This window comes from Mustela putorius, unplaced genomic scaffold (genome assembly GCF_011764305.1).
Source record: "Mustela putorius furo isolate JIRA1106 unplaced genomic scaffold, ASM1176430v1.1 tig00000731_pilon_pilon_pilon, whole genome shotgun sequence".
In the NCBI taxonomy this organism is placed as follows: domain Eukaryota; kingdom Metazoa; phylum Chordata; class Mammalia; order Carnivora; family Mustelidae; genus Mustela; species Mustela putorius.
In genome coordinates, this window is record NW_025421461.1 from 2,553,963 (window position 1) to 2,692,850 (window position 138,888).

Consider the following 138,888-nt stretch of genomic DNA (forward strand, 5'->3'; position numbering starts at 1 on the left):
CTCAGCTCAAGAAACGGAAAGTGACCAGCGCCCCAGAGCCCCTGGCCCCTTCCAGGCTCCACCTCCTGAGAGAAGCCCCTGTGGGAATAATGTTTTCAAGTGCACACTGCAAGGTTCAGAACGGAGTTTCCGAGCTGGTGGAGGACTCCGTGTGCGTGCCTGAGGGTGGGGAGATGCTTGTGGGAGTATGGGGTGGGGGTTTTGTGGGGAGGTGTCTGAGTGCGTGGGTTCGGGTATGAATTCGCGAGGGTTTGTGGGCGATTGGGGGGTCCTTGAGATGCATGCGTGGAGTTTGGGGGTACGCTTGAGGGATTTGGGCGTAGGTCGAGCGGCACCGCGGGAGCTTTCGGCACTCTGCGCGGGGTCTTGGGTTTGTGGGGGGAGGTCGCGGGGGCGGGCCCTCGGCGGGGGCGGGGCCTCGGCAGGGTGGAGGGGCGGGGCCGGCGGGCGCGCGCACGCCGCCGGCGCGCCCCCTCCCGGCCGCCATGTTGGCTGGTGTGTGGGTGTCAAACGGAGCCAGACGCGGCGGCGGCGGCGGCGGCGGCGGCGGCGGCGGCGGCGGCGGCAGCGGCGGCGGCGGCGGCTGCGGCGGCTCCGCAGGCTCCGGTCGCTCCCCCCTCACCAGCGCTACCCGCGGCCGCAGCCGCGCACCCAGGCAGGCTCGGAGGAGCGGAGGTGAGCCGGGGCCGACGAGCCTCGGGGGACGGGAGCCGGGCCCCGGGACGCGGACCCTCCCCTCCCCAGGGCACGGACTCCCTCATGGCGCCGCTCCCCTCTAGCCAGCCCCCCAGAGCATGCACCCAGGTGCCCCAGCTGGGTCCCACTCAGGTGGGACCCCTTTCTTTCCCACCAGGCCCCGCCCCACGGGCTGGAGCATGGCCCCCTCCCCATCTGGATCCCTCTTTCCGCTGCAAGGACCCCCCCCCCCCCAATTTTCCCATCTGGAAGCTCTTCCTTTTACATCCTCCGGAGTCTGGGGCTCTCCTCTTACTCCCACCCCAGATCTAGGATCCTCCTCAGGCCCTCATCCTCTACCTTTCAGCTTGGAACAACCCCGCCCCACCTCCCCAGAGCACTTTCCTCCCCTCCTCGGGCCAGGCGCCTCTTTCCTCCCGAGCCGAGCGCGATCTCCCTCCCGCCCCCGTGCACCGCCCAGCCCCTGTTTCCTCCAGGAATCGGGGGAGGGGTCCTCTCTGTCTTAGGATCCGGTCCCGTCCCCCCTCACCTTCGGGCTGGAGCGGGGCCCTTTTCCCTCCCCAGGGACCAGGTTCTCCCTCTCCACCCCCGACCCCCACAGCACAGCGGGGACGGGGGCGGCAGAGCCTGGTTCCAGCTGCCTTTTGTTCCGCGTGGGATGGCAGAGACCCCGCCCGACGGTCCTGTTCGGCTAATTCGGGTGGGTGAATGGGTGCGTGGGGCCGGCCTCTTCAAGGAGACCCTTCCTCTCTCTGCCCGTGGGGCGGTTCCCCCTGAGCTGAGCGCGTTGGGAGAGGCTGGCCCTTCCTAGAGGAGTCCGTGCCAACAGGTTTTTGTTTGCGACCTGAAGTTGGCCCAGTGGCTTTGCGGGGAGGATTGGGGAGGATGGGGGCAGCTTGCTCTCCCCAGAAACCCCAGCAGGGGCCTGTGAAAGTCCATTCCGCCACTCAGGGGCACGGCCTGGGGTCCCTTCACTGATTTGTCCAGGGGATGCATCTGAAATCCGCGCTTTAAGAGAGGATGGCTTGACCATGTTGGGCTTCAGGTGGGGGAAACTGAGGCCCAGAGATGTAGTGATTTGCCCAAGGTCATGCAGTGATACCGTGTCATTGCCAGAACTAGAAGCTTGGTCTCCGGGGTGCTCTCTCCACACATTTGAGAAATTTTTTTAAAGAGAGATCTTCAGGATAACACCCCCCCCCCTTTTTATTTTTAACATTCACACAAGATAATGGGCTGGGAAAGATGTGAAGTATGAGTTCTACCTTTCTACCTCCAAAAAATGCCCTGTGAAAGAAGAGGTTGGAATAGGAGGTTAACATAATTGAAAAAGGTGAATTTTAATTACCTCCCCTCCCAATTACGTAAGATAATGAGGATTTGGCAGAAAACATGTACGTCTTGTAGCTCTAGATACCAGATGATAGGTACTGGCAAAATCATATACTGAATGCCGCACAGCAGTGATTGAGTTCGTACTGATAATTAAGTTTTCATCTGTATTTAAATGAACATCAGAAGGGACTACAGGTTTTTTTTTTTTTTTCCCCTGACTTGTTCTTATTCCAGTGATTGTATTTGGGATCAGTGATGGTGTCAGAGAAGCCACCAAGATCTGCTCTTTTCTCTATCTGTATTTTTGCTTTTATATTTTTAAAGCTTACTAGTTTCTTTAGTTTTAATATGGGCTTAGTCATGTTACCACTGGGCTTTCTTCTGTAAGCGTTGCATGAGATAATACTGGCCAGTAAAGAGTTAGATAAAGGGCAAATTATTGTTAAGACACGATTCAGGATTGCATCCCACAGGGCCCTGGACCTAGAGCAAGTTTGGATGGTCCTGTGGGATGTACTGATCTCTCCCCCTTTACGCAAGCTTTTTGCCTCCTTGAACCTTGGGTGGTTTGATGGAGAACTCTGTCCCAGCAAGGTGTGTTGTGTAAAACACGGTGGCCGATGTGCAGAGATGTAACTTGCAAGTGATGATACCTAGCTTGGTGTATGCAGCCTTGGAAATGGCCCATCCCTTGTAAAAAAAAAAAAAAAAAAAAGCCTTTGTAGAAGTATAATTGATGCCTCCTAACATAACTGTCTTCCCTGGTAAGGTGTGAATTTCCTAAGAGTTGGGATTCTGATAAGAGTCCTCCAAAAGTAGATGGAGGGTTTTTAGGACTTTGATTTGTTTTAATGGCTTGATTTATTTTAATGGCATCAGAACTTAAAAGTGCCCCCCCCCCAAAGATTGCATTAAGATGAGGGTAACTTCCAGTTCTTTGTGGACTAAAGTGCCAAGAAATTTTCGTGCACGGAACTGTCCTTTCATACTCCTGGAAGCGCATTAAAGTTTTTAAGGCTTTTTGGCAGTTGTTCCTCCTGTCTCCCAGGACCTTCCTATCATATTGACAGATCATGGATGACTGTGGTGTTTGTCGTTTCATGGCATGAGTACCTGGTGACCCTGAGCCTTGCAGAAATGAAAGGGTTTGGGGCGCCTGGGTGGCTCAATGGGTTAAGCCTCTGCCTTTGGCTCAGGTCATGATGTTAGGGTCCTGGGATCGAGCCCCACATGGGGCTCTCTGCACAGCGAGGAGCCTGCTTCCTCCTCTCTCTCTGCCTGCCTCTCTGCTTACTTGTGATCTTTGTCAAATAAATAAATAAAATCTTAAAAAAGAAAAAAAAAAGAAATGGCTTGCATTTGGGGAACTTGAGGTTGGGGGATATGAGGAATTTTCTAGTTCAGACCCTGCCACCCATCTGTCTGCTGAACTCTCTTCATCTGTTCAGTTTAAAAGAACATCTTCTGTGTAGCCCTTGCCAGCCAGTGCCACCAGTGCTTCTCTCCAAGCCTCAGCGCCCCCCAGCAGTCTTTGGAGCAAGCACATAATCACTTGATCTCTGTATCTGAGGCTCTTGTGGCACTGTGACGTCTTGAAGGCCAGTCTTGCTCTACTTCTCCAGCACCTACCCCAGTCTCTGACACATGGTAGATGCTTAGTGAAAGTCTGAGATGTGGATGAGTTGCCCTGGGCAGGGGCGGAGGAGCAATCTTTTATTGATCCCCTACTACAGGGTTCACGGTTCTCTCTTGCTCTTGCAAAAACCACTACTGTTGGTCTAGCGTCATGTGTCATATGGGTCTGTCATGTTACGTAACACACGGGTGTCATCGGCCACAGGCATATTATCCCGCTTCTGCAGTTGAGGAAGCTGAGTGAGGCTCAGAGGCTTAAGCCATGTGCTCAAGGTCACACAGCTAGTAAATGATGGGGCCTGGATTCGAATGGGTTTGTTGGATTCGGAGATATTCTTATACTTGCTTTCTCATTTGAGAAGCCAAGTCTCACAGAGACGAGGAAACCTACATCAAGGCCTACTGCAAGTTGATGGCGGACTGAGTCCTGTGGGACAATGCAACTAAGATTGAGGAGGGCGGGAGAGAGCACATTTTGTTTTTGTCAGCTACACTGTGAAATGACTGTTTATGTCCATCTGTTGAGTTTTTGAAAATTGACACACTTTCTGATCACTTTGTCAATGGAATTTTCTTTGGTCTGATTGAGCTTGTTCGCGGTCTCTAAGAATAGAAACTTACAAAAACAAATAGAGTGAAGTAAGTGTCAGCCCTTCAGTGAGTGTATTGAGTGTAATCCATCTATGGACTTTTTGACTAGATCTATTTTCCTGTCATGTGGTTAAGTTTTTTATGTCTTGAAATGCAAAGTTGTGTCAGCAGACTTTTTTAACGTCATTTCATTTTGTCTTCACATCAACATAGAAATAGGAAAACAAAAAAGGGCATCTGCACGGATCAGCCTGTTAAGTGTCCTTTTCTTATCTCAGCTCAGATCTTTAAGTGACCTATTCTTGATCTCAGCGAAATCTTGATATCAGGATTGTGAGTTCCTGCCCCCTATTGGGCTCCGAGTTGGCCAGGAAGCCTTCTTTAAAAAAACAAACAAACAAAAAAAAACCCCACAAACAACCATATAAGATGGGATTACCCCACCCATCTTCGAGGGAGATAGAGACCCAGAGAGGTTAAGTAACTTGTGGGGAACTGGCACAGCTGGGAGTCAAACCAAGGCCTGGGTGATTCCCAAACCTGGCTTCCTACCCCATCAGCCCCTCTGTGTTAGGTATGCTTATCTAAATTATGGCCTACACTTGTGGTCTTGAAAATCACCACCAAGTCGATGTAGAAGGCTGGGAATGGCGAATGAGAGTTCTTTTTCCTAACCTAGGATCTGTGAAAGCCCTGTGGGTTGAATGTCAAGAGTTTAATGAACCACTTGAACTGATAGATGCCAGATTTAGGATTAGATTAAAAAAAAAAAAAAAAAAGGTTTGCCTCCTTTGAACCAGATCGGCAACATTGTTAAAATGCCCAGTGTACATGCATTGGATTCTTTCTGGTGACTCATTCCCAGCATCCCCAGGTGCTGGAACCTTTGTGCCTGGGCACCGACAAGCCTTCGTCAAGGCTGCACTTCAAGCGCTCTGGAGACAGAACAGGTAACTTCTTCTCTTTCTGTTCAAAGCAGTGCTAGGCAGCGGGTGCACAGAGGCCTGTAAATGAAGGGACCACCCCCCCTTCTTTTCATGGCAACCCCGCTGATAAATGGAACAGGGAAAATCAGGCTCGTCCTGAGGGATGGCTGACCGTCTAAGGCTGATGCATGATGTGGATTTAAAAGCATCTATAATTAATCACTTCTGAGTGCAGGCTTCAGCCTTCCTCTCACTCCCACCCCTCTTAAGCTAATGTCATCGTCGCATCACGGTGGCTCAGTAGCCGAGGGCACCAAATGGTACAGACAATTTGACTACAAAGGCCATGTGAGAAATAGCTTTGGATTCAGACGTGGGTACAAATTGGTCTCCTGGCTGGGTGGCTTTGAGCACTCTAATCACTGAGCTGCGTTTTCCTCCTCTCCCAAGTGGGGCTAATAATAACCATCTTGCAGAAGAGACTGGTGTTTCTCAGACTCCAAGCGTGCATTGGAATCACCCAGAAGTCCTCTTAGACACATTGCCGGGCTCCACCCCCAGAGTGTCTGAGTCAGTAGGTCTGGGATGAAGTCTGAGAAAGTACATTTTCAGCCAGTTTCCAGGTGCTGCTCACATTCCTGGCCCTGGACCCAGATCTGGGGACCCTGGCCCAGAGGACTGAATACGAAGGGGGTGCCTGACTGCTGGGATACTCAAACACAGCGGTGCTTTTCTGCCTCTGAAAAGTACCTGAATCGCCTACAAGATGATGGCATGACCCTTGAGAAGAGAGTTTCGTTTGTCAAAGAGATGTTTTCACATTTGTTCTTCTGTGATCAGAACCGGGACTGTGGTCCCAGGCATCATCACTGTGTGAGTTAGTTGGGGTGTGTTCGTTCATGAAGGGGCTGTAAGATGTCAGTGCCCTTCGGAGGGGCAGTAAATCTAGGATTCTGTTAGAAAAGCCAGTTCATCGTTCCCACACATCAACAAGACGTTCACTGTCAAGGCTTTTTAGAAATGCAGCTGAGAAAGGGCAGGGCACCAGGAGACTCCCACGGGGCCATTAGGGATGGCCACTGGTGTTAATGGAAGTCACTCCTCCTCCCTCCAATGGTTCAGATTGATTAAATATTCTTCGGTGTTTAGAGTTTGGTGGGGGGTATTGTTTTCCTCCAATAGTAATTATCAGCTTGTCCATCAAAACCAAAACTGTGTATGTGTGTGTGAGAGAGAGAGCCCTGACAGTTTTTGAATGTCTTCTATGTGCCAGGCCCTATGCTACTCCTCTTATGCACAATACTGAATTTCTGCCATCCTGCAGGGTCACTGTTTCTCTTTTTGCATATGCAAAAACTAAGGCTCAGAGGGGTTCAGCTGCCTGCCTCAGGCCACACAGCCAGTTAAGTTACCCCAGCTGGTATTCGCTGCCACCTGTGTCAGATTCAAAACCACATTATTTCCTCTCCCTCACTCTACAGCCCTGCCAGGTGCTCCCACTGCTTCGCTGTACCTGGGAGGTACGCGTTTTACAACAGATGAACAGACTGTGGTTCGGAGGGGTCAGGCTTGTTCCTGTGCCCCCAGCCAGTCTCATACCTATCCATCCGGTGTTGGAGCCTCATGAAGCTGTTTCTATGACAACCCCTCACCTCCCTGTCCGGGGCCACGGAAGTAAATTCAAAGACCTGTGTCTGCCTTGTTGCGTACAGTAGGAACCTGGGAGGACCCCAGCTGGGTTGGCTGGGAGGAAGTCTGTGTGGGCTGGTAAGGGTTTTTGTGTTTGCAAAACTGTGTTAAAATAATTGCCCAAATTGCTCTGAGGAAAGGGCTCATTTCTTTTTTACTCTGTAATCCTAAAGCTCTGCACATTGGCTCTGTAAACATGACACATGGGGATTAAGGACTAAAAAAAAGTCTCCTGGTTAATGCCGGTTGTTAAAACGTGATCGGGTTCCTGCAGAATAACTCGATAGTCTTAAAAAGTTCTACAAATAAAAATATAAAGTGTCTCCTTCCTCAGCGGGCAATTAACATATGACTTACAGCAACTGGGTGATTTTTCTGGTCTTAACAGTGTATGTGGAGGTTGGGGTATGATCGCTTTCCCAAGGTTTGAAAATGGCCTGCAGCTCCCAAGCTAAGGAATGGTAAACAGCTATGTGTCAGTACCTGCCCTGTGCTCTCGGGAGGCCCGGGAGGTTTGGACTCAAATTTGTTGTTTTGTAAACTCTTTGAGGCTGAGGTGAATAAATCGTGAGAGCTAGAAGCTGGGCTGTTCAGAGTTTGCACCCTTCCCCTCCCTCCCCCCAAAAGTGGTAGTGGAGGAATAGTGACAGCCTGAAAAGTCACATTTTTACTTGAAAGCAACCTCTCCATGAGTGCCTGTTTGATATCCGTTGCTATCCTGGGGTACAGTGACTGTACTTGGGTCCAAAAATTTGGGAAACAGGACAAGGGGAAGAATTTTGATAGCGCTTTATGAGAAGCAGTCCAGTTGATGTAGACTTATGGGCGTCAAGTCAAGGACAATTTCATGACATTAGAGCAGAATATTTGAGGTCGGTGTTGGCCTGGAAAATATGCAGCATGTGGTCTCTAGTCAAAATGATGGGTGTAAATGAAAGGCCATGTTTCCTGCCACCGATTGAGAAGACAAAGTTAACGTTTGTGAGACAATTAGAAGCTGGTGGTTTGCTGAGTCGTGATTTTGATTCTTTGTCAGGGCATCGAGAATGGAGAAGAATCTGGAAGGGTCAGGGAAGACATCAGGGAGAAGGTGGGATTTGAGGTGGACCTCAGAGGACAGGGGACAGGGTCCAGGTACAGAAGACAGATGGGAAGGCATATCAGAAGGAGGGAACAGCAGGGGGCAGAGCTTGGGGTGGGTTGGGGCATCCCACATTCACAGAGGCAGTTCTGCTCTGTGGATGCCCGCTGGGAACAATGAGGACTAAGGTGGCCCCATGGCTGTAGACTCTGATGAGGCAGCGGCCCCGGGATTCGGTGCTGTTAGCAGTAGGGAGTTCAAGTGTTTGGGGAGGGACCCTGGGGCAGGGCCTGACCGGGCAGGTTGGTGAGACTGGATGGGTCGCAGTTCCAGAGAGAACACAGGTGTGTTTCAGCGCGAAGGGAGGTCCTGGAGCCCTGGTCTTTTCGGGGAGAGGCAGGGGCCCTGGAGGCCTTGGTGCTGGCTGGGAAGTGTGGATGGGACAGCCTTCAGGCCCACAGTTTTCCTCCTTGGCTGCACCTGCAGATCACGTGGCCTGAGAAGCTTTTTTAAAATGCTTGTGCTGGGGCCCCACCCCAGACCCGGGAGGGAGAGCCAGGAGTTTTTTTAGAAGTGCCCCAGATGATTTTCATGGTTTGCGTGGGCTGACAAGATGAACTGTGTGCTCAGGGGAGCCTCTGGGAACATCAGGGATTAGAAGGTGGGAGAACAGTGGAGCCAGAAGCCTGTGCAGCGAGGAGATGTGGGGTGCTGGGTCCTGAGTTACTGTGGAGGAACTGAGGACAGGCTGCGGGAAAGAAGGAGGGGGCGTCAGAGAAGGTGGAATCGTGCCAGGGACAGATGACTCCCCAGGCTGCTGGAGTTTGCCTTTGAGCTGCTTTGCTAGCGGGAGCTGGTGTATAGCCACGACTGTAAACCCCGGTGAGGGCAGGAGAAAAGATTGGGCCCCACCTGTTTGCTGATCCTAAAGATAGTTGTGGTTCAGAGTACCCAACTGAGGCAGATTCACTTTATCCGTGGACAATCAGAAGGGAGGTTTTACCCCGTGCATCTGATGCATGTCACCATATCACAACTTGGATGTTTCCAGAAAAAAATTAGTTTGTGGTCCAGTCCATCTTTAGTGTTTATTGAGCACCTATGTACTGTGCGCCGTAGGATGGGAATGCATCGGTGAAGAGCTGTGTGTTCCTGACCCGAATAGCTCGTGTTCTGCAGAGAGCTGCTCCTGATGGAGAGAAAGTAATGGCAGCCCAGGGAGGGAGGAATGGAAAAAGTGGTATCAGACCCCGAGAGTGAATCTGGGTGTCACAGAAGGCTTCAGAGGAGACGTTAGGTAGGAAGGAAAAGTGGGAGCTCTGGGGCACACCAGTGAGAGGCCTCCGGGCCAGAGAACTGCGCTTCTGAGGGCCTGAAGGGTGGCTCTAGCCTGGCTGAGCAGGGTGGGCGGGGTGGAGGGAAGGGCTGGATATGCGGCAGAACCTGCCTAGTGCTGAGTGCGCCCAGTCGGCCGTGGCTTGCGCACAACCTTTCGGTGGTTGAGTGGGCAGTGCTCTGGGTCCTCCACTTTGCCTCTGATCAGAGCAGCTCTGTGCCGCTCTGAATGTGGGAAACTAAAAAGAGCTCCTTTGAAAAGTGTTCCTCTGCTGTTTAAAAAAACCCAAAGTGATCTCATTGCTTTAGGTGCTGGGGAGTCACTGAGCCAGAGGGTGCTCTGTGGGTGGCTGGCTGGGGGGGGGGGCTCTGGAGGCTTCCCCAGGGAGCTGCACAGCTCTCTCTTCTCCATGCTTGCAGGAGAAGGCAGAGTTGAGAAGGGTTCTCAGCCAGTCCACGATACTGTAGGCCAGTGTCTCAGGTCCTAGGTGAGGTCTGGGCATGTGCCTGCATTGCTTATGGCTAGCAGGTCCTCTGGGAATGGAGCTCCCGATGCTTATACTCAAGCAGCTTTTATTTTTCGTTTTTCTTGGTGAGGAAGCTTTATGCCCAAATGAGGCTTGAACTCGTGGTCCCGAGAGCAAGAGTTGCATGCTCTACCCACTGAGCCTGCTAGGTGCTCCAGGCAGCTCTGTTTCTCCAGAAATCCCTGGAGAATTTTGTGAGTGGGTTTGAAGGTAAGGTACCTAGTGGTTAACCCTGGGATGCGTGTCAGAGAGCTCCTGGGCCAGGCACTGTGCAAAGTACCCAGGAGATGCCCAGCCTTCAACTCTTCCTTGGAGTAGACTAGATGAAGTCGTCCGTGGGCCCCATTCAGCCCACAGATGTGTTTTGTTGGGGCTGTACTGTCCTTTTTTTAAAAATGAAATTTGGTTGTTGTATTAGTTTCCCATGGGTGCTATAACAAATGATCACAAATGCAGTGGCTTAAAATAGTTGTCCTGTGAGTTAGACTTCCAACACAGGCCTCACGGGGGTAAAATCATGGTGTAGCCTGGACTGTGTTCCTTCTCGGAGGCTTTAGGAGAAGATCTGTTTCCTTGCCTTTTCCAGCTTTTACAGGGTGTCCACGTTCCTTGATTCATGGCCGCTTTTGTCTTCAAAGCCAGCAGTAGCTGGTCCTGTCCTCATACCGCATCACTTTGACACTGACATCTGCCTCCTGCTTCCGCTTTTAAGGATCCTTGCCATTACATTGGGCCCACTGGATAATCCGGGCTCCTGTCCCTGTTTTGAGGTCGGCTGATTAGAAACCTTAATCCCGTCAGCTATCTTAATTCCTCTTTGCCGTGTAACTGGGATTTGGATGTGGACATCTTTGGGAGGCCATTATTCTGTCTACCAGAGTCGCCAACATGAAAATCAGGAGATCTTACATAGCAATCCAAACTTGGAGATTCATTGACAAATCAGAACACTTGGCAGCCAGGGGCCTGCACGGTTGCCTGGCAACAGTGGGTCAGCGCCAATGTCGGCGCCATCTCTGGATGGGGTTTCGTGTGCCCGTTCTCCATAGCCCCTACCCCTCCCATGATGCCTCCTCATTTCCCTTCATTCCCTGGGCCCTGCTTTGGAGACCAGGGCCTTACACAGCGTTGGTCATGGACACGTCTTGGGTTCAGGGTGGTAGAGCTTGCCAGCCTCTCTGTTTGATGCCTTCCTCCTTGCCCTCCCTGCTTTAGACGTTCGCCTCGCACCCTCCTCTGCCTGGCACACAGCCACCCCTTCTCTCCACGCCCCCCTCTCTGTGACCCAGGGCTCTACATTCCAGAGCATCTCTGATGCTATTTTCGGTGGTATCGTTTGTACCATAACCCCTTGTCTCCTGTCTTCTCCTTTTCTGGCACCCAACACTGGTACATTCTGGTGCCTTCCATTTGATGTCTTGCACTGGCATTTTTGAATAGCTAGTCTTTATGATGCATCTTTAGAACAGTATCCATCAGAAGTCAGGATCGGACAACATTTAGTCGAGCACCTACTACAGGCCACGCACTTTCCTAGATACTGGGAAGACAACAGGGTGGGAGGGAGGGATACCTGCCTGGCCTCCCACCCCTCATCTAGTTCTGGAAGATGAAGGAGAAGGAGGAGAAGCAAGTGGATAGGCAATTGAAATTTTAGCCTCCTGTTGTAGCATCCTGAGATGAGATGAGAGACTGGCAGCATCCTGCTTCCTTGGTGCAGGGAGGTGAGCTCTTTCTGCAGCGGTGGGGGTTCCATAGCTCTGTTAAAGGCACTCCAGTGAAAGATTTCCCTGTTTCCTGACCCTAGCTGATAGCTGAATTCGGGGCAGGTATCTTGGAGGTCTAGATAATGTATCGATTTGCAGGGTGAAGGACTAGGTCAGATGAGTCCATGTGTTGCTGCCTGGCAGTGGGAACTGGGGCTCTGGTTCTTTACCAGGGAGCCCTGTATGTGGCCTCTTGTGGATGGGCCTGCCCTGGTGACCATAAACTGTAGGGCACAGGGGGAGGGCCCAGGTAGAGCCACCAGAACTTGACAGCCTTGGAGCATTTAGTTCTTTTTACCTCTGCAGAGCATTATCCAGAATATGAAAGATTCGGGAATTGCTTGAAAACAAAGCACAACTTACCATTATGGAGAATTTCAATCATATAAGTATAGAATATCTGAGTGTGCTCATCTAGGATCCTGCCCCCTCCCCCCTCTTTGATTATTTCCAAAGCAAATCCCAGACTTACATCACGGATAAGTGCTTTGATACACATCGCAAGCAGATATGGGCTCTTTGGAAACTTGTTTTTAAGTGAAGACTGATCACCTGCCATCCTAATTTTGATTTTTGAATGCTCTGGGATTGAAGCTGACTTTCTGCACATGTGGAATAATGATGCACTTTTTTAAAAAGATTTTATTTATTTATTTGGCAGAGAGAGAGACAGCAAGAGAGGGAACACAAGCAGGGGGAATGTCAGAGGGAGAAGCAGGCTTCCTGCTGAGTATGGTGCCCGATGTGGGGCTTGATCCTAGGACCCTGGGATCATGACATGAGCCAAAGGCAGCCACTTAACAACTGAGCCACCCAGGCGCCCCAATGATGCATCTTTATACAAAATCTTAATGTGGGTTGAGTTTTTTTTAGCACTTCTATTGGGGCAAAACAATGATTTAAAAAAAAAATTTTTATTTATCTATTTGAGAGAGCAAGGGAATGGGCACGCGCAGCACAGGGTTGGGGCAGAGGATGAGGGAGAGAGAGAATCCTAAGCAGATTCTGTGCTGAGCATGGAGCCCAATGTGGGGCTCGATCCCACAATCCTGAGAACATGACCTGAGCCGAAATCAAGGGTTGGATGCTTAACTGACTGAGCCACCAGAACAATGAAGCATTTTCCCATTTTAATTTTTTTATTGTAAAATACATGTGACACAAAATTTACCCTGGTAGCCATTTCAAAGCGTTAAGAAGGGGCATTAAGTATATTTACGCTGTTGGGCAGTGGTTACCACAGTGTCGTTGACAGACTTTTTTCATCACCCCGGAAGGAAACCTGTACCCATTAAGCAGTTGCTCCTGATCCTCCCATCTCCCAGCCTCTGAAAAGGACTGATCTGCTTTCTGTCCCTAGGATTTGTCTGCGCTGGGCGTTTCACATGCATGGCGTCCTCCATATGTGACCGTCTGTGTCTGACTTCTGTCACTTAGCAATGTTTTCCGGGTTCAGCCCTGGGGTCACGTGTGTCATTCCTTTTTATAGCTGAATAGTATTCCATTGTGTAGCTCGACCTCAGTGCATCTGCCTGTCTGCTGATGGACACTGGGGTTGTTTCTGCCTTTGGCGATTGTGAGTAGTCACCGCTGTAACTTGTCAGTGCCCACTTTGAAACGTGGTGATGCAGTGCACGGACCAAAAAGAAAATGTCATGAATAAGGGGTAGGAGGGTGGTCACTTCCTGAATCCTTTGATTTTAACACATATATAGAGAACTTCTTCCTGAGGTATATCATACATAACAGCAAAGTATACTATGTGTAAGGGACTCGGAGGCCTCTGTTATTTTTTGGTTTTAGTGGCCGTGAGGCCTGCTTACCGGCTGCCAGTCTTGGGAGCTCTGAGAGCTGAGAGATACCAGCAGTGGGTCTGAGGGTGAGCAGTGGCCTTTCTCTGCATTGGCATTGAGGGAAATGCTTGACTCTTTCCGCTCCTGCATTATGGGGACAGTCTCAGTGTTCTTGGTGTTTTCATGAGTCACTTCCTTTATTTCTCTACTTCAGTAAACAGCGTCTGTGCCCTTCTGTTGTCATGACAAGGCGCTGGTGTTCAGGGGAGCAGGCTAGGTATGTTGTGGTCAGGAAGACAGCGTGAACTTGGTGACATATTGTATGTGTGGACCTTGATTTCAGGTAGGCTTTTATTTCTAGCATGGATTTCAAGGGCAGCCCAGGATACACCCATTTGCGGACCGGTGGGCACCCTTCCGAAGGCTGCCCTGTGGGGTGAGAAGTGGCATATGCTCTCGTTGCAACACGGTGTGTGTCCTTCAGAGGGTATCAGGGAGGTGTTCATCTCAGGCCCCAGGGCAAGGAAGAACTTCTGCGAATCTGCTTTATTTCTTGCTTGTGGACAGAGAACCCTCTTTGCTTTGGCCGTCAGGAAGCTCAGCTCAAAGTCAGTCCGTGCTAGCTCCGGTGTGGCCTGTACTTTGGGTTCTAACCCAGCACCCCCTCCTTTCCTCGTTGCCTGGATTTCTTTGTTGAGGTGGTTTTCATTGTCCTCTGGGCTTCTCTAAGCCAGTGGTTTTCTGCTTGGCTCCTATGTTTTGTCGGAATCGCCTGGGGAGCTGCCTTTTTTAAAATTTTTTATTTTTTTTAAATGCCATTGTTCGTGCCCCACCACCTTCTGTTTTAATTGTTCTGGGAGGGGGCCTGAGCCCAAGTATGTTTCCAAAGCTCCCCAGAGATTCACATGTGTGGGTTGGGAACCCGCTACTTAAGGCCATTTCATATTTGTTTAGCAAACAAGGGAGGGGGGGTAAATAGACAAGGAAGGAATGTGGGAGGACAGCCTTCCCCAGAGTAAGGTGGTTTAAGCTCAGAGATGCTGGGTAAAGAGGATTATGTGGTGTCCAGTGGTTTTCCTGCCAGTGGAACCAGTGGGACAGCTCCGAGGGACTTCTCTCCAGAACCACAGAGGCCCTCACTCCTGGACCAGGGTTGGGGAGGAGCCATGGGGATTTGACTCTGAAGATCTCAGGCCTGCCTAGGGGGTACGGCTTTTTAACCAGGTCTTTTGGGCCATTCAGGACCCACATCCCATGCTTGGGACCTAGTTTGTGCTTAATTTTGATTTGTATTTCAGTCTGCTCTACCAAAATAGACTGTCTGTAATACGATATTTCCAGGTTGATTTTCTTTTTTATCCTGAGTCTTGGAGAATATTTATGGTGCCTCTTTTAATGGTCATCGAAGAAAATTTGGAAGTAGGAAGGATCAGACTCAAACTTGACCTGTGGCCTTGTCACTGCAGTTGCTGTTAGTAGCTAGGTTTGTTTTCTCTAAATCATTGGTTTGTTTAGTACCCAGGAGTCTTGACAGTCTGTGCAACCATCACCGGAATGGTACAGAGCTTTCCCTTGAACGACCATGGTAGGAAGAGGTCAGCACTTCCTGTGGTTTGTCCCCTCCTCTGTTGCTGGGGGCAGTGGGGTCTGCAGCTCCCAGAGGTGTCAGGAGGCCGAGAGGGAACTCTGCTTTGCTGGCTGGAGAGGTTGATTAACCAGGTGGCTGTGGGTGAGGGCGGGCGGGGCTGTTGGTGATGGTGCTCAGATGGGGAAGCATGGAGGGGAAGCGGTCAGCCCGGAGGATGACTTCAGAGCTAGACAGGGGAACCAAGGACCTCTAGCACTGCGTGCATTTCAGAGACTTCTCTGGGCCTCAGTTTCCCCATCTCTGATGTACAATAGAGAGTAGACTAAGCCATACCTAATCTGATGCCCAAATGTTGTCTTCTGTTCTTAGGTAAGAGCAGCGGTCAAGCTGGCAGCACTTTTGTTCGCTGAATGTGACTTTTCCCTTTGGTGATGCTGAGCCCATAATATGTTGCTGAGGTGGGCATCAGCCTGTTCCTCCCACACAGTTGATTGCCACTGTCTTCAGAGGTCCCCAGAAGAGATAGGGTGCCTGGGTGGCTCAGATGGTTAAGCATCTGCCTTCGGCTCAGGTCATGATCCCAGGGTCCTGGGATCAATCCCCACGTCAGGCTCCCATCTCAGTGCAGAGCCTGCTTCTCGCTCTCCCCCAGGTTGTGTTCCTTCTCTCGCTGTTTCTCTCTCTGTCAAATAAATAAATCTTAAAAAAAAAAAAAAAAAAGGAAGCCCCCAGAAGAGGCCACAGGCTAGTTCCTTAGGAAATGTGTTTGCCTGAGGTTCACCAGCTCACTCTGATCCAGTCCAGAGAGCTGGTCTAGGTCGTGGTCAGCTCGCTCACTTCAGGGAGACCTGTGACCTGTCAGTGATGGTCATTTCCTTCTGGGGCCCTCAGCACTGGCATCACATGGGGACACCGGAAGGGTTTCATGAGCAGGTCTGCCGCACTGGGGGAAGGCCTCTGATTTCTCTGCCCACCGCTATGACGCACGCCTGCCCTGTTCCTGAGCCATCCCCTGTGAAAGAGGTCAGCTCTCCCACAAGGCTGCCTGTCCCGGGAGGAGGGCAGGCCCTTGCTCTGTGCTGCATCCGGCTGGGGGCCTGGTGGCCAGGGGCGTGGCATGGGATAGACTCGCCACTTTGAGTTTGCATTTGGGTGCTGTGTCACACTACCGACTGGTGAATATTTAAGAAATCTTTTTGATAGAAACTTAAAAGTTATTATCAAGGTCTTTGTTTTTGTTCTTTTCAAATTGGAAGAAGGAAATCCATTTAAAATTTGAAAAGGGGAAATGTCTTCTTTAAGAGAAAAAACTCATTTTGTAACCCACTGGCTTCCAAATTGAGGCCTCAGAAATGAGATTTCTAAAAAACTGCCCTGTGAGGCTCATGGAAATATCATTTAAATCAGTCAGCCTAAGGTCATGCTCCTTCCGGGAGGTCTTGTGGAAACATGGTTTTGCTGCTGCTTTTGTTGAAGATGAGAGAGCGCACTACCTCCTTCACTTGGCATCTTTTGAGCACTGAGTCACTTCAGAGAGAAATTTCCAGACCAATGAGTATCACCTCTTTGAGGGCCAAAGCCTGTCCTCACTTGCAGCTTTTGTTTTCAGCTTTCCCCCCTTAGTTCTCCAGGGACCGAGAGAGGGAGAGAGAGAGAGAGAGAGAGAGAGAGAGATCGGCAGGGAGGAGGGCTGCCTCCTGGGGTGCTTGCACTCTCTGGTGGGTCTGGAGGGCGGGATGCCCCTTGCCCTGGAGGGCCTGGAGGAAGAGTCTCTCCTGGCCTCACCTCTCACCACTGTCCTCTCTCTGCTTGCTGCGCTGGGGACCGAGCCACTTATTTTGCTTGGAGTGTGCTCTGTGGGCCACTCGCCCACCTTGATCTCCCCCTTGCCCAGTCCACACCTGGTCTGTACCCTTTGGGCTTCCACCATAAGGTATCAGCTGTGTTTCCTGCTCCCCATGGGCTGTGTCATGTGCCGTCTTGGCAGACGGAACTTGTGTCGGATCGACCCGCATGCCCCAATACTCTGCTGCTGCCTGGCTGGTCGCCGGTGCTGGGGACTCTCTTGCTGCTCAAGTTGTGGGGGCTCGTGGTTTCTTGTTCTTCCCTCCCTTCCCTTTGCCCCTGCTGATCAGAGAGAGACCTGTTCGGGGCCGGGCATGGGATGGAGTGGGGGTGAGGGTTAGGAGGGTTGAGTAGGGATGGGAGGGTGGGGATGGGGGTGCACAGATCTCTGGGCAGTGCAGGGGAGAGTACAGGTTGGAAAGGGGTGTGGACGGTTGGGAAAGACCACCATAGGCCATTTGCAGCCTTCCAGGTGTGAAACCTGCAGAGCCTGGCAGAGACTGTGGCAGGGCTGGCTGCTGGTGCCTGCCCTTGAGCTTTCCCGGGGTCGTGGGGGCTCTCACAGGTGAGCCAGCAGAGGAATGGAGGGCCCGGGTGATGCTTACTCCTGTCCTGCTGAGGCCACCAGCATCTGGGACCTGCTGGCCAAGGGCTTTGATATTGTTTTAATGAGGATAGGGCTTACTTTTTTTTTTTTTTTAAAGATTTTATTTATTTATTTGACACACAGAGAGATCACAAGTAGGCAGAGAGGCAGGCAGAAAGAGAGGGGGAAGCAGGCTCCCTGCCGAGTAGAGAGCCCCATGCGGAGCCCAATCCCAGGACCCTGAGATCACGACCTGAGTTGAAGGCAGAGGCTTAACCCACTGAGCCACCCAGGCGCCCCTTACATTTTGTCCAAATGTTTCATTTTCTTTTTATGTTTTTTGGAATAGGCCACACATTGACATTGGTCTAAAATAAAAAGATACAAAAGTATACTTTGAGAGATCTTGTCCTTCTCCTCTGATGTCATCTACCTTGTTCCCCACCTCCTTTCTCCTTAATAGAAAACCCCTTTCAGTAGTTTCGATATCCTTCTAGTGTTCCTTTACACAAATAAGACAAACACAAATTTACAGACTTATATCCTTCCTTCTCCCTTTTTGTTCCCGCACCTAGCCTCTACACCTTGCTCTTTGACCGACCACTGTAGCCTGGAGACTTTTCTACGTCAGTACTTGGAGAGTCATCGTCATTCTCTTTGAGCTATGTAGTATTCCCTTTTCTTGGAGGAACAAGAGTCATTTCCCTTGTTTACTTTGTTTTCTGTCCCATCCCTTCTGCAGTGGCATCCATGCACCTACACCCAGTCATATTACCTGCATCCTTTCGGGCACCTGTAGGTGGACCTAAGGGTCAGGTCCCTGGGACATTGCTGGGGCGGGGGCGGGTAAACACGTTTGTGGTTTGATTGATTTTGCCCACTTGCCCTCTGCAGGGCTGGCTGCCGTTATACTGCATCAGCAACTGTGAGTGCCTGTTTCCCCACAGCCTCGCCAAGAGAACGTATAGTCAGATGTTTGGATTTTTGCCAACCTGACGGGTGTCCAAAGTAACTCCATGTAGTTTATTTTTGTTTGTTTGTTTTTTTGTTTGTTTGTTTTGTTTGCTGCTTGGAGTTCATTTTCCACTTGGTGGAAGGTGGGAAGGTGCACGGTTACAGGGCGTCAGGAAGGCTTGACAGTGGCTTTGATAGTAGGAGTGGGGTCCTTTCAACTTCCTTTTTGGTGTTTTGCTATTTTGATATACAAGAACCCAACTGCTTCTGCTCAATGTAGTTTTAATTTACATTTTTCTGAAGTGTTTAAAGACCATTTCTATTTTTGCGTGGACGGTTCTTTTCCCATCTTGAGATGGGGTATTGGTTGTTTATTTCTTCGTTTCTGTGAGCTCTTTTGGTTTTCGGAAGATGAGTTTGTTGTGTTGTGAGTTGTAAAAATTTCTCAGGCTAGGAATTAATTTCAGTCTAGCCAGACTTTTTCAAGCACTTCCTTCCCACCCCATCTCCTGTGTTTAAGGATTCAGACTGTGGCCTTGGGACAGAGTCTGGTCTCTGTTGGGACAGAACCACGACCCTGGCTTCCTTCCATGATTTTTAAATTAATTGACCACAGACACATTTTCAACATGAACATAAAATAGTGTAGAAGCATTTGGAGTCTGCATGGGGATGGGCCACTCGATGCTGTGAAAATAAGCAGCCCCTCACGTGTCTGTGGCCTTACTTGTCCTCCTGCTCCGTGTCCGGCACGTTTGGTCATCATAGTCGTTCACGGGCCCAGGCTGATGGAAGCACCCGTCTGATTCTTTGTTATTGGTTAACGGCTTTGATACACAACTTATATACCATGCAGTAAAGTTCACTTGTTTGAAATGAACAGTTCAGTAGTTTTTTGTGTATTCAGAGTTATACAACCATCCCGCACAGTTGTATTTTACATTTCATCACTCTCCAAAACACCTCATATCCGTTAAGCAGTCATCCCCTCTCCCCCTTCCATCAGCCTCTGGTCTCCTTCCTGTCTGTGTGGGTGGGCCTGTTCTGGACATTTCGTATAAATGGGATTATACACTATGTGACCTTTCGTGGCTGTCTCCTCTTCAGTGTATTTTCAAAGTTTCTCGTGTTGTAGCATGTATCTGTACTCCATTCCTTTTTAAGGCTGCACAGTTTTCCATTTTATGGCTATACCACATTGTCTTTATGCGTTCATCTGCTGATGGACAAAGCTCTTTCCACCTTGCTGTCATAAGCAGTGCTGCTGTGAACATTGGTGCACAGGTCTGCGTGTGGACATGGTTTCCCTTCCCGCGAGTAGATAAGGAGTTCCATCTTCAAGGCCTCTACCATCACCACCATTTGAGAAGGAAGTTCAGAGAATCACACGCTGGCTTTTAAAGTGTTTGACAGGAAAAACGCCACATGTCACTTCTGGCACAATTTGTTGGCTGGTGCCATGACTGACCTCAGAGAGGGGTGGAGAAATGCAGAGGGACCTGACCTGGAAATACTTGGTGAGTAGAACTCATTACTATGGCGAAGAACAAGGGGCTTTTGTGGGACCCAGGAGAGTGATTCCCCAGGTCAGGGGACAGGTCAGGCCAGGAAGGGTTCATCAGTCAGGCGGGAGCTCCAGGGTAGAAATTACCTGGAACGAAATGGGTCAGCCTTGAAAGCTGGTCCATAAGAAGACCTCAGATCCTCCAAGGAGCAGCTTGGGAAGGAGTGTGTGATGATGGTATGGGAGAGGAGAAAGGCAGCCTCACCGGAGTAACCTTAAATCGGCCCAGGTTAAGGACTGGGCTCGTCCCGGGTTTCCACAGGGTGTGTTGTGGCTCTAGTAGGGGCACAGACGTCACCCCAGCTCATGCTCTGTGTTACTCAACGTCTCGTTTCTCACCTGTAAAATGCCTCCCCTGCAGAATTTGGGCACATAGTCAGCACAGAGTATGTGGTTCTAACATAACCCCTTGGCTGCCTGGGTGGCTCAGTGGGTTAAAGCTTCTGCCTTCCGCTCAGGTCATGATCTCAGGGTCCTGGGATCAAGCCCCGCATCGGGCTCTCTGCTCAGTGGCCGTCTCCAAGCCATCCCCAGGCCGTCCCCAAGCCATCCCAGGCGTCTGTTTCACGTTTTCCTTGTGAGGCATAAGTGTGCTGAAGAGCTGCCCTGTTCTCACGGCTGCTTATCCCCTGGGTGGTTGGAGGAGGGGGAGGCTTGGGTACTGACGTGGCCAGTGAGGATTCCAAGGCAAGTAAACAGTTCTTCCTCAGCCTCTGGTGCAACAGATTTATCAACTGGAGTATTTTCTGGGCCCAGGAGAAACTGGGCAGATTTGTGTACGAGCTCAGGCCTCCGTGCTGGAAGTGCCCCCTTTTATTATTTTTCTAAACAAATCCGGACAATGGCAGTGTAAACATTGTTTGAACAAAAGCATTTGGCTAATGAAGATAAAACCAAAAGGAAAATAACAACTTCAATTTCTTTTTGGCTTTTGTGTTTTGACATTTGGCAGCATACTTTAATCTTTTAAGAATTAGGAAAAAAACAAAAAAGATGGTTTGCAGACTGCTTGTTCAGTTTAGTGTGAAATTGACTCAGAAATCCCCCCTGCCCCATCAGCTTGGTCCTGCTTTACTCTTTTTCTGAGTTGGCGATGGGTGGCAAGGGGCCACGGGCCTGCTAATGATGTGGACAAGCATGGCAACCAGTAGAAGCCAAAGCTTTCACCAGTTCTCACAACCTGTTCCTGTCCACTGTCTCATGGTGTTTTGTGGGGTACCATTCACATTTTCCAGAGAAAACTAAGATTCAGTGATGGGGCCAGACAGTGGTGGGAGAGCGGCCATCATTCCACTCTGCCAAAGTGTTATTTCTGAACTACAGCATTGACAGGTTGTGTTTTATATTCCGTCAGAGCATCTGGAGGTTTGGTGGGTGGGGGGAGGTACGGAGAGGAGCACAGGATGCCAGGAGGGGTGTTTGGAGGGAGTGTGTGAGCAGGTGGGCTGGACTTGGTGCCCTGTGGAGTCATTCATTCCTGTAGCAGATGTGTGCCAGGCACCGTGCCAGGCCCTGTGAGCAGGCAGCAGTGTGGAGACAGTCGGGGCCTCTGTCCCCCAAGAGCTGCAGTCCAGAGGTCATGGGAGGAAGAAGGAAGAAGTGGAGGGAGAGCCGGAAGCCCCAGCGGGCAGCAGGTGGTGGATCCTCCAGCAGAGGATCCCTGGTGGGAAGGGGAATTTGGGTGATGGGTCCAGTTTTGCCCTGAGACTGGGGAGGAGGTAGCATGTGCCGTGGAGCTATGGGGCGGGAAGTTCTGTGGGGCCTCCCTCACGAGGGTGTCTGAGCCACTGGTTGGTGTCACTAGGAGGAGGCCAGGCTCCTCCAGTCACCCGCTGCTGCTCACGGCACCGAGAAGCATGCTCCTCGCCACATCCTCTGAATGCTCCTCTGTCCCTGCTGATCAGCAGCACTCCCAGAAGCTTTCCCCTCTCCTGCTCTGGGGGTTCTCCTATGTCTTCTGTCCCCCTACCCCCCGGCCCTTGTCGGACTTTGCCCAGAGACTGCCAGCCTCCTGAGTTCTGTCCCAGTCCCTGATCTGCCTGTTCTCCTCAGATGCTCTCACATGCCCCTCCGAGAGGGACATGTGGATCCCAGTACCCCTCCCCAGCTCTAGGTGCCGGCTGCCAGTCGGCCTTTTTCATGCCTGTTTTGCTAGAACCTCCAGCTACGTTTGGTTGTTTGAAATGAAACCACCGGTTCTGGCTCTTTCCTTCTCCTGAAACTTGTAAACCCTTCCCACCTTTATCTTCCATGCAGGGAGCCTCTGTTCTCCTGGCTACTTCCACCCCCACCTGTTGGACCCCACACTGACATTTGGCCATCAGAGCTTGAGTCTCCTGCTCTGTGTTTATGTTTGAGGTCTCCTGCCCTTTTGTTGCCCTGCTACACCCACATTCAGGCCCCAGTTCCCTTCATCGCCTCCCTTGGGGTCGGTGTAAATCGTCTTCCGTCCAGATCACCCTCCCTTTTCCCCACCCTGGCCTTCTCACCCTGTGCTGCTTGGTCAGGATTCCAGAAATACTCTTCCAACAGCGTCATTCCTCTGCTCCCAAACAAAACAAAAGCCAGCTTCCGTAGCTTCGTTCCAACAATATTTCCTAAAATAATTTTAAGTGGTGCGCACTTGAACGTTACTCATTTTCACAGTTATCTTAGAAATGCTGTAAGACTATGGCAGTTGAGAAAGTTCAACATGGACTGACTGTGTGAACCAACAGGTCCACTCCCCAGTGTATGCCCAGGAGAGCTGAACATGTACGTCAATGCAAACACTTGGATGCAGATGTTCATAACAACACTATTTGTGATAGCCGGTAAGGGAGGGGAACAACCCAGACGTCCTCCAACACAGCAGGTAAAACGTGTCCGTACGGGGGAAAATTATTCAGCCATGAAAAGGAATGAAGTACTGATACGTAATCAACACAGATGAACCTTGAAAAAACGTTCAGTGGAAGAGCAAGACACTGAAGGCCAGAGATGGGATGATTTCCATTCATCTGTAATGTCTGGAATGGGCAAATCCCTAGAGACAGAACGTCTTAGAGGCCAGGGGAAGGGGTCTGCTCACGGGTAAGGTTTCCTTCTGGGGGGTGATGGTCATGTTCTGGAATTAGCGTTGATGGTAGTTCAGCGCTGTGACTGTGCCCAGTTGTAGGTGTGAACTGACACTCGAAGACGGTGAGTATTATGTGCTCTTTGCGATACCTCAAAAATGAAACACGAAGGCCCCCCTCTTCCAAAATGCCATCGCAGTGATCCCTGATCTCGTCATATGTTGTTAAAGTGGGTATTTGAATTTAAAAGTAAGTGGATTTTTAAAAAAATTTATTGATTTTTTTTAATGATTTGTATGTATTTGTTAGAGGGAAATAGCACAAGCAAGGGGAGTGGCAGGCAGAGGGAGAAGTGGGCTCCCCACTGAGCAAGGAGCCCGATGTGGGACTCAATCCCAGGACTCTGGGATCACGACCCGGGCCAGAGCTTAACCAACTGAGCCACCCAGTTGTGTCAAAAGGAAATGGACTTAAAGAAAAATAGTAAACCGACAATAGTGCCGCGTATAGTAGGAATTCAGTGAGACAGTTCCTAAGACAGTGCCTGGCACACAGTGCATGCTGTGTGTTAGCCCCTGTTATTGTTGTTACCGGGATATGTTAAAATCTTTTATTTTTTTTTTTTAAGATTTTTTTTTTAAATTTATTTGTCAGAGAGAGAGAGAGCGAGAGAGCGCGCACAGGCAGACAGAGTGGTAGGCAGAGGCAGAGGGAGAAACAGGCTCCCTGCCGAGCAAGGAGCCCAATGTGGGACTTGATCCTAGGATGCTGGGATCATGACCTCAGCTGAAGGCAGCCGTTTAACCAACTGAGCCACCCAGGCATCCCGATATGTTAAAATCTTGAAAGTGAATAAGCACAGTAGGCAAGTCCAGATTCTGTCGTGTGCCAAATGAAGCCCTGCAGCCTCCACCAGCCCGCCTGCCCCCGGACCCCGCACTGTCTCTGTGCTCTACCTGCATGGCCTTCTCCCCCCATACACAGGCTCGTACCTCTCATTCTTCAACCCCACTGCCTCAGATGCACCTGCCGAATCCTGCAGCCCGTCCTGATCTTCTTGCTGGAGCATGCCTTTGATCTACCCCCAGCCCAGACCAGAAAGCACGCCTTGTGCTTCCCTAACAGCAGCTCCCCCACCCCCAACCCCCGGGCCTGTGGGCATTGTTCTTTACACACTGAGTGTGTAAAGAGTGCTTGTTCAACCATTAATAGATCTGCTCCGTAACGATAAAATGATATAAATTAGGGCAGCAAAAATATTTTTAAGATATGCAGAGAGATTTGCACACTCTGTAAATGGGCTGAGCTGTTTCTTCAGCTCTCAGGAACATATTCGGGAACAGCTCTGCACATGTGTCCCAGGAGACAGAGGCACAGACCACACTTCAGACGTATCCGTGATGGCAGAAATTTGGAAAGAGTTTAGATGCCCGTGGATGGGACGGTGCGTGGGTCAGTTGTTAAATATGAACACGAAATGGGTAGACTGCAGCCCACCATATGGAGGAGCAATGTGGATGAGTCTTAGAAACTCAGCATTGAATGACAGAAACAAGCTGTGGAAGACTTACGTTATTTGGTTTTATAACACTTGTGGTAAAATTATATTTTTTAAAAAATACCAGGGACTGTAGAACTCAGAACCTGAACTGTGTGCCCGGGGCAGAGGAAGTAGGGAGGGGAGGGACCCCTCTGGGTGGGAATTGCGGTCATGCAATGCCCTGAGGAGAATGTGGGTGTCATGGGCCCCTTTGGTTTGTGTCTCACATGTGGTTTGCACTTAATCTTTTATGTGTATCCAATAGTACATAATAAAAATCGAAGCAAACAAGAGGAATAGCAAGAAGACATTAGGGCTGGCTCATGCCTTTTCTGGGGCAGACTCTGACATTTAAGAGTTAGAAGGAACATTTCCTCCTAATATATCCAGTCAGTATTGCAGAGTAAATAAAACACTGGGAATGTGTCCAGCAGAGGAGGAAGGAGGGAAATAATATTTTTATTTTGTACCAAAAAAGGAAGTTTACCTTTCAGCATTGCGACCTAGTCTTTTCTGAGTGGTATTTCAGAGAACGGCACCAATTTCAAAGGAATAATGTAGGTTTTTTAGGTTGTTCAAGTTGATGTGACTTACTTAGTAGGAGACGGGGTTACAGCCAAAGAGACATCATTTCTTAAAAATGTATTCTGAAGAATACATTTTTAAAAAAGATTTTATTTGTTTGACAGACAGAGATCATAAGTAGGCAGGGAGGCAGGCTCCCTGCTGAGCAGAGCGCCCGATGCAGGGCTCTATCCCAGGACCTTGAGATCGTGACCTGAGCTGAAGGCAGAGGCATTAACCCACTGAGCCACCCAGGTGCCCCAAGAATACATTTTAAAATTTGAATTCTATTTTATTTATTCTTATTATTATTTTTTAAAGATTTTATTTATTTATTTGACAGAGATCACAAGTAGGCAGAGAGAGAGGAGGAACAGGCTCCCTGCTGAGCAGAGAGCCCAATGCAGGACTTGATCCCAGGACCCTGAGATCATGACCTGAGCCGAAGGCAGAGTCTTAAGCCACTGAGCCACCCAGGTGCCCCTTATTTTTTAAGTAGTCTCCATTCCTAGTGTGGAGCCCAGCCGGGGGTTGAACTCACAACCTCAAGATCATGACCAGAGCTGAGATCAAGAGTCAAACTCAACTAAAGGCGCCCCTAAAGCACATTTTTAGAAATAGCTTTGGATTTCTGTGGTATTTCCTGACTGGTTTCATTGTATTGCTGGCCTATAGTACCTTACACCTTTCAAGGGGAAGCTTTCTTTGAAGAGCATTAAAACCCGCTTCCTTGGTTGGCCATGCTGGTAGGAGCTGGGAGTGCCCAAGTCTGATCTGGGTGCAGCGTTAAACTGCTCTGGACCTCGGTATCTGCATGTAGATGAGACCTGAGACCCTTCTAACTCTAGCGACTTTGCCCCTGCTCACTGGGTCTGGTGAGCTGACTGGGGACAGGACCTCTAGCTCAACGGTAGCTTCTCCGCCGTCTTCTGGCCTCTTAAACATGTACGCAGGAGGCGCCTTCCTAGACTTGCAGCTTCAGCAGGGACAGGTTCATCGCTGTCACGACTTTGGGCGCTGGACTGGCATGAAGCCAGAAGAAATCCCGGTGTGGGACCAGATGCCAGAGGTCTGAGGTCAAATCCTGGTCCTAACCCGTGCTGGCAGCATAGCTTGGTCCGGTTCCCAAGCCTCTCTGGGCGTCAGCTTCCCCGTCTGTAAAACGAGGGTGGTAAGAGTCGCTCCCGCTCAGACCATTAGGAAGACTTCATGAGGTCACACGTCTGGTCTTGAACTTGCACAGCCGATGGTCAGACCTCAGGTACTGGTTTGCTGGCTTCTCTTGAAGAGGCCTCTTCTCTTTTCCATTGCTCTTCCAATGGTATTCTGTGACAATTACTGGTCTCAAAGAATGAGCCCATCTGAGACCTTTCTGGGAAATGCCAGCCGCAAAGGGCAAGAGCTGGAATGGAGACCGCGTTTAACAGGTGGTCTGTGTGCTCAGGAGGGAGGTGGTTGTGCACCTCCCACCCCAGCAGACCCTAGGCATCCAGCACATTTCTCACCGAGAGGCTTCTGCGGCCTTTCCGCTCCCGCTTGGGGCGTTCTCTGTGTGTTGTCCTCAGGGACAGGCCGAGGAACATTGCTACAGATGCTGTCCCCTCGGTGCTGCCGGGGACAGGAGGCAGGCATTTGGACACCGATGGTTTGCCGTTGTCTGCCTGGGCAGCTGCTGGCTACAGCCGACAGGTGTGGACGCAGAGGCTAAGGATTGCTCATCGGCCTGCCTCAGCTCTTCCCACTGGAAAAGGAAGGATGTCGGTGCTTAGGGTCAGCCTGAGAAGCCCCTGTGTTAGCCCTCGCACACTGGCCAGCCTTGCTTCTGAGCCCAGGCCGTCGGGAGTGGTCTCTGCTCTCCGGCTCTCCTGCAGCCCTGAAGGGTGCCGGCTTGGGCGACTGTCCACTCTCCTGACGTGAGCACCCAGGAGGCTTCATGTAGGGCAGTCCCTGTGGTGAGCAGCTGTTTTGAACTCCCGTGATAGTGAGCAAAAAGGGAAACGGGTCATTTTTCAGATTTTCTTCCTGGCTGCCCCTGGCTTTACCCAGTGCTCACTGTATGCTAGGCTCAGAGGAGAGCGAGGGGAAGATAGGCAGGACTCTGCTCTCACAGAGGTGGGGGGTCGGGGGCATAGGAGATAAGCAGGCACACAAGCCAGAAAATGCCCAGTAGAGAGCGGGGCTCTGCTGAGAATCAAGGCTGGTGACAAAATGGCGACTGGTGGCCCAGGGCGTTGTTGCTTAAACGTGGGCTCTGGTGAGGAAGCCGGTCCAGTGACAGTGGTGGGAAGAATGCAGGTGGGAGAGGCAGCAGGTGGGTGGGGTGTGTGGTGGGGGCCGGTGTGTGGGCCAGGGATTTCTGTGAAGTGACAGGGAGCAGGCTGTCCCAGTAAGAACGAGAGTGATTGCAGAAGAGGGTGTGGCACATGGTGGCATAGAAAGAGTTAACCTTGGAGTCTCATCCTTCCCCACCTTAGCCTGGGCCCAAATTTAGGATAATTTTGGCCTCTCGGTTTTTTTTTTTCTTTTGCTCAGGTGAGCCTGTCCTCTGGTCTCTGAGGCTCTGGCCTGACCGTCCACCACCTCCCTGCTTCTTGGGGTGGGGGGTGGGGGGCCCTGGGGACCCCTTGAGGGTCCCATGTATCTGGTGTCTGTGGAGGTTACTCCCCCCTTGCTGCGCACAGAAATCCGCCTCATTCCTTCATGGCCATGGTGAGGAGAACCCCACACGACCTCCCGGAACAGCTGCTGGTGGCAAGGCAGAGGTGAGCGAACCAGTCATTTTCCTCCTGGCTTTGCTTTTGCACTGAAAAGGGTGGAAATACCCGTTCCCTTCCCACAAGGCTCCTCTTGGCAAGCTTGAGCTCCTTTTGAGAAGTGTTCGGTCACCGCCGTGCCTGAAACCGAGTCTGTGGGGTCCTGGCCGAGGGGACCCCTAGCTCACCCTCGCTTTGCTTCCCCGCGCTCTCTCTGGCTCCTCAGGAGATGGCAGCAGCCCAGGACTTAGTGCCATCACACTGACCAGCCAGGGCTAAATTAAGCCCGAAATCATGGGAAATCTAAATTTTCCCATGCAGCTTTGCATTTTTTTCAAATGTCTCAAGCTGGAACCTTGCACTGCTCGAAGTGTGACCCATAGCTGGGCCTGCCCCATGATGTGGGCTGGGTGTGGCTAGCTGTCAGAAGCCCCCGTTCTGTGGTCCCCAGTCCCTGGGTGGCATTGCTGTCTTATTAGTGGGTATTTCTAGTAACAGATTCACAGCATGTTAGAAATAGAGACTTTCTAGCCCAGGGGTCACATACAAACTGCCTTCCTGGGAGAGGGAAAGGCTCTGAGGGATAGGCTTCACACTTCCAAAAGCCTGGGAAGCCCTGCTGTTTGGCCCACCATTGAGCCCTCCCTAGACCAAGAGGAACCTTGGCCAAAATTCTAGCCCTGCAGTCAGTGACCTGTGGCTGGGGTTGGCCAGAAGCTTGGGCTCCCCGTGACACCATAGAGATGGCAAGGGATTGAGCCATTTGTCAGAAAGAGGGTCTGGGAAATTGAAGGCCTTAGGGAGAGCAGCTGGTCTGCCTCATCATTTTAGAAGCAAGGAGGTCAGTCACTGGCTTGCTTGGTGCTTCAGAGAGCCCTGGTTTCCTGTCTCCTGATTCTGTGCGTCTACAACACCACATTGTTTGCATTTTGGCATGATTTTTTTAAGAACACTGTCCATAATTGGTCACTTGCAAAACTACTTGGAAGAACAAAAGGGAGATAGGGAGCAATAAAGAATTTTCTTTTTGGGGCACCTGGGTGGCTCAGTCGTTGGGCGCCTGCCTTGAGCTCAGGTCATGATCCCAGTCCCATAGCTGCTCAGTGGGGAGCCTGCTTCTCCCTCTCCCACACCCCCTGCTTATGTTCCCTCTCTCATTCGTGCTCTCTGTCAAATAAATAATCTTAAAAATATTCTGTTCTTTTTTCCTTTATCGCATGTTTATGTATCGCCTTGGTCCAGCTGTCAAGGTGTTTGATCCTTGACCCTGCAGGGGAGGTATGGCTTGATACACCCTGTCCCTGAATCAGAGAGTGAAACTGTGTCAGGCTGTGTCAGATGAGGGTGCAGCCAGAATGACCAGAACAGGGCTCCTGACCCTGGTTCACGTGATACATACGTATGTATGTGCACATACACACTTATTTATGAAAAGATTGCATTTATTTGAGAGGGGATGTGTGTGTGTCTGTGTGTGCTAGTGCACAAGCCAAGTGGGGGGAGGCAGAGGGACAAGCAGACTGTGCACTGAGTATGGAACCGGACACGGGGCTTAATCCCACGACCCGAGCAGACACCAAGAGCTGGACACCCATCCAACTGAGCCACCCAGGCGCGTTCCGCCTGCCCACTTCTACATGATCTTGAAAATGAGTGCATTTTAACACCTGCGTAATCTGTACCCACAGGCTGCTCTTCTCTGAGACCCCCGTGCTCGGGGCCCGTTGGTAAAGAAAGATGAAATTCCTCGTGTGTGTTTTCAGTCCTTCTGCGTCTGGAAAAATTAAGAACACGGAAAGTCGCAGGAGGCTGGCTGACTTGTTCCAGTGACTGTCAGGCCCTGGCAGAGGCTGCCCAGGAGGCTCTGTGTGGGAGGCCCACCTGCCTCGTGGGTGGCCAGGCCCTGCCCAGCATAGGGGCTGGAGTCCTTCACCTCCACCTGGTGGTAGGTTAACAGCCCCCCCCTTGGGGCATTTGTCCCCTAGAAGGGATCGAGGTGAGGTGCAGGGGCAGTTTAAGGGGAACTGCTTTATCATCTGGAAGTCAAGTATGTGTTTGTTTTCCCCCTACCTTTTTTTTTTTTTTTTTAAATCCCACTTTTTGGATGGTGATATAAAATTTTATTTCTCCGTTCAGCTAGTGAAGAGAACATTCTTTTTTTTTTTTGGCTGAGTCTCACCATTTTTCTGGTGGATGTAAAGGGTTTTTTTGTTTTTATTTTTGTTTTTGTTTGTTTTTTCCTTTTCATTTCTCCCCCTGCATGAGTGATGGTTATTAGGCTCCGAGTTACTGGGAGCTTTTGGCTGATGCAGGCTCATAATAGTCCTTTCTTTTTAGTCTGAAGTGATTACTGTGGAGAAGAATGTGGCACTGTCCATATTGTCCTAACTGGACCGTTGTCTTCTGGAAAGTGGCTCGGTTTGGTCATGTGAGCTGTGGTCTCAGCCACCCCTGACTGAGCCTCCTTGTCATGGTCGTGGTACCCTTTTCCCCAGTAGGAAGGTGGAGATGTTTCCTCACTCATGGATTGCATGCGGAGGAAAGTGAAAGCCAACTAGGCTTGCATAGTGTTCCAGAACTTACTGTTTATGTGTGTCCTACGGTGACACCATGGCACTCGCTTCAGGATATTCAGAAGTCCCCACAGGCGCTTGGTCAGAGTGTCAAATCCCCTCAGTGCTGCCCACCGAGGTGCCATGTGTGGGGAGCCAGGAGCTTCTGGTAGGTGGCCGACTGCGGGCGGCCCTGGTGAGACTCTATAGGCGAGGCGGCAGTACCCCCTCCCACTGCTCTCCCTGTCATCTGCCCAGAGAATTAAGTACACATGCAGTCATGGGAGGCCGCCAGGCACAGATCGTGTGGGCTGTCATCTGGGGGGATGATTGTCCGACCAGGGCGCTCGGTGATACTTACTGGTCTCGTCCGGACTATCACAGTTGGATCGGTTGACCCGTGACTGGTTCTGGGGAGTCAGGAGAGCTAATTGTTGCTGTTGCCTCAGAGCTGGCCCTGACCCCCGATGAGGGTCCCCGATCCCTGAAAAGCCACTGCCAAAACCTTCTTAAGGATGTGGCGGAGACCTCAGCGGATGGGGTGAGAATCATGCCTCCGCATCCCAGAAGCCCCGAGGGGAGGAGAGACCCACCTGGGCGGGAGAGAGCCTCCTTCTGCAGGGATTGGGGAACTCAAGATTTGGAAGGAATTTCCCCACCCAGTTCCACAAACCCCTGGAGCACATTTCGGTGGAATTCTTCTTGCCTCCAGGGGCACCACTCTGGCCTTGGAAGTTTTTGTTTAGTTTCTTTCTCTTGGCTGTTGCATTTAGCCTGTTTCTAGTCTTCAGTGTGGTTTGAATTCTGGTTGTTTTCAGAGGTTTTCCTCCCCGGCTTGCCCCTGCAAATGTCACGATGCAGGTCTTGCTTTATCATTAGCCGCTCTGACAAAGGGTGATGGCCAGACCTTGGCTGGGGTGTCTGCATTTTGAGGAGTGACAAGCCTCCTTGGGAAGGACGCAGCTCCCAGGTCAGCCTGAGGTGACAGGTCAGGTGTGATAGAGGAGAGGCTGGTTGGTATTCCTGTGCTTCTACCTGAGGCCTGTTTGGAGGCTTAGGGGAGGCCCCCTCACCGTGTATCTGGTGTTTGGCTGTGCTCAGGCTTCTTGATCAAAACACGTCACAGCTGACCATGTTGGCTACTGCCGCAGAGACGTGCAGAAGTGGCTTCTGTTGCAGGTGGACCCAGCGGTTCCAGTCATGTTCTGTCTTGCTCCTATTCCTTCCCTTTGCTTGCTTTGGCGTCCCCTTTAGACTTAGGGAATCCTTGGGCCTCTGGTGGCTTCTGGCAGCTTGGGCAGCCGAGGCTGGACCATGCGCCTGACCCTGATCTAGCCCCCTGGGTGGGAGGCTGTGATACTCTGATCGGGGCTACAACTGCCCACCTTCCCCATGGAAGACAAGGATCTTTCTGAGTCAAGGGGATATGGATGTTGCATAGGCAGAGGCAGCAGATTCCATTTCTAGAACAGAAATGAAATATTTCTTCGGCTTAAAGAAACTTTTCTAGTACTGGGGCCTGACTGTGGAAAAATGAGCGTTTCCTTTATACTGAAGCGACTGTGGCTTTTGATCCAGAGCTCCCAAGGGTCTTTTGGAAGGCCTGACAGTAATGTGCATCACCCATGGTAAGACTTCCCCAAGCCAGCTGAAACGTTCAGTTTTGTTGCCGTTTTTAAAATTTTATCAATTCAGCGAGATTACTGGTGGTCATCACGTGTATCAGAAGCCTTGATTCTTAATAAAATGAATGATTAATACAATTTGGAACATGCTCTTCAGGCTGGAACTGGAGTGGGGGAGGTTATGAGGGTCCCCTGGTCATACCATCCAGGGAAATAAACGGATGTCCTCTGGCCCCTGTGCAGAAGAATGTGTTGCTTTGAATAGAAATTCTAACTTGTCTCCATTCAGAAAATATTTAAAGTTGTAACAAAATTGTACAAACTTTATCACTTACAATGAAATAGTTCTACGTAATTCCTGATGATAGAACTCAATTTCTTTTATTTTTTAAAATTTTTCAAATTTCTTACTAGAGCGAGCACAGGTAAATAGGGGGAGGGAGATGCAGAGAGAATCGTAAGCGGGCTCCACACCCAGTGCAGAGCCGGGTGTGGGGCATGATCTCATGACTCTGAAATCATGACCTGAGCCAAAATCAGGAGTCGGATGCTTAACCAACTGAGCCACTCCAGTGCCCCAATGGAACTTCCATTTCTTAAGGCGTTTCTGGTTCTGATGTTCTGATGGCATTTGTCCCAAGTTGTTGGTATGTAATTTACGGAAATGAGCCCCCCTTCTTTTTTTTCCCCCTTTCTTTTTTGCTATCTTGGTCTTAAACCTTTTGTTTATTTGTTTGTTCGTTTATAGATTTTATTGATTTATTTGACAGTGAGAGAGGAAACCCAAGCAGGGGCAGTGGGAGAGGGAGAAGCAGGCTTCCCGAGGAGCAGGGAGCCCAGTGCAGGGCTTGATCCCAGGATGCTGGGATCATGACCCAAGAAGAAGGCAAACGCTTAACCTACTAAACCATCCAGGTACCCCTTGGTCTTAAACCTTTAACAAAGTTTATTTTTCCCGTGATTTCTGCCTTCCCCATATCTGAACAGAAGCTCCTTATAAATGACTGGGTGTTTGGGAGCCGACCACAGCTTCCCTGGCTGGAGTCAGGAGCCCAGGAGTTAACACATGGTCCTGTGCTGGTTACTTCAGGCTCAGCTGGAAAGGGAAGAAAACTGGCAGGTTGAGAGGGAAAGTTTGGAAGGCAAAGCACACACACTGCTCAAAAAAGCAAAAACAAAACGAAACTTAGGTTCTGGAAATAGTACAGGGTGGATGCTTGAGGGTGGAGTGTGTTCAGGCCTGGCTTTTGGGAGGACGTGCCTGACAGATGTTTGCTGGGAGAGGAGATATTTAGGTGTTGACAGCCCAGTCCTGAGGTTGGGACGGGGGAGAAGTTTTAAAATGTGAAGAGCAAGGTCTGAGGTCCACGTGGACAAGTGCGACGGAGCCGCCCACGTCCCTATCTTCAGTTGGAGCCGCCTGGGAGAGCCTTGAGTGCATGCAGCCGGGGCTGGGGTCCTGCTGTCTGCTCCCATGTCACCAGCTTTTCTCATGGCCGGAATTGGTGGTGTCCATTTCCAGAGTCTCCCAGTGAGATGCATCACCTGATTGGCCTAGAAAATGTTTTCGTGGAGGCGCCTTTGGTGTTCTTTCTCCTGTCGGGAGTTTCTTCTCTCCACATCTCCCCATTCTCACTGTGTGCCCATCCTGACAGCCGCTCTGGTTTATGATAGCTTTCAGAAAGTGGCAGGCAGCCATTCCAATTATACGGGCTTTATATATTTTTCTGACTGTAAGAAATGTTTTATTACCTTTTATTACCTTTTCCCTTCTTCTTAAGGCCAAAACATTTCAAAGAGAGTGCTAACAGATGTCTTTGCAAGTTGAGCCTGTTAGAGAAAACCCCTGCCTAGGTCCGCAACCCTGGGTTCTCTGTTGTTTGGAATTCCTTTGCCAGCCTGTGTCTGGCAGGGCAGAGGGCACTCCGGCCCTTGATCAGAGGAATTGGTGCCTTTTCTTTGCCACTAGAAGCCCAGGAGGCTTGGTGGATGCCCTGGCTGAGCCTCATGGCCTCCCCCTGACCTCTCCAGGGGAGGACACTAGGCTCAAGGTGGCTGGGCTAGAAGGGCAGCAGAGCCTGGGGCATTGTTTCTCCCTCGGGAAATTTTTTTTTTTTTCCTCATTATAGTTCTAACCATTTGAGGCCTTTTAACTAGGAGGACCATGTGCTGTCATGCTTAGAGCTGCTTCCTGACCTGGAGGAGGGTAACAGAGGACCTCTTCAGCGGTGGATCCCTGCTCCTCCTGCTTCTCGAAGGGTGGGATGATCATACCTGCTGTGCAGCAGATGGAGGGACAAATGGAACTGCCTGGTGGCCCCTGGGCATTAAGCACACCTGAATGTGACTCCTGATTCTGATGAGTATTTGCGCCATAAGTTGGCCGATGCTCATTAAAAATCAAAGGGTTCTTTTTGCTTTCTGGGGCCCATCCCATCTCTGCCAGCGGCGAATGTTGCTGTGAATGAAAAACTGAACTGAAACAAATGTGCAGGTCACCGTGAAAATCTTTATCCCTGTCCTTTGACAGGCTTTAGAGGGTTTATGAGAGGAGGCCGGATCCGTGGGGAGATGGAATATGGCCACCTTCTGCCGAAACCCCATTCTGCGGATTTGGATGGAGACAGAATTCTTGGCGTAGTTAAGGCTGGAGTGGAGGCCATGTTCGCCATAGCAGATGTATGGGTTGTCACCAGGATGAAATTGTATGAGCTGTCTCTTGTTTGTATGGTCATATGTGATAAGTAATCATTGCGTTTCCTGTGGCTCTGCACCCCCCCGCCCCCCCCACCACCCCAACAATTTATGTTTACTTAGTTATTTTTTTGATGTTCCTGTTGCCTGCCTGAGGCTTTAGAGGAGGAAGGAGGGGACCATCGGCTGTTTCCCTGGCAGAAGCAGCACAGCAGCTTGATGTGGAGAACGAGGACCACTGCAGGAGGAGGGAGCAGGGACTATCCCCCATCCCCCCACACCCCCCAGAGAGCTGCTTTGGAGGAGGAGACCTTAGTCAGCTTGACCTCGTGACTTGAGGTCCTCCTGCGCCTCATCTCTACCTTACTGGAGGGTTTTCATGAGCATGAAGTGAGGTAGAGTCTGGCCCAATGCTGCTTTGGCTGCTCCACAGCCAGAAGAGCCAAGAATTCGTCCAGCAGGTGGGAGTGGGGGATGGGCAAGGGGAGGGCGCTTGCTTTGTGTCCAGACTCCAGCTGTGCTGCTCTGTCTAGGGCAATCCCCGAGTCTTCTGGACCTCAGTTTTCTCATTTTATAGATGAGGGATAATCTGCATTATCCCACCCCACCCCCCTCCCACGCCAAGCCCTCCTCAGCTTTGAAGACATAACTGCGAGAGTCATTTCTAGCAGAAACTCCTTCCTGTGCCTGCCTTCACAGCCTCCAGCCGCCGGTGGAGTTGGTGGCTCAAGCTTTGCATCCTCAGACACCCTGTGCCCACCTCTGTCCCCTGCCAGACTGTGGCCTTCCTGAGGACAGGGACACTTTTTTTCAGTCTGTTTCGTTAATTTATTCAGCACCATTTCTGTCCATGTCAGTCACAGTGTTGGGTACTGGGTGATCTCTGGTGAACAGGACAAAGCCAGTTGTCAGAGATGTGAACCTCGTGCTAGCCCAGTAAATGTTTCTTCTCTGGAGAGAGGGGATTTGCGTTTGTGGGGGAAGCAGGGGGGACTGGGTGGACCCGTTACTGTGTAACCCTGGGCCTCAGTTTTTCCCCTCTGAGATGAGGGGAGTAGGCTAGAACCAAATTTTTTTCTAGGGTTGTATGAGCTCACGCCGGGTGCTGGAGACCTGGAAAGCCCAGCAGAGGGCCTTGGCTATGCTCTCTGCCAGAGTAGTTGGAAACCTTCATAAAAAGTCAGGAGAAAAGTGCTCACAGAAAACGTTCTGGGCAGGTAGAAACATGGTGGACTAAGGCCAGATGTTGAACAATTTCAAAGGCATAATTAGGCATCTTAGGGGCACCCGGCTGGTTCAGAAGAGTATGTGACTTGATCTCAGGGTCATGAGTTCGAGCCCCGTGTTGGTGTAGGAATTACTTAAGAAGGGAAAGAGGTATTGGTAGGCATTTTTTAGGTAAGCTACATCTGAAATGAGGGGCTTTCTTGCTCCCACAGATAATTTAAAATTTGTTAGGACCAAGTCGCCTCCGGTGTTAGGATTCTTCTGTCACTGGCTTTTGCTGCGCATGAAAATACAACCCAGAGCAGAGCCGTGCCAGTGGAAGTGTTTTGAAAATTAGAATAATGGTTAAAACATTTACTTGTCTGCCAAAGGCTTGACCTCGAGTTTAGATTTTATTCACTGTTAACTTGTAATACTGATTTTGTTGTAATTTTGGAAAAGGTGGATCTCTTTCCTCCTCTGGAGGCTGGGGCATATCCAGTCATCCCCGCACCCCTGATCCTGCCAGACCTCTGTATCTGCCTTTTACAGAAAGGCCAGAGCCAAGCCTCCTGCCATCCCCAGGGAGCTCGTGCTACAGGGAGTGTTTCTTTTTTTCTTTCTCTAGGTCATGGCTTCTGGCTTCTTGGACCTAAGGCTTCAGTGGAGGAAATGACTGCCCAGGCTCGTGCTCCACGCCTGTCACGGAGACTGAAACTTCGCAGGGCACGAACTTGCCCAGCACAGGAGCGTCTCTCTCTTTGAAGGGCTTGACATTTGTCACAAAGAAACGTGAAAATGGCGACTTCCTCTATCAGACGGCAAATGAAAAACATTGTGAACAATTACTCGGAAGCTGAAATCAAAGTGCGGGAAGCCACCTCCAATGACCCGTGGGGCCCGTCCAGTTCCCTGATGACCGAGATCGCCGACCTGACCTACAACGTGGTGGCGTTCTCGGAGATCATGAGCATGGTGTGGAAGCGCCTCAACGACCATGGCAAGAACTGGCGGCACGTGTACAAGGCGCTGACGCTGCTGGACTACCTCATCAAGACGGGCTCCGAGCGGGTGGCTCAGCAGTGCCGGGAGAACATCTTCGCCATCCAGACCCTGAAGGACTTCCAGTACATCGACCGCGACGGCAAGGACCAGGGCATCAACGTGCGTGAGAAGTCAAAGCAGCTGGTGGGTCTCCTCAAGGACGAGGAGCGGCTGAAGGCCGAGAGGGCCCAGGCTCTCAAAACCAAAGAGCGCATGGCCCAGGTCGCCACGGGCATGGGCAGCAACCAGATCACCTTCGGCCGTGGCTCCAGCCAGCCCAACCTGTCCACCAGCTACTCGGAGCAGGAGTACGGCAAGGCCGGAGGGTCTCCAGCCTCCTACCACGGCTGTGAGTAATGGAAACGCTCCCCACCCATGCCAGAGGGTGCTGGGCACAGACACGGAAGCGCTGGGTGGTGGGCAGGGTGGGTGCCCCTGGGCTAAGCCAGAGCTCGCATCTGTCCTCCGTTCTCCACTTTTGGCTGTCCGGACAACGGTGTCGGTGGTCTGCACCCATTTATGGTTGCAGGAGGGTGTTGGGTCCCTCGGCAGCTCTGGCTCAGGAGTCTCAAGACCTTCCTCTGCCCTGTGGTCCAATTCAGGACCCCTGGGCAGGGCTGGAGCCCGGCGATTGGTAGGTAGGAGGAAATGGATGCTCCTTCTTGATAACCTGTTTCTTTAATCTGTTAAATGTTGTTCTGATGCCTGGGCTGTGGGTCTCCCGACTGGCCCAGGGCATCACTCTCCTTCAGCATCCCAGGGGAGGGAGACGGGAGGTCTCTGTCTCAGTAAAAGAGGGAGAAGGCAGAAAGCTCCACAGGGGTCCGTGTGAGCAAGGCCTTCTCCTCCGACATGGGGATGAGCGTTCTTGGTGATTTGCTTGCATGGCTGGGGCTGCTCTGGGTGGGGCGGCTCTGTTTGCTCATTTGTGCATGTGGGAATCTGAGGGGTCCTTACCCACATTTGGACAAGATTTCAGGGAAGAGATGTGGAGTTTAGGGCCTGACGGAAGCTGGTCTCTGTGAGCCGTGTGGGCGTCCTGGGCATTCACGAAAAGTGGTCCTGGGAACGGGCGCCCCTCTGCTGTCCCAGGGCAGTGTCAAGACAGGTGGCCTGTGCGGGGGTGGCGCACACACTGTGTCTTCTGGCTGAAACAACAGAAGGCCCCCATACCACCTTTCTTTCTGGAATCAGTAACACTGTCGCCATAACAGCACATTTTTTTCTCATTTTAAGGAAGTTGTTTGTCACCTGACAGACTCCCCTTGGCCCTTGGTTATTTGGTGGCTCTGTGACCAGGCCACCTATTAGTGTTTCCTGCTTGCAGGCTTCCGTGTGACACCCTACTGCCACCAGCAGCATTTCGAGAGATGTGGCAGCTAGGAGATTTGCATCCCCAAGGCAGACTTCCTGCCTCTAGGAATTCCAAATTCTTACGAAAGGCTCGAAAGGCTCGGAGAGGTTAGCATTTTTCTTGTCCTGTTTCTAGTTACTGTTGTTTCTCTCTTAGTTTGAACTGCTCTGTTGAAGCAAAGATTGTGACCTCCGGGAAACTGCCTGATACGAACTGTGACCTGCCTCTCCACCAGGGCCAGGTTGCCCCCCAAAATGAAGATTGCCCTGTAAGGAGGGAAGTTGTTTCTCTCATGTAGCCTCTCTGTCCCCCAGAAAGGCCCGCTGTGGGTTGAGTTGGTCTCAAGCTGCCTCTTTGGGAAGTGACTGCATCTGCACTGTCCTGCCATGGACAGCTGCTCTGCTCTCCACATCGCTTTTGTGGTCACTTTTTTCGGGAAGCCAGAGGATACAAAGCAGGAGCTGAGACAGCATCCCATTCATTGATAGCTTGTGGGACAGTCCAGGTGCAAGAGCCTGGGGGTCCAGATTGGGCTCCAGTCACAGGTCCTGCTGGCCTTCCACTGGACTGATGATGGATGCTGCCACGGTCCCAGCTCTCACAGTTTCCGGTTCCCTCAGACCTTGAGCTTGAGCTGCATGTTCAGGGTCAGAATGTGGTCAGCAGGCTGTTGGCCACCCCTGAGCACGTGGGGCTTCGGCCCCAGCCCACACCTTGCTGCTCCCACTCCCTCTAATGGCGTGTCTCTCTCTGTGTGTATGTGTGTGTGTGTCCCTGCCCGACAGCGCCCGAGGCCTCGCTGTGTCCCCAGCACCGCGCAGGGGCCCCGCTGGGTCAGAGTGAGGAGCTGCAGCCGCTGAGCCAGCGCCACCCCTTCCTGCCGCACCTGGGGCTGGCCGCCCGCCCAAATGGCGACTGGTCCCAGCCCTGCCTCACTTGTGACCGCGCAGCCCGAGGTGGGACGGCGGTTTGCTTTTCTCCTTCCTAGAAATGCTGGGCAGCTTGCTGGGGGTGTGCTTGTTGGGTCCAGTACAGCCAACTCTCTCCCTATCTTCTCCTGGGCCTCTCCATCCAGCCTCCTGCGGACCCAGGGCCCCATGTTCTTTTCTCCCTAGGCGCTCCCCTCTGACCATCTTTGTCACTTGCTATAACTTCTGCTGTCATTTGGCTAAGGCACGCGTGATTGCCCTTGCTTTTCCCTGTGTCCCCACGCCCAGAAAAATTGGAGGGGGCTCTGCTGTGGGCCAGGCCCAGGTGTGGTGGGGGCTGGACACCACTTGGCTTGTTGAGCCAGAAAAGTGAGATTGAAATCTAACAACACCGGGCAAAGCCGAGGGCCTCGGTGGACAGTTGCTGGAAGCCATCGTCCTTGATGCAGTGATTACGTGCCTTGATGAGGACAAAATGGGATTGTTCTCGCTTCTCAATTAACTGCCATCCTTCCAGAAATCCCCATTACCGTGGTAAACAGAGAGTTAGCTGTACTGTCAATTCTAGGTCACAGTGAAGATAACCTAATTCAATGGGTAACTAAAAGTGGGGCTTCTCTTTTGACTAATTAATAATGTATGGTGGTCAGAGTCTACAACTGTTGCAGGTTAAAGTGAAAACAGATTTTTTTTCCTGTTACCTACAAGAAAATGTTCCCAGTCCACTCCAGCCCCAGAGTGGGGCCTGGCTATAGAGAAGAAAGCTGTCTGTTCTCTTATGCTCCTACAAGAAGGGGCACAGATGAGGAGCCTTTGTGTGACTTCCCCGATAAGGTGGCTAGCTTTTATTCAGCCCTGGAGACAGTTACGGTTCATTCATGCCTCATTAATATTACAGCTCGTTTGACTTGGGTATGCAGGTGATCACTGGGTTTAGCTCTGGGGTGTTTTCCTTTGTGCTCCTGTCTTCCCCTCACTGTTTTATGTGGGATTTTGTACGGAGGACCAGCCTTGCTCCATGGAGAGTGTGGATGGTCACAAGTCTGAAGGCTCACACAGAGGCCTTTCAGGTACACACCGTTTCTTCCCCCAGGTCTCTGGGGGCTGTTTTGGGCAGGCTGCCAAGATTCCCCAGGACTCCAGGGTCGAGTCAGTAACTGGGGAGTTCTGTTTCGAGTCTTGGGTTCACTGGCGGCAGGTTGGCTTTCCTGGGACATTTGTGTATTAACCTCAGGCCCACCTGCCTCAGCCTCTGTGCCGTCCCTCCCGCTGTGGCTGGGAAGGACCGCAACATGTGTCACCGGACGGGCCTTGGTCGCGTCTGCTTCTCTTCCACTGGATACCTCCCCTGCACACACACGATGGGCAGGTGGCTCCAGGTACACAGCTGTTGGGCATGTCTCTCTTCCTTTGGTTCTGGCAGAAATGAAGGATCAAAACGAGTAGGTCTTGTTTGACAATTTCTCATGTCCCAGAAGAGTTTCGGGTGGAGTGTTACACGGTGGCACCGTTTCATCCTTTACCTGGTTAATGCGTGGGTCCCTCTCCCTATCTCACACGCTGCTGGTCACCAAGGCTATTGCGGGAGGCAGGACCCTGGCCAGGGACAGCTTTCTGTTCTTCCTTGGCCCCTAACCAGGCGTTCAGTGGAAGGTAAGTGCCGATTGTACACACAGCAGCCATTTCCTTTGGACATACCTGCTTGGAAGGCAGCAGTGGGGGAGTCAGGGGGATGCTGGCCTTTCGAGAAGTGGTCTCCTGAAATGCAGGCTGCAATGTAGGGGAGACGAATTGGGGGGCACCCTTGGAACCCCAGACCCTGCAGGGGAGGCCAGGTGGGGTACTGGTGCAGACTCGGCGTGAGGGAGAGGGCAGATAGCAGATAGCTGAGAAAGGCCCTTCGTGGGAGAGCAGGCTCTGCAGGGAGCCTCCTCTTGCCTCGACTGCCGCTCTGACCCACAGAAATCATAATGATATTTGAGGGGACCTTCCTTTCATGTATCCTATCCATCTGATCTCCCCGTGCCTCCTCCCTCCCACTCACCTCCCACAGACATCTGTAGATTTGACCTTGGAAACCTCTCAAATTCTGTCCCTTCATCTCTAGTCCCATGACCTCAATTCAGTGTCCACTTTCCTTGATTAGTTTCTTTGCTTTTAGCCTCCCCCATCCGTGTCCACCTAGAGAGCTCCTCTAGATTCCAGGCTCTCCCAGGATCCAGTGCCGTCTTTGACATGGCAGACAACACCCCTCATGGTCCTTGGCTGGCATCTGACGGCTTTGATGTGCTGAGGTCTGCTGGGAGGGCTGCTTTCAGGCTCACTCTCTGCGGCCTGCCCTGGCTACCCTCTGGCTCCCAAGTTCCCGCGTTCACTCAACAAGTGTGTATTGAGTTCCTATTGTGTGCCTAAGCACAAAGCACAGAGCCCCTCCTCATGGGAAGAGACACAATAAACCTGAGGCGTGATCCAGCACGTTCTAGGACGAGTGCTCTGGGAAGCAGCCCACAAAAAACAAACGACCCAGTCGAGCCTGGGGAGGAGGGAAGGTGGTCTGCAGTGTTAAGGACGGTGTCAGATAAGCCCCGTTGAGAAAGTGATATTGGAGCAAAGGCTGAAGGGGGATGAGAAGTGTGCAGTGTGAAGGTTTGGAAGAGCATTCTAGGCAGTGCAAAGGGCTTGGAGTGGAGTGTGTTCAGGGGTGTTTGCAGAGCGGGAAGGCGGCCCCGGGTGCGGGGAGCTGAGTGAGGCAGAGTGGCCGGTGAGGTCAGGGCAGGGGTATGACAGAGGGTGGGGTGGGGGAAGGTGGAGGGCAGCTTCTCAAACTGCCTCTGGTAGGGAGCAGCTCTTCCAATTCCTGATAGGCTTAGCCTGATTCTTTATATCAGTGATTGGATGTTGTAGCAATGTTAGATTGCTCTAAAGCTTTTTGACTACTTTCTCTCACTGTGTTTTCTCCTCCAGCTGTGTGTTGGGTGGGGAAACCACCCACCTGACTCAGGTGGGTGATGGCGGGGGCTGTGGACCTCTTGAGGAGCCAACAGGCTTGCTGGAGGACAGGATAGGGGAGAGAGCAGTAGAGCACTGCTAGCTGAGCCGGTGGGAGATGGTGGCTGTGAGTGGAGCAGGTTGAATGGCGTTGGGGTGATGTTCTGGATATGTCAGAGTGTTATTGGACATGCATGTGGAGGTGTGGAGAAGGTCTGAGAAGTCTAGGGCCTGCAGGAGAATTCGGGGCTGGAGAGGCCTTCAGCTCTTTGGTCTCACCTGGCGTTCATGTTTCCTTCCTGTTCCTATATTCCCTGGAGCCCCAGCTGCCCTCTCCACCCAGCGCTGTCTGGGGCTTGCCTATGATGGCCGCCTGTGTGATGGTTTTTTTTTTTTTTTAAGATTTATTTATTTATTTATTTATTTGACACCGAGAGAGAGAGATCACAAGTAGGCAGAGAGGCAGGCAGGGGGTTGGGAAGCAGACTCCCCACTGAGCAGAGACCCGGATGCGGGGCTCTGAGACCCCAAGACCACGACCTGAGCTGAAGGCAGAGGCTTAACCCACTGAGCCACCTGGGCGCCCCGCCTATGTGATTTTGATAGGTAGCTGGTGCTCAGGACTGCTGTGTGAAGGGGAGGCTGTGGGGCCCAGGGGGAAGGCCTTTTGGGTTGAGAGGTCAGGGTTTGCCAGAGACCATACAGACAGGGCAGCTGGCTTGGGTCGAGCAGGCTGGGAGACAACTGCCTGTTACCCACGCCACCCCCCACGGCCCACTCTGGCTCTTTCCCCCCTCCTATGTTCTCCAGAGCTGGTTATGACATTCGGCAGACTGTGGAGAAATTGGGGAAGTTCTTGGGGCAGTGGCCTGGGGAGAGGGGGCCAGTTAGAATGATCCCCTGAGTCCAGGTGGAGACTTGAATATAAGATTGCCGCTGTTCTCTTGATGCGCACAGTCCAGAGTCAGGACGGGCCTCCCGCTCGCCTGCTCTCTCTCCTGGGTCGGCCTCTGCGGATGGAGGCTGGCCTGGGAAGGAAGGAGTGCCCATCCCGGCAGCCCCCAGAGCCAGAGCCACACTTGCCTTGCTGCAGCAGGATCGTGTCCTGTGGTGCTGGGCACTCTGGATTCCTGGGCCGGAGACCAGCTGCCAGTGTTCCCATTCTTAGAGAAAGGAGAAAGCAACAAGGAAGACAGAATAGAAATGCTCTTTGACCTCTGATTCCCTACATGAATTGGAACCCACCTGAGAACCCAGAGCCAGAGTGGGCGGTCATGTGCTTTGTCCCAGGTCCCCGATGCCACCTGCGGCCACGTCTCAGGCTGTCTTGATGGGTCTGCTGTCTGGGTGACGCCTTTGGCTGATGCAGCAGCTTCCTGTGGGGTGGCTCAGCTCTGCTCCGTGCCTCCTTCAGGTCAGCCCGTCTTTCAGGCTGGGCATCCCTCACACAGGCCGGCACCCCCTCACATGCCGTGGATGGTGACTCCCTGAGTAATTACTAGAGATAACGAGCCTTTTGTGTATTTGTCTTGCTTCTCTCTAGAAAGGGTTGGAGTTGCCCTCCAAAATGCACACAGTGCCAGAGGCTTAAATAGATCCAAGGAATTGGGCCGAAAGGAAAGGTGAGAAAGTAAGAGAAGGCCAGAGTCACGTAGAGGGCTGGAGAGGGATCCAAATCTGGCATTGAACTTCTCAGCCAGCAGCACGGAAGAGAACAAGTGCTCTTGAGCTGCTGGGCAAAAGTCTAGGATCCAGATCCAGATCAGCGCAGGAGGCCAGGTGCTACCGGTGCAGGGGAAGATCGGGGCCCGAGAGGAGCCCTTGGTCTGGACTGCGTCCCCACAGCGGGGCCGCCACGCCGGGCCTGAGCCCACTCTGACAGCCTGGCCTGTGTCCAGGAGAGCTCCTGGTCTCTCGGAGTGGGGGGACATCACGGCTTTCTCCCTCCCTCCATATGCTCAGCCATTCGTAAGCCCATTAGGGAGAGTCTGAAAGCAACCGTTTCATGTGTGTGGGGGGAAGAGCCCAGAGGCGTTAGGCCTCTGGAACTCTCCGGGGATGCTGGTTCTCCACAGCAGGGGACTTCAGGGGAAAACCAGAGTCACTGCAGCCCCCAGCCCTGGCAGCCAGACTTTTGTGAGGGCAGCTGGAGCAGGTAAACACCTGTACATGCATTTTAATACAGATTTTTACATTTTAATTTTTACTACATTTAATTTTAGTACTTTTAATACATTTTAATTTATTTTATTTTTTAAAAAATATTTTATTTATTTATTTGACAGGGATCACAGTAGGCAGAGAGGCAGGCAGAGAGAGAGGAGGAAGCAGGCTCCCTGCTGAGCAGAGAGCCCGATGCGGGGCTCAATCCCAGGACCCTGAGATCATGACCTGAGCCGAAGGCAGAGGCTTAACCCGCTGAGCCACCCAGGCGCCCCTACATTTTAATAATATAATTTAACTTAATACATTTTAAGGCATTTTAATACAGACTAGGCAGCCGAGAAAGGGAGGCCTCCGTAGGTCTGTTTTTGAAAACTTGAGGATGTGGGACTATATAATAACAATATGTTATTGTTTAAAAAAAATTCAAACCCAGCCAGCCTGTCCCTCCCGGGGTGTGGACTTGGAAGGGGCCTGGGTCAGCTGAGGCCTCCTGAGAGAGTGTAGGGGGAGGAGGAGGGGAGCGAAGCTTCCAGGTGCTGGGCTGGGTGACAATGCTCAGGAACCAGGTGGGGGACACGCCCAGGGCTGAGAGGTGGTTGCTGGCTGACAGCCAGATAATCGCCCAGTAGTTTCGGGGAAAGGCCAGGGACAGCCACTGGGTGGAAATGTTCCCAGCCCTCAGCGGCCTTTCACCTCAGATAGTTCTTCAGGTGGGACGGACTAGGAATCTGGTGGGAGATGGATCCAGTTGACTTCCCTTTTGCTGGGGTAAACATGTTCTCTAAGTCGGGGACCCCTGCATCTTAGGCAGGCAGCCCGCCCCAGGGCAAAGGCGGGTGCCAGGCTAGCAGCACTAAGCTTACTCTGGAGCTAATCTCTTCGAGTGCAGATAGAATCACAGAGGAAGCTGCTGAGTAATGCTCGTAGTCCTAGTCCTGTGGGGGTGGCGGCAGTGTCACTGACACCCTGTCTGAGGGTTGACACCAGCAATGCTTATTCTTGCCACGAGGGCTGGTCCTTCGTGGGGTCTGAATGTGCCCCGTGAGTCAGCAGCTGCGGGAGACCGTCGGAAGGCCTAGCCATCAACCCTTCTCTGCTTTCCCCTGTGACTGGTCCTTCTGCTGCTGCACTTGCCCGAGGAGGTGGGTGGGGCACCTTGTTGATTAACCCACATCCACTCGGTCATAATGGTAAAGCTGGAATTTGAACCCAAGGTTCCCAGAACTCTGGTATTCCTGCTTCCCAACAAAAAAGTAATGTTTAAATTGTTCTACAAAAGAGATGAATATACAGTGTATACCTAGTGCAATTTTAAGGTGGTTTGGCCCATCTCCTGTAATTTTTTTCTTACATTTTTAAAAAAAGATTTTATTTATTCATTTGACAGAGATCACAAGTAGGCAGAGAGACAGGCGGGGGTGGGGGGAGGCAGGCTCCCTGCTGAGCAGGGAGTCCTATGTGGGGCTTGATCCCAGGATCCCGAGATCATGATCTGAGCCAAAGGCAGAGGTTTAACTCACTGAGCCACCCAGGCACCCGCACCCCCTTACATGGTTTTTGAAAGCAGGGAAACCTCTTTAAACTGTTGGGTAGCGGGGCCCAGGTTTTAAGGAGCTCCTGTGATTGTCAGCGTGAGACTGAGACACAGCTGTCCAGATTGCTGACGGGGGACAATTAGTGAAGGATCAGTGCTGACTTGTGCCATAGAAAGTTGAATTATGAATACTATATTTGTATCTGCCCGTTTTTCTTCAAAGCCACCTTTGTAGTAGAGGTAAACAGAGTTATGAGCTCTCAGTAAGTGGAGAATGAAACAGGAAAAAGGAGGTTTAAGTCAGGGTCGCTAACTGTCACACCTCTGTGACAGTGTCTGAGTCACGGCTGCCCAGTGGCTGGTTACGAATAGTCAGCCTCAAGGGGGCATTTAAAAAATAATATAAGCAGAAATAAGGAGGACTGTCTGAAGATAGATTTCTCTTGGTATGGGAAAGTAGACTGTGTAATGGACTTACAATCGCTGTAGAGCATGTCACTCTCTTTTATTTTGTCTTCACAGTACTTTTTACTATCTGAAATTATCACTCGATTTTCTGTGTCCCTGCACAAGAACACTCCAAGAGAAGGGCGCCTTGTGTGTGCTCAGTGCACGCTGCCCGACCCAGGAAAGGTGTTCAGTAAACACTGAATGAATGAGTAGGGGCTAAATAAGAATTTATTTATTTATTTGAGAGAGAGAGAGAATGCACAGAAGCAGGTGGAGGGACAGAGGGAGAAGGAGAAGCAGGCTCCCCACTGAACAGGGAGCCCAACTGGGACTTGATCCCAGGACCCTGAGATCATGACCTGAACGGAAGGCAGAGGCTTGGCCAACTGAGCCATGTAGGCACCCCTGAACAGATGCTAAATAAACCTTAACTTTTCTCTTCTTTTCTTTTCTTTTTTTTGGTGGTATTTCTGTGTGTTGTGCTCCTCTCTCTTGATACCTGCCCAAGCATGAGCCTTAGTCTCTTGGAAATACATTTTATGGGCTTTTCCAGGAATAAAGAAATACTTTACGTCTTTGTGCAATAAGGTTGAGTTTAGCAGCAGTATAATTCATAGACACTAGTTTTTGTTCAGTAATAAAACGCTGTTCCTCTTTTCTGCCAGCTGCCTTTTCTCTTTTCCCTCAGGCACCTGCCCTCAAGCTGGCTGCCCTGAGTTTTTTAAATGTCCCAGAGCCTGGGCTACATGTCTGACCAGTGATGGCAGAACCTCAGGGATGGGCCCAGGCTTCACAGTGGGCAGAAGTTTCTGGTGATCACAGTGTGCGCCTGGGGCCGGGCACCACTCCTCCAGTGGTCTGTTCTGTGTCAGCTTTTGTGGAGCTGAAGCCTTCTGTTCCTCCCCTCTCTCCAACTGATGCCCAGTGCAGGGCCCTTTCAGAAAGTTGCCATCAACAGGGGTTATTTGGACTTGGAGCAGCTCGAAATTGATGTTGTCTATTGAATCAGTGTCGTCTTGCTGACTGCTAGTCTCCTACTGGACTAGCTTAGTCTAGCACCCTTGACACCAGCTCACTCGGTGGTCTACTTCTCCAGGACTAACTGGTAACCCAGTGTGGATGTGAACTAAGAAACTGCTGGTTTTTTTCATTATAAAAGTACCATGTAGAAAGTTCAAAAAGAAGAGAAATAGCCTATAATCTTATTCCTCAAAGACAGCTGCTTTTCACGTGTTGGCGTATTTCCTTACGAACTTTGTCCCGATCGTTTTCTTTTCCAGGATTGTACCCTCGCTAATGCAACTTTGAGTCCCTTCTTTTTTGTCTCATAATCCTGTAACGGGAGCATTGTCTCCCTTCCTCCACCACCCTGTAAACATTTTAACAGCTGCACTCGGCATTCCACTGGGTGGGGCTTCCTAACTCATCCTGGCCTGATGCTGGATGGGCCTTCAGTCCTCTAGCTTGCACCAAACAGGTCGGCTGTTTTCGGTGCCAGGGTACCACTACCTGGACCATGAGCACGGGGGGTTTCGAGCCCCTGGGTATGTGGTTTCGTCGTGGTCATCTTTCTGTGGCAGAGCACACAGGTTCGTGATGTAGAAAGGAACTGAAGGCCAGATCAGGACCCATATCCCCAAAGGGCAGCTGTCCTGATAGATCCGGGTCACACGTCTGAGCAGTGGTCCTTGAAAACAGAACAAATCTCATGTTTGTACTATGCAGACAATAGGACAAGATATGGTGCCATTTATAACCACATGGCGTTTGCAAAGCACATTATTCAAAATTTTAAGTTTTTCTTTTTTTTTTTTTTTAAGATTTTATTTATCAGTGGGAGAGAGAGTGCACACAAGCAGTGGGGAGTGGCAGAGAGAGAGAGAAGCAGGCTCCCCGCTGAGCAGGGAGCCTGACTCAGGGCTGGATCCCAGGACCCAGAGATCATGACCTGAGTCAAAGGCAGCTGCTTAACCGACTGAACCACCAAGGCGTCCCCAAAACATTGGGCTTTTTCTCTTGCTTATTTTGTAAGTCTGTGTGGGCCAGGGGCAGTGCTTAGTACTAAGGGTCTTACGTCACAGTCAGCCACTGAGGCCTTGCCCTTGGTGGGCTTCCCGTGTCGGAGAGACAGACACATCTAGGGTATACCAGTTGTGGTGTCTGGGAGGGGGCTGGCAGGGGGCTAAGAGCTTCTGTCCATGTGTCTGTTCGCACACTGTGCCTAGCGGGACGGGGCGAGCTGGCAGAGAAGTGGGCAGTCACCGCAGGCCGCAGGGATCCCAGTGTGACAGAGATCACCCTTCAGCTGACTCTTTACAGATCCCATGAGAAATAATACAGTTGGCAGTCTGATCTTTTCGCCCAACTTCCTGTGTGCATTTTCCATGTCGCTGCATAAGTTAGCCTTAGTTTGACAGGTTAAGCCTGGAGTAGATTACTTAACTGCTGCAAGTTTAAGTCTTTTAATTGGTAACCTAGGGGTAAGGGTAGCCTCTCCTGGATTATTGTGTAAGTTACCTGTGCTGACATAATGCTGTGCACATACTCCCTTGCACAAAGGAAATGCACCATAAATGGATCATTTACTATCATCGTTGTCACCAGAATTGCTGTTTTCAGGTTCTCACCAGTGTAAATAATGCTGCAGCAAACTTTGGGCAGAAAGCATGCTTTTAAAAGGAGTCCTTAGGGGCGCCCTGGGTGGCTCAGTCCTTAAGCGGCTGCCTTCAGCTCAGGTCATGATCCCAGCATCCTGGGATCAAGTCCTGCGGTGGGGCTCCCGGCTCAGCGGGAAGCCTGTTTCTCCCTCACTCTCTCCCAAGGCTTGTGTTCCCTCTGTAGCTGTCTCTTCCTCTATCAAATAAATAAAATCTTAAAAAAGAAATAAATACCTAAAAATAAAGGAGTCTTTAGATTCAGTGTGGTCTTCAGTGTAGAGTCGCCGGCAGTGAGATGAATGGTTAAGTGTGAGAGTGTCCTTCTGTCTCCCGAAGCATTATAAATGCTTTCCGAACGGATCGTGCCCTTGTGCAGCGCCCCCCAGCAGGGGTGACTGTCCTCCGTTGACAGCTGCAGAACTTAATATGGGTACTGTGATTTGTTCTTTTTTAAAATAGTCACAAATTAATTTTTTTTAATTATATTTATTTATTTGACAGAGATCACAAGTAGGCAGAGAGGCTGGCAGAGAGAGAGGGGAAGAAGCAAGCTCCCTGCTGAGCAGAAAGCCCGATGTGGGGCTCGATCCCTGGACCCTGGGATCATGACCTGAGCCGAAGACAGAGGCTTTAACTCACTGAGCCACCCAGGCGCCCCACAAATTAATTTTTTTAAAGATATATTTATTTATTTTAGAGACAGTGCGCACACACAAGGTAGGGGGAGGGGCAGAGGGAGAAAATCTCAAGCAGACTCCCTGGTCATGGGGTTCAACTCTCACGACCCCAAGATCATGACCTGAGCTGAAATCAAAAGTCAGTGCTTTTCCAGCTACGCCACCCAGGACCCACAGATCATCATTGATTTCATAGATGGAAGTCACTGTCAGAGTACTCATTTTAAGAGAGAAATTCCGGGGCGCCTGGGTGGCTTAGTGGGTTTGAGTCTCTGCCTTTGGCTCAGGTCATGATCTCAGGGTCCTGGGATTGAGCCCCGCATCGGGCTCTCTGCTCAGCGGGGAGCCTGCTTCCCCCTCTCTCTCTGCCTGCCTCTCTGCCTACTTGTGATCTCTGTCAGATAAATAAAATCTTTTAAAAATAAAAATAATAACAATAAAATAATTAAAGAGAAATTCCATCTTGGTCAACATTTATGCTTCACCCTGGGCCTGCTTACAAGTTTGGGTGCCAGTGTTCACTCAACTCCACTGGGACCAAGCGGACTTCCAAGCACTGCGCCCCCCCTTTCTCCCAAGCCTCTGCCTGGAGATTGGTGGGTGCCTGCAGGGCTCTACCCAGAGAGTGACTTTCACCACAACGAATGACAGGGACTCCTGGGAGAAGAGTAATGAGATGGGATTGCTCCCTGCCCCACCTCGCAAGCTGGTGATCAGGTCATGGAGAGCATTTCATCAGGAACCCAAAGAGAACAGCACAAACTTGCTCTTTTATTTCGAACAGAGGATGGGCTTTGAATCCCGCAGACAAATAAAAGGACTGCCTTTTGTCTCTGCTCCACCCTCCCCCAGCTCAGTCTCCAGCCTGGCCTGGGGAGGAACGTGGCCATTGTTCTGGCTCAGCCCCCTTCCACCAGGGTTTCAGCTTCCGCCTCTGAACTGGGGTTCACAGCACCACTGTCTCACGGTGCTGGAGAGGAGTGTATGAAATGTGCCCTTGGAGGTGGTAGCCGTTGCTAGTTTTCCCTGGAAACCCAGCCTGAAAACAAGCCAACAGGTGTTTGGACTCCTGCTCTGTGTCTGTTAGGACGCCGATGTGGCCCCTGTGTATGCAGAGCCTTGGGCCAGGTCAGGTTGGGAGGTGGCCAGACTGCAGGCAGGTCTACAGTGTAGAATGCATAATACTGATTACAGAGGGTCAGAGAAGGCTACCTGCTCTAAGTGCCAGGGTGAGAGTCCGTGGGGATGGAGCCAGCAGGAGTCCTAATGGCATGATCCAGGGAAGATGCATTTGAGAAGACGGCATTGGAGCGGACAGTTGGGATGAGGAGTTTCTCCTTTCCTGTTTGAAGAACAGCAGGAGGGGTACAGAGGCAGGAAGGAGGCTTCTAGGCCCAATGTGGAGGCTGGCAAGCTGGGTTGCCTGGGAAGAAGATAGGCTGGTGAGCAGCCTCGGGGAGGAAAGTCAGTCCTGGAGCTGAGGGGCAGTGCTTCCTTGCCCTGCGTGACGAAGGTGCCCATGTCTATGTGTGCAGGCAGGTGGTGGGAAGACCCTGAGGTTGCACCGGAAAAGCCTCAGACCATGACTGGGCATCGTAGAACAACACCCGTTTGGAGACCAGAGGTCTAATTAGGATCAAGCATACTTCCTTTGAATCCTGGAGGGGAGAATTCTTAACTTGCCTTTCCCTAGCTTCTGTTGGTGGCCACAGTCCTTGGTGTCCCTTGGGCTGGCAGCTGGCAGCACTCCAGCCCCTGCCCTCCATCACGGGCAGCCTCCCCTTGCCTGTGTGCGCATGCTCGGGCACCTATGACTCTTCCCCTTCTTGTAAGGACACCAGCCTTACTGGATTTAGGGCCCGCCCTGCTTCAGGATGACCTCATCTTAGCTAATCACATTTGCAATGACCGTGTTTCCAAAGAAGGTCCTGTTCTGAGGTACAGATGGTCAGGACTTCACTGGGACAATTCGAGGGACCAGCTCTGCCCACAACACCTACATCTGCCCCTTGCAGTGGCGGCATCACACCCCGAAGGCCTGCTTCAGTTGTGAGCTGTGCGCCAGGCTGGGCAGGGTCACAGATACTCTCTGTGGCCTCAGGCTGGACCGTCAGGAGCATTTTCAAATATAATGGACTCTCAGTGAAATGTATCCCGAATGCAGCCACTGCTCACCTGCAAAGCTACTATCCCGCCCCATGCTCGCACTGTCTCTCCCTGGGACCAATCAGATTGCATCACTGCTCATCATAGACCCACGTCCTCCAAAGCCCCTCCACGGGCCCTGAGAACCACTTGGCTCTTCCATCATGGCCCTCTGGGCACCCTTAGCCTTTATCAGCCTCACGGCCTCTGCCCTCCATCCCGAGTATAGCTCCCGCCTATCTGTGCCCGGCCTCCTTCCCCAACCCACACTGCTCCAGTAGCTCCGAATGGCCTGCCCTGACCTCTGAACACAGAGAGCCCAGCTCTCCTCTGCCCTGGGCACTCCGTCCCCCTGCTTTCTTTATTCCCGTGTCATCTGTCCTTACAGGTGCACAAACTCCAGGAGAATAGGGACTTCCCTCAGACCTAGAGCAGCACAGAGCCTGGTGGCCACTGAGTGTTACGACTGAGAGTCTCGCAGTACTTTTAGGATGTTGGGCAAGCATAGGGTTTGGCCCTAAGACTTTGCTTTGAATTCATCTCTCTGTGAACAAGTCATTTAGCCTCTCTGGGCTCTAGTTACCTCCTCTGTGAAAAGAGTGGCATTAAAAAACGAGGCTGTAAGGGTCAGACTTGGTCTCTGAGTGACCTTGGGTGGGTCCCTTCACTTGGAGCCCCAGCCCTGGTCTGTAGGTAGGACTGAGGGTTCATCGAGATACTAGGGAGAGCTGTAGGACTATCATGTGACAGGCACTGGTCTGATGCTTTCCACAGGTTAGCCCACTGGGTCTAGGACACAAGTACTCTGGCTCCATTTTGCAGATGAGAAAACTGAGGCTCGGAGGATCCTCTGCCTAGGCGGAGGTCGCGGGGTGAGAAGTGGCGGAGCCCCAATCCAAGCGCAGGCTTTCAGACCTGTTCTCCACGCTGGGCTGTAGCTTACTCAGAAAACGCCCAGCCCAGATCAGGCTGCAGCAAAGAGACGCGGCACGCATAACTGTGCTTTCCCGGGGCTAAGTGTCGGAAACGCGCGCCCACGCATAGTCACTCAGAGTAGGCATTCAGTGGCTTTCTGGGTAGAATCACAAGAAAATGTCAACAGCTGTTTCCTCTGGGGAGAGGAATGGGGGCAGGATGAGAGGTGTGGCTCCCGCTTCCTTTTATGCTGTCGTGTTTAAAAATAAGTTACGGGCATCATCACGATCCACCCGTAAATACTCAGTATGTGTCTCCTCCCGAAGAGTGAGCGGCGGTGCCCTTATCCCACAGCCCCAATCTTGACCAGTACCCAGTCCATACTCAGGTCTCAACCAGTGCCCAGTCCATACTCGGGTCTCAACCAGTGCCCAGTCCATACTCGGGTCTCGTCAGTTGTCCCCAGCATGTCTTGCAGCTGATCTGTCTAAACTGGGGACCCCCCTCCCACCTGCCCCTGTTCCCCTGAGGACCACAAGTTTCCTCTGACTATCCTGTCCCTTTGGTCTGTCTGCAGCAGATGGTCTTTTTCTCGTGACCTTAATATGCTAAGAGACTGGGCCAGTTGTCCCATAGAGCATCCCTAGGTCTGGGTTTGTCCATCTGTCTACTGCTTGGTATGGTGTTTGGCTCTGTCCTCACCCTGTTGTTCTGTGAGCCCGGAATCAGTCTAGGGTCTGGTTTGGAGTCAGATCAGAGATTTTGCCCAAATTGTCCTGGGATGTGGGTGATGTCATGTGATGGGCAGAGGGTGGCTACAGCATGGGGGGCTGTGGTTTGTCCCTCTGTCGTGAATTGTCACACACACACACACACACACACACACTCCCTTTGGTCTGAAAGTGTTCTGACTGATGATACTGGATGCACTTTTCATCTTGTACCTTTTTGACTTTCCCAACCATGTGTTTATATTTTTTCTCTTTTAATGTGACCTGGGGTGGTCTGAACTTATTTCCTCATAATTTGCCTCAGTTGACTGAAGACAGTCTTTCCCACTCCTCCCTGTGAGGAGGTAAGATGAAGACCCTGGAGGGTCTTCCACGGGAACAGGTTTTGAAGCCTCAGCTCGGGCCAGGCTGCTGGGTGGGGGTGGCCGAGGTTTCACTGGTAACTCAGGAAGTGGCCCATAGAGCCACAGGAAGGTGTCACCACATCGAGAAAGATCCAGTAAGCACTTCACTGCAGTTCAGTGATGAGGAAGGAACTCAGCCGGCCGGGGAACCGGTTACTGGAGGGCGGAAGCTGGCTGTGGGCTCAGTGTCCGCTCCCCATCTCCCCCCTTGAAGGACCATGGCCCCAGTCCCGTTCTCACGGAGGCCTGGCAAGGGCCAGGGTATGACGAGGTACCTATTTACAGCTTCTGCTGTGTAAGATGGGGAGTGGGAGTGCCAGACAGCTCCAGTCCCTAGGTAGTCTGGTGGTCATGGGTCGGAGCAGGGAGATGTGACCTGGGGCAAGGCCCATTTCCCGAGGAGAGCCAGCTGTGTGTTGGGCATCTCAGGCCCCTCCCACAGACCCCGTTTGTCTGCATTTCAGAGATGTGGGTATGGAACCAGAGAGGGCAGGACATTTATTTGCATGTGACCTCCCTGCTAGTAAGTGGCAAGGACAGGGTTTGAACTCTAGCATACCTGTCCGCAAACACGCCCAGGGTTATAAAAGGTGGCAGCAGTGTTAAGATCCAGATGGGGTCTTCTCTGGCCCCCGAGGCCCGGTGACCTTCCATTCTTCCCGAGGTTTCAGCTCTGCCTTGTGCGCCCAGGATCGGCCACTCACCTTGTATGGGGCTCAGGAGTGCTTTATCCCAAGTCCCGCTGGTCACTTACTCAGAGCCCTTGCCGGTCAGGTCGTGTTTGAAGATGTCTGTTACCTTTTTTTTTTTTTTTTTTTTTTTTTTTTTTTAAGATTTTATTTATTTGACAAAGAGAAACACAGTGAGAGAGGGAACACAAGCAGAGGGAATGGGAGAAGGAGAAGCAGGCCTCCTGCTGAGCAGGCAACCCCATGCAGGGCTCGAACTCAGGACCCTGAGATCACGACCTGAGCCAAAGGCAGACGCTTAACGACTGAGCCACTCAGGCGCCCCTGGCTCCTTTAATCAGTGTGACTGCAGACGCTGCATGGTGCTTTCTAGGAAGACAGCGAAACGCCCTGAGAAGTGGTGATTTCCTATTTTCCTGTTACCTTGACTACTTCGATTTCTTCTTTTGCAATTGCCCAAGATTGCCCAACTGAAGCCTCTTTGTTAGAAAATCTTCCAGTCGTTGCTTGAGGGGTGCGTTTGGGAACCAGGGTCCCTCCTACAGCCCGGGGCTGGCGTGAACACCAGACGGGCTCGTCTCCCTGCGGTGGGAGGTATTTCTTGGTCTTCCTCTTAGCCTGTATTTGGAGGGAAAAGTTGGCCTTTGTAGGCTTTCCTTCCTCTTCAGCCCTTCCCCTGGGCTTTCTCAGCCCAGGTAACAGGCCAGAAAGCATCAAATTGAGGCCTGGCCAATGTTTCTGATTCTCGGCCTCAGCAAGCGAGGACTTTGATGAGTTCCTCCAGGTGGGATCCGTACACAGAAAGACATCTTAGTGGTTGGAGAAGGATGATGGCCTGTGTGTGGTTCTGCTAGTGATTTGCCTACGCTGGCAGTTCCCAGTCTTCCCTCCAGGAGGCGGCCGGTGGGAAAACCGTTGCTGGGCCACCTGCATTTTCCAGGAGTCCCTGTGCACCGTGGACCTGCAACCCCTTGGAGCTGGGACAGGCTCAGGTTGGTCACAAGGGAGCTTTCAGGCCCGTCTCACAGGCATATCTGTGTTTACTGTCATGTATGGGAGTACAAGGGGCCCTTTCTGGGGCCAGGCTGCTGTCACGGATGCAAGAGCGTCTCCGCGGGTGTTGCTGTGCGCCGCTCAGCTGATTCTTGGGGCTGATGGCTGTGAATTCTGCCATCTGTGGAACTGAGAGCCATACATCCGTTGACAAAAACCACAGCATTTAGGGGAAAACCCTTTGTCTTTAATTTCCACATTGATGTGGTAAGCTATTTCCGCAAATGCTGGCTATGCATTATTCGACAGGCATCCGTTAAGGGCAGACAGGAACACGTCCATTTGCATTTGAAGCCAGTCTGGCCTTGCAGATGTCAGAGGACAAGGGAGGCTCATTTCTCTAGAAGGTCCCTGTTGAGAGCCCCATCCCATTCATCCCTGGCAGCGCTGAATCGGGCCCTGTGGCGGTACAGCCAAGTGGCAGCTTCCCCTGCCGGGGCGAGCCAAGATGGGGCTCATTTTTCAGAGCCCTTTTTCGGGGTATGGGATGGGATATAGGTCTTCTTTATGTACTCCCCATTTCCGTGTGGTAGTGAATGAAGGTGCCGAGTGTGCTGTGTTCGTTCTAAACAGAGAGTTCTGTGACGTGAGCTTCCAAGATCATCAGGAAGGAGGCTGGGAGCAGGCAGCTCGGTGGTCAGGGATCTGTGTGGGAGCCACAGTCAGCTGAGAAGAAGCCTCCAGAACCGTTCCCCGGTGCCATGCGGCTTCCGTCTCCAGCAGTCTGGGTGGGGACACCTTTGCCTCCAGGTACAGGAAAGCCCAAGACTTAAGCACTGTGACCCATCAGTGAGGCTTGGGCACAAAACCAGCAACAGCGAAAAAAGGGGGGGGGTGGCTTTTGTCTTGGTATGTTATTAATGAGCCAGATTATTAAGGTGGACTTGACATGTTCTTACCATCTAGTTGTATTTTTAAAACAAGTACTTTGGAAAAAGCAATGTGATATAACTAGCCTGGGATTCAACTTGTCTTTCATCTTTGTCTTGTTCATGGAGCTTAGAGTAGATGTGGGGCAACTGTATGCTGGTTTGTTTGTTTTTTTCCTGATTCTTTGAGTTGACAGTAAATCACAGCAAATGTGCACTGTGCTTCATGACATGGGCCTGTTCTGGATGAACTCTTAACAGCTGTATGTTTTGTGTGTTTGACACAAAACTTGTGCAAGAAAGCATTGCCTTTCACAGTCTCCTGCCCTGCCCTGCCCCCTGCCCCTTACAGCCCTGCCTGGTCCTCCTATGACCCTAATTATACCTAGTCCTCTTTTCCTGTTTTGTTTCCGATAACCAGAGCCTAGCCAACTGGAAACCTCACCTTCCAGGAATCATTCCTGACCTTATTTACTTTCTCCCAAAGAGGCAGTCCTAAGCAGCAAATTTGGATTGGAGTTTTAGGTGGGAGCAGCATTTGGGTGGGTGAGTGGTAATGGTTGCGTTTGCTGGAAGGGACATAATGAGAGAAGGAAGAAAACTGATACACACTTAGAGCATTTTCAAGCAAGTACCCATCTGCCACGAAATTGAATTCTCCATCTGTCCGTCCATCCATCTCTTCATGCTTCCGTGCATCTGGCCAGTGGGTATTTGCCAGCAGCTCTGCCAAACTTTGAGGATGGATGTAATGGTGAGAAGACAGGTGTGGAGCCTCCTCAAGGAGCGTACCTTCTGGCATGATCTACCAAACGGCACGGTAGGGGAAGTGCTGTGTCGAGGAGGGGCTGCTGACCCAGGACCAGTGAGGAGGGTGGTCCAGGAGGATCAGGGCGGTGGGGCTGAGCTCTGAGAACAGAGGAGTTGGCTGGGTGAGCAGAGGGGATGGCGTGTGTAGATGCTCATGGGGAACCATCGGAGGCAGTGGGACCTGGCTTTGAGAATTTCAGAGAAGCCGTGGACCCTCTCCTGTGGTGAAGGCAGAGGTGGCCCCGTGCTCCCAAAGTTTTGTGTCTGGTTTCTGGAGATACCTACACTCCCTGATGCACCAAAATCCCGATGGCCGTGTGAGCCCTGACGTTTTCCGTCTGGGGAGGCCCAGGCCGGTGTGATGAGTGTGAATGTGTAAAGATGCCTTTCTTGGAGGTATCCTGCATCAGCAAGGAGTCCACATCTCATCCCTTCAGTAAAACTGTCTTTCCAGGAGCTGCTTGCAAGTGTTGATACTAGCTAACTTGTTGAGTTGATACTAACTAACTATTGATAATAGCAAAAAAAAAAAAGTGTTTTTCCCAAGTTGATGCAGTTTTACATAGAAAACAAAAACTTCCGGGGTTGCTGCAGAAACAATTGGGCTTCATTTTCCCTGGTTTTTACCACCATGAGATCCAAAGTAGATTCTTAAATGTTGTGGGAATCCTGAGTGAAGTTCTTGGTCTAGCCCTGTGCTTGTATGAATGGCACTCTTTGATCTGGATGTTCAAGAGCAATACTTCTGATCTTGTAAAAAAAAAAAAAAAAGGTAGTTTCTCTCTTTGAAGGAGGGCAGCTCTGCAGTTAAGACAGAGGTTCTAATCCTCCCTTGCCCTGGAAGGCCTCTTGCCTTGATGGCCGCCGGCCACGTGGCTTACATCCCTGAGAATCCACGTGTTGGTGTTACTGGATTTTAACCTGGATGTACTCGCAGACCTTCCCTTTACGGCGCCCATGTTGTCGGGTTTTGTGGGTGTGAGGTGGAGACAGAGTGGTCTGACCAGGTGACCACTAGCTCCAGCCTGTCCTGCGCATGTGGTGACTTTGCTTTTCCCCCACAGCCACTTCCCCGAGGGTGTCCTCTGAGCTGGAGCAGGCCCGGCCGCAGACCAGCGGAGAAGAGGAGCTACAGCTGCAGCTGGCACTTGCCATGAGCAGAGAAGTCGCTGAGCAGGTTGGTGCCAGGCAGGTGGGACTGCACGCTGGGGGGTCCCCAGGTGGGGCATGGGTCACAGCAGGGACAGTGACAGAAGCAGGCCCCGGCCTCATTGTTTCCCCAGATGGGACTGGGCGTTGCCGTAGCGGTGCTCGTGCCACCCACTGCCACTACACACCCACCCCCGGTCAGGGAGGGGGTCCTTTTTGTGGGCCAGTGGGTGAGCTGGTCACAGGGCTCCCCAGAAACACTGCTGTAGACACAGCCATGTATCGTGGTCCCTTCATGCAAGGCATGTGGGCTCAGCCCCCAGGGAAGGCAGTTTGGAAGATAGGTCAGGAACATCTAAATGCTGAGAAACAAGGCTGGGAGGGAAAACTGCAGGTAGTGAGAACCCTTATGATGTTTCGACGACGGCTGTTTGTGCAGTTTCAATTTTTTTCTCAGTTCCTGTTTTTCTCTAATAATCACGCCTGCCTTTAGCATGGAGAAGGAGGGAAAGGCGTGTTGGAAATGACCTTTCAGAGCTGTCGTCCCTTTGGTCCCAGTGATCAGGTCTGTCCCTGCTGACCTTGGGCGAGGGAGGGTGGATGGAGTCAGGTAGCATGAGGCGCTCTGTCGCCTAGAAGTGATGCACAGACGCAGATATTAGGGAGAGTTGGACGGAAGTGGCTGATCTGTGTCGCTATAACTGGAACCCCCTGAACCTCAGGGGGGTGGACAGTTTCTGTTACAGCCTCCCTGTTCACAGTAGGGAAAGCCCAGCTGTTAGATCCATCCCTGTGGATGCCTGGCTCTGTCCCAGACGGTCCAGGAAGAAGGGGCAGGAGTTCAGGGACGGACAGACAGACAGTCAGAGCCCATTTTAGTCCATAACTCATCTCTGTGATTAATCATATTTGTAATAAGTAAAATGCAAGGAACTTATTTCTGTTTCATGATGACATAAAAGCTTGGACAGCCCAGTCTTCTGCATGGGGTGACTTCGCCTTAAACAAATATTAATTAGGTACAGGTGACCCTTAAAGAACACGAGTTTTGGGCTGTACAACTCCACTTAAGTGTGGATTCTTGTCAAGTACAGGGCTGTAAATTTATTACCTGTTTCTTAATTTATTAATAACATTTTTTCAGCTTAGTTTATTATAAGAACACAGCATAGTTACACATACACAGAATATGCATTCGGTGACTTACTTGGGTTCCAGTCAGCAGTTGGCTCTTAGTAGTTAGGTTTTTAAGGAGTCAACATTTATATGTGGATTTTCAGGGTGGGGATTGGTTCCCCTAATGCCCGTGTTGTTGGAGGGTCAACTGTATAATGAATACTTTCTTTTTGAAATCCTAGAAATAAACATGCAGTGATAGGTGATTTGCACCCTCTTCCTGATTACTTTCTGGGCTCTCAGGCTTTTGTATTTTACAAGGAGATGCATTGCTTTTTTAATTAGAATATAAAGCCATTTTCATTTTAAGATAAAAGAATTGTAGAATAAGTGTTCCCTTTCCCGGGACTTGGTGGTGTCTGTGCCCCTCCCCCCCACCCATCTGCCCACTGGGACCCCAAAACCAGGGAAGCCACACGGGGCGGGGGGACGAGCCCTCTGGGCCACACTCGCAGGACAGAATAACTGTATTACAGGTTGTTTTCTGATCTTCCTTTGCAATACCGCGTGGTCAGATTTTGTTACCCATGTTCGCTTCTGGTGTTGCTTTGTTCTGTTGCACTCAGTGATGTTGTTACAGTGCCATTGTCCTCTGCAGGAAGAACGCCTCAGGCGGGGTGATGACCTCAGATTACAGATGGCCCTAGAAGAAAGCCGAAGAGACACGGTTAAGGTTCCCAAAAAGAAGGAGGTAAGCGCCTCATCGCCTCATCGGAGAGGTCAGTGTGGGAGCCAGTCCCACAGTGGTTGCCCAGCGTCCAAGCCCAACCCACAGGGCAGGACGCCTTCTGTATACCCCTCCGTGATGAGCACGAGTGAGGGGAGGACGTGACGGAAAACACCCCCGTCTGTGCCGTTCCTCCAGAGGCTCTCCCGAGACCAGCCGGAGAGAAGGTGGGCGCTGGCAAGGGGCCTCTGTGGACTGGGGCCTCAGTTTCCTCCCCTGTACACCAGCGAGTGGTAGCCTTGTGGTCAGGTGACTGTTACAGGAGCCGAGTGTCTGGTGCTTTGGAACAGAGTCCTGGCACAGGGAAAGGCTTAGTAGTGCTGGGCTTCGCGGCCGTCATTAGCCTTACCCTGCACCAGGCTGCCCGCATGGGGCCTAAGGCAACCAGGACATGATTCTGCTCCCACAAGCTCCTCTGGTCACAAGACAGGCTCTCCCCGACCCCCATCACCGTGCCTGGGTTCTGGTAGTCTCCCATATCAGGGTGCCACAGGGTCCCTGACAGCAGCTCTGGTGGCTGTGGGAGCTGGAGGGCAAGGCAGGCCCTGGGAGAGGGGGCCTGGATAATGGGTGGCTGCAGGGGACACCCAGGTGGGTGGGTGGGGACAGCATTTTGGAGGGATGCTGCAGCCTGGTGCAAAGCCTGTGTTATCCTGGAAAATCCTGGGGCTGTTTGCAAAGGGATGGGCTTTGAGCCCAAAGTAAAGGGCTCGATGTGGGTGGAGCCTCGGCTGTAGTGGGGAAGTGGGTGGAGCCTAGGCAGGGGGGTGGAGCCTGGGCTGGGGTGAGGAAGTGGGTGGAGCCTGGGCTGGAGTGGGAAGTGGGTCCTTGGTGTGGTGGGCCAGGTGGGGCAGGAGATGGGAGGACATGGGGGCCTGCTCAGTTTCCTCTTGGCCCCTCCCAGAGGGCTTCTAGTCCCAAGAGGGATGGTATTTACTGCTAATGGCTAACTCATAGATATTTGCTGTTAACTGTAGCAAAGTAAAACCTGTCCCCTCTCTTTGTCTCAAAAGCATGGCTCCCACCCACAGCAGACTACTCTGTTGGATTTAATGGACGCCCTCCCCACCTCAGGCCCTGCTGCCCAGAAAGCAGAGCCTTGGGGCCGGTCAGCCTCAGCTAACCAGACAAACCCTTGGGGCGGGCCGGCGGCCCCAGCCAGCACTTCAGACCCCTGGCCACCGTTCGGTAAATACCCTCCTCATTTGTGTCCCCTGCCTGCCTGCTAGAGGTGTGAAGGGCCTTGGGGCCGAGCTTCCTGCTCTCTCACCCGGTAGAGGTGGGAGTGGGGTAGGTCTTTGGTGATGGGTGCCCAGGCTTCTCCAGTCCCCCTCTCAGGTGTTACCGGACTGTAACACCCAGTCCCGTCCTCCTGATGACTGTGGTACAGTGCTCTCCTGTTTTGAATGGTTTTCTGCTTCGGTAGAGGGAAAGCTGACTTCCTCTCTGCTTCCCACACACATCAGAAATGCTTTGGCCCTCTTCTGGGACATGTGTCCAGTCTCTTGGCCTCAGAATTGCACCCAGCACCCCAGGTAAAGAAGCTGTAAGACACAGCATGAAACATCTCAATCAGGTTACTGTAATTAGCGGAAATTAGGATGTGAGTACTGTGATCACTAATGAAAAGATACATTTGCTGTCATTCTGCTTGCTTGTTACTTAAAGTAACAGTAAGTCCGTTTACTAGGATAAATGGATTGCTTTAAAGTTCTGTTTAATGCCACATGTAAGAGAATCTGTGGGAGAATATTTGCATCATGAGTGTGACACAATCAGTATAATCTGGGTAGAAATCTTGGGCATGGGGTTTCGTGATCGTTGGACGCAGGGCTTGGCCTGCGGGCTTGGTGGTGGCTTCCAACCCAGCCTGCTGCTCTGGGAGGTTCCCTCTGGGTGCTCCAAGCCCTGCCAGCCTCAGCTGATCTGTTTAGGAACTTGCATTTGTATATTTTGTGGCAACTTGCCTGTATCTCTTTGGGGTCTCTGTTTCCCCAAACTGGAACCATCTTCTGTATTCAGCTCGTTTCCCTGGATGTTTGCCGAAGTGTGCCAAATGCCAGGCTCTGTCGTGCTATCCAGGGACCCACACACAAACAGGTAATGGTCTTGCCTCAAGGTCTTGGGTGGGTGTGGGCAAGGTGGGTATACCAGCATCCTGGGATGGGACTTAGTTCAGGAGGCTGGCGAGCATGTGGCAAGGGTGTCCCCAGTGGAGGGCTGGCCTTGTGAGAGCCGAAGAGCATGCAGTGGTTTGGTGGGTGTGAGACATGCCATGGGGAGCAGGGGCGTGGGGTCAGGGCTCTGCCTACTCGGGGCTTGGCAGTCATATCCAGAAGGCTCTGTCAGTCCCAGATGTCCTTTGGCAATGCGGTTGGCCTCGGGGACCTGGGCAGATCCCCAGACTCCATTTGGCAGCAGCCCTCTGGGCCTGGAGTCAGACTGCAGGCCAAATGGCCTACAGGTCTCACTCACTGAAAGCCAGAGTCTCATGGCGGCAGGGAGCTTGGCGGTTCATGTGGTCGGTGGCCTGTGTGCTATGTCCCTGGGGAGCTTGTGGGCTAAAGTCTTGCTTAGCCTACATGGGGATAGCAAAGGCAGCTCTGGAAATGCCCACCTGGGCCCCTTCCAGACAGTGGCTCTTGACTTTTGTACTAAATCTGAAAATAGTTCCTCAGTAAGGTGCTGGCCTCCTTGAGTTATGGGTAGGATGTTCCTCAGGAAAGATTCTTGATCCCTTTCACAGTTGTGTAATGGGTCATTACGCAGACTGCACGTTTTTCTAGCGGCCAGGAGAGAAAGCAGTCCGGGTGGAAGCCAGAGGGGAAGAGGATTGAATTGTGCTGAGTCAGTGGCTGATGGGAGGTGGTTGGCGTGGGGCCTGGGGGTGGGGTGGGGGACAGACTTCCACTGTCTACCTTTTTTATACTGTTCCACTTAACTTACTAAGGGTGTGTGTTACCTGGTCAAGAGAGACCAGATTTACGAGTTTTCCGTGAACGAGGTGGTTCTTCCCTTCCTTTGGCTGGTGGACGGTACTGTGTGCCTCGGAGCTGGGTGTCTTGATTGAGCCAGAGACTGGCCTCACGGGGTGCTGGGGAGTCTTCTGGTGGGCAGAGTGGGGCCACCTCTTGCTGTTGGGGTTCTCACACCGCTGCACGCAGCTGGCGCCCAGTGGCAGCTATCCCTCACCTAGGGGTGCTGTGTCTGTGGGTGGACAGTGCGGTAGTTCGTAGCCATTCATGGTACCGGGCAGCCCTCACTGCTGATTCCAGGATGTTTCCATCACTCCGTCCCCACTGAGCAGTCACTCCTTGTTGCCTCTCTGTCTGTCCTGTGGTAGCTGCTGGTTTCTGTCTCTCGAACTGTTCTGGATATTTCAGACACGTAATGAAGTCGGACCAGATATGGCCTTTGTTTCTTTCACTTAGCATAACGTTTTCAGAGTTCATCTGTGTAGTAGCGTGTGTCCCTCTCTTGTTCCCTTTTTTGGCTGAATGATACTCCGTTTTATAGACAGACCACGTTGTGTTTAACCGTTTAACAGCTGATGGACTTCAGGGTTGTTTCCACTTTTTGGCTACTGTGAATCCAATTCTTTTTTTTTTTTTTTTTTAAGATTTTATTTATTTATTTGACAGAGAGAAATCACAAGCAGGCAGAGAGGCAGGCAGAGAGAGAGAGAGGAGGAAGCAGGCTCCCCGCTGAGCAGAGAGCCCGATGCGGGACTCGATCCCAGGACCCTGAGATCATGACCTGAGCCAAAGGCAGCGGCCCAACCCACTGAGCCACCCAGGCGCCCCTGTGAATCCAATTCTTTAAAGAGAAGATTGAAACCTAAATTTTTGAAATCTATTTTTAAATGGTCACAATGAATTTTAAAAATTGAGAATATGGTTGGGGAATATATCCATGAGGTGGGGGTCAGCGTGGTTTAGACACAGCTAGTTTGGCATCTGTTGTCTCCTGCCCAGCCCAGAGCCCTCTCCTTGGTTCTGACACACTTTGCATTTTAACCAAGGACCTGGGGAGGAAACGGGACGCCAAAGCCCAGAGAGGCCATTCATTCCTCTGTGGCCACAGGGCAAGTCAGGGGCAGGTTCGGTGCTTATCATGCCTTCTTGGACCACAGCAGAAACCTTTTGTGGCCAAGCAGGTCCTGGAAAAGTCACTTCCGATTCTAGGATTGAGAGGGAACCAGTGCTGACACATAAGCTTTTTTGCTTCCTGTATTTTCTGGGCCCTTGCTTGTACGTAGTTCAGGTCATACTGTATCTACAGTTTTACAAGTAGGTAGGAGTATTTCTGTTTGCACTGTGTGATGAGCGTTAGAGGCTCCAGTGGGACAGTGCTGGGCTGGGACACTGCAGCAGCTCAGGGCTGTCCCCAGAGATGGCGGCGTTCCTGCACTCTGCTTTCTCAGCTCTGTGGGAGGGTGGGAACCGCGCCTTCTCCTCCATCCTTCACAGCAAGACATGCTGTCAGACGTACCGACAAGTCGCTAGTGAAACCTGCTTGGGTGTGTTTCCTGGGCCACCCCATTGCCCGGAAACACATTCATAAATTGGAAAGATCGAGAGTCTCCGCCCGAGCCCTGATAGTTGTGCCCTCTGGATGAAAGGAACACTGTTTGGAAAGCCGCTCTTTGTAGCCAGCCCTGCCGTTTCCAGTTCTTTCCAAGTGGCACTGGGAGCTGCTCTGTCAACCAGGCCTTGGGAGGAAGTGCTGAGGACTGAGAGGAGGAGGTTGGCGCCCACCGGGTCGGCTGGGCGCTTCCTCTGCTCCAGATGCATAAGCAGCCACCTGGGGAGACAGGGGTCCGAAGCCTGGTGATTCAGAAGGCCTTGGCCGCCACGGGCCCGCTCGCTCCCCAGGCCAGGACAGAGGCCGGCTTCCGCCCCGGGGCAGCAGGTGGTGTTGCTGGTTTCTTGGTGACCCCCACCCCTCAGTTCTGTGACCCCACCATGTGATGGCCCCCCTGTGCACATGAATATTCATATGTGAGACTTCGGAGGAGCTGGGCCGGCGGGTGAGGGGCCCCGGGACACGTGCTCACTATGAATGGGCCCACAGAGGACGAGGCCGGAAGCTGCTTGATCTCTCTGCCCTGGGTTCCATCCTCCTTTGCTCTCATTCACTCGTGCTTTCAACAAGCATTTATTTATTGGGTGTGTGGCGTGGCCCGGGCCCTTTCAAGGACGTGAAGGACAGAGCACAGAAGAGCCTTGCAGCAAAGCTACTGTCCATTCATGGAGGAGAAAGACGGGGGCCCGGGTCCCGCGGCCTCACTGTCAGCAGGCGTTCACTGGGGGCCTGCTGTGTCAGCCCCCGCTGCCGCCTGCTTTCCCACAGTCCTGCTTAGCTGGGCAGTCAGCCCCCATGGGAGAGCCCACGTAGCCCACGTTCCCTGTCTCCCCCAGGTTTGAGGGGAGCGAGGTGCCACGTTGTGGTCTCCCATGACTTGTGGCTGCCGTGGAGCAGACAGCATGGTGGTCCGAACGCACGTAGGTCCCTGCCACCACCCGTGGAAGCCTGCCAAAGCTCCTCAAGCCAGCGCTGCTTATCCAGGGCCATCTGGATGACTGGCCAGGGTTTGAACCAAGGGCATCTTTCCTTCCGTGTCCAGAGCTCCCTGAGCGTGGCAGCGCCGGCGGGCTGGGGCTGCTTTCTGGGCCTTTGCAGGATTCACAGCTCTCGGCCACACTGTGGGTTTTGTTGTTTGAGCAAGTTCTCACAGGGAAGCAGGGCCTGTGGGAAGTCACCGTAAGGCTCCCGAACAATGTTTGGGTGGCATTGCGCAGCAGTAGGGGGCTCTGGGTAGTAGCCTTGTCTGCAAGCCACCATCTCTGGGGACGGCCCCGGCCGCCAGGTGGCAGTGCCCAGCTCAGCGCAGTGCCGGCTTTGGGAGGAGGCGTGAAGGTACACACAGCATCGGCGGCCTCGCAGGTCGCAGTGTTTGGGTGGGTAGAATACTTCCAGAAAGATGGCAGGACTTCGGTTCGGCACTTACTCATCTGTGTTTGTGAGCTTGGGGAATAGCTAGCGTGTTTGGAGCCCCGTTGTCTGAGAGAGGGTCTGGATACAGGCCAGAGCTGCCCTTGCACATGGCATGGCCCGCGTGCGGAGGCCAGGAGAGTAGCAGCCGAGGGCCTGGGCTGCCTGGGTTCCCGTGAGCCCTGGGTGCTTACTTGTTACCTTGGTAAATTCCTGTGTGCTGTTGAACATGTGCTTTAGGCGTCGTGCTCGGGAAGACACGGTCCCCTGGTCTACAGGACTGCCTCACCTGTCCTGCAGTCACTGGCCCCTGGGACCCCCTGTGCTGACTGCAGTGGATACATTCTTGTGTCTCTCACAGAGGCTGGACCTGAGCCTGGGCCTGGGGAATGTTGGCCAGCTGTTGCTCAGGTAGAGCAGGGTGACTCCGAGGACCTCCCATCTGGTGGGGGGCAGGGCTGGGCCCCGCTGGCCTCTGTGTCCAGCTGGCCCTCTGATGGTGGCCCCCACTTCCAAGAAGCCTTGGCCCGGCACCTGAGTGTGCAGAAACTCAGCGGCTCTCCCTTGCCCCGGCTGCCATTCTAGTCACCTGGGGAGCTTCTAAGACTCCAGACGCCCAGGCCCTGCCAGAGTATGTGTGTATGAAGGGAGGAGACGGTGTGTTGTCCTGACATCCCTGCAGAGGTTCCTGAGGATGACCACAGCTCAAAACTGCTTCTCCGGGGCCTCTGAACGGCCTGGTGAGGGACGCGCTGTCCAGTCCAAGGTGTGGGAGTGCTCTATGCACCATCAGAGGCCAGACGGCTCCCGCCTGTGGGTGTGTCTCACGCCTGATGCAGGCAGTTACCTGGAATCGTCCAGAAGACGCGATCACTGAACTCCAGTGTTCAAGGACGCCTTGCTGGAGGCGGTTTGAGCATAAGAAGTGCAAAGTCCCTCCAGCCCCGGGGTTCTCTGGTTCCCCCGACCCTTCAGGGCTTCCCTTCAGCCCCCGCTTAGCGGCTGAGAGTCTTGGGTGTGGGAGGCCCTGTTCTGAGCCCAGGGAGCGGGAGCTGAGTGGGCCAAGCAGACCCGGCCCAATTCTGTGAACTACTCCCTGGCTGGGGAGACAGAGTCCCACACGAGCAAGAGCAGGGGGTGCGGGCCATATGAGGGGCTCAGGGCTGCTGGGTGGCTGTGGCCTGAGGTCGTGTGGAGGCTGTAGGGTGGCGATCGTGCCTTCTCACAAACACACACACACACACACACACACACGCATGCGTGCGCCCAATCCCTCCACATCCGCAATGGTTTGGGGAGGCAGTCCATTTAGGAAACTGCCCTGCAGACAGCTTCAGGAGAGACGGAGAACTTAATGTACTGGCTCAGAGATCATCACCAGGACCCTACCTGCTGGGCCCGGGACCTCTCCCCTCTGGCCTCAGAAGCTCCAGGTCCTGCTGCCTTGGGGCTCCCTCGTGTTCCCAGCCCACAGTCCAGGGATGGGGAGGATTTCTCAGTAGCCCCTCCACCATCCAGGGATTGGGAGTGGGGCATTGGGAGCGGCAGACTTGGCAGGATGACGTTAGCTGGTGGAAACCCTCCCTTTTTGCCAGAGCAAGGTCATTTCCACTCGGACTGGGACTTGGGAGTAAGCGAGGGGGTAATTCTCCCAAGGAAAATCAGGGTGTCTTTCAGGAGAAATGGGGAACGGTGCTGGAAAGTGACCCGGGAGTCCCCTGACGAGGGCGAGGAGGGAAGGACAGTCGCTCTCCCACAGTGCCTGGTGGTCAGGGCTGCACAGGAATGCCTGTGAGACTCCGAGCCGTGTCCTTCCGGTGCGGGTGAGCTGGCGGGGGAGGAGGTTGTGGAATGGGTAGCCGGCGTCTCCTGACACAAGTGCGTTCAGTTGTCGCGGTTGCTGGTGAGCAAGGGGAGGCTGCAGAAGCTGTGTTAACAGCCCCGCTCTCACAGGAAGCTCGAAGCAGCCTGGCCCAGGTCTTTCTGTGGACCTAATCCCAGGGCTTCTGCACTGCATCCCAGACAGCTCTGAGCACACAGCCCATCTCCTCCCACTCCTGCTCTCTCCTGGACATAGTTTCTACTATGTTTTTTGCTCTAGTTGATCTGCAGAGCCCAGGCTCTGTGAGGCACCATGTGGGGACAGAGCAACAGCCTGCCCCACAGTGTGATTCCAGCTGGGACCAGTGTCCTGCTAGGCCCTGTGTCATGCCCAGCAGAGGTGGGCCTGGGGAGAGCAGTTGCTGTCACTGTGGCTCTGTGTGTGGTTCTGAGAAAACCAGGAGGGAAAGGTCACAGCAGCTTCTTGAGGGAGGCAGCTATTTCTGGAGGCCTCCAGAGCGTTTTGGGTTTGAGGCAGCAGCAGCCCCTAGTCCTCACAGGAGTTGACAGGCTTACGTGTCCCAGGGATGGTGGGAATGAACATTGCAAGTCAGAATCTGCCTTGGCCCGTGTCCAGCTCCCAGCGTTACTGCGGTTGCAGTGACAAGTCTGGGAAGTAGCAAAGGCAGCCTGTCCTCCCCTTCCCTGTACCTCTCCCACTTGCTGTCAGCCAGAAGTCAAGGTGGCAGCTGATACAGGCTGGACAGGCCCACTCTAAAGGCACTCAGCATCTCAGGGGCCAGAAGAGAAAGCCAGCACAGCAGAACGCCTAGCAGAGGCTTCACATTTCTGAAAGTCAAGGACCGTCCTCCCCACATGTCCATCCCCTTACACGGCTGCTAGGGGTGCTAAGAGGGGCATGCCCAGGAATGGGGCTCTGGGCTATGGGTCCTCCCGCAGGCGTGGGGAGCATCCCTGGTCTTCTATGAGACTGGCAGTCACTGCCCTTCCCTACCTGCCCTCTCTGAGCCTCGGAGCTCAGCCACATTGTCTCTGGTGCTACCCTCCCACCTGCAGGGGAGGGGCCCACCTGTGCCCCGAGGAGGGGGTCACAGCCCAGGGAGACTGTGAGGCACACGAGTGCTCTGAAAGAAGGCTGAATGATTCCAGGAGTTAGTGAAGGCAAGAAGAGGGAGAAAGATCGGACCTAGAGGCCTAGAGGCCACAGGCAGTGGACGTGCCCTTTGGTGCATCTGGGGAGCGGTTGGGAGGTCAGCGTGGCTGGGGAAGCAGAAGCAGAATGAGGACATCTAACACACATTCTCTTTGGAGTTCCAGAAGAGTTGAGGTTTGAAAAAAGAGTGATTGAGGGTTTTTAGGTTTGCAGCAAGGCGCTACTGCTCAGATCCAGGAAGCCTAGTGATTTGTAAGCAGGATATAATAAAAGAAGTCCCCACATGCTAAACCCACAGGGGGTGGACGGTCCATGGAAAAGGGGCGGCAAGCCCCTGAAGCCCATGGGTTGAGATCTTTAGGGGACTGGAAGAAAAACCGTGGCCTTGGATTCCCTTCCTAGTAAAATCCTCTTTCTTTCAAGAATGATGGTAAAATGCATTTTATTTTATTTTATTTTAAAAATTTTATTCATTTATTTGACATAGATCACAAGTAGGCAGAGAGGCAGGCAGAGAGAGAGAGGAGGAAGCAGGCTCTCTGCTCAGCAGGGAGCCTGATGCGGGACTCGATCCCACGACCCTGAGATCATGACCTGAGCCGAAGGCAGCGGCTCAACCCACTGAGCCACCCAGGCGCCCGGTAAAATACATTTTAAATCTTGAAACACCAACAAAACAACCGTGACCCTCCAGAATTGTATATTCGATGAAGGTGTTCCCTAAGAAGGAAGGTGAAACGCGACATTTCCAGGTAACAGAAATGTTCCCAGCTCCTTATTGAGTCTTGGGGGTTCTGGTTATCCTGGCTTCAGCCAGGAGGTGGCCAGGAACCCACACAGGGTCACCTCAGTAAGCAAGAGATGCTTGTAGTGCCTGGTCGCTTAAGAAATGACAGGGTTTTGGGGAATTCTGTGCCAGGAGTGGGGGTGTGCAGACCGATATGTATATTTCATAGTATTTCACCACAAGTAGTGAGAATGTAGCAATTTGGGCAGCATGGTTCATGAGGTCATGGATTTGTTTCCAGTGAGGGGAGCACACACGTTTCGAATACTGGCAAAAACTTGATCGTATGCTGGGCGTAAAGGCTAGGAGCCTCAAACCATTTCTGGAAATTGGGAGCACCCAGAGCACATTTTCTGAGCGTAATACCCTCGACAACAAAAAGAAAACTAGAAAAACTCCATACACTTGACACTTGAAAAACACTCCTGAAATCTTGACTCAAAGAAGAAATGATAATGCAAACCAAATATGTTGAGAACCAAAAATATTAAGGTAAATACACTTATTTCAGAATTCGTGGGGCGCCTGAAATGACAGTGTGAGGGGAAGTGACAGCTTTTCGGCGTTTACATTTGTAGCATTCTAAAATGCCTGCCACCCAAATAAAGTGGAAGAAATAAAACACGGATAGGAACAGAAATCCATGCATTAGAACAGACACACGATCATATCCACAAAGACAGATGTTGGTAATTTGAAAGTGTAATAAAACAGACAAATTCACTGGCAAGATCAATTAAAAAAATATAAAGAGGGGGCGCCTGGGTGGCTCAGTTGGTTAAGGGTCTGACTCTTGATCTCAGTTCAAATCTTGATCTCTGGGTTTGAGTTAAAGCCCCACACTGGGTGTGGAGCCTTCTTAAAATAGTAAGAGGAAAAGCACAGACACTATGAGGAGTGAACCACGGGAACATAACTGCCAAGAATTCCCATGGAGTGAGAGGCTGTTTGATCAACTCTGTTCTTACAAAACCCGAAAACTTAAAGAGGATAAATTTAGAAGGAAAACTTAGCAGAGCTGGCCAAAGAACAATAAAAAATCCCAAGGTAGGGATCGTGCTATAATCATTAAAGGCATTGAGTCAGGGCTCAAAAATCCTCCCCACCCAGCAATCCACCCAGAGGGCTTTACCTGGCAAATTCTAACACATTCAAGAAACAATTCCACCTTTATACAGACTCCTTCAGAGGGTAGGAAAGTGGGGAGTGTCCCTCCTGGTTTTATGAGATGAGCATCACCTTACCACCAAAACCAGACAGGACATACCATGTGAGAACAGACCTGCCAGGCCACCCCTAGCCATGAGTACAGACGCAAAAAGCAAAGACAATTGCAAATCCAAACTGAAAAATATACAGATGATACAGTACATGATGAGAAGCTTTGTTCACAAGGAACAGGTCCTTAGAAGACGTATACTTCACAGACCAAAAGAGAAAAATTGTGCTGTCATCTTAATAGGGCCAGAAACCAGTTGGCAGAATTCATCAGCCGTTCATGGCAAAAGTCCTAGCAAACTTGGAGTGATGAGGATTTTCCATGACCTGATAAAGGGCTTCCAGAAGGAAGAAAGCCTACAAGTGGTAAATGCAACTGTTTTAATTTAAATGGTTGAAAATGGATCCTGAAGAGTGTTTGAAACAGAGACACTGATTTTGCACACTCATACTTTACGTTGGGACTGGTGGCCCCAGCCAGCACAGTGAAGCAGGGAAAGAAAAGAAAAAGTATAAGGACTGGGGAAAATTAGACCATCATCATTTGCCAGTGATATCATCATGTACATAGGCTATCCAAAAACTCGCATAACTCTGTTAGAATCAAGAGGTATAAGAATCCTTAGAATAAATGATTTGCATTAATTTTAATTATTAGGTGAGCGTTTAGTAAGATTGCAGGCTGCAAGAATCAGTGTATAAAGTTAAATTTTTTCTGTATACAATAAACGAATAAAAATGAAAATTTAAAAATATACCAGTCCTGGGATGCCTTTGGCTCAGGTCATGATCCCAGGCTCCTGAGATCAAACACTGCATCAGGCTTCCTGATCAGCTGGGAGCCTGCTTCTCCTTCTGCTGCTCCCCCTTCTTTTCTGCTTGCTCTCTGAGATAAAATCTTAAGTGTGTGTGTGTGTATACTTAAGTCCTTAGAAATAGGCATTACAGAAGTTATACAAATGAATCCTTTATAGAAATAAAAGATTAAAATAAGATTTTCACTGACATCTTTCACTTCAAATCATTCATTTAAAGAAGGACTTAAGTGAAAGGAGAGATGTCCTGTGACTTCGGTTTTTTCGGAAGACTTGCTGTTAGAGTGACAAGAACTTACTTCAAACTGATCTGAGATTCAGTGCAATTCTAACCAAAATACCAGCAAGGTTTTTGGTTTTTTAATTTAAAAAATTTTTAAGTTTAATTAATTTATTTGACAGAAAGAAAGAGCAGCAGCAGGCAGAAGGAGAAAGAGAAGCAGGCTCTATGCTCACCAGGGAGCCCAACGTGGGGCTCGATCCCAGGACCCTGGGATCATGACCTGAGTGGAAGGCAGGTGCTTAACCAGCTGAGCCACCCAGGCTCCTGCCCCCAACCCCAAGGTTTTCTTTCCTTATTTTCTTTTTCATTTTTTTTTTTTTGACGTGATTTTAAAATGATTATGGAAGAGCAGAGGGCTGGAAATAGCCATGTATGCCCGAGGAACAAGATCGAGGTATCAGGTACCAGATAGCCGTTTTTATTATGATAAGAATATCCATGAGGATAATCCAGAAAGCACAGGGGTGAAAACAGAGGGGTCAGTGGATCCGAAGGGAGAGCCCAGGAATGAATCTGTGAAGCCAGGACTTGTGGAGGCGGCAGTGTGTGCAGGTCAGTGGGAAAAGAGTGGTAGGACGACTCAGGGTAGGAAAGCATGAGATCAAATCTGTATTTTGTGCCATATGCAAAAATCAGTTGCTAATGGGGCAAACGCATGAATGTGCAAGGCAAACTGTAGATCTTTTTGATGTTGCTATAGAGGAAGATGGTTGAGGTGTAGGGAAACCTTTCCTAAAGGTCAGGAAAAGCACAAATTACAAAGGAAAATACTGATAGGTTGCACCCCGCTCAATTTCAGATGTCTGCTCATCAAAAGCTACTTTAATTTAAAAAAATTAAAAAAAAATTTTTTTTTAAAGATTTTATTTATTTATTTGACAGAGAGAGAGATCACAAATAGGCAGAGAAACAGACATAGAGAGAGATGAGGAGAAGCAGGCTCCCTGCTGAGCAGAGAGCCCAATGCGGGACTCGATCCCAGGCCCCTGGGATCATGACCTGAGCCGAAGGAAGAGGCTTAACCCACTGAGCCACCCAGGCTCCCCTTAAAAATTTTTAAAAGATTTTATTTATCCATTCGTCCGAGAGAGAGAGCAGGAGGGAGAGCTCAAGCAGAGGAAGGGGCAGAGGGGGAAGCAGACTTCCTGCCGAGCAAGGAGCCCATTGTGGGACTGGAGACCAACGTGGGTCTCGATCCCAGGACCCTGGGATCATGACCTGAGCCGGAGGCAGCCGCTTAACCAACTAAGCCACCCAGGTGCCCCCAAAATCTACTTTAAGGAGAGAAAAGAAAAGCCACAAATTGGGAGGTAGTTTCCTTGCTTTTGTAACCCAAGTAAAACCCTATTCTCACCTATTGATGAGAACTCTCAAATCAAGAAGAGAAAGATAAACACCCAAAGGAAGGCAGAGAAAGATTGGGATAGGTGCGAATCACAGAAGACCCACAAACAAAAATGACAAGAGGCATGGTCTCATTAAGGAACAATGAAATGCAAAACAAAACAGCCTGGTGACCTTGCACGCCCGCCAGATTGTAACGTGTCAGAAAGTGAGCAGGAAGCTTTACTGAGGTTAGGGGCCAGTCGCTGGAGTGCCAGGACTTGTGTGCACACAACGTAAGGCACGACCGCGCAGAGGGGACGGAGCCTCACTGGTACGAGTGCACAGGACAGGAGAAGAAAGAACAGCACCACCAAAGCAAAACCAAGCCAGTACCTTCAGCAGACTGACCAGCTGTGGTTCCTCCCCGCCCGACCCCCGCTAGACTGGAAGGTTCTAGAGCAGGAAAAGGGAACAGGTTTCAGCTGCATGTCAACACAGCTGAAATCTCCCATATCAAGTGCGTTGTGAGCAAAGCCGGTCACACAGAATGTGTGCAGTGTTTCCATTTGTGTAAAGTGAAAAAAGTGGCACAGCTGATCAGTAGTGTCTCAAGGTGCCTCTGCAGGGTAGAACCAGAGGAAAGATTAAGGCGGGGGCTAACACAAAGGAAAGATTGGGCTGACAGGTGTCATGAAGCGGGGAGGCCCTTCTGCTCCTTGAGAGGTGGTGGTGACCTTTAAACACTGGCTGTGACTTTCCTCAAAGAAAGGCGAGGCATGCCTGGGGCGCGTATGCACTTAGCCTGAGTAAGGCCTGCATCTACATGTGACAGATGAAAGGTACGCACAGCTGGATGGACACCGCCCGTTAGGTGTGCTCACGTGTCCCTGTTATACTCTCTTAAAAAAAGGCCAGTCATGACCCCATAAACTGGTTGGTCACTCACTGGCTGAAAACACTGGCTATGCATGTAGGCGTTTGTTTACTGTTCCTCACACCGTCCTCATCTGTTTTATTTGCCCTCTATCAAAAGCAGAAACCACTCAAAGCAGGGGGGTACTGGGCGCATCCGGCGCCCACGGCTGCAGCGGCGGATGCCCGGGCAGGGCTCGCTCTGTGAAGGAGGAGGCTGGCGGACTCTGGGGAGGCGGGTTTGAACGTGGCTTGGAGCTCTGTGCGAGACCACGTGTGGCAGCCACTTGGGAAATTTCTCAGCTGTGTGCCGTCTGGTACCTTCCCAATAGTCTGGGCCCAGCATACCCCACCCCCAGGGTGGAAGCCCCCATGGCTGTCAGTCCCGGCCTTCGGCTCAGTCCAGCTTCGCATGCCTGGGGCAGCAGCCTTAGGGTAGCTGCCTGTCCTGACATGGTGCAGACCCGGATGTAGCTCACGTGGCCCAGTATCCTTTCCTTTCTCACCCCGGCTGCCCAAAACTTTCTGAGGACGCAGCTGAGCCTACTCTACCTTCCACAGGTGCCAAGCCAGCTGCCTCTGTTGACCCGTGGGGTGTGCCCACTGGTGCCAGCACACACTCCGGCCCAAAGGGCTCAGACCCCTGGGCGGCCCCGCAGCAGCCTGCCCCCAGGGCCGGGAAGACAGCAGACGCCTGGGCTGCAGCCTCGGCCACTAAACCCATCTCTTCCTCTGGTGAGACCTCGCTCTGCACGGGCTCTGAGAGCCCCTTTGGACACACTGCTGTCCCCTGTCCTGGCTCCTTGGCATGGGACCTATGGTGGCCTGCTCTTGCTATCTTTGTCTCTGCGGTTTTTGTCCCCAGCCTCCCCGCCAAACACCACAAGTGCCATAAGCCCACTGCGAAGAGTGAGCCCACAGGCCCTCGGGGCACCTGAGCCGCCATCCAGAGGGACTTCTCTAGGGCACCTGGGCAGGCTGCATTCTAGGCACTCCTTCCAGTAGCTTTCTACGGGAGCCATCCACGTCACCAAACCTGGCTCAGAAGTCTCTTCCCCCACATGAGCCCCTCCTTCAGTTTGGGGTGGGGCTGGTGGGAGCAGTGGCAGGCAGACGCCCCCACGCCGGGTTGTGGGAGGCCAGGATCCTTGGCTCAACCCCTGCCCAAACCAGCTGGTGACCCCGAGCTGCCCTCTGGCTCTCAGTTCTCCCCCAGGAGCAGGGTTAGCGATCCCTCCCCCACCTGCCGCCAGCAGCCCTAGGTTGTAGACGGGGAAGCAGAATCATGGGGAACTACACCCGCAGTCACCAGCCTCTTGTGTTCCCCCAGGGGCCTTTGATCTCTTCAGTAATCTGAATGGTACCATTAAAGATGACTTTTCTGAATTTGACAACCTCCGGACTTCAAAAAAAACAGGTATGTGAAGGTGGTGGTTGTTTCTATAACGTTCTGTGCATTTGACCAGTCCAGTTAGGGCAGAAATAATCAGCTTTCAGAACCTCTCAATTTTGCGCATTTTTTTTGTGTCTTGATCTTGGGAGCTGTGAGTGGCTGGTTGCAGGAATTCACACATCAGCAGTGAAGAGGCATGCAGTTGAGAATTTTTTTTCACTCTCTCCTGGTGTTGGGCCTATGCTTCTGGTCTCATTCACCTCTGGGTCTCGGCCCCACCCCTGGGCCCCTCGAGGTTGCCTGCACAGGTGCCCCACCCACCGCCGCCTCTCCAGCCCAGCCTGGGCCCCCACCGCCCCATCTCAACTGCTGCCTCCATATGCCTTAGTCTTCCCAACTTCCCTCTCGACATGGTGCCCCTTTTCCATACAGCACCTGCTCTGGGCCCGGACAGGGTATCTCTGCCCCTACTTGATCATCCCAGGTTGTGGCTTCCACCCAGTCCCTGTCAGAGCCCCAGCCCAGTGCCTCTGGGCTGCAGGGTATCAGGGTGGGGGACAGAGAGTCCAGACTGGGGGAGGAGGCCAGGGACAGAGCCAGGCTGCCTCTGTCCACCTCCAGGCCACCTCTCCCAGCCACATGGAGCAGCTTCTCCGCTTCTCCTTGTGCCCCCGCCATGATCTCCATCTACCCCTCCACCCCCTCACCTCCCTCTCACCTCCCCTGGACTGCTTCCCCCAGAGGCAGCCATAGGCCCAGCTGGCCTCCCATCTGAGGTCCGTGCAGCCTGACCCCTGACCGCTGCTTGGCCCCCTCTCAGCTCAGGGGTCCAGAGGCAACTTAGAATGTGCTGCTTCTTGGGGTCTTTCTTTTGCTGCATTAAACAAAATTCTGGAGCGCCTGGGTGGCTCAGTGGGTTAAGCCTCTACCTTCAGCTCAGGTCATGATCTCCGGGTCCTGGGAGCGAGTCCTGCATCAGGCTCTCTGCTTGACGGGGAGGCTGCTTTCCCCTCTCTCTCTCTGCCTGCCTCTCTGCCTCTTTGTGATCTGTGTCTGTCAAATAAATGAGTAAAATATTTAAAAAACAAACCAAAAAACGCCCAAAATTCCATGCATCTCTTTTGCAGGCCGGAGTGCAGCCTCGTGGTCCTTGACGACCCAGGTGCGCTGCAACGAGAAGGCAGTGTGGCCCTATAATGTGCACAGTCCTTCTGTGCACTTGCGAACACTCACCCCCAATTCTGGAACTGTTTCCACTGTAGAAAATTTGGAAAAGTGTATGGAAGAAAACAGAACTCCTCTGTAAACCTCCCTCCCCTCGCCGCTGTGTTGCCTTCCAGTGCTTTTTCTGAGCTCTGCTGACACGGTCTTTGCTTTTCTTCTCTCTCAAGAAATTCATGATCATTGTAGAAAATTGATAGTGAAAACACACGACATACGTCTTCTGTGTGCGCCTGGCCCGCAGCCCTAAATACCATCCCGATATTTCTAGAGGACCGGGCCGTACGCACTTTTGCCAACTGCTGCTCTTCCCGTGACGTGATCCGGCCCTCTTTCCCCGTCACTAGGCCTCCTGTCCCTGCGCTCTGGGTTTGCGTACACGAACAAGGTTTCTTTTTTTTTTTTTTTTTTTAAGATTTTATTTATTTATTTGACAGAGAGAGATCACAAGCAGGCAGAGAGGCAGGCAGAGAGAGAGGAGGAAGCAGGCTCCCTGCTGAGCAGAGAGCCCAATGCGGGGCTTGATCCCAGGACCCTGACATCATGACCCGAGCTGAAGGCAGCAGCCTAACCCACTGAGCCACCCAGGTGCCCCCACAAACAAGGGTTCTGTACACTACCCTGTGGCTGACTGTCCCCGGCCAGGTCTGTTGGAAACAACACTGCCGTGGACATCCCTGTCTTCTGTGTGGCGACACTGGTCCCCCAGAATGTGTGTGTCTTTGCACAGGACGCTGCTGGGGTTAGCAGTGTTGCATGCGGGTCTCGGGGCCATGCCCTCTGTCCTCACCATGCCCTTGTGTGTTCTTGTCTTGTAGCTGAGGCTGTGGCCTCGCCTCCGTCCCAGAACAACGGAACTACAAGCCCAGACCCCTTCGAGTGCCAGCCCCCGACCTCCACCTCGAGCAAGCCCAGCAGCGCTCGGAAAACACCCGAGTCCTTCCTGGGCCCCAATGCAGCCCTAGTCAACCTGGACTCGCTGGTGACCAGGCCAGCCCCGCCAGCCCAGTCTCTCAACCCTTTCCTGGCACCAGGTATGCTTGCTTCCTGGGGCTCCCTCTGCTTGTCTGCCCTTCCTGACTATGGGTTTGGGGCTAGCCTCCGGCCTTGACCTCTCCTCCACTTCTCACCTCTCCTCCGAGAATCTTCCTGCCTTACCCAGGAAGCATGCCCGGAATTCCTGGACCTCTCCAGGGCCTGGGGGTCGGGGCATGAAAGCTGACGTGTGGTTGCGGGGATGGGTGGGAAACAGCCCCACCTCACTGTGGAGACCACTGAGCAGAAGCTGCCCCAGACTTCGTGCCCTTGGCCAGGGAGACCCTCCAGCAAGCACCACTTGGTCAGCTGCAGAAGGGCAGCGGCGGGGAGAGGAAGAGCTGGGGTTTGCTGCCCAACATTCCCCTTTCGGGGGGCCCTTTGCAAGGGGCCCACAGACCCTTCTTTAGCCATTTGAGGTGCCAGATTCTTTCTTTCTGGGGCTGGGAGCCCTGCCCTCCCACCTCTGTATCTAGCCTCCCTGCCGTTAGGCTCCGTCTAAATGCCTGTTCTCCCCCTCAAAGGCTCTGTGGACTGCAAGACAAGCCCTCCTGCCTTGGCTTTAGAGTCCGGGGTCCCTGGGGCCATGGGCTCCCCAGTGTGTCTCATTCAAGGCGTTCAGTCTGAGAGCCTCCCTCAGACCGCGGAATCTGCGGCCCCTCGGAGGACCCTGCAGAGATGGACCCCGGGTTTTAGAAGTGCTGAGGGTGGGGACTGTAGCCAGTCCCCGTGGTCCTGAGCGGGGCGAGGACATGGTTGCCCCTCACTCCCTGGGTGGAGCCGGATCTGAACCCCGTGTCCCAGCCAGGCTAGCTTGCCTGCCTGGGGTCCCGCCATCCCGCTACGGGGGGCTCCCGGCACCTCCGGGTTGGCTCAGCTCTGGCGGGGCTGCTCTGCAGCATTAGGAGTGGTGCTGGTGCAGGAACGCCAGCTGTGCCCTCAGCAGAGCCTGCCTCCCCCGACGGTGGGCTGGAGAGCGGGCAGCATCTCCTCGGGGAGGCTGGGGGTGCTCCTCGGCGGGCAGCCTGTGTGCTCAAGGTCTGGGCTGCTTGGAGGCTCCATGCTGGTGGCGCTCGGGGGCTTTGGCAGAGCACCAAAGATGTTTTTGCTAAAAGCCAGGGGAGAAAGCCTTAACGATGTGTGGTACTTTCTGGAAACGCTGGTTAAGACAGAGCTGCCTCCACTTTTTGACTGCAGGGCTTCTCAGAGCCTTAGTCTTGCCAGCCCTCAGGTCCCATGGTCCAGGGTGGAAGCTGGCACTCTCTGGCCGCATGCTGAGGATCCCCGCTCCCCGACGGTGCCGCTCTTTCCCGGACACCTGGTGTCACAGAGCTTGACAGACAGATTAGGGGAGTGGGGCCAGCTGTTTGTTGCTGAGGGAGACATGGGGGGCCAGCTCTGAGTAGGCACGCTCCTGGCACTGCCTCAGTCAGGCTTGGTGACTCCGGATGAGCCACTCGGCTTCGAACAGCCTTGGTCTCTTTGACCAGACGCTGGAGATGCAGGCAGGGGGCACGTGTGCCCTGCGTTGGCTGGAGACCGGGGCTCTGCAGAGCAGCAGGCACTAAGAAGCACCCCGTCCCCTAGAGGTGCACACGTTCTACTGGTCACACCCGTCTCCCGCCCTTGGACTTGGGGGTGGGTCTGTTCTGACGCAAGCCACTGCCCCACCTCTTTCCCAGGTGCAGCCACCGCTTCGGCCCCTGTCAACCCCTTCCAGGTGAACCAGCCGCAGCCGCTGACGCTGAACCAGCTGCGGGGGAGCCCTGTCCTGGGGACCAGCACGTCCTTTGGGCCTAGCCCAGGTGTGGAGCCCATGGCTGTGGCCTCCATGACCTCCACGGCCCCACACCCGGCTCTGGGGGCTGGAGGGTCCTCCCTGACGCCACTTGGCCCCACCGCGATGAACATGGTGGGGAGCGTGGGCCTTCCCCCCTCTGCAGCTCAGGCCACCGGCACAACCAACCCTTTCCTTCTCTAGTGCCAGGGCTGGGGCCCCACCACAGAGCGCATGCCCAGAGCCTCCGTGCCTGAGGACGCCGAGCAGGGACTCTCGATTGTGGAATGGTGTCCAAGAGTGGGAGTGTGGGTGTTAGGGCTTTCCAGTTCTGGCTTTCTGATAGAAGGGTTGTCTGCACAGCCCTGACCCGTCAAGCAGCGGCAGGCCTGCTAGACGTGGGTCTCCGCGCCTTCTGAGGCTGCCCACCCGCCTGTCCCCAGCCCACTGCCCGCGGGAGGGGCCCAACCCAGTGGCATCCCCACTTCCTCCCGAACGCCGAGGTCCTGGTCCTGGAGACCAGCTAGCTCTCTGGGGCCCAGGACGAGGGGGCGGGAGCTGTCAGCATTGACCTCACCCTGAGCCTCAGCCTGAGGGCCTCTGGGACGCTGCCTGGCCTAGGCCTAGGAACGCCACCACTGTGTCCTTGTGACCCACCCCCTCCAGCCCTAGCAACACCCGAGGCGGTCCCAGGTGTGGATGGAATGAAGCACGGCTCCGTGAGATGCTGACCTTCTGGGGAAGTGGTTGTGCATATTTTATTTTTCTTTGACTCGTGTGTGAGTTCAAAGCAAACCCTACCACCGCAGAACAACTCTTAAATTAAATCCACTAGAGCGAGCTTTAAACTAATCTGAGCATAACCCCTGCCACATGGCTCTATGCTTGTATACGTTTGCACATAATTTGTTTAGTACAGTTTCATATTTGAGTTTGCAGAATTACCTAATAGTCTTTTTTTGGCTAATATTTTTATAACGTGGTTCTTATTTAACTGTCTAGTTTTGATAGAATTTACCAGGTCTGGCTGAATTAAGATACTGGCACGTGTCATGTGAATGGTTTAAACCCTCTTATTTATGGTTTTAACTCTAAGAAAATTTAAATAGGAAGCAAAAAAAATGCCTTATGGGGGGAAAAAAAAACTAAAGCAAATTCTTTATAGGGAAAAATACGGGAATTTGATTACACAGAAAAGATGATGTTTATTTAAAAAAAAAATCTACAACAGCAACAACAACAAAAACCCAGCCTCCAGTTGCCTTTTCCTTTCTTTTACTCCCTTTTTTGGTGACTTACCCAACAGATTGAACCACAGCCTTCTGGGCTGGATCCTGAGAGAGGCTGTTTTTCTTACTGGTACACCAACATCAAGTTAAAGGGAAAAAAATCTGATGGATGGATGTGACTCACCAGTTTTTATCTGCTAATTCCCTTTTATAACTGAAGGCATGCACGGATCAACAAGGACTTCCGTTTCCGGTGCAAATTGGAAACGGAAGAGGCATCTTGAACCTTGTGTGTCTGTGATCCTCTCTGTCTTAATCCGCACTCAGGGTAAGGATGGGGATGGCGTGGAGACTGCAGGCGTCTTCAGTGCCCACGGCTCCCTGGGGCCAGCCTCCTGCTAACTCCAGACACACACTGCAGACTTAAAATTCTCATCATCTCTTACTTCGGAGAGGAAGAAGAAAAAAAGTCATTCTCACATGGATTTTTAACCAACATGCACTAATATTACCTCCCTTTTCCAACTCCCTCCTTTCCTCGCCCCACCTGCCACTAGAAGAAAAGTATGAATTCATGAAAGAGCAGAAAAGACGTGCTTCTCCCCAGGGAAGGAAGCCCCCCTCCCCCCGCCCCCGCCACACACACAGCCAACCTGCCTCCGGTCAGGTCACCTTGCCTGTGGGCGCTGCAGTCTTGCTTTCCACTGTGGACTTCACCCCAACTCCAAGGCAGCTGACCCCCCGGTGTTCCTCCGCTTCCTGTGGCCTGTTCTGGGAGGAGGTCAGACCCTGAGCAGGGCACAGGCCTGGAGATGAGCAGGCGGAGTCCCAAACAGCCTTTTCTGGCCTCTCCTGTTTCCTCATTTTAAAAGCTCACCCATGCCGCTCCCCAAGGCTGTCCCCCAGCCGGAGGAGCCACCCCCAGAGCTCCTGACCGGCCATGCCTCCACCAGAGCCGGACAGCTGGGGCTGGACCGCGGGCTGGAGCCCGCCCTGGCCTCCTCCGACCTGGGGGAGCATGGGGACAGGGTGGGGCCCAGCAGGTGGCTCCCCCCCGGGAGGTGCTTTCACTCACATGGTGCGAGCCCGGACCCCTTCACAGGCCAGTAGCCCAGACCTGACTACTGCGTCGGTGATTCTTTTTGTAAACAGTCAAGAGCCCTTCCTGACTTGACTTCGAGGCCCCAGCATTCTAGCCACTGGGCCGCCGAGGCCCCACAAGACCCACTGCGCCCCCTCTCCCCACCCCCTCACACCCGGGCACAGGCCTGTCCCAGGCACCTTGTCCCTTGTTGCCTGCTGCACTGATCATGAAGCTGCCGGCTGCTGCCACACGTGTGACACACGTGCCGTCATGCTCCCTCCTGATGGGCACCGGGGTAGGGGGCGCCGCCCAGCCGTTTTCTCAGTCCCAGGGGCCGGTGGCTGGTTTTGAACGTGTGTTGACTATTGATACTTATTTACTGTACAAATATAATTTATCATTTGTATCATGATGCGGTTTCTGGTTGTGTCCTTCCTCGCCCGCGTCTCTGTCTCCCACCGGAGACGGGTGGGCAGGAGCCGATCCTCGTGCCTGTTTGAGCCTCTGTGGACAGGGGAGGAGGCTGGCTGGGAGGCAGCCCTCGGGGCACCACGACAGGTGGTCGGCAAGGCACGGGCCTTGGTGGGTGGGTAGGTGCACCTCCCCACACGTGGACTTGGGATCCTGTGATCAGAGGTGGCACCACAGTGGAAGGACAAAAACTCCTTCCTTTCCAGGCAGGGATGGAAGAGGTGTTTGGACAGCAGGAGGATGTACGGCAGAGGCCAGCACAGAGTGGGGAAGGAGGCCTGGGGCGGCCTTGCGGCTTTCCGCTTGAGAGGAACCCCCAGCTCTGGCCTCTGGGGCTGCCCTGGCCGCCTGTGACCACTCAGGGAGCAGAACTCAATAGGCCTGGGGAGGGTTTGCCCAAGTTGGGAGCAGTGGGGCCAGCCACTCCCCGGACAGGAGAGGGGGGCCTGTATGTCACGGTGCCCTAGGCTACATTGCCCTGTCAGTGGCTTAGCCATGGCGGTCTGCGCTCACAGAGTCTGTTACCGTGTAGGTTGGCTCTGTTTCTGTGGGCAGGGAATGAGTGAGCAGTGAGAAGTGTGTGAGGTCTCGTAGGGGGCCAGGGCGGGCAGGGGCTTTGACCGCCTCCCTCACCAGCACCGGCTCCGGGGGCGGCAACCGGGAGCAGGGGTTGGGGGAAACGCAGGCCTCCTTGGTGCCCCAGGGGCCGGGAAGTGGGTTAGGGTCACATACGGCTGGTCTCTGCCACAGCTGTCCTTCTGGTCACCAAATACTGATTTCATTCCCCTACAGGTGAAGCATATCCTTTCCCCCAAGGGAAGCATTCTAGGATCACTTAGAGAATCACAGGAGGTCACACGTGGTGGTCTTAGGCGACAGTGTTTGTGGATAGATGTTACACAGCAGTAGATAACAGGCACACACATAAAATTCTTCCTCGCTGCCTTGCCCCATGTTTTTTTCAGCTCCCTGGTCGCTCCTATTGGGGCCGTTGGGATAATGGTAGGAGCGAGCTTAACTCCTGAGATCTGATGCTTAACCAGGTGGCTGAGTTGCTTGGCCTCATGAGAAGTTTTTACTAGAACTTGAGTGCTTGAAGCATTTTTCCTTCTCATCTCTTCCCATTTGCCTTCTGGACCCAGTAGTCTCCTTTCTCAACCTTTCGAGGCTCCCAAAATTTTGGATTCTCTATTTCTGTCATTTGGCCTTGGAAACGGGCCTTTTCTTGCCTGAGCTCACTGCCTTCCCATGCTGGCTTTCCAGATGCAGCCCGCAGCGGCCAACCCGCCCCATGCATCATATCACCCACCTGTGCCTGCCCCTGGAGTTGGCCCACCAGGCACAAAACCTAACTCCCACGTTGTTGGCACAAGTCTTACCTAGTTTTGTGCTCGCATAAATGGAGCTTTCCTGCCATCCAGCCTTTTCTCTGTGCTCTGCCTGCCTGTCGCTCAGCTGCTAAGCCAATACCACATTCACTCGGTTTGGGATTGGGTGATGGCAGAAACCCACTCCTGATTCCAATTTCCGTATCAGACCGGAACACTCTGCGGAAACCACCCCCGAACTCTCTGTGGCAGAACGCAGTAAAAGTAGTTTCTAAACTGCCCAGTGGAGACATTCCTGGCTGTTCCTGCCCTGTTCCGTCTTCAAGATGTGCTCTCAAGGGTCCCGTGGGGAAGGATGGAACCATCGACCTGGGGAGCTTTGTGTCAGACCTCTCAGTGCTGGACAGCCTTTCAACCCACCTTTCTTTGGCCAGAGCTACTCCCAGAGACCCACCTGGATACAAGGGGAATGGAGTCTTATGAGCATGAGGGGACAGAATGGACGGTGGGGGGTGAACTTGGGGCCGCCCACCTTGACTGTTCTTCATGTGGATTGTCCCAGGTCTCCACCCTGCTCCCCATGCAGAGTGCCCGCAGCCTTCCAAGTTTCTGTCCTCCTGCCTTGGCGTGAGGTGGCTTTCTGCAAAGGCGGTAGCCTTCTAGACCCTGACTGGGCATTGGGCACACATTGTCTGAAACTCAGTGTGTAGTACACTTGAGATCTGTGCGTTTCAGTCCACATTCGTGGTCCTGCAAGAGACACAAATGACGCCCACAAACAAATACAGAGCTCCAGTCACGGGCACGCATGCTCCAACGTACTGCTGTCTGTGATTCTATGGAAATGCACTAAAACCAGGCGGGAGGGAAGGAGGGATGAGAACACAAGTGTGGGAAGGTGGCAGACTGCACGATGGCACAGAAGGAGAAGGGGGTGGGACCACTCCATCAGAGGTGCTGGCAGGCTGGGCCTGACGGGACAGAGGTTTCTGGACAGCGCATGGGCAAGGATGGGGGGCAGGGGGCGGGGGGGCTCAGCCTTTCAGAGTTGCAGGGGAGAGAGGAGGGGGCCCAGGTTTGGTGGAGGCCAACTGCATGATCCTGCCAGGTGGGAAGCCCTTGATGGACGGTGGGGGGAGGAGTGGGAGCAACTTGAAGGCATGGGGTCTCCTGGGACCTCAGGTGGGACCATAGCGTCTCTGGGGGGCCGGACATGGTGGTGGAACAGAGGAAGCTCCTGGACTTTTTTTAAAGATTTTATTTTTTTCAAGTAATCTCTATCCCCAGCATGGGGCTCGAACTCACAACCCCAAGATCAAGACTTGCATGCTCCACCAGTTGAGCCAGCCAGGCAACCCTCTTAGGTCATTTCCATTTCCTCATGAGCCATTCAGCCGAGGGTGAGCACTACTGGAGATGCAAAGAAACACAAGGTGAGGCCCTTTCTCCGAAAGGTGAGGAGAGCTGGAGGAGGAGAGATGGGTCTGCCTGCTGCTGTGAGGGAGCCCTGGCTGTGGACTGAGCAAGGCAGTCCTGGGATGGCCACTATGTGCCCCGGCCAACTGATCACTGTCACAGGCCTGTTGGGTGAGTAAACAGGGACAGGGGCACAGCAGTGCAAGATGGCAGTACCTGTAATGACCCCTGTGAATTATAAATTGGGACAGGAGGAAAGGGAGGGAGGGGCTGATGGGCAGCCCAAAGTGGGGACAGGTTTTGGGGGTCTTGCAGGGCCCTGAGGCCATGAAGGACTGTTGGTACGAGGACCACGGGAGAAGAACCACCAGGAGGGGACGCAGATGGTTGGGGTTATCTTGGAGGCAGTGCCGTCACTGGTAACAAGAAATAGGTGGTGGGATGGGTGGTTGCTGAGGGGCAAGGCCAAGGTCATCGCAGGGGAGGAGGCGAGGAAGAGGTGTGGACGGTGGTGGTATCCTCAATGGCCGGAGTAGAACCCCCAGGGGAAGGCGGTAAGGTCTTCAGTGGGCTTTGGTAGTTGGTCACCGGCCCTGGGCGTCTGGGGAGCTGGGACGGGGAGGTGGAGATGCCAGTGGATTTGCCAGACGCAAATCCCTCCAGCCCCAGGGTCCACGGGCTGGGGCAGCAGAAGAGGGCCGTGAGGGCCAGTGTGGGCTTCAGCACAGGACCTAGGTGGAGGGAACTTTCCATTCAGAGAAGAGGATCAGAATCAGGAATGTTGCACGAGTCGCAGAGCACACAGGGAGCTGGCTGGGAGGGACCGGCTGGGCCGCACAGACTTTCGGTGTCCAGAGAGCTAAGTGAGAGGAGGGGCGGGGCAGGGTGGGCACAGTGCTGTCGCAGGGCAGGGTCCACGGATGGCCAGGGCAATGGGGGGGTGGTGGCAAGGCTGGTGGTCTTGAGGCTGGGCGGTGGGGGCTTCGTGGCTCCCATTGAATCGAACAGCCCCACGCTGGGGATAGATATTACTTGAAAAAAACAAAATCTTTTTTTAAAAAAGATGCAGGTGGAGAGCAGATCAGGGGGCTGCAGGCCCCGTGCCCCGGGGGAGAGTGGGGACAGGCTGGGAGGGTGACTGCCACAGCAGTGCCGCGGGGACCTGTGTGTGGATGGCTCCACTACCTGTGTGCTGAGCGCTGGATGCTGGGTGCAGGGGCCCACTCTCCTCTCCTGCTGTGAGCCCAGAGAGCTGGGATTCCAGCAGCTTCCGGCTTCTGGGAGGATTTCAGCCCTGGCGTCTGGGCTACGGGGGGCCTCTCCCTGCGGCTTCCACCGATCTGATTCTCTTCTCCTCGCACAAGGGCCAGGTGCTCCTGAGCCCCGAAACCTTGTCATCTCCCTCCTGTGTTAGGGAGGCGTGTGGGGAGGGTCGCACAGCCCCAAGCAGGGCTGAACCAGAGCTCACAACCCAGGTGGCTGTCTCGTGTGCCTCTCCGGGCAGCTTCTCTGCCCTAAGCAGTATGGGGTGGGGGACAGGTCCTGGTCCAGCTCAGAGGGGCAGGCAGGCCGGCCCCAGTGACCTGCTCCCAAGGAGTGGGGAGCAGGGCTGAAGGGAGGGAGAGGAGGCAGCTCCGGGCCTGGGCTCTGGGGAAAGTGATGCTTTATTATATAAAAATCTGACCCCACCCTCCTAGCCCCTCCGAGGCTGCACATCAAGCAGCTGGATCCCTGGCCAGCTCTCCAAAAGGACAGCCCTGTGTTCTCTGGCGGCGGCATGGCCAAATTCAGTGGCTGTGGCCGTGGCCCAGTGCGGGCCTTCACCGGGGGATGCCCTGGGGCGGGCTGGGCCCTGAGGTGCCCTGTGTGTCAGGAGGCCCAGTGTCGTAGCCCAGCTTCCTCATGTCCTTGGTTACCACGTTGAAGAGGAGAGTGACAAAGCCCTGTGAGCGCACGCGGGTCACTGAGGAGAGAAGGTGGTGTCAGCCAGTCTGTTCTGGGGTATCTCAGCCCCAGCAGTCTCTCCTGTAAAATGGGAATGGACCATGCCCCCACAGGGAGGTATGGGGGCTGCACCAGGAACCGACAAACCTGGCAGACCCTCTACATTCCAGCCAGGCCCAGGTGGGAGCAGTGCTCGGAGGAGAGGCCTGGGCTGCTCCCACAGTCCATCTTGTGCATGGCAGGTGCAGGTCCCCGGCTCCCACCCTGTTTCCTAGGGGTCTACCCAGTCCCTCCCGGGCTCCAGCTTGCCTGTGGGGAGGGGGCGGGGTTGAGGGGATCAAGCTTTACCTTCTCGGCCTTCACCCTGGGCCACCACCTTGGGGTCTGTGTACTCGGGCCGGCGTCCCATGAACCAGCTGGGTGGACAGGAGGACACGGGGTGAGCAGGTCCTCGGCCTGGCTATCCCTCAGACCGGAGACATGGGCTTCAGAAACCAGCAGCCCTCCAACCCCTGCCCCAGGGCCCGGCCCTTCGCAGAATCTTTCCACACCCCCGCCCTCTGCTGGGGAAAGGTGAGGCTGGGTGCCGCAGGTAGCATCCACGAGGCTCAGCAGGCTGCCCCCCAGGCCTGAGGTGCTCTGTGCCCCACCCCTCCTTGGCTGCACACCAAGCTTTCCCATCACGATCCCCTGTGGCTTTGAGGGAGATGTGGGGCTGGGGGCACAGTGGGAACCCAGGTGGAAATCCCAGAAAGGGGACAGCAGCTGGGGACGGGCAGTGTGACCCCCCCATCCTCCCGGGGGGAAGACAGGCCCCATCCTGGAGTGGTGGACAGAGGGGCCGGATCTGGGCTCTCCACTTTCTTTTTTAATAATGTGGGATCCAGGACAAGTCCCTTCCCATCTCTGAGCCTGAGCTTGGCTTCCTCCCGGCGGTACGGAATGAACTCCCAGAGCTAGAGGAGAAGGCACTCTGGCAACTGCTGGGGTAGGGGGGACAGTCATCCTCTTATTCATGGCTCTTGCTCTGAGGTTCAGGTGCCCCAAGGATGGGCTCGCTCCGTGGTGCCCAACTCGATCCTCTCACCCCAGTCACAGGTGCAGGGGTGCGGCCCTCCGGGGGCCCCGACATGCTAGCTGTCCACCCATCCCTCCCAGGAGCCTGGAACTGCAAACACCCCCATCTTCCAGAGGCTGAGAGCAGGATGGGCACATGCCCGAGGCCACAGGCAGAGAGGTGCGGGCTGGATGCTCTGGGCTGCTGTCCCCGGGCCTGCCACTCCAGGCCCCACAGCCTGTCACAGCTCCTTCCAGACCAGAGGCCACGCCTCTGCCAAACCCACAGGAGCCCGAAACAATCCGGGTGCACATTCCCCGCGGGTGGGCCAGGCAGGCGGGGGTGTCACCGATCCAGGAGCACCTCCAGCCTGTGCTCTGGGGGTCCTGGGGAGGGGGGCGGGGGGGGGGAGGCCAGTGATGCAGCTGGGGGTAGTGGAGGCCCCACCAGGAAGGAGGCCCCTCGGTCTGTCTGTCGAGCTTCCCACATTCTCAGAGCAGGCTCCGCCCGGCCTTCCGGCTAAAGTGGCTGACCTGGGAGGGCCAGGAGGCCTGTGCTCTGCCCCAGCACCCCCACCCTCCCCATGGCTGCCCAGCACCCTCCCCCACCAGCAGCCCCTCCAGCTGCTCGCTGGAGTCTCCTCTTGGCTCAGGCCACCGGGCCTGGACCAGCCCCCTGGCCCCTGGGGTGCAGCCTCCATCGAGGGCACCGGTGTCCCCTGGGTGCTGCCTGGGGGTGGGGCTCCAGTCTGGCTGATCCTGGACAAAGCAGTGACTGCCCCCTGCTGTCTGTAGGCCGTGTGGACAGCCAGTAAAGGGGGCTCATTGGCTCCGAGCCTCGGGAGGGGGATGGGAGGGGAACTGGGAATCTAGGGTTCTAGCCAGGGCTGGATGGCAGGCCACTGTGTCTGTGTGCCTCAGTTTCTCCATCGGAGGAGGGGGGCTCTCCACCTTACAGGCAGGGGAAGCAGCCACCGCTCTGTCCTGAGGTCTACAAGGACAGGCTGTTCAGGGTGGAGGAGAGTGTCCAGGAAAGAGCTGTCCTTCCTGAGGCCAGGAAGGACCCGGTGGACTGGAGGACATGCGGGCAGGGGGTAGGGCTGGAGGTCAGCAGGACAGGAGAACGCGGGGTCTCCCAGCACCCTCGCTAAAGCTGATCCTAAACGCAGAGATGTGCTTGATGTGTTTCTAAAGCAGCGTGTTTAGGAAAACCATTTTTGTCGCTCTGTGAAGGCTGGGTGGGAGGCGTTGTCATGGGCTGGATAACGGCCCTAGCAGTCCTTGTCCCTGGAACTTACCAACGTGACCTTATTTGGGAAAAGGATTTTTGCACATCTGATTAAAATAAAGATCTTAAACATGGGGGCGTTGTCCTGGGTTATCTGGGTTCATCCTAAATGCCCCCTAAGTGTCCTAAGAGGGGGAGGGAGAGGGGACACACACAGGGGAGGGGGTGACACGTGAGGTTGCACACGTGACCACAGAGGCAGAGACTGGAGCGATGGGCCCCAAGCCCAGGCAGGCCGCAGCCAGCAGAAGCTGGCCAGGAGCAGAGGCTCCCCAAGAGCCTGGCGGGGGGTGCAGAGGTGGCAGGAGGAGCGCGGCCCTGCGGGCGCCTTGATCTCATCCCACTGATACTGGTTTTGGACTGTGAGACAATTAAGTTTCTGAAGCCATTGAGTTTGTGGTCACTGGTTACACCAGCCCCGGGAACTAATACAGGGCTGAGGGGAGGAGGGCAGGCAGGGGGGCTGAGCAAAGGCTGGCCTCTATGGACAGGCTCTGGGAAGATTTTGACCAAACCACTTTCGGTCATCAGATCATCCCCCACTGTCCGGACTGCAAACACACGCCTTTCCCAGGGGAGGCTGCCCACTGCCCCCAGCTGCTAGCCTCTGGCACTGGCAGAAACACCCAGAAACTTGTCCTGCACGGAGACCCTTTCCTCAGAGGGATGTAGCCCTGAGACCCAAGGTTCCCTTGGAGCTGTGAGGTGCCGAGCAGCACGGATGCCGCGGCCAGGACAGCAGCGTGGGCTCAAAGCCCTTAACCTTCCTGTCCCCACTAATGGACCTGGCCCCTATTTTCCTGACAGTTCCGCAGGTGGGTGTCATCCCGTCTAGCTTACAATGGCCCAGGGCACCTTCCCATCATGGGGGCTTCCCAAGGGCCTTCGGGGGGGCAGGCACCCACATTCTCCCCTCCAGGCCTCAGAACTCAGTGACGCCTCCTCTGTGAGGCCCAACACTGTCCTGCCCTGTGGGACTCTGGCCAAGGCTCACCCTGAAACCACCCAGGCCTGCGGGGGGTCTGCTCGTCAGCTGCACCTGGGCACCCGGGTAGCCTTCCTTCCCTCCCCACCCCCATCCTGGCTGTGAACAGAGGGCTCCTGGCTGACCTGGTGGGGAGCAGTGTGGGGCTCGCAGCCAAGCTGAGCGGACAAGAGTCTCAGTCGCCAACCTCGAGGCAGTTGGCCTGCCCTCTAAGCCTAGATGTGGATGTGGTAAGGGCCAAGAGGCTCCCTGCCTCCCTGGTGTCTCCCCCACACTCCCCTTGCTCACCACCCACTAGTGACACCACATCCATGCTGCTCCGAGCACACTAAGCCCATGGACTTTGCACCATTTCCTACGCCTGGAATGTTCCTTCCCCAGATCAGCCACACTGGCCCTTACCTCCACTCTACTTTCTGTTTGGATGTTACCTCCTCCAGGAGGCCCCCCCACCACTGTATCCTCCTGTGTCCTTTTTCATATTTTAATATCCTATTACATCGTGAGCATCTCCCCATCTGTCGAGAGCTTTTGCTCTGCCCTGGCACTAAGACCAGTAATGGGGCACAGAGTATAAAGGTGCCCAGCCTCATGCGGCTGGACCAGCGGCTGACCGGAGCCCACAGCCCCTGCTTCCCTGGGCCCCAAAGATGGAGCAGATGGGAGACCCGACGAGGTTACCCAGTGCAAGTGAGGGAGGACAGGGACACCCCTCCCGCCCTCCACTCTGACTCCCTAGGTCAGAAGCAGGCGCCAGCAGGAGGATTTCGAAACTCACCTCGTAAACTTCTGCAGTTTAGACGTGGATTCGGGGACAAACATGGGGATGGTCCTTTTGTGCCTGAAACAGATGTTTTCACGGACAGATGTGCTGAGTAACAGAAAAGTGGTGGGACTTCCCGAGCGTCTGGTGAGCAGGAGCGGTCCATCAGGCAGCACCAAGTCCGAGCCAAGCCCTACCCGCCCCCGTTGTGCTCACTGCGAGCAAGGTGCCGGAAACGGCCCAGGGTCCCCTTGAGCCTGGCATCTTGTCAAGGCTCGGGATGATGCTGGGGTAGAGCCATCACTCCTGGGGCCCTGTCCCCCACATCTCCAAGGCCCGGTTTGGAAGCCCTTCCTCCAGGAAGCCCTCCTCGATTCCCTGCACCTTCCCCCGGCTGCAGCCCCCTGCCCTAGTCCTGCCCACCAAGCCTGGGGTCCTGGCCCTCACTACCCCAGCCCCACCTCCTCTCCACATGCCTCCCCCCACATCCTGCGCCTTCTGTCTCAGCAACAATACTCAGAACATTTGGCCGTTCTACTCTAGGCAAACTCCCATCATCTACATCCCAGAACCCCGTCTAGAGCTGTCACTGCGTCTCTCTGTGTCTCTACTTCTCCGACAGCTCCCGCTGCCCAGGCCCCAGGGGACGCCAGCACACTTCCAGCCTCGCAGCAAAGTCTGTCCCAGGAAAAGCCCTGCTGGGGGTGCCCTGGTCCTAAACCAGCATGGCCCAGCAAGGGACGGACTGTGGCCCAGGGACCCAGTCAGAGCCAGAACCCACCTGCCAGGTGAGAAAGGCACGTGCACTGCCCCGTAGCCTCGAACCACATCGTTCCCAAACACGTCTGGTCCGTATACACTGAGCACAATCTGCGGCCCTTGGGAAGAACAAGACAAGGGGTCAGCAGGTGGAAGGTGTAGGGCAGAGAACAGGAGTGGACACCGGACCCCTCCCCCTTCTCCACTAAGGGCTTGTGCTGACCCAGAATCTGGGGAGGCAGGCAGGGACAGCGGTGGAGAGCGCAAGTGGACGAGGTCCTTGGTGAGGACCAGATGCCTTGCAGATCCTGTGCCTTGACAATACAGGTAGGACCCCCGAAGGCACTCTTCTCCTCTGCTCAAGGCACAGGGACCCAGCCAGGAAGTGAGCAAAGGGGCCGCTTCTTGGGAGCCTCCTTTCTGATACAGGCGGTCAGATTCAAGTGTGGGCTTCCAAGGTTCGCAGTCCACAGGGCCTGGCTTTGGGGTGCCGCAGGGGAGGTCAGAGGGAAAGAAAGACCTTCCTCACCATTTTCCTTTAAATGATCGCTGATCCCACCAGTTCCCTGTAAACATGGAGGTACACTGGGTCCTTTCTCCAGGGTCAGTCTATTCATCCTCTGAAGGCAGGGGAGAAGTCGCTGCCTGGAGCGAGGCAGGGAGGCCCAGGAAACCGGGCTGCCAGGCACCTGCGGCCTGCAGGACGAGCCTCAGGCCATCGGACAACTCACCTCCCAGCCTCTCAGGTCCCTCATCTCTAGGCCACGTCTGTGCCCTGCGTTAGGTGCTTGGTGAGCCTAAGACACGGGTTCGGGGCCCTTCCCATCACTCCCCCTCCCCCAGAGGGAGCCCCTATTCTGACTTGAAGAAAGTACTCCTTGTAAGCCTTTCCTGCCAAAGAAGGCATCCCAACATGGTTTCGATTTTACCCACTTTTTTAAGGGTTTTAATTTTGAGAGCAAGAGAGCGAGCGAGTGAGCGAGCATGGGGAGGGGCAGAGGAAGAGAATCCCAAGCAGACTCCAAGCTGAGCCAAAACCAAGAGTCAGACACTTAACCGACGGAGCCACCCCAGTGCCCTGGTTTTACCCATTTAAATGAATAAATAAAACCTTATACAAATGGAATTGTAGAATCTCTGTATTGGTACCCAGCTTCTTTAATTCAACGTCGTGTCTGTGAGATTGTTAAGACTGTGTCATGTAGGGGATGTCACTCGTTCTCAATGCTAGAGAACATTCTGGCTCTGGACAGACCAGGAGAACAGGGTTTGCTCCGGTGTTGATGGGCATGTGGGCAGTTTCTCCTTGGGGAGCCCCCAGGTGGTGAGGCTGAGCTCTTGTTCAAGCCCTTGCCCCCTGCACGCACATGGTTCTGCTGAGCACACGTCCCAGGCACCCTCACACCCGCCAGGCCTTGGAGTTCCCTTCACACCATGTCCTTACAAAGCGGGGGTCCTCAGTTTCCCTGATTGGAGTTATTCGGGCGTGGGCACGGGTGGCAGCTCACCACAGCTTGCCTTCACCTTCACTGCAATCTTTCTCACTGAAGTAAAGCCCTTGCTCTGTTTCTCAGTAACTCGCATGCCCTCCTCCGTGAAGGGACTGCTCGCCCTCTTGCCCTATTTCTACCAGTCTTTTCCTCATTGATGTGCAGTGTGTATGTGTGTGAATTCCGTGGCCTGTCTTTGCAGCTGTTATATTATGATATTATAGTAAAGAATTTCTTTTTGATATATCATTTTTGAATCACATGTGTGCACAAAAGAAGACAGTCTATTTATTTTCATACAAAAAGCCACTGGTTTTTGTCTGTGTATCTCCTATCCAGCATTCACGCCAATTTATTATTTTAGTAACTTATCTGTGGGTTATTTTGCAAATTCTACACGCATAATGTCACCTGTAAAAAATGACAGTTTTATTCTTTCTAATTCTTATGCCTTTGTTTGTTAGCAACAAGGAAATTGTTCACCATTTCACTTAGAAAAGCTAATGTTTGCTCTAAGTTTTTTGTAGATAGCCTTTATCAAATTAAGAAAGTTTCCTTCCAGGAGCCCCTGGTGGCTCAGTTGGTTGGGGATCCAACTTTTTTTTTTTTTAAGATTTTATTTATTTATTTGACAGACAGAGATCAGAAGTAGACACAGAGGCAGGCAGAGAGAGGGGGGAAGCAGGCTCCCCGCTGAGCAGAGAGCCCGATGCGGGGCTCGATTCCAGGACCCTAAGATCATGACCTGAGCCGAAGGCAGAGGCTTTAACCCATTGAGCCACCCAGGTGCCCCACAACTTTTTTTAAAAGATTTTATTTATTTTATGGAGAGAAAGAGATCATGAGTAGGGCGGGGGCGGTAGTGGGAGAACCAGACTCCCCACTGAGAAGGGAGCCTGATGCTAGACTTGATCCCAGTTCCCCGGGGATCACGACGTGAGCTGAAGGCAGACGCTTAACTGACTGAGCCACCCAAGCACCCATGGGGGTCCAACTCTTGATCTCAGCTCAGGTCATAAGTTCAGACCCCACAATGGGCTCCATGACTTTAAAAAAAAAAAAAAAAGGCAAGCTTTCTTCTATTCCTAGTTTGTCAAAGTTTATCATGAATGGATGCTGAATTTTATCATCGTTTCTACATTTATAGGGATGATCGTGACTTTCTTTCTTTTTAAAGCAGTGAATCACGCTGGTTGATTTCGGATATTATATAAGCTTTATATTTCTGGAATAAACCATACTTGTTCATATGTTATCCCTTTTACATCCTGCTAGATTAGGCTTATGAATATTTTATTTGAGAGTTTCTGTAACCATGTTCAAGGTCAGGAACGATCCGGAGCTGGGTCGCAGCTCCCAGGCTCCACCAAGCGCTCTGAGGTCTCTGTCCAAGTTGCAGGGATTTTCCTGGTTTTTGCACCCTGAGCCCAGAGCAGCTGTCAAAAGCCTCCATCAGCCTCTAAGTCACCTCTGGGGGAATCAGTAAATACTCTCGGGGCGATGTGAGTGGGATCACGTCTCTAGATTTCTATATTCTCCAGGATCGTGGCCTGGTAAATCTCTAATACTTTGCTAGCTCTCTGAAACCTTGGAATAGTTGTGTTTTGTTTTTGCTTTTTACTACTGTATTTGCCTCTGCGAGCCTTCCTCAGCAGCAGGAGATGGCCCACTATCCAGTGCCCTGTCCCAGGAAGCCTATGGAAGCATTCTTACTCGTGGATAATGACAAGGAGGACTGCCAGGCAGCCCCTGCTTCGGAAACCCCGCAAGCCTAGACCCCAAGCCACATGCAGCAGAGAGGCTCAGACTGTGGAATCAGATGGGCCTGAAATCCAATCCATGCTCAGCTGCTAGATATAAAGCCAAAGGCAAATGAAATTACTTTTGGGCCTCGGTTTCCTAACGTGAGAAAAGAAACAGAGTGATCTGTCCACCACATAGGCCGAGTCCACCTGGGCCACAATGGCCACAGGCTGGGGCCACACTGATACTCTCTGAGCTTCCTAAAGGTCAGCTCTGTCGCCTGTCCACGAACCGGGTTAGGGGTGGTGGGGGAGGTGGAGGGAATCGGCCAGGTGGCAAGAGAGCAGAGGATGGGGCTGTCGCAAGGGCCCAGGGGACGAGCAGAGAGGAGCTGGGAGCGGATGGCCATGGGGGCACCTCCCCCCGGCCCCCACCCAGGTGTCCCTGCAAGGCCCCTGCAGACTCACAGCCGTAGGGGTTCGTGCTCTTGAAGGTGACGTCAATTGGGAAGTTCCACACCAGCACTCGCCGCACATCCTGGCTCTTGGACGTGATCTGTGAGATGCCCTCCTCCAGACCCTGTGGGAACAGGGACGGCGACAGCTGCTGCCCGTGCTCCGGCTGCCACACCGCTCCCCCGACCTAGGTGGGCAGTTTTCCTCACTACCTTCTGCCAATACGCTAACTTCCCATGACCAGAACTCCAGGGCGCTGGGGCAGCTCCTGAGCCTCTCCGGGTTTCGCTTCGTCGGATCTGGCTTCGTGAAGAGCCAGCCCGGGCCTGGGTTCTCGCCCCCTCACAAGAGCAAGCGGTCACAGGTCATGTCCCTCTTCTGTCACGGTCACGTATGTTGGTGCACGTGTGTGTGCGAGCTTCTCTATCAGGAAATGAGGCTGGCCCTATGTCTTCCTCCACCCACCAACCCATTTGCAGCTCCCCTGCCAAGCACAACTCCTGGAATGAGCTGTGCACACTCTCCGGCCCCCATTCCTTCTCGCTTCCCTCTCGAGAACCCACTTCCATCTGAGCACAGGTGCCCATGCTACCGAAGAGCTTTTGGTGGGGAGCTCCAGGGACCCCAGGGTTGCTGTATGTGCGGACATTTCTCCCAAACCCGCAGCCGGTCCTCACCTCTGACCTCCAGAGCACCCTACCTCCACTGCCAACCCTGCACCCTGGCTGGATGTCTACTGGGAACCTCAACCACCACACATGCTGGACAGAGCTCTGGAAAGTTCTCCCAGATCTGGCTACCCAGTCTTCTCACTGAAAGGCGGCTCTGCTCCCAAGTGCCCGGGCTCAGAAGCTTCATGTTATTCTTAACTCCTTTCTCCCATGCCCCACATCTGCCCGAGAGGAAACCCTGTTGCCTCCACCTTCACAATATATTGGAAATTCGAGCACCTGCCGCACCCTCAGTGCTGCGCCTCATCTACGTGCTGTCTTTGCTCCTCTGTTTCTGGGAACTGTCCAGGGTCTCCCTCTCTGGCCCTTGCTCCCCGTCTACTCTGGACACAGAAGCCAGAAGGAGCTATGGAAAACACTAGAACACTAGGCAGGTCATGTTCTCTGTTCCAGACTCTCTGAGTGGGTCCCATGTAACCCTGCATGAAGCTGTGGTCCTTACTCTGACTGACCGTGTCCTCCACGGCCTGACCCCCCCACCCCCGCTTCAGCTCCTGCCACACTCCTCCCTGCTCATGCTCCTTGCTGGCCACACCTGCCTCCTTCCTGTTCCTCAAGCGCCAGGCACAATCCCGCCTCAGGGCCTGTGCACCTCTGCTCCTTCTGCCTGCAGAGCTCTTAACACAGACCTGCACATGGCTCCTTCCCTCACTCCATTCAGGTCTTGGCCCGAAGTTACCTTCTCAGGGAGGCCCTCCCCAGCCCCCCTCACCTAGATTCTGGTTTCTCTCTATCCTCCATACCTCCCTTCCCAACTCTACTTTCTCTTTGGCACTTTTTACTAGAACATACTAGAACACTGGTACGTATTGTCTGTCTCACTGCACAAGGATGTGCGCTCCACGAAGACTGGGACTCTCATCTAGCTGTCTGGGGGAGACAGATTACTCTGAGCCCAGTCTTGCAAGGAGAGCTTCTATTCTGCCTTCGGACTCCCCAGAGTCCTCCCCGTGGGCTAGAAGAGGGCCGGAGGCTCTACGGCCCACATGTTCCTCTTCACGGCCATGTGCAAGCTTCCGGGACGGGGCACGTGAGCTAGAGTGCAGCTCTGATCTGGGAGCCCGCTGATGGCTGCATTCCCCACTCCAGCTTTACCAGGAACAAAGTCACGCTTGGAACCTCCCTGAGCTCAGTGTCTACCTCTGCATGGGTTCTGAACTGGGACTGAAAGGGGAAAAGTGGACACCTTCAGAAACCCCATTGGTCATGGAGCCTGTTCATAAGGGACGCCCGAGGGCCCAGCTTACCGCCGTGGGGGCCCAGTCCTGGCCATACACAAAGCAGTACTTGCAGTAGAGATCATCGTACTCTGGAAACTGCAGGAAGAAGCACACACAGCTTGAGATTACGGAGACCCGTGGTGAGGCCAACGTGTTGACTACGTAAAGGCAGCCAATAGGAATTCTGAGCACCAGGCACCTGGAGTGGGTCTAAGAAACAGCCAGGGCTGAGGACACGGGGTGCAGCATAGGGACTGGGGCCCGAGATGTGGGAGTCCAAGGTGCAGTCCCAGGCTGCTACTGCCATTGAGCCTTTGCCTGAGTTCTGGCTTCTGTCTGGCATGCCCTTCCCATTACTCCATCTGGCAAACTCCGGTTCATCCTTCAAAACTTACCTTCCAGGGAGCCTGTCCTAACCTCCAGGTTGTTTTAAGCACCCCCTGCCCCCTGACCCCTGTCCTGGCTTTGTCAGCCCCTGGTCCTCCCCTCTATCAAAGCTCTAATGGTTTGTTTATTTCTGTCAACCCCATTTGACTGTGAACAGGGAACAAGTGTGATGACATTTTTGTGTCCCCAGTGCCTGGCACAAGGGTGGGCCCAGAGGAGGTCTGAGGGAATGGTGCCAAAGTGAAAGGATGCTATTGGGACACGAAGCCTACAGGGACCTGGAGCTCAAGGCCTGGAGAGAGGGAGGGACCAGAACTGAATGGGAGGCCCCAGAAGGCGGGCATGGGTGCTGACAGTGCACAGACGTGATCCAGCCCAGCCAAAGGCCCCTCATGGGACAGAAGAGACGAGGGGAAGGTAGTCGTGGACACTAGGCCAAGGGGCAGGTGGACAGGGTGGGAGCACGGGGACATGAGCCCGAAGAAACAGGGAGGCATGAGAGACCCAGAACTTTACCCAAACCAGTTCACCTAATCCTCACAATAATACAATAAACACCATCTTCCAACAGTCTAGAAGGGTAATACATCAAAGTTTTGGCGGCAGGCAGATCTGGGTTTAAATCCCAGCTTTGCCGCTCCATTTGGGCAAGTGTTCCCATCTGTAAAATGGGGATGCTAGTAATATCCACTTCACAGGATTGTTTCGAGGACCGAATGAGCAGTGCTGCAAACAGGGCGAATTCATGGTGAACATACCTATCTATCTCTAACTATCTAGGACCAATGGTTCTTACAAACTGTAGTAGCGTCCCCTTCTGTCAAACTGACCAGACTCTCCCAGGATCTTTCCCCCACCACCATCGTGGGATCAGATTCACCAGATTACCTCCGTTCTGACCCAAATTCAAGGATCTGAGAGTTCAGAGTGCAGAGCACTAGAGGACCGAGGCCCAGCGTCCCGATCGAGTATCGGCTTCCCGCCTTACACCCGCGTTAGGTTCCTGCCCGGGACTCCACAAGCTGGACATGATCCGAACGGGGTCTCAAAGGCTTGGCCGAGCGTGTCCTCGGCACGAGCTCAACCTCTCGAGATCGGCTTCCACCCGCGCACATCGGGGCTGAGTTTTCGCAGGAAAGCCTGTCAAACGCTGGTTCCCCTCCCCCGCCTAACCGTGGGAGACAGAGGCTCGGGAGGAACAACGCACCTCTCCGGGGCCACGCGGCAGCCCTGGAGGTCGCGGGATGGGCCTCCGGGGAGAGTGGGGTAAGGCGGACGAGGTCCACGGCCGCTCACCTGGGCGCTCTCCACTTGCCCGTTGACCATGAGTAGGAAGACGCTGGGACCCGCCGCCGTCATGGCCAGGCTAGGGGCTCCAGGAAAGGACCAAGGTTACGCGCAGGGTTGCGGAGAGGCTCCGGGTTGCCCTGGAAACCGACGGCGTGGCGCGTGGGACACGTTTCTTGGGATGGGACCTTCGCTAAAGCAAGCGTGCATGCCGTAGTGCGCAGGCGCAGCCAGCGGCGGCGGGTGGGGCTGGGCCCTCGGAGGGCGGGGCTCCGCAGCCCCACCCCTCTCCGGGGAAGCTGGGGCAGTCCACGAGACCCGCGTCGGAGCGTGGGCCTATTGCGTGGAACCTAGCCGCGCTGCGGGATCAGGCTACACCTCCAGGGAGTGTGTGTCCACTCGGCTTCGGCCCCGCCAGCCCCTAAGCGCAGAGGCGCTCCCTGACTCAGGCCGGTCGGATACCAAGTGATACAGATGCCTTCCGCCACGAGATGGCGCTGTGGTGCTACCAGGAGGATTGAGTAGGGCAAGACTGCGGGGCGCAGGTGCAACGCCACCTCCGCGAGTCGGAGGTAACGCGGGAGGCCCGCGAGGGGCGGGGCCGCCCGGGTTCTGGAGAGTCCTCAGCTGGGGCCCAGCAGCTGCTTGCGCAGGTCAGAGGGATGCTCCCCTGGGGCTTTTGAGAACCCCTGCCCCCCAAAAATTTATTAAACAAACTTGAGAGGGACCTCAAAAAAACCTTTAGTCCAAGCCACGGCTCCTGCATGTGAAGGGGGGAAACTGAGGCCCACGGAGGGCTTAGCACCTGGCATCCCAGCCATCCAGCCGTGGGAAGAAGAGTGAGCCTGAGTCCACTGCTCTGCCAAGTTAATGTTCACATGACAGTTACTCCCTGGCTGCCCCGAGTAGGTCATAGCTTCTGTTAACACCTGGATTCTGTCCCTCTTAGCACTCACCATGGTTTATATGACTCGAGCTAGTGCTTGGCTCCCCTCCCCTAGACAGCCTGCCTGTTCCAGGAGCCCAGGGGCCACGCTGATCTTGTGTTCTGGTTTTGGGGCACATCGGAAGCCCTGCTAACGGTGTTAGATGAATGAATGAAGGAGAATCACAGAGGGGAGGTGGCTGGGCTACAGTCACAGCAGCAGGGAAGTAGCTGAATCAATGTTCACTGCCAAGACTTCACAGACTAAAGAGCCTCAATGCCTCCTCTGTCTGGTCCTGGGCCTGTTCTTGGCCATGGTGTCCAAAAATGGCATTAGAGACCTTAGCTCTGATCCAGGAAATGAAGGGAGGCACAGGTGTATAGATTTCCAGGAGCCCAGGCCCCCAGCAGGGACCCCAGGTCATGATGTCCCTGCAGCAGCCAGTTGCTAACTTGGAAGCAGGCCAGCGGGCTCCCTTCAGACACCTGTGCAGGAGAGGGAAGGAGGAGTCAAAGTCAGCCCAGACTGACCAACCACTCCGAAAAGGTGAGCAGAGATAACGGATTGGGGGAGGAAGCTGTGGGCAGCCAGGGTTCACACGTGTGACGGGAGATGCTGAGGTTGTGGAGTGCAGATGGGTGCAGGCCCCAATGCGACCACACTTGGAGCTCAGAGCTGGGGTGGGAGTTTGCCTTTCCAGGGACTTGGTCATATCCCTTACCCCACCCCTCATACCTTCTTTCCAGTTCAAATACTCTCTCCCACGGATTCTACCACTCTTTCCTCCTTGTGGCTTTTGAGGTTCAGTATCATACAAAAGTCGGTTGTCAACAAAATGCTTGTGATTATCAAATAACCAGGGCTTCCAGTAGTTTATAAGCCAGCTGTGTCAGGGGCACCTGGGTGGCTCAGTCGTTGAGCATCTGCCTTCGGCCCAGGTCATGATCCTGGGGTCCTGGGATAGAGCCCTACATCAGGCTCCCTGCTCAGTGGGGAGCCTGCTTCTTTTTCTGTCTCTCCCTCTGCACCCCGCCCAGCCCACTAACCAAGTATATGGAATGGGAGGCCCAGGATTGGGTGGGAGGATGGCCAGGCCTAGCTCTCCCAGGTCTGGTAAGCTTAGGAAGGACTGCAGGGGAAGGGGCAACTCGAGGTTTGCTCAGGGCCCAGCTGGAACCCTTATCACCAGTTTGGGGAAGAGGGTGGCAGGGGGCTTGGTGCCCTGGGAACCCTCAGGCAGGCACCTACAGGTCTGGAAGTCAGGGTGGACGCTGTGCAGCAGGGATCTGCTCTGGGAGGGTGGGGTGGGGGGTGGTGGGGGGTTATGGGGGGCAGACCCTCAGCCAGGACTGACATTCAGATTTGCCCATTTCCTGCCCTTCCCTGAACATCCTCCCGGACACTCCCCACTCCCCCCTGCCTCAACTAGGGCTCCATCATCTCCTGCGTTCTCACAGTCCTCCCAGGTCCCTGGGGAGGGGACCAGGAAGGTGCCCAGTGCCTGCCACGGGGGCTGGAGGCTGACTCGGACCTAGTTGGGTGTCCGTGCTCCCCCTCCCCCCTGCCTCAGCTGTTCCTGGGGCTCGGGGACTGTTGGGATTACTGCTTCCGCAGGTGCCCCAAGCTCTTCCCTGACTGCCTGCCTCACCCCAGTCCGGCGCCCCCCTGCTGCCTTCAACTGTCCCAGGTCTCCACTCCCATCCTGCAGAAATTAGCTTCAAATCCTTGGGCCCCTGCAGAGCTGCCACAGGAGGAAGGGTTGAGGCCGGGTGGCCAGAGGGACAGGCTGCACAGTGATGGTGGCCTTGGCCGCAGGGCCAGTGCCAGGCCACCAGAGCCAGGCCGCCAGAGCCAGAGCCAGAGCCCTCACACCCTCCCGGGGACATGAGCAGCTCCTCCACACGGGACATACTCTCGCATGAGGCCCTGGACCCGGGACGTGTAGCCTTCCTCTTTCTTATCTGGCCCCCCACCTTTCCATCCAGACCCCTGCTAAGCTCTGCAGCCCCCCTCCTACCTCTCACCTCTCCAGCTGTAAGTCAGACTGCCTGCAGTGTGATCCTGTGTCACTTGGAGAAAGCTACTCAACCTCTCAGAGCCTGTTTCCTGGTTACACTCAGGGAGGTCGTGGTCAGGATTAGATGTGATAATGTAGGTCAGATACTTAGAGCAGACCGAAGCTCGATGTATTTGAACTCTTCTTGTTATTAAAAGCACTTCTTGGAATACTCATGCTCTTCCTTCTATCCAGCACATCATCTCTTTCCTGCCCATCCAGAGAACTCCTATTCAACCTTCAAAGCCCATCTCTGTGAAGTCTTCTCTGAACTCCTCTCCCCAACCTCTCACCATCTTCCTCCTGGGACGATTTCCTCACCCTCCTCCCTAGAAGCTGGTTGTAGGCAGGTGCCGCTTCCAGTTGGCGACGACGACGAGAGAAGAATTGGGCACAAACAAGTCAGCTGCAAAAGACTGGGAGCAGGGGACAACAGTCGAAAAGGACTGCTGCCACAAGCAACTCCACAGTCTCACTTTTATTAGATAGAAAACAATAGCCAACAGAAGGATTGATGAAGGTCACACGTTAGTCACGTCTTGCAGGCCAGCAAGGAGGAGGGTACGGTTCATAGCTGACCAAGTACATTCAAAGGACTCCTCTAACGAACAACGAGGGCTTCTGGGAAGAGAAAGGAGCGATCACGAAAAAGGGAAGCAGGCGGTTTTCGTTCCACCCTGAGCTGACCGGGCGGCGTTCCCGGGTGCTCGGCTTCCGTGAAGCAGGCGGCGTTCTGCCCTGGGCGGGCCAGGCGTTCCCGGCTGCCCGGCTTCGGTGAAGGGGCGGCGTTCCGCCCTGAGCGAGCCGGGCATCCCCAGCGGCCCAGCTTCGCGGTCGTACATCGTCCTTCTCCCCTAAGACCCGTTGTCAGTATCAGTGTTTCTTAAGGCCATATCTAAATGTGCTTGGCAACTAGTAAAATCCTCCAGGGGTTACAGTTTAAGTAACAAATTGTTCTGAGGGGCAGCAGCAGGCAGGGTATCCAGCTCTGCTTGATTTTCTCTCGAGACAGGGAGCTCACTCATGACTGAGGCAGCTGGGTCTCATTTAGGTAGCCCACCCTGTCCACCTGGTCCCACCCTCAGAGATGGAGCCCCATCCACATGGAACTCCTCCCTGCAAACTAGGGGCCGCCCGCCCCCACCTGTCACTATCTCTGTCCCGCACCCAAGTTCCTGTTACTGGAACGCAAGCCTGGGTTAACAGTTTTTAGAGAATGTGGACTCTCAGCCCTCAAGGGATGGGTGGCCCCGCCCCCTGTCCCAGCCCCTTTCCCCCAGCCCCTCCCCAGAGAGCAGCAGCACGAGCACCACCAACATTTACACAGCCGGCCCTGCGTCTCATCCATCCCAATGGGGTCTGGCTTCCTCCGTCACCCCAGGACATTTCACCTCTCTGGTGTCCCCTCCCCACCACCCACACAAGGCTCACGTCAGTGGGCAAAGGGGACGGTGCCTGGGGAAGAGGCCTGGATGCCGGGGGTTGGAGGGGGTGGCCGGTGTCCGGCTTACAGACCCAGGCCCATCCCCGTGACTTGGGCCAGGGGCTCCTTCCCGGGCTTGCCTCCCATCTCAGGGGACAGAGAGGGCAGCTGCCACAATCCACAGCAGCAAGGAGACTCCCACCCTCCCTCTCCCGACATCTCACGGAGCTCTGGGGCGCCCGCATTGAGGCTTTCTCACAGCAACTCCACGTGCTCCGTGCTCCCCACGCCCCCCTCCCCCCATTAATGACAGGGTGCCTGAGGTTCAGAGAAGTGAATGGCTCGGCCAGATTAGTGTACTGGAGGCTGAGTTGGATTCAAACCATGGTCTGGGCCACTCCAAGTCCCTATATCCTTCTTCTCCTAGCCCTTATAGGTCCCTCTTCCTGGCTCAAGCTCTCAGTTGTTCTGCGGAGGGGCTGGACCCAGAGATGCAAAGTTAGGTCCTTTGTGGCCCGGCAGGCCCCCCTCACCCTCTGTCCCTCCTGCGGCTGCCCCACCATTCCCTGCCCCCCAGCTTTACAGTACTGCACCCCTGCACGCACACTGCCTTCTTGCAAATTGTATGCATTTATATTTCATTGAGGTGGAATTCACAAACATGAAAGCAACCATTATTTTGAAGATTTATGTGTTGGAGAGAAAGAGCGTGTGTGCTCACACACGCACAATGCCGGAGGCGGGGAGCAGAGGGAGAGAAACAAGCAGACTCTGTGCTGAGCCCGGAGCCCAACACAGGGCTCGATGCCACGACCCCGAGATCACAACCTGAGCCCAAATCAAGAGTCGGACGCTTAACCGACTGCGACACCCAGTTTCCCCTAAAGTAACCATTTTTAAGGTAAAATTCAGCATACCCTGTTGTCTTTCCACATGCTGTTCCTTCATGCCTGAAATAGCCCTGCCCCCTTTGCTACCTGAAAGCTTCTAACTGAACAACCTCAAGGTCCAGATAACTGTCCCCTTCTTCTGCCTGCCTTTTCTCAGGACCCCTCAGCCCCTCGGTCACAGTCCCACCACAAAGAGGCTGTGGTCTGACTTGGTCTGGACCACACTGAGAACTCCGTGAGCGCCAGTGGAGGGAGGGCACATCGGAGCCCTTGTTGGATGACCGTGTGAACGAGTAAATGAGTGGAGGTCTTTGGGGGACCTTTTAGGGGGCAGGCCTGCAGCCTTAAGGACCAGGGCTGAGCCTGCAGGTTCCAGCCAGAGAGAGAGTGTAGATTCAAGTTGGGGGGGCAGGGAGAAGACTGAGGGACCCCAGCCTCCAGCAGCACAACAGAATCATCAGGGCTGGGTCTCAGGCAGAGACCAGCATAGAGTGTAGGGCCCTCAGTTTCCATCTCCAACCTGTCCCCCATTTCGGTATGACCCTGGGTTAGTGATTGCCCTATTCTGGACCTCAGGGTCTGCATTAACAAGAGAAGGGCATTGCCCGAACTTCTTCATTCTCCCGTTGAGTCCTTTGAGAGGCTGGGGAAAATCCCTGTCCCCTTCAAACCTGACCCCGGGGATGGGGGATGCTCTCAATCCCTGAAGGTCAAGGGAGGAAGCGGCTGGAATGGCTTCCTCCAGGAGTTAACCAGTAGAGGGAGCTGTAGAGACGTGAGTCAGACAGCACTGGGTTCTAATTCAGATTCTGGCCCTCAGTAGCCGTGGGAGCTTGGGCTGAGGGCTTTGTGGCCCTGAGTCTCGGCTTTCCAGGCACCCCTCTCTAGCGGGGCACAGTAAGTGGGAACAGCGTCTCCACGGTGAAGACGGTGATGTGATTGGAGCCCATGTTGCTTGTAGACAAAGTTGACTTGCTGGCCAAATTCTGGAAAACACTGTAAGTCTTTAAAACCTTTCATCTTTATGGGGCGCTTGGGTGGCTCAGTGGGTTGGGCCTCTGCCTTCAGCTAGGGTCATGATCCCAGGGTTCTGGGATCAAGCCCTGCATCAGAATCTCTGCTCAGCAGGGAGCCTGCTTCCTGCCTGCCTCTCTGCCAACTTGTGATCTCTGTTGGTCAAATGAATAAATAAATAAAATCTTTAAAAAAAATTTTTTTTAACTAAAAACCTTTCATCTTTAATCTGGAGTTACACACAATGGCAGCCAAAGCCAGGCAGGGACCCAAAACATGCCAGGAGTTCACACGGTGGCTACGCGGTGTGGCGGTGAGCCTGGCTGGAGCAGAAACCTCAGCTGGGGCTTAAATACATCGAGGTCCTTTGTCTCGAACATCCAGACAGTCCTCAACTGACAGCGTGGCTTGGCTCTGCCATCAGGGGACCCAGCTTCTTTCTAGCTTCCCTCTCCACCTTCTTTCCATGTGGCTTCTGTTCCCGTAACCACGAGATGGCCCATTCAGGTCCAGAGGTAGTGCCATGTTCTGGGCAGAGGAAAGGGGCAAAGATAAGGGGGTTCTGGCAAGACTTGACACATAGACAGGACAGCCTCTACAAGCCGCTGACTGGATGAGGGCTTTCATACACAACCCGTTAGCCAGCCCTGATGAGGGAGCAGGAAGCTGGCTGAGGACAAAGCAAAAGCGGCACCTTGCACCCCCTCTCCACCTGCTCCCCTCGGTAATATGTGTAACATTCCTCAGGCACCCCTGACTGCCATAAACAAGAAACAAATAGTTAACTTGCAGAGATCACAATCCTGCAAGACAGGAATCTCCCAACTATCTTGATGTTAATGGATTGCTAAAAGACAACATTGATTTTCTGGCACCTTGTAGGCCCTCTTTAGCATATGAAAACTCCGTTGAAACCTCCCTTTCCCTCACCTTCCCCGAACTGCAGGGTACATAACCTGCCATCCCTCACAACCCGGGGCAGCAGCTCTTCCTGCCCACGGGTCCTGTCCCCATTCTTTAATAAACCACCATTTTGCACCAAAGATGTCTCAAGAATTCTTTTTGGGCTGAGGTCCGGAGCCAATGACCAAGAAAGAATTACTGAGACATCTTGGGTGCAAAATGGTGGTTTATTAAGGCACGGGGACAGGACCTGTGGGCAGGAAGAAATGCTGCCCCAGGTTTTGAGGGATGGCAGGTTATATACCTTGCCGTTGGTGGGGGTGTGAAGGGAAGGGAGATTCTTGGTGGGGTGTTATGATCCTGCTATCATTTACATTCCCTTCTACCTCAGCCTCCTCCAGTTTATGGTGGGGAGGAGACATTAGGGCTTCAGGAACTGAGTTATTTGCCTCTGGAAATTTGTGCTATTGATACGGTAACTCCCTGTTTGTAGATCTCTAGGACATCTGTAGAGCAAGGGAGATTCCTGTCCTGCAGAATTGTGATCTCTGCAAGTTAACTATTTATCATTTTATGGCAGTCAGGGGTGCCTGAGGAATGCTACACATATTACGGAGGGGAGTGGGTAGAGAGGGGGGTGCAAGGCGCCAGCTTTTGCTCTGTCCTCAACCAGCCTCCTGCTCCCTCATCAATCGGCTCCGGACCTCAGCCCACCGAACCTCACCTAGGTTCTAGAACTTCATCAGCCCCACATCACAGGGCACATCTAGCTGCAAGGGAGTCTGGGAACTTGAGCGTTTCTCTGTCCAGCCTCCCCAGGGTAGGACAGCAAGGGACAAGTCAGTTAGAATGAGTGTTGACTTAGCCAAGTCCTCACTTCCATCAAGAACCATGCCTGTTTCTGTGCATCAAGTGCATCTCCACTTCTAGCTTCTGTTTACCTCCTCCATTCAAAGGCCTGGGCTGCCAGAAGTATTTCTCTGTTTTAAGAAAGCAAAAAAGCTCAGGCGTGGAAATAAGCAAGGAAATGATGGGAGCCGCTTCGCCTCAAGCAGTTGTTGAGGATGGGGGCTGTGCTTGGAATGCTGAATGAGTCTTGGAATGCACCAACCCATGCAATCAGATGATCAATTGATCAAAACACGCCCAACCAGGGGGCCTGGGTGGCTCAGTGGCTTAAAGCCTCTGCCTTCGGTTTGGGTCATGATCCCAGGGTCCTGGGATGGAGCCCGGCATCAGGCTCTCTGCTCAGCAGGGTGCCTGCTTCCTCCTCTCTCTCTCTGCCTACTTGTGATCTATGTCTGTAAAGAGAATAAATAAAATCTTTAGAAAAAAAACGAAAAACAAACAAAAAACATGCCCAACCAACCTGCGGGGACACCTGCTGGTGGGTCACACCGCTTCCTGCGGACAGGATACCAGCCTCGGTTGTAAGCGTTTGGATCCACAGTTGCTGCTTTAAAGACAGCTGGAGGGGCGCCTGGGTGGCTCAGTCCTTCAGGCAACCGCCCTGGGCTCAGGTCATGATCTCAGGGTCCTGGGATGGAGCCCCGAATCAGGCTCCCTGCTCAGCGGGGAGTCGGCTTCTCCTCTGCCCCTCCCCCTGCTTGTGTTCTCTTTTCCTCTCAAATAAATCTTTTTTAAAAATGTTGTTACAGAATAAACCCAACAGAATGTAACTTGGTATTGTTTGTTGGCTCTTTTTTGACAGACTGTTGAAATTAAACGCATTGGAAGGGGCAAAAAACACAAAAACAAACCAACTTGGGTTTTCACTTGTTAACATGTAAAATCACATCGTAACCGGTAAAAGATCGGGAGCTATGTTCTTACATCCTATGAGGCCGATAATAAGTACTTCTGACTGTTCTAGGATGTTCCTTGCTCATAGCTACAAAATGGGTTGCGTGGGGTTCCCAGTGCCACTTTTAGCAAGTGCTTTCCCATCCGTTCAGCCGCCTGATCCCCGACAATAGCCCTGGAGTTTGAAGTCGGCAGCTCCCTCACAGGGAACAAAGCCACAAGGCTCCAAGACCCAGGGCGCCACACAGACTGCACAGTGGGGTGGGAGGGGCTGAACTAGAATCCCGCCCGCCTCTGGTGGGCTGGGGGGCGTGGTCTCGGTGGGGCGGAGCAATTAGCCCCTTCCAGCGGAGGCTCGCAGCTGTTGCAATTGTTCCCACGGAGTATAAAAACTAAACACCAAGGTCATGAGAGCCAAGCCTTACCTCTCATTCAGTAGGTATCTACTGAGCACCAGCGTACTGTGCTGGGCGCTTGCCATTAAGTTGAGAGCAAGACAGGCACCCTCCGTGTCCTCGTGGTTTGACTGACTGGTGCCGGGGGAGACAAACAACTCAACAGATGTCACAACGGTGTGACACAGGGATAACTGCTAGGGAAAAAAATAAATAAATAAAACAGGGTAAAGGGCTGGGGGGGTGGGGGGACTTCCAGACAAAGCACAGTCAGTGCAAAGGCCCTGAGGTGGAATGCGCTGGAGGAACAGAGAGGCAGCCTGGAGCTGGCTCATGCTGACTTGCAGTGACTCACAAGAGACAATTGTGCATAACTTGGTCTTCAGGGATGTCATGTAGGCAGCATGAAATCAGCCACAGAGGGAGTATTTATACCGTGGAAATTGGCAAATGCTAAAATCAGGGCTTTTGAGTTAAAAAAATTTTTTTTTTTTAAGAAGGCTCCACACCGTAGTGGAGCACAACGTGGGGCTTGAGCTCATGACCCTGAGATCAAGTCCTGAACTGATATCAAGAGTCAAACACCTAACTGAGCCCCCCACACATTCCATGGCCTTCGATGTTTTATATTTTATTTCTGTTCTATTTTTTTTTTCCAAGAGCCACCTCAACAGCATAGCACTGGGGTAGGAGATGGGTTTAGAGAGCTCACCCGGGCCTCCGAAGCGGTGCAAAAAAAAAAAAGGAAGAATGTGAAGTGGCCTGGGTTTTACCAGAGTCTGGGGCCACCATGTGAGGAAAAGACCATGGGTGTGTGTGTTGGTGGGGGGTGGGGAGCTGGGAGGCTGGGAGGAAGCAGATGTGCCCATCCAGGTAGGATTGCCAGATTGAGCAAAGAAGACTATGGGATGTATGCAGTATTTTGGACACCCATAACCAAAAAGCAAATGGTTGCTTATCTGAAAGTCTGAGGTAACTGGGTGTCTTGTGTTTTAGCCGCAGCCCTGCCTGAAGGACCAGGTAAGAGGAGGCTGTCCATAGCTGATTCTGGAAGGCTTGCTTCCCCGGTCCCTGGGTGGAAGCCTCACTTATGGCCATTCACCCCTCCTGGGGTGTGCAGAGCAGAACCCCCACCAACCTCCTGCTGACCCAGCCCACACTCCAACCGACCCTGGAACCCTGGATCTGTGCACACCCGCAGCTGTTTCCTCCAGCTTTCCCCCAGCAGATCTGATGGGGGACACTGAGCAGGGAGCAGATCCCAGATGGGTGATGGGGTGGATCTGACAGGAAACCAGGTGAGCTGCCGTCTGCATCCTGCGGATGCAGACCTCGGGGAGGCTGGTTCCTCTACCTCCTTCCCTTCTTCAGGAGAGGGGAGTGGAGGGCTGCGTGATGGACTTGTCCTCTGGGAGGAGGAAGCTCCCGCAAGGGACATGATCTGTTTTCCGAAAGGTCTCTTGGACTGCAGTGCAGGGACTAGGGTATAGGAGCAGGAGAGGAAGCCAAGAGGAGACAACTACAGTGGGACTAGGCTGTAAGCAGGAAAGACGGCGCTTCTCCTACTCTAGCTCCCCGACTCACCCCACTCTAGCTCCTGTCTCCTGCCTCTCAACTACACCTGCCTCAGGGCCTTTGCACTTGCCCTTCCCTCTGCCCGGACTGCTCTTCCATCAAATCTCCACAGGGAGATTTCAAATCCTTGCTCCAATGTCACCATCTCTGTCTGGCCTTCCCTGATTATTCTATTGAAAATTATACCCCCTCCCCGCCCCATCAGTACTTCCTACCTCTGTCCCCTGCTTTGTTTTTCTGCAAGGTGACTGTGACCTTCTAAGACACTGTGTAATTGAGTGGATTGATCGTGCTGCTCTCTTCCAACCAAAATCTGAGTTCCTCAAGGCAGAGATTTATGTCTGTCTCACATCCCAAATCCCCTGAACTGGGATTTTATTTATTTGAGAGACTCACCCCTAAATGGTGTCTATCTGGCTGGCATGTGCTAGGTGCTCTGTATCCTGGAGTCAATGACTGCAGTTTCGGATTTAGGTCTGTAGGAGGTGGTAGATTGGAGGGGTAGATGGGGGGGGGCGGGGAGGAGGGAGAGGGAGGGATTACGGGTGACTCCCAGGTGCCTGCCCTGGATAGAGGTACCATGTCCTCTGGATGGGGAGCCAGTGATCATGGTGTTTGACACAGGAATTGGAGGGCTTGTGGGGTGTCTGTAGGGAGATATCTGGGGAGCCCTGGCCATTGGGTCTGGAGCCTGGGGAGAGGGCCAGGCTGGAGCAGGGTTCAAACTGGTCAGTGTAGAGATCTCAGGGAGGAACAGAGTGTGGAAAGGACAGGCGCCCAGGCTGAGCCCTGAGATACCAACATTCTGGGGAAGGACAGAAAATTGGGGGGAGGGGAAATCAGGAGAGGGGAGTTTCTATGAAGTTGATGTTCCTGATGACATTCCTCCTGGGTTGGTCTCCCCAGCAGGCCTGGGATCTTTCCAAGGACGGAGCAGATACAATTCTCCACCCCACACTCTGGGCAATCACAGGCAGGCCTGTGACTGACACAGGAGTGTCCTGGGCTGGGCAAGGTCAGCCTCAGTGTGTTTGCCCAACTACTGGTTTCCCCAGGGACCACAAAGGATGGCAGCCCCAATGGTGGGACTCCAGACACTGGGACAGCTGTGATGATATCCACCACCCCCCCAACCCCAACATCCCCAACCAGGTCCCTGCAGCTTGGGTAAACTAAGTGGTGGAAGCAGGGGTGAAGAGGGGTGCCCAGAAGCCACAAATGACCTCCAATTGCAGCTCTCTGGCCATGAGGTCAGGCCACCCGCCCAAGCCTTTGGGAATCAAGGATGGCACCTTCTTGGCAAGCTTCCTGTCCTCCCCTCCACCCAAACCACAGGGAGCTCACAGGCCAGCCTGGGGGAGTGTGTGTCCCTCTCCTGCGGGGGGGAGGGGCAGGCTTGAAATTCCCCCAGCCACACTGAGGTCTAGCTCTGTATCCTGTGTCCCGTGTGTATATTTCCATTTGGACATGTCCCTGCATGTGTATATTTCTTGTGTGGATGGATGTGTCTCTGCTCGCCTCTGTGAATGTGAATGCAAGTGTGCATGCGAGAGAGTGTCCCCACACCCCTGTGTGTGTGTGTGTGTGTGTGTACATAGCAGTGTCTGTGTCTTGTGAGTCCCTGCGTGTATAAGTATGTCTGTAAGCCTAAGTGGATTGGGCACCCATGTGGGCCCTGGGGGCTGACTGCTGGTGTGCACGTGTGTCACAGCATGATTGTGCATGGCCTGTGGGGCTTGGCAATGCTGGGGATTGGAGGGACAAGCTGGAGCTGCCAGCCAGCACCAGCCTCACATCCGGCCCTGCTTGTCGCTAGGGAGACACTAGGCTCTGGGCCGTGCTCAGTCTTGGCAGCTGCTACCTTTTGGAAAGAGCTTGGGAGTCCCAAAGGCTGGGAGAAATGAGGAGGATGGTTGCACTGGGGAGAAATGAACCGCAGATGGGGGGTCTAGACCCTGCCCGGGCTGCCAACCTTCAGGGACCCCTAGAAGAGGCCTGTCTTGGTCTTGGGCACTAGGACACCTCCCACCTGCCCTTGTGCGCAGTAGATCTGACCTTCCCCTTTTACCTTTGAGTTACCTACTCAGTACCTGCTCTCCACTTCTCTTCCAACAAACCCTGATTTGGGGGGCCACAATGTGCCTATAGATGCACTGGGCTTCTTTCTTTCTTTCTTTTTTAAGATTTTATTTATCAGAAAGAGAGAGAGAGCCAGAGAGAGCACGCACAAGCAGGGGAACAGCAGGCAGAGCAGGCAGAGGGAGAAGTAGGCTCCCCGCTGAGCAAGGAGTCCGATACGGGACTCGATCCTGGGACTCTGGGATCATGACCGAAGCTGAAAGCAGCTGCTTAACTGACCGAGCCTCCCAGGCATCCCTGTACCGGGTTTTTCAGCCTCTCTTGCACCTGGGGATAGCCTATGACACAGTTCTAAGATGTAAGTACACATCTGCCGGGGGCTACCAGGAAGGCGTTTGCTCTCATGATGATGGACGACAGATGTAGCACCGTGTCCTTCTGCCTCCTTTATTCTGTCTGGAACTTGAATGGGATGGCTGGATTGCAGCAGCTGTCTTGCAGTCATGAGTTAAGGGAGAGAAAATGTCATGAGGACGATCGCAAAGTGAATAGAGTCTTAGTCCCTGACGAGTAAACCAAGGCCAACAATGTACTTTGGATTTCGGGGTGCCTGGGTGGCTCAGTCGGTTGAGCGTCTGACTTAGTTTTGGCTCAGGTTGTGATCTCACAGTCATGGAATCAAACCCCTCGTCAGTTTCTGTGTTTGGTAGGGAGTCTGCTTGAAGATTCTCTCCCGTTGTCCCTCCTCAAGCCGCGTGTGTGCACAAGCACCTATTCTCCCTCAAATAAATAAATATGTCTTTTAAAAAGTAACGCAAAGCACTTTGGATTTCTCATGATGAAAGAAAAATACATCTTCATGTGTTAAGCCAGGGTTGGTGGTTTTCTGTTAGTTATGGTCTGGTGCAATCATAACTGATCTTTCCAGGTTGAGATGGGAGAATGGGCCACCCTGTCCACCCCCCCCCCCCTCCACCAGCTGTCGGCCCCTCCCTCCCCGTTCAGAGTCCTTCCCACCTCCAGCGGCTGCCACCATTAACACCAGGGCCTGGGTTCGAATCAGGCCTAGAATCCATTATAATTTAGACCAATTCCCCAGTCTCTCGGAGGGACTCCTTCCTGAGTGATGGGAGAATAGATTGCGACCCTCAGGGTACTGAGATTCCCAGAGGGCTGAGCCTACCCTATAGTCCCAGCTGAGGGGATTACAATGCCCCCTCCTCACTGCTTGTGCTCTCGCTCTCTCTCTCAAATAAATAAGTAAAATCCAAAAAATCCCAAAGGAGTCAGATGAATTTTGAGGTTTTTCAGTGATCATAAAACTTATGTTCACACTATAGTCTCTCTCTCTGTCTCTCTCTTTTTTTTTTAAGATTTTATTTGTTTGAGAGAGAGAGACCAGGAGAGAGCATGAGCAGAAGAGGGACAGGCAGAGGGAGAGCGCTCGACCCCTGGACCCCGGGATCATGACCTGAGCCGAAGGCAGACGCTTAACCAACTGAGCCACCAAGGTGCCCCTATACTCTAGTGTCTTAAGTGTGCAGTAGGGTTATGTCTCCGAAACGTACATGCCTTCATAAAAAAAACACTTCATTACTGAAAACTGCTGACTATCCTCTGTGTTTTCAGCGAGTCCTAATCTTTTTTTTCTTTAAGATTTTATTTATTTATTTGACAGAGATCACAAGTAGGCAGAGAGTCAGGTGGGGGTTGGGGGGAGCAGGCTCCGTGCTGAGCAGAGAGCCGGATGCAGAGCTTGATCCCAGGACCCTGAGATCATGACCTGAGCCGAAGGCAGAGACTGAAACCACAGAGACAACCAGGCGCCCCACTAGTCCTAGTCTTTTTCTTGGTGGAGGGTCTTGCCTCAGTGTTGATGGCCACTGACCTATTAGGCTGGTGGTTGCAAAAGCCTTGGGCGGCCATAACAGTATCTTAAAATAAGACAACAGTGAAGTTTATTGTACTGATCGACTCTTCCCTTCACGAATGATTCCTCGGTAGCACGAGATGCTGTGTGAGAGCAACGTAGCCACAGAACTTCTTTCAAAATTGGAGTCAACTGCTACTGCCCCTTGGAACAATTTGTTACTTAAACTATAACCCCTGGAGGATTTTACTAGTTGCCAAGCACATTTAGATATGGCCTTAAGAAAAACTTATACTGGCAACAGGTCTTTGGGGAGAAGGATGATACACGACCATGAAGCTGGGCAGTTGGGGATGCCCGGTTCACTCAGGGCTGAATGCCGCCCCTTCACCGAAGCTGGGCAGCCAGGAATGCCCAGCCCGCCCAGGGAGGAACACCGCCTGCTTCAGGGAAGCCAAGCACCCTGGAATGCCCGGTCAGCTCAGGGTGGAACGAAATACCGCCTGCTTCCCTTTTCCATTATCGTTCCTTTCTCTTCCCAGGAGCACCCGTTGTTTTTTAGATGAGTCCTTTGAATGTGCTTGGTTAACTATAAACTTTATCCTCCTCCTTGCTCCTCCGCAAGACTTGATTAACGTTTGACCTTCATCGGTTCCTCTGTTGGCTTTTGTTTCTATCTAATAAAAGTGAGACTGTGGAGATGCTCGCGGCAGCGGTGTTTTCAACTGTTGTTCCCTGCTCCCAATCTCTTGCAGCTGACTTGTTTGTGCCTAATTCTTCTCCTGTCGCCGACTGGAAGAGGCCGTCAATCCTCTCAAACTCCACCACCGCCATCTTTCCAACTAACTTTACAGAATCTTCTAAATCCTTTATTGTCATTTCATCAGTCTTCACCAGGAGAAGATGCCGTTTCAGGAAACCATTTCTTGGCTCACCCCTAGGAAGCAAGTCCTCATGTTTTCCCATTTTATCACGAGATTGCTGCCATCCAGTCCCAAGTTTGAGCTCCATTTCTTTTTTTTTTTTTTAATTTTTTTTAAGATTTTATTTATTTATTTGACAGAGATCACAAGTAGAAGAGAGGCAGGCAGAGAGGGAGAGGAGGAAGCAGGCTCCCCGCCGAGCAGAGAGGCTGATGTGGGGCTCGATCCCAGGAGTCTGGGAACACAACCTGAGCCGAAGGCAGAGGCTTTAACCCACTGAGCCACCCAGGCACCCCTGAGCTCCGTTTCTAGTTCTTGTTGTCTTGCTCTTTTCCACCATATCTGCAGTTACCTCTGGCAATGAAGTCTCGAACCTCCGATTTGTTAAAAAACAAACAAAAACCAAAACAACATACTATCCAGGAGGCACGATAAAGCAAGGGACGTATGTACTACCTCCCCAGGCATCACCTTCCCAATGAGAGGCCACCCCAAATCGTGGCTGGGACTGCTGACTACCCCCACTCCCACAATGGGGGGCCCCTGGAGGTTGTCTGAACATATATTTTGTTCTTGCCTTTTTTTTTTTTTTGAGACTTGTCCTCTAAGACTCTTCTTGCCTTTTTTTTTTTTAAGATTTTATTTATTTTTTATTTGACAGAGAGCATGAGCGAGAGAGCACAAGCAGGGGGAGCGGCAGGCAGAGAAAGAGGGGGAAGCAGGCTCCCCACTGAGCAGGGAGCCAAATTCAGGGCTCCATCCCAGGACCCTGATATCATGACCTGAGCGGAAAGCAGATGCTTAACCAACTGAGCCACTCAGGTGCCCCTCTTTTCTTGCTTTTAATGTACGCAGGAAACAGTGGTGCAAGTAAGATGATAGCATCTGGCACTCGGACTGTGCTGAGGCGGGCATTAGGGAATGGTGGGGACGGCGGTGAACTGGAGAGCCCGTGCCCTTCTGGGGGGGCGGGGGTGTTACTGCTCAGTTGCAACCCATTATTGCTATTCGTCAATGCAGGTCTGAGGCTGCCAGATCTTCTGGTTTTCTGGAAGAAACCAGAAATCAGGATTTTTATGAGGTACCTCCCTATTTTTAACATAGTCAAATAATTCCGGGCTTTAAAAAAGCTCTCTGTGAGTCATTCCCCCATCCTGCTGGTAAGTCTAAATTGGTACAATCTCTAAGGATGGAGTTTCAACATTAACGATTAAACTTATAAGTGCAGGGGCGCCTTGGTGGCTCAGATGGTTGGGCGTCTGCCTTCAGCTCAGGTCATGATCTCAGGGTCCTGGGATCAGGCCCATGCTGGGCTCCATGCTCAGTGGGGTGTCTGCTGCTCCCTCTACCCCTCCCCCTGCTCCCGTATGTGTATTCTCTCTCATTCTTTCAAAAAAATAAATAAAATCTTAAAGAAAAAAAAAAGGAAAGCAACAAGTGTTTGCGAGGGCGAGGATGTGTAGAAATTGGAACCTTCAAATATTGCTGGTCAGATAATACAATGAATGCAGCCGCTGGGGAGAAGTTTTGCAGTTCCCCCCAAAATTAAATATAAAAGTTTAACATATGACCCAGCAGGCTCGCTCAAAGGTATAGACCCAAGAGAAATGAAAACATGCCCACACAAAATCTTGTACATGAATGTTCACAGCATCATTGCTGATAATTGCCAAAAAGAAAAGACAACCCAAATGTTCATCCTCTGATGAATGAACCAAATCTGGTCTATCCATACAATGGAATGGGTTTGGTCTTTGAAAGTACTGAGGTCCTGATACGTGGAAAAGGATGAACCTTGAAAGTATGCTAAGTGAAAGGAAGGACACACAAGGTCACATACTGTAAGATTCCATTTGTAGGGAATGTCCAGAATAGGCAAATCCAGAGAGACAGAAAATAGCTTAGCAGTTACCAGGGGCTGAGGAGGGGAGATGAGGAGTGATTACTAATGGGGCTCTTTTGGGGTTGAGGAAAATGTTCCAAAATTAGGGTGTACAATTCTTAAGGACATACTAAAACCACTAAACTGTATACTTTGAAGTTTTATAGCCCATGAATTTTAACTCAAAAAGCCTATTATAAAAGAAAGAGGAATCTCTCTGGTTATTGAGACTTATTGGTCTTCTGGCAAAGTGTATGTAATTTGCTACCTTGTATATATCAAGTTGGCTTTGGACAAGAATGTATTTGTATTTGCTTTACTTTGTAGAGACAATGAAAGTAACCCCCTGGATTTAAGACCAAGATTTTTCTTTTTTTTTTTTTTTAACTTTTTTAAAAATTTTATTTATTTATTTGACAGAGAGAGATCACAAGTAGGCAGAGAGGCAGGCAGAGAGAGAGAGGAGGAAGCAGGCTCCCTGCTGAGCAGAGAGCCCGATGCGGCACTCGATCCCAGGACCCTGAGATCATGACCTGAGCCGAAGGCAGCAGCTTAACCCACTGAGCCACCCAGGCGCCCCCAAAATCTATATATTTAATAGCTAATGAGGTTTTTTTTTTTTTCTTAAAGATTTTATTTATTTATTTGACAGATGGAGATCTGTCAAATAAGTAGGCAGAGAGGCAGGCAGAGAGAGAGTGGGGGAAGCAGGCTCTCTGCTGAGCAGAGAGCCCGATGCAGGACTCGATCCCAGGACCCTGGGATCATGACCTGAGCCGAAGGCAGAGGCTTAACCCACTGAGCCACCCAGGTGCCCCTTTTTAAATTTTTATTTATTTATTTGACAGAGAGACATCACAAGTAGGCAGATAGGCAGGCAGAGAGAGAGGAGGAAACAGGCTCCCTGTCGGGCAGAGAGCCCAATTTGGGGCTCAATCCCAGGACCCAGGTGTCCCTAGGACCAAGATTTTTCACTTAAACCTCCTTATAATGAGTTTTGAGTCAAATAAACGATTTTCTCTCTCTCTTTTACTTATTTGAAATTACTTATCTTTTTTTCTCTTATCTCTCTCTTAATTACTTAGCTCTCTTTTACTTATTTACTTATCTTTTTTCTCTCTCTCCTTTTACTTATTTGAGAGAAAGCCGAGTGAGCACAAGAGGAAGGGGTGGGGCAAAGGGAGAGGGAGAAACAGACTTCCTGCCAAGCAGGGAGCCAGACGCAGGGTCAGATCCCATGACCCTGGAATCATGACCTGAGTTGAAGGCAGATGCTTAACTGACCAAGCCACCCAGGCACCTCTGAAATGATTTTTTTTTTTTTAAAGAAATGGTCTGTTGTGTCAGCTGCAGCAGAGCTCAGTAAGATAAGGGCTTAAGAATGTCCGTCGGATTTGTCTACAGTTGGATAATTGATGGCTTTTCTAGGACAGAGTCAGGGCCTAGTGGGGTAGAAGCCAAACAACTCATAGTGGATTAAAAAGTAGCTGAGATGGGGCACCTGGGTGGCTCAGTGGTTAAGCCTCTGCCTTCGGCTCAGGTCATGATCTCAGGGTCCTGGGACTGAGCCCCACATCAGCAGTCTGCTCAGAGAATGTTGAATAGCCCGTAACTTGTGTACCCAGCCTAGCTGAACTATTTATAGAGAATTAAAGTAAACATAGTTTAAGAGTCTCTCATGTGATTTTTGTTTTATTCCTGGATCAGACAGGATCATCAGGCAGCTAACCACTCAGTCCCCTGAAAAGTTGTTTGCTTGTGTAAGCCCTCTACTTACATCGAGGCTCACCACTGGCCTTATACTGCATGTACTTCAGAGTTAGGGAATATTATATGTACTGTATCCCCTAAAGAAAGGCCATCAAATAAGTATTTTCAGACTTCAATGACAGAAAATGTTCTTTACCCACATACATATTAATATTCAATGCAAATCATGTAACCGATAATTTGGCTTTTTGGTCTGTGTGGGAAAAATCAGAAACAAATTTATAGTTCTGCCTTAACTGAGGAGATCCCTATGATCTTTATATGCCTAAATACTAGATAGCTGTCTTTCCAGAGGCTGACCTAATTCTTACAAGTATGTTTTTCCTTGGGTATTTAAAAATCCAGTATCTACTTTTTCATTTCATTTTATTAAAGATTTTACTTATTTGACAGAGATCACAAGTAGGCAGAGAATCAGGCAGAAAGAGAGGAAGAAGCAGGCTCCCTGCTGAGCAGAGATGTGGGGCTTGATCCCAGGACCCTGGGATCATGACCTGAGCGGAAGGCAGAGGCTTTAACCCACTGAGCCACCCAGGCACCCCTACTTTTTCATTTTAATGTTTAAGATCCCAATAAACCTCTGAAAATTCAGTGCCCCGCAAAAAAAGTATGGGAAAGGGTTACCAAAATGAAACCGCCACCATTAGAAAAGAGAAGGAACTTCTGAGCAGCAGTAATTTTTCTGAATTCAGTACAACTGGTGTTAAATTTGTGAAAACTGATGGAACTATACAAAGGTCTAACTTTCTGCATGTGAAAAGTAAACAAAAACACAACAAAATACACAAAACACAATTTTAAAAATTATTTTTATTTTATTTTAATTTTTTTTTAAAGATTTTATTTATTTATTTGACAGAGATCACAAGTAGGCAGAGAGGCAGACAGAGAGGAGGAAGCCGGCTCCCTGCGGAGCAGAGAGCCCGATGCGGGGCTCGATCCCAGAATCCTGGGATCATGACCTGAGCGGAAGGCAGAGGCTTTAACCCACTGAGCCACCCAGGCGCCCCCCCCCCCATTTTTTTTTAAACAAAACTTTTAAAAAGTGTGTGATCTTGCCAAACTCACTTGTGGTCTGGATCCAGTTTTCAGCCCCTAGTTTGCGATGTAAGGGAAAGACCCTCGATCTGGCGCTCGGAGTCTAACTATTGGGTTCCATCATTATTCAGGGCAAAAGAACCTACAGAGCCTGCGCTGCTCTCCTCGGTCTCCATACCTTTGCCTACTCGTTTCCCCCTCCTCTTCTCACCCGGTGGAAACAGCCACTTTTGGAGGAGCAACTCCCAAACGCCCTCCTTACATGTAGCACGACCTCGAGCCCCCTGCTGAAAACCTTTCCTCCCCACCAGGTTCCTCCCGAGTCCTCGTGCCACCGCTGCCTCCTCGGCACTGGGCTTTTCAGGGATGGCGCTCCATAAATATTTACTATAGGAATAAACTACCGGGCCCTGGAGTGGGTGGGGCAGAGAACCTGGCTTCCAAGGCGGGCCCTATGTGGGCCCGGCTGACCCGCGAGCTCGCCGCTGTCTCCCTCAGCTCTGCCGCAGCCCGATGCGCGGGAGCACTGGGACAGAGCCACCAGGTGGAAGGAACACGCCAAAGGCCTGGAACACCGAGCAGAGGCCCCGGGACGCCGGAAGCTGTGCGGAGGACCAGCCGCCGGAAGTCATTGGCGGCTTCGGGCCCGACACTCTAGAATCCCGGAGGCCCCGGATCTCAGTGGTTGGACGCCTCGGCTCGGTCTACTTGGGGTGGTCTGTTCCCAGAGCCGGGCTCCCGGGACCGACCGGGAAAATGCAGGGTGGTGCTTGATTCCTCAGGCTATGGGGACCGACAGGGAAGCAGGGCCTAAACGAGGGGAGTTTCGTGAACCAGCCGACAAGGTAACAGATCCACGCACCTCAGCCCCTCCGGACTCCGGAGACCAGCACCAGTCGACCCCGTCCATGGCGCTGCGCAAGCACGCACGGGGGCGTTGCTTTCCACTCGCGCGACGCCTGAGGTTGCTCGCGCGCATGCGTCAGAAGACTGCGCCGGGCGGAGAGCCTGGGAGGTGCGGAGCGCCCTTTGGGCGGCTCCCGCGAGCGAGCTGGTAGGGACACGCGCGCGCGCGGAAGGGCGGAGGCGTGGCTTTCTCTGGAGCTGGTCTCGGATTGGACGCAGCAAATCGAAGGGGTGGGAACCTCCACAGAGAGCGCCCGGCGATTGGCCAGAGGCTGGAAGGAGCGTGGTCTTGGGAGGCGGGGCGGGGGAACCGGCGGGGCAGAGCGCGGCGCTGAGATGGTGGCGGCGGCCTTGAACAAGTGAGCGAGCGGCTCCTGGAGTACCTCTCTACTGGGGAAGGGAGCCCGGGAAAGCGGGGAGCGCCGGCGACCTCCGAAGGCCCGGAGGAGGCGTCGGAGGGAGGCGCCATTCGGTGAGTGTTGACCGAGAGAAGCGAAGTGCCCCGCCCCTCCCTTTCTTCCTGGACCGCGCCTGGCGGCGCCTCCCCCACCTCCCACCCTGCGTTCCACCCCGGACCTGAGCTCCCGGTTCCGAGTCCGGCTGTGGGACGACTGCTACGTGCCAGCCGCTCTCTTTCGATCCCTCTCCGGCCCCCATCGGTTTTGGGAACTTGGAGATTCCCTGGTCCTGCTCCCCAGCCTCCCAAAGGGGAAACTGAGGCCCGGCGGGGGAGTCGGGCCCCTTCTCACCAGCGTCTCCACACAGACGCCATGGCTGAACCCCTGAAGGAGGAAGAAGGGGAGGACGGCTCTGCGGAGCCCCCCGGGCCGGTGAAGGCGGAACCCACCAACACCGCTGCCTCTGTAGCGGCCAAGAACCTGGCCTTGCTCAAAGCCCGCTCCTTCGACGTGACCTTTGACGTGGGGGACGAGTACGAGATCATCGAGACCATAGGCAACGGGGCCTATGGGGTGGTGTCCTCCGCTCGCCGCCGTCTGACCGGTGAGCTTCCCTGTCGTGCACCGCTTATAGATGTGGAAGCTGACCCCAGTCTCGAGCAGCCAGGAAGGAAAGCAGGGATCTAAATGCTGGTTCGAGGCAACAGATGCGGGTTAGGTGCCTTCTGGGTGCCACGCTCTGCGTGGGGCACAGTTCTCTGAAACTGCCTTGGTGGTGCGGCCTCTTTCTTAGAGAAATGACAGTCCCAGTTAGACCAGAATGGAAATTCTCTTTTTTGTTTCTAAAACAGAAGTGTGTTCCGGAAACAGAGACCAGGGCAAGGAGCTGGTGGTGGATGGGTGAGGTCTGAGATGGAGAGAGAGGGTGGGGAGGAAGAGTGAGCATGGCTTTACAGTCAGGACCCTACACCTAACTAGCTGTGCAGCCCCAGCACGTTTCTGAGCCAGGGGTTAGTCATCCCCAACTTTGAACAGTTGGTATCTGCCTCCGGATTGGTGGGAAGGGAGTGTCTGGTAACATCCATAAGATGCTTAGTACAGGGCTCGACACATAGTAAGTTCTTGCTATGTGGTGGTTCTTATTCAGCGTATGGTAACTGCATTTTAGAAGGGAGATGTCGAGAGGGGCTTTTCACCTGTCTGCAGCTGTTCTGAGGTACCTGGTGATGCCTGTGTTTTCCCTGCTCCCCAGGCCAGCAGGTGGCCATTAAGAAGATCCCTAACGCTTTTGATGTGGTCACCAATGCCAAGCGGACCCTCAGGGAGCTGAAGATCCTCAAACACTTCAAGCATGACAACATTATCGCCATCAAGGACATCTTGAGGCCCACTGTACCCTATGGCGAGTTCAAATCTGTGTAAGGAGCAGGGATGGGAGAGGAAGGCAGAGGTGGATCTGAAGTTCCTAATGTAAGGCAGACTGGGAAAATTCTTAATGATTCCAGGACCATTGTCCCTGGCTTTGCCTGGGATAACTGTGGTTGCTTAAGAAGAGGTAGATGTTAGTGTCTTATAGAATCTTGACTTGTAGGATGGCCAGCATTCATCAGTACATTCATACAGTAACCAAATTTTTATTCTCATACCAGATAATCTCGGTCAGTCATAGAACACTGTCTTGAAAAGCTGGGCGAGCCTTCAGTTTTCTCAGTTTTTCAGGCAGCCATACAAAAAAATGGAGATGGCCCCCAAACCAAATCTATCAGCCAGCCCTGGTTTAGTCCAACCCCATCTTTTCTTTGATGGGGAAACTAGAGAGAAGAAAGTGATTTCACTTCGCTGAAGTTCACGGGAATGTTGGAGAAGAACTAGAATCTTCATATCGTACCACTGGCCTGTGCAGAGTGCGAAGATGAGGCCATTACCTGTCAAGCTGGAGGGTGTAGTGAGGCTGGGGCTGGCGCTGGCATGTGGGCGAGGTGGCCATGCCTGTCTCTCTTGTCCCCTCTAGCTATGTGGTCCTGGACTTGATGGAGAGCGACCTGCACCAGATCATCCACTCCTCCCAGCCGCTCACCCTGGAGCACGTGCGCTACTTCCTGTACCAGCTGCTCCGGGGCCTCAAGTACATGCACTCGGCTCAGGTCATCCACCGCGACCTCAAGCCCTCCAACCTGTTGGTGAATGAGAATTGTGAGCTCAAGATTGGTGACTTCGGCATGGCCCGTGGCCTGTGCACCTCGCCCGCCGAGCACCAGTACTTCATGACTGAGTACGTGGCCACACGCTGGTACCGTGCTCCTGAGCTCATGCTCTCGCTGCACGAGTACACACAGGCCATCGACCTGTGGTCCGTGGGCTGTATCTTCGGTGAGATGTTGGCCCGGCGCCAGCTCTTCCCTGGCAAAAATTACGTACACCAGCTGCAGCTGATCATGATGGTGCTGGGCACTCCGTCGCCAGCTGTGATCCAGGCTGTGGGGGCCGAGAGGGTGCGAGCCTACATCCAGAGCCTGCCCCCCCGCCAGCCTGTGCCGTGGGAGACGGTGTACCCAGGTGCTGACCGCCAGGCCCTGTCCCTGCTGGGGCGCATGTTGCGTTTCGAGCCCAGTGCCCGCATCTCCGCAGCTGCTGCCCTTCGCCACCCCTTCCTGGCAAAGTACCACGACCCTGACGATGAGCCTGACTGTGCCCCGCCTTTTGATTTTGCCTTTGACCGTGAGGCGCTCACTCGGGAGCGCATTAAAGAGGCCATAGTGGCTGAGATTGAGGATTTCCACGCACGACGCGAGGGCATCCGCCAGCAGATCCGCTTCCAGCCATCCCTGCAGCCTGTGGCCAGTGAGCCTGGCTGCCCTGATGTTGAGATGCCCAGTCCCTGGGCTCCCAGTGGGGACTGTGCCATGGAGTCCCCTCCGCCAGCTCCACCACCATGTCCCGGCACCGCACCAGACACCATCGACCTGACCCTGCAGCCGCCCCTGCCAGCCAGTGAACCAGCCCCTGCAAAGAAGGAGGGTGCCATCTCCGACAACACCAAGGCGGCCCTCAAAGCTGCCCTTCTCAAGTCCTTGCGGAGCCGGCTCAGAGGTGCCTTGAGGAGGCAGCGGCTGGCCAGGGGGTGGGGTTGCAGAGGGGTGCTCCCAGCTCGGACAGGCCGTAGGATTTTACCTTCTCCCTGCCAACTTCTCTGCAGATGGCCCCAGCGCTCCTCTGGAAGCTCCTGAGCCTCGGAAGCCGGTGACTGCCCAGGAGCGCCAGCGGGAGCGGGAGGAGAAGCGGCGGAGGCGGCAGGAGCGAGCCAAGGAGCGGGAGAAGCGGCGGCAGGAGCGGGAGCGCAAGGAGCGGGGGGCCGGAACCTCTGGGGGCCCCTCCACTGATCCCCTGGCCGGGCTGGTGCTCAGTGACAATGATCGCAGTCTGCTGGAGCGCTGGACTCGCATGGCCCGGCCCCCAGCCCCCACGCCAGCCCTGGCGCCAGCCCCAACCCCAGCACCAGCACCAGCCCATGCCCCAGTCCCTACCCCCAGCCCAGCCCGGCCTGGCAGCCCTCCTGCTGCCCCCCCAGCACAACCTGTGGGCTCCACCCCTGGTCCTGCACTGCAGCCCACCTGCCCACCCCCTGGCACCTCTCCCCACCCTGCCAGTCCTCCTGGGCCTATCCCTGGCCCTGCTCCACTCCAGACTGCCTCCTCTAGTCTCCTGGCCCCCCAGTCGCTTGTGCCACCCCCAGGGCTCCCTGGCCCCAGTGCTGTAGGTGTTTTGCCTTATTTCCCGTCTGGCCCACCCCCTCCGGACCCTGGAGGGGCCCCTCAACCTTCCACCACAGAATCCCCCGACGTGAACCTGGTGACTCAGCAGCTGTCCAAGTCACAGGTGAGGTGCTGTGGGGACACCTGATTCTGGGGCCCAGGAAAATGGTCTTGGGAAGTCCTTGCTGTTTGGCAGGGATAGGGATGGGCGAGGCTGTGGTGCCTCCTAAGTCCGTGAGAACTGAGTGGCAGATGGGGCTTTATCTCTGAACTTGGCCTCTTGCTCTTAGAAGGAGCACAGTGCCCATGAACAGGTCGCTGGGAGACAAACGACATGCTTCCTAGGAAGGGCCTGGCCTGGAGACTGTCCCTCAACCAGTGCCCATTGATTGTCTCTGCTGGCACTGTCACCTGAGGCTGTCCAGGCAGAGTCCCTGGCAGTATCAGGACAGACTTACAGACTTGTGTCTGCTGTTGGTAGTGCCTGGCTTGTAACCTGTCATCCTCCTTTGCAGGTGGAGGACCCCTTGCCCCCGGTCTTCTCCGGCACTCCGAAGGGCAGTGGGGCCGGCTATGGTGTTGGCTTTGACCTGGAGGAGTTCCTAAACCAGTCTTTTGACATGGGTGTGGCCGACGGGCCCCAGGATGGGTAAGATGGCTAGACCAGGCTTCTGGAATGGGCCTGTGGGTAGGGTTTCCTGGTGCAGGAGGAGCTTGCCTGTGGGATGGGCAGGGAGCCAGCCTAGGCTAACAGTGCCTCTTTCCTCCACTCTCCCTGCAGCCAGGCCGATTCAGCCTCTCTCTCAGCTTCCCTGCTTGCTGACTGGCTGGAGGGCCACGGCATGAACCCTGCCGACATTGAGTCCCTACAGCGGGAGATCCAGATGGACTCCCCAATGCTGCTGGCCGACCTGCCGGACCTCCAGGAGCCCTGAGGCTCACAGCCTGGGCCTTGCTGCTGGGTGTGGACCCCGCGACAAGACTCACAGGAATGTTTCCGAGGGCTGGAGCCCTGGGCCCGGAAGTGGAAGCTGAGCTTCGATGATTCTGCAGGTTCATCTCAGACACACTATGCAGCCTTAAGCAGCCACCTGAGCCACCGCCAAGCCATGGCAGGATCAGGAAATCTCTACTCCCTGAGCGATCCTTTTCAGTATTGTATTTTTATTATTATTATTATTATTATTATTGTTATTAATATTATGACGCGATCTTTTTGCCACCAATACGAGGCCTGTGAAATGTAAGGTTCCCTTTAGTGCCTAACTCTGGTTGTCTTTTTGGAGTTGATGGCAGGGTGTGGTCAGTAGGGGGGCAAGGAGGAGCCCGTCCTCGCATTTGGGGGCCAAGCAAATCCATTTACACGCACAACAGCCAAAGCCGGTTCATTCAGATCCTGAGGTTTTATTGAGCTTTTCACTCACCACCTGCTTCCAGCCCTGCAGAGGTGGTCCTCTGTCCCCCCAACACGGTCAAACCTCAGCTCTAGGGCGGGTTGGGGGACTTCATTCCCTGCCTGTCTCGGCGGGAGCTGTTTTAGAGCGGCGTGCGATAGCTGTGGGGAAATTTGGTTTTGGCATTGAGCTGTGGGGCCTGGGACAGGCGGGAGGGGGCAGCGGGGTAGGACTGTGAGTTGGGGCTGCGGGCCCATGGTGCTCATCACTGGGGAATGAGTTGGTGGGAGGGAGGCAGAGGATGGGCGATAACTGAGGACAGCAAAGTGGGCTGCGGGTGGGGTGTGGCTATGGTGGCCACACGCAGGTGGCCTGGCACACGCCACGGCTATTGGTCAGACTACGGCAGCCCAAGCTGGCGTGCTAGGGGGGCTCCAGACAGAGCAGTCCGCAGCAGGGGAGCTGTTATAGCCTCAGAGAGTGGCTCCTGGCTCTCTGCCTTGTGGGGAGCAGAGGCAAGGAAGAGTCTCGAAGAGCCCAGGCAGGTCCAGGAGGCCCGGGAAAGCGGCTGGCTGTGTGGCCGCAGGTGAGGGGAGTGGAGGCCTGGGTTTGAGATGGACACCGTGGGTGTGACAGGACCCGCTGGGGCTAGAGCCACAAGGACCCCTGGGAGAAGCAGGTGCTAAGAGAGCAGTGGGCAGGGGTGGGGGTGGGGGCTGGGGTGTAGAGGGAGCACTCATGGAGAGCTGGAGCAGCCAGGGGAGGCTTAGGGCCTGATGGGGGCCAGCCCCTCAGGCCCGGCGGATTTTCATCTCGGTGCGCTTGAGGGAGTAGTAGAAGCCCTTCCACTGGGCCCAGTTGATGCCATTTGCATAGGAGAGGTGGGAGCCACCCAGGTAGAAGCCATTGAGGTTGGCAAAGTGGCAGCTGCGGAACCAGAAGGCTCCCGAGGAGAGGGCCGCACAGTTCTGCACAAAGAGGTCCTGGTCCCGGTCAAAGGTGGAGAACTTCTGGCCACTGTGGTAGGACAGGGAGTCACCTGGCAAGAGGGGAGGAGGGATGGGGCTGCTGAGGCGGGGAGCCAGCCCCAGCCTGCCAGGGTGGCGGATGGATGATGGGCAGGAGTGACACCATGGGAGGTGTTATGTGGCAGCTGGCGGGATGGGGCACCCTCCCCGAGTGGGCCGCTGGGTCACCACGCTTTGGCATGAGGAGAAGCAGCTGCTACCCTCGGGGCTGCCCAGAGCGAGCGGACGCAGCTTCTCCAGGGGCCCCGGCCCAAGCTGGGTGGAGGCTGGCACAGCCCCTCCAGGGAGTACTGGAGGCGGTCGGGGACCCAGCGGACCATGCCAGCCTTGCCTTCCCCACCGGCGCCCCCTCATTAGGCCGGCAGCTGGGCATACCTGCCCCGCCATCCTCAAAGCCTGCCACGTAGAGGGTGTAGCCATCCTCCTCCGCACTGACCGCATTGGGTGAGATAGAGAATTCAGCGTACTTGGCGGCGGCCGTGTTGTTCTCAAAGTCTTCCAGGTCCACCCGCAACTCGTACTTCTGCTTCAGCGTCAGGAGGTGCAGATTCTGCAGCCCTGGGGAGAGAGGAAGGGAGAGACAGCTGGTCAGCGGAGCCCTGGCTCGGAGCAGCCCCTGGCCTCTGGGACACCCCCTGTCCCCATCTTACCCAGCCAGTACTCCCCGTCGGCACGGCCGAAGCCCAGCTTGTAGTCGTTCCAGCCCCGGAAGAAACTCACTGAGCCATTGAATCGCTTCTGGAAAACCTGGAGCAGAGAGGATAGGCCTGGACGATCAAGAGTCCAAGGGGCGGGAGCCTCACCTAGGCAGGGGTCCTGGGATGCTGAGGGCTTTTGTTAAAGGCCGAGCTGGGGCCTAAAACAAGGCCTGTGCCGGCCCCAGGCCCCTCAGTGGGCAGTTTCTGGGCGCCGGGAAAAGGTTAAGGGGGTGGGGGGTGGTTCTAGAGTTCTGGCACCTGGCAGTGCTTCCAGGGGTGGGCTGTGTGACCTTGCGCAAATTACTTCACCTCTCTGGGTTTAGGTTTCTCTGTAAAGCGTACCTATCTCCCTGATGGCTTTGAGGATACAGGCACTAACCTGCCTCCAGCACCCAGAGTTCAGCCATGGGACAGCTCCCCATTTCTGCTGTGGGGGTCGTGATCCCCATTTAGAGATGGAAAAACTGAAGCGCACAGAGGAGAAGTATGGTCACATGGCAGGGACCAGAACTGCGCCTCCACTCCCCCTGCCCACTCACCGTCCACTTGCCGCCCTCGGTGGTCATGTCACAGAAGACAGGCACAGGCACACTGGGGCCCGAGGGGTAGATGAGGTACACGCCGTCCTCCTGGTAGCCCTGGGCGTAGATGTCATCGCAGTCCAGGGGCTGCTGAAGGCAAGACTTCTCCAGAGCTGCGGGCGGGGGCGGGGAGGGTGAGGAGAAGCAGAACAAGATGCCACCGGCCCCTCAGTGCCCTGCGGTTGGCCTCCAGCCCTAGCATGCCAAGAAATCACACGAGATTTCCCCCCACCCTGGGGGCGATGCTCAAACGTCCTTTCCACCTGCCCCGTGGTAGAAAGGAGGGGATGGCATCCTGCAGGGGCTTAGCCCTGAGGCCCGACTCCCAGAAATGAGGGCTCGGAGTTGCCTCTCCTCCCCCAGCCTGCTGGCCAGGCTGCTTACCATCTCCCCGGATCCCGGAGACCTGGGGGGCGCAGGGGGGCGCAGAGAGGAGCAGCAGCAGCGGCAGCAGGGCCAGGAGGGCCTGGGACAGGACAACAGGGTCACCTCACCTCACCGCACTGACCCCGCCCTTGCCAGCCCCGGAGCCCTTGGTGGTCTCTGCACTTGTCCCTTGTGCCAACTACCCCCTGCCGGGAACCCCTTTCTCTGCCCTTCAGTCTCTCTTTCCCTGCCTGAGAAACCCGACTCTCCTAGCTTAAGAGTTTCAACTGGATCACGAGATCCCCTGTGCCTTCACAGCCCCCCTCTCTGGTAAAGGTCCTCTTCCCAAAGTGGGCTCAGGCCCCCAGTGCCATGAGTCCCCCAGGCCCAGGCCCAGTACCTTCATGCTGCCAGTTGAGCTCAGAGTGGCTGGGTGTCTGCTGCCCCAGACTGCACCCGCCCAGAGTTATATGCTGGGCCCTGGCCAGCCGCCCTGGCCCCACCCCCTGTAGCTGCAGAGCCCCCCTCTCCCCTCCTCCAGCACTGAACCAGCATCTGCTTCCACAATCAGGGGGGCCGGGGGAGGTGGGGCCTGGGCCAGGGGACCACCTGCATCTCATTAGGCCCATCAGGGGCAGATCCTGGGGATTTTGCTCCCTGCTGAGTCACACAGCTCCCTGGAGCTCTTCTACCACCTGCCCCCTGGACCTGTAGACCCCCTGGGACCCCTAACCCATCCTCTGCTTCCTCATGCCCCCCCCCCCCCCCCCCCCCCCCCCCCCCCCCGCCACCAGATGTCTGTTTATTTTCTCCTCCCCTGGCCTGTGTTTCATCAGCCTTTGGGGAAAGGCAAAGTAGCAGTGGGGAGGGTGTGGGTTTGCCTGGGTTCTGCGGAGGGGAGGCCCATTCTGGGGGAGCAGAGGGCTGGGGAGACTGCTTCAGAGCTCCTGATGTGGGAGCCTGTCTGGGGCTGGAGGGGGATAAGGGCAGCAGGGGCCAGGCAGTCTCCTGGCAAGAACTGGGACATTTCTGAGCCATGAGCACAGCCTGCAGGCGTCCAACTGCTGTCTGCCCCAGCTCGAGCCAGGGCCCCTCTCCAGCCCCCTTCCCGCCCCCCTTGCTCTGGCCCCTCAGGCTCCCTCCCTTGCCCTTCCCCAGAGTTCCCCGGTGATGTGTCTGGCTTACACACCATGGAGCGTGGGGCCCCCCTCTTTTCTCTTCATCTCACGCCGTTCTCTCAACCCCACCTCAGACTCCCCACTAGACCCCTCTTAAGTAATGTCCCATTTTCTCAGCCCTGAAAGCCCACCTCTTGCCCCCCACTCCCACTGAGCCAGGGTTCCCCCCTGTCTCCGCATCGTCGCTGAGGCCCATCTCCTTTCTCCTTAGAGCCCTCTCAGGGCCAAGGCTCAGCTTCTCACCTTGGACTTGAGGGGAATTTTAAGTCCAACTCATGCCTACCTTAAGGGCCTTATCCCAGCTGGCTTGTGACTCATAAAGTACAATCTAGCCACACCGGATTTCTTGCCATGGATCCCCCCTGACCCGCCTTTGCCATCTCAGTTGTTCCCAGGGGGCCCAACTGTTGGTCTTCTCTGCTTGGTCGTGAGTGCAAATGTGCAGGGCCAGCATCATTCCTGCACGCTTCGCACTGTCCTGGGGCCTGGCATGGGCACTGACCCACTGATCAAATGTCTTTTGAGCACCTACCTTTAGCTGGCTGCTGAGGATCCGGTTTCTGCCCCTCGGGAGGGACAAAAACAGGCATTAAACACTTCATTGTAAATGTAACGTGTACTGTGCCAGGCCCTCTGTGGAATGGATGAGCAAGCGAAGTGTCCAGAGGCACGAAGGAAGAAAGAAAGAAAGTGGCTCTGGCTCACGTCCCCTCTCCTCATCCCTAAGTCAGTAAACCCTGGCTCTCTGGGCTTGGTTCTGTAGTTGCTGGTGAGAGTTGTCTGTTTCCATAGTTGGGGCACGTAGTTGGGGCACGTCCTGCGGGTTCTGGAGCCAGATTGCCAGTGTTTAAATCCAGGCTGTGCCACCTGCTAGCTGGGGAGAGACCTCAGACAAATTCTTTCTCCGCTCTGTTGCCTCAGTTTCTCCCTCTGTAAAATGAGGATAGCCACAGTATCTCCTCTGAAGAGTTGTAGGAATGACAAAGGACTACATAGCCTACAATGCACAACTATGCCTACGACCAGTAACTAACAGGAGCCATCACCATCAGAAACCTCGCGATTGTTCCTTACACAAAGGGACTGTTTTCCGTGTGATTTTTATCCTTGTCTGTGGAAGAGGTAGTTGCCTGCCTCTCCAACCCCAAGTTCCCTCAGTGCTAAGTGGTAAGCCCAATTGTCCAGCCTCCACGGGTGGGGCCCTATGTCTCAGCTAAGAAATTGCAAATGGAAGTTTTGTAAAGGTGGGGAGCTATTCCGTCTTCTTCCTGCTATTGGTCCTATTGCTGGGCATGATGGCTGGAGCTCCAGCCGCCACCCTGAACCGTGAGGATGAAGCCCCATCAAGAGATGGTAGAAGGTGTGTCTGCCTGGCTGGCTCAATTGGTAGAGCATCTGACTTTTTTTTTTTTAAGATTTTATTTATTTATTTGACAGAGAGTGATCCCAAGTAGGCAGAGAGGCAGGCGGTGGGGTGGGGGTGAGGGAAGCAGGATGCCCGCCGAGCAGAGAGCCCCACACGGGACTCGATCCCAAGACCCTGAGATCATGATCTGAGCTGAAGGCAGACACTTAACCCACTGAGCCGCCCAGGTGCATCTGACTCTTGATCTCAGGCTCCAGAGTTTGAACTCCATGTTGGGGCTAGAGATACTCAAAGGAAAAGAGAGGGGGACCGGTGCTCAGGGAGGAGCTGAGTCCCTCAGGACCTTGTGGAGTGAGCCCTCTGGACTGCCCTTCCGTAGGCCTCACTTACATGGAAGAGAAAGAAACTTTTATCTAACTTAAGCCTCTGTTGTTTGTCCCCTGTTCCACCCAGCTGAGTCTAATCCTAATACATCGTTCCTTTCAGCAAATGCCTGCTAATTTTAGCACTGGCTACAAATAGGAAAATGATGAAAAACCAGTCATCAAAACAAATAATAAAACGTGTAGACTACAACTAATAAACAAATGTAGGAACATGAGAGAGAATTAAGCAATGAGGGATCAATCACATTTTGCCTGTTAGTTGCTTTTTTTCCCCTCTAACTTCCCCGGAACGTATGTAGGTGTGGCAAAGCAGGCAGTTGGTTCTCTGGGTGTGCTTGGGAACTAGTTTAACTCTTCAGGGGAAGAAAGAGGTTTGGTAACACAGCCCGAGAGTCTGGAACACCTCTTTGAAGATGCTGTCCCCTGAAAAACTGAAAAAAATTACAATGGACTAGTCAGTGGCCATATTTGTTGGCTTCCCATGGAGGGAAACTTCCTGCATTTCGGGGTCCCCACCCCCAACGGGAATGCAGGGGCTTGCTCTCCCAGGCTTGCTTGCAGGTCTGTTGAAGGCACATGACCTCAATGTAGCCAATCAAATGCGTGGCCCTGGGCTTCATTTGGGGAGATAAGTGATAAAAGAAGCAGGAGAATGAAGAACTTGCTCTTGGGGTGGTAGGGAGCCAGAGGTGTCTGGCTTCTAGGTTTTCTGGCTGGTTGGTGGTGAATTTGCAAGCACAGTGCTGAGTCATATTGGCTTCGGCTGCAAAGCCCTCAGCTTGGTTCCCCACTCTGGGCAATAGCTTTTCTCTGTCCGCGATCTTGATAAATCCATGATCCCATGATCTTGGTAAATCGGGAGTGTTTGAAGGGAACTCAAGGAGGGGAGAGGGGGTGTCTCCCAACCTAGGCCAAGTGAGGGGCCTCCGAGAAGGATGAGGCTGTTTGCTAGGAGAGACACAGGCTGCTGCTGCAGCAGGGGGCGGGGTGGGGGCGACGACGGTGGCTGTTGGGAAGAGGGTTGGGCCCGGCGGGGCCACTGGCCAGACAAGGATGTGTCCTTTGAGCACCTGCTAGGACACATCAGGCACGCTTTACCCCTGATATAGGTAGCAGCGAGCAGATACAACCTTCAGCGGTCCTGGAGCTACAGAGGAAAAACAGTGGCAGACAAGGGGAATGATGACCATCAGTGAAAAAGAAAGCGGGGTGGGGGCAGGGCAGAGAAGAAGGCCACAGTGAGATGGGATGATGGCTGGGCTAGGGCCCACGGTCCAGCATGAGCTTTCGTGGTGGAGGACACATCCCTCGCTCCCCATATTTTCCTTCCTTGTAAAGGGTGAAATGAGGGATTTGGTGTGTCTCCCCACTTTTTTGGGTAGTCTGGGGCAAGTTCAGTGAACAGAGCTCAGCAGATTGGAGAGGGAGAAGGTATCCAATGCCAGGCTAAGACGTTTGAAGCTGAGCCTGAGGCCTTTGGAGTTAGGGTATGTTGAGAAATGATCTTTCGTCTCCTGTCCACCTGGGATTTGTGTAACTGGGGTGCTTGGCTTTATTTTGCTATGTGAGAGGTGTGTATGCCACACTCCAGGCAAAAAGCATACAGATAAAAGGTTTTTTGTTTGTTTGTTTGTTTTGTTCTTGTTTTTTTAATGAATGTGTGCACAGAGTTGGAAAAACAGAGTGCTGAAAAGTCCTTTATTGCAAAACAGCAGTGCCCACCCTGGTGTTTCTGGGGGTTGGGTCTTTTCTGGTTCCTCATGTGGCCACTTGGGGGCTGTGTCCTCATTTGAGAATGTGCAGCTGTGTTACCCCTTTTTTCACTGCTTTCTTCTCCATTTTCTCTGTTCTCTTTCTCTCTCTCTCTCTTTTATTTATTTATTTATTTATTTGCCAGAGAGAGATCACAAGTAGGCAGAGAGGCAGGTGGCGGTGGGGGAAGGGGGAGCAGGCTCCCTGCTGAGCAGAGAGCCCAATGCGGGGCTCGATCCCAGGACCCTGAGATCATAACCTGAGCTGAAGGCAGAGGCTTTAACCCATTGAGCCACCCAGGCGCCCCACTCTCTCTCTTTTTTTAACCTTGAAAGATTTTATTTTTAATGAGTCTCTACACCCAAGATGGGGTGAGAACTTATGACCCCGAGATCAAAAGTCTCATCTCCACAGACTGAGCCAACCAGGCGCCCCTCTGTTCTCTTTCTAGTAATTTTATTAGTTGGCTGCTGGATCTCCCAAATCGATTCTTATTTGTTCTTATTTTTTGCCTGACATTTTCCATCTCTGTATTTTAAATTCTGATATCTGGAGCACAGCCTTCAGGTCAAACATTCCTATTGACTAAAAAATTAGCTTTCATGTTATTTTTATTTTCCAGTTCCTTCTTGTTTTAAGGGTTTCTTGGGAGGTATAATTTACATATGGTAAATCTACCCGTTGTAAGTGTACGGTACAACAATTGTGCCTCTAAAAAAATAGCCTTTTTTTTATTATTTTTATTTCTTTCAAAGATTTTATTTATTTATTTATTTATTTGACCTAGAGAGAGAGAGAGAGAGAGCGCGAGTGCAAGCAGGGGGAGAGGCAGAAGAAGAGGGAGAGGCAGGGTCACTGCTCAGTCCCAGGGGCCCTGAGATCATGACCTGAGCCAAAGGCAGAGGCTTTAACCCACTGAGCCACCCAGGCACTCCTAGCCTTTATTTTTTAGAGGACTTTTAGGTTCAAAGCAAAACTGAGAGGAAGGTACAGAGGTTTGCTATATATGCCCTCCCCTGTGATCAACATCCCCTGGCAGAGTGGAACATTTATTATAATGGATGGACCTACATTGAACGTCATCATCACCAAAAGTCCATAACTTACATTAGGGTTCCTTCTCGTGTTTTGTTTTTGTTTTTGTTTTTAAAGATCTGTTTATTTATTTGAGAGAGAGAGAGAGAATGCACACTGGTGGAGGGAGGGGCACAGGGAGAGGGAGAGAGAGAATCCTCCAGCAGACTCCCTGCCAAGCATGGATCCTGACACCAGGTTTGATCCTGGGATCCCGAGATCGTGACCCCAGTCAAAACCAAGAGTCTGCTGCCCAACCGACTGAGCCATCCAGGTGCCCCTGGATTCTATGGGTTTGGATGGCATTCCCCCACTAAAGTATCATATAGAATAGTTTACCGCCCTAAGAATCCCCTGTGCTCCTCTGATTCGCCCCCCACCCCCGGCAATCACAGATTTTCTATTGTCTCCGTAGTTTCCCCTTTTCCATAACACCACGTAATTGTAGTCATGAAGTAAGGAGCTTGTTTCACTCAGTGATATGGATTTAAGTTTCCTCCATGTCTTTCAGGGTTTGACAGCTCATTCCTTTTTAGCACGGACTAATAATAGTCCATTATTCAGAGGTACCACAGTTTATCCCTTCACCTGGAAGGACATGTTGGTTACAACCGGGTTTTGGCAAATGTGAAGAAAGCTGCTGTATTTAGGCAAATACCAAGGAGTGTGATTGCTGGATCCTAAGACCAAGTACGCTTAGTTACATAAGAAACTGATGAACGGTCTTTCCAGGTGGCTGTACCCCCTCGCACTCCCACCAGCAACAAAGGAGAGTTTGTGTTGCTCCACGTCCTTGCCAGCATTTGGTGGTGTCAGTGTTTTGGGCTTTTGCCCTCTACTAGGTGTGTAGTTGTGTTGTTTTAATTTGCAATTCCCCAATGACATATGCTTATTTGCTACCTACACATCTTCTTTGATGAGGCGCCTGTTTAGATCTTTTGCCCACTTTTAAATCGAGTTGTTTTCTTATTGTCCAGCCGATTCCTCCTTTTAAATTGCATGAAGTAGTTTTGTTTTCATTTTGTTTTGTTTTATGAGTGCATATCTTTTCTTACTTCTGAGGCTACAAATCAAAACTGTGAAGTTTTCTCCTGTTTCCTGCATTGTCTCTATTTTCTGCATGTCTTTATTTGACTTGGCCACTGTCTCAGGAGTTCGAGGCTTTCTTCAGACACCTGCTGCTGATTTATTCCAATTTGGGAGAAAGTTCTGGACCCTGTTAAGGAGTTTTGTGTACCCAAGTGGGGCTGGGTCTTGCCGTGGTTAATGGGTCAGAAGTGTGTTCTGCTCCACAGAACAGAAAACTGGACTGGCATCACCCACTGGAGATAATTTTTTTTAAAGGTTTTATTTATTTGACAGAAAGAGAGAGCACAAACAGGGAGTGGGAGAGGAAGAAGCAGGCTCCCTACTGAGCAGGGATGCCGACATGGGGCTCTAGGATCATGACCTGAGCCCAAAGCAGGCACTTAATTGACTGAACCATCCAGGCGCCCCAGTTGGAGATAATTTGTTTTTATATTTACACAGCAAACAAACAAAATACAGAAACGGGCAAATCAGGGCTACTTGAGTATTGTAACGTCTTTCATTTCCTTACTGTATTTTTAGCAGGTTTTGAAGGAAGGGGAAATACATGTGAGGTATAAATCCACCAGATTTAACCTCCTGGATTATTGACACACTTAAGCTTATTTTAAATAATGTCTTACTGTAGGCACAATTTCCTACTTTTTATACATGAAGAAACTGAGGCCCACAGAGATAGCAGGACCTGGGTTAGAACCTGAACCTCGTTCTTTTCGCCCTATTCCTGGGAGCTCCAAGGAACACATGGGACACATGAATTTGTGACCACATGGGACAGGAGAACATCAGGTTCTTGGGACACATGCAGGAGCAGAGCAGGCCCCATGTGACAGAGGGAGATCCAGCTAGGAAGGGGACAAGGACTTCGAGCTCATGGAGGGTGTGGGAGGCTTCTTAGGGTACCAGGTGACTGACATGACACATGGCATTTTCTGTGGTGTCTGCCCCATGGTGCCCCTCCCTGATAGCTGGTCAGCCAGGTCCTGGCTTTTGTGGCCTTGCTGCCTGTGCCTGCCTGCCCGTCAGCTCCCCAAGGACAGGAGCTGGCCCCACTGTCCCCTGGCACCTGGCACCTGGCAATCACCAGGGAACCGCCTTGAGGTGCTGATGGGGGTGGATGGGAGCAGCTCTCTGTCCAGACGCCAGCACCTGCTGAAGGAAACATGCCTGGGTTCTGGGATCCCCAGGAGAAGGAAGGAGTAGAGCCATGGAAAGGAAGTCAGGGAGGGGACGGGGAGTCGAGGGGCCTAACAGATGGGAGTGGGAAAGAAAGAGAGTAGGTGCCATGGGTCAGTTCATAGCATAGGAGGCCTGGAGGGCTGGGACAAAAGTGATATTATTTGGTAAACTGGGAAGTGTCCTACACATTTGAGAGCCTCTTCCTGGAGATCTTTTGCACGTTTGTCCCTTCATTCCTTCCGTGCTTGGGTCTTTACAGAGCACGCATTGCATGGCAGTCACCTTGCTGGACAGCAGGTTACAGCCCCGAAAGGTACAGGACCCACTCCGGCGCTTACAATGCTGAGAGTTTCGGGAAACAGAAACGAAACAAACAGTACTGCACATCCACACTCTCCTTCGTGCACACTGCGGAGCCCCAACAAAATGCTGCTCTTGTAACAACGGGGGTGCACCAAGGAAGAAGCCCTCTACTGGGGGACAGACAAAAAACACGACACACAGGTGCCTTATCTAGCTGGCTGCATGGTGAGGAGTACCTCTGTCACAACTTTTCAACTCTGCCGTTGGGGCACAAAAGCAGCCAGAGACAATCCACAAACTCATGAGTAAGGCTCTGTCCCAGAAGAGCTTTACTGACATATCATGGGCACTGGGATGATGTTGCCCACAGTGTGCCAAGCCCTGGAATAAAGACGTAAAGGAAGCAAGGGAGGGAGCCCTTGAGGATATTTGAGTAAAGAACAGCTGGAGCAAAGGAAGCAGCATGTGCAAATGTCCTGAGGTGGGAGTGTGCCAAGGTGTTTGAGGAACACTTAATCAGCTGGGGTGCCTGGAGTGGAGAGGATAAAAGTGGGAATGTAGTAGAAGGGTTCAAGCAAAGTTGGGGCCTTGTCTTTGTAGGAACTTTGGCTTGTGCAGTTATCAGCTGTGGGAAGGAAGGGCTGTAAAGCACTCCAGTGCATAACTGTCCTCATCTAAATACACTGAGACTAAATGGCTAGTTCCTGCCTGAGGGAGGACTGAGAGCAGGTTCCTCTTTTTCCAGTAGAGAATTGGTCATGGTCTACGTCCCAAGAGACTCACCAGGATGTGAAAAACCAAGTGCCCTGCCTCCTCCTTCCAGACACGGCAGGGACTTCTGCCCAGGGCCAGGCTGCGAGTGGGACCAGGCAGTGGGTGGTGGGGCGGCAGGGGTGTGTGTCATCCAGGCCACCTACATGTCCCCCAGGGACTGGGGCTCCCTGATCCAGTGATGGCATTGCCAACTGGGTGTCTTGAGATCTTCCATGACTGCCCTGGTTGGATGAGGGTGATTTTGGCTCTTACAAGCTGAAAAGCGATCACATCCTGGCATTTCTAATATAGCTGAAGCCAAGTTCAAAGTGCATCAGCCTGATGTCATCATTTTTCTTTCCTACTTATGTGTAACAA

At 53.2% G+C, this 138,888-nt stretch overlaps 4 protein-coding genes across 12 annotated transcripts; 2 read left to right on the forward strand and 2 right to left on the reverse strand.

Annotated features, from left to right (window-relative positions):
• The first annotated feature begins 481 nt into the window (after positions 1-481).
• Positions 482-82,849, forward strand: EPN2 (epsin 2). 8 transcript variants are annotated; one of them, XM_045083663.1, is made up of 12 exons: positions 482-675; positions 36,530-37,294; positions 39,085-39,255; positions 58,381-58,493; positions 60,240-60,332; positions 61,382-61,556; positions 61,835-61,903; positions 62,391-62,468; positions 75,260-75,433; positions 76,029-76,115; positions 78,131-78,346; positions 80,030-82,849. In XM_045083663.1, exons 2-12 carry the CDS (start codon positions 36,700-36,702, stop codon positions 80,326-80,328), a joined length of 2,070 nt encoding a protein of 689 aa, XP_044939598.1. In that variant the 5' UTR covers positions 482-675; positions 36,530-36,699; the 3' UTR covers positions 80,329-82,849. The 8 variants fall into 8 exon arrangements, with proteins under 8 accessions (XP_044939598.1, XP_044939602.1, XP_044939604.1 ...); XM_045083665.1 differs by lacking the exon at positions 482-675 and adding an exon at positions 5,046-5,207; XM_045083666.1 differs by lacking the exon at positions 482-675 and adding an exon at positions 27,691-27,833.
• A 4,449-nt stretch (positions 82,850-87,298) lies between these two features.
• On the reverse strand, positions 87,299-99,965 carry B9D1 (B9 domain containing 1). Of its 2 annotated transcripts, none has more exons than XM_004776561.3 (7): positions 99,770-99,961; positions 98,114-98,182; positions 96,148-96,259; positions 92,470-92,566; positions 91,704-91,766; positions 87,945-88,012; positions 87,299-87,615 (listed from the first exon to the last, which is right to left on the reverse strand). In XM_004776561.3, the coding sequence occupies exons 1-7, from the start codon at positions 99,830-99,832 to the stop codon at positions 87,473-87,475; spliced, it is 615 nt and encodes a 204-aa protein (XP_004776618.1). In that variant the 5' UTR covers positions 99,833-99,961; the 3' UTR covers positions 87,299-87,472. The 2 variants fall into 2 exon arrangements, with proteins under 2 accessions (XP_004776618.1, XP_044939606.1); XM_045083671.1 differs by having other exon boundaries at positions 87,474-87,615; positions 87,945-88,056; positions 99,770-99,965.
• Positions 99,966-120,749: 20,784 nt separating this feature from the next.
• On the forward strand, positions 120,750-126,629 carry MAPK7 (mitogen-activated protein kinase 7). Its single transcript, XM_004776563.3, has 7 exons — positions 120,750-121,685; positions 121,979-122,215; positions 122,864-123,029; positions 123,623-124,701; positions 124,808-125,487; positions 125,879-126,012; positions 126,145-126,629. Exons 2-7 carry the CDS (start codon positions 121,984-121,986, stop codon positions 126,296-126,298), a joined length of 2,445 nt encoding a protein of 814 aa, XP_004776620.1. The 5' UTR covers positions 120,750-121,685; positions 121,979-121,983; the 3' UTR covers positions 126,299-126,629.
• A 118-nt stretch (positions 126,630-126,747) lies between these two features.
• Positions 126,748-129,940, reverse strand: MFAP4 (microfibril associated protein 4). Its single transcript, XM_004776562.3, has 6 exons — positions 129,831-129,940; positions 129,449-129,530; positions 129,023-129,177; positions 128,436-128,532; positions 128,161-128,343; positions 126,748-127,796 (listed from the first exon to the last, which is right to left on the reverse strand). The coding sequence occupies exons 1-6, from the start codon at positions 129,834-129,836 to the stop codon at positions 127,549-127,551; spliced, it is 771 nt and encodes a 256-aa protein (XP_004776619.1). The 5' UTR covers positions 129,837-129,940; the 3' UTR covers positions 126,748-127,548.
• Between the last annotated feature and the right edge of the window lie 8,948 nt (positions 129,941-138,888).

Bases quoted from the DNA above. Each gene is read 5' to 3' on its own strand.
- EPN2 (XM_045083663.1), top strand. From the start codon at position 36,700: ATGGCGACTTCCTCTATCAGACGGCAAATGAAAAACATTGTGAACAAT. The intron at 37,295-39,084 runs GTGAGTAATGGA...CCTGCCCGACAG, and splicing joins TCCAGCCTCCTACCACGGCT to CGCCCGAGGCCTCGCTGTGT. The intron at 62,469-75,259 runs GTAATGGTCTTG...TACCTTCCACAG, and splicing joins AGGGACCCACACACAAACAG to GTGCCAAGCCAGCTGCCTCT.
- B9D1 (XM_004776561.3), bottom strand. From the start codon at position 99,832: ATGACGGCGGCGGGTCCCAGCGTCTTCCTACTCATGGTCAACGGGCAA. The intron at 96,260-98,113 runs GTAAGCTGGGCC...CTGTTCCCACAG, and splicing joins AGGACTGGGCCCCCACGGCG to GGTCTGGAGGAGGGCATCTC. The intron at 92,567-96,147 runs GTGAGTCTGCAG...GTTCTTCCCAAG, and splicing joins GAGCACGAACCCCTACGGCT to GGCCGCAGATTGTGCTCAGT.
- MAPK7 (XM_004776563.3), top strand. From the start codon at position 121,984: ATGGCTGAACCCCTGAAGGAGGAAGAAGGGGAGGACGGCTCTGCGGAG. The intron at 122,216-122,863 runs GTGAGCTTCCCT...CCTGCTCCCCAG, and splicing joins CGCTCGCCGCCGTCTGACCG to GCCAGCAGGTGGCCATTAAG. The intron at 126,013-126,144 runs GTAAGATGGCTA...CTCTCCCTGCAG, and splicing joins GCCGACGGGCCCCAGGATGG to CCAGGCCGATTCAGCCTCTC.
- MFAP4 (XM_004776562.3), bottom strand. The intron at 128,533-129,022 runs GTGAGTGGGCAG...TCTCTGCTCCAG, and splicing joins CCGAGGGCGGCAAGTGGACG to GTTTTCCAGAAGCGATTCAA. The intron at 128,344-128,435 runs GTAAGATGGGGA...CTCTCTCCCCAG, and splicing joins CGACGGGGAGTACTGGCTGG to GGCTGCAGAATCTGCACCTC.